General features: G+C 32.6%; 7 protein-coding genes and 3 long non-coding RNA genes across 13 annotated transcripts; 4 read left to right on the top strand and 6 right to left on the bottom strand.

Annotated features, from left to right (window-relative positions):
* Nucleotides 1-5582: 5582 nt before the first annotated feature.
* LOC123668172 lies at nucleotides 5583-9881 on the bottom strand. Its single transcript, XM_045601965.1, has 2 exons — nucleotides 7865-9881; nucleotides 5583-7351 (listed from the first exon to the last, which is right to left on the bottom strand). Exons 1-2 carry the CDS (start codon nucleotides 9879-9881, stop codon nucleotides 5583-5585), a joined length of 3786 nt encoding a protein of 1261 aa, XP_045457921.1.
* Nucleotides 9882-10813: 932 nt separating this feature from the next.
* On the bottom strand, nucleotides 10814-25803 carry LOC123669242. Its single transcript, XR_006745717.1, has 3 exons — nucleotides 25790-25803; nucleotides 23086-23090; nucleotides 10814-11011 (listed from the first exon to the last, which is right to left on the bottom strand). It is a non-coding gene; the product is annotated as an uncharacterized LOC123669242 (long non-coding RNA).
* A 15182-nt stretch (nucleotides 25804-40985) lies between these two features.
* LOC123669241 lies at nucleotides 40986-46564 on the bottom strand. Its single transcript, XR_006745716.1, has 2 exons — nucleotides 46032-46564; nucleotides 40986-41344 (listed from the first exon to the last, which is right to left on the bottom strand). It is a non-coding gene; the product is annotated as an uncharacterized LOC123669241 (long non-coding RNA).
* Nucleotides 46565-71061: 24497 nt separating this feature from the next.
* LOC123668163 (zinc finger protein chinmo) lies at nucleotides 71062-102781 on the top strand. The gene is made up of 6 exons (XM_045601956.1): nucleotides 71062-71220; nucleotides 99603-99826; nucleotides 100053-100378; nucleotides 100750-100955; nucleotides 101772-101966; nucleotides 102561-102781. Exons 1-6 carry the CDS (start codon nucleotides 71100-71102, stop codon nucleotides 102779-102781), a joined length of 1293 nt encoding a protein of 430 aa, XP_045457912.1. The 5' UTR covers nucleotides 71062-71099.
* A 4183-nt stretch (nucleotides 102782-106964) lies between these two features.
* LOC123669630 lies at nucleotides 106965-131739 on the top strand. Its single transcript, XR_006745780.1, has 4 exons — nucleotides 106965-106975; nucleotides 107782-107783; nucleotides 125020-125027; nucleotides 131658-131739. It is a non-coding gene; the product is annotated as an uncharacterized LOC123669630 (long non-coding RNA).
* Nucleotides 114455-115270, top strand: LOC123669622 (larval/pupal rigid cuticle protein 66-like). 3 transcript variants are annotated; one of them, XM_045603220.1, is made up of 3 exons: nucleotides 114455-114547; nucleotides 114657-114935; nucleotides 114990-115270. In XM_045603220.1, the coding sequence occupies exons 1-3, from the start codon at nucleotides 114536-114538 to the stop codon at nucleotides 115182-115184; spliced, it is 486 nt and encodes a 161-aa protein (XP_045459176.1). In that variant the 5' UTR covers nucleotides 114455-114535; the 3' UTR covers nucleotides 115185-115270. The 3 variants fall into 3 exon arrangements, with proteins under 3 accessions (XP_045459176.1, XP_045459177.1, XP_045459175.1); XM_045603221.1 differs by having other exon boundaries at nucleotides 114657-114950; nucleotides 115005-115270; XM_045603219.1 differs by having other exon boundaries at nucleotides 114657-115270.
* On the bottom strand, nucleotides 117863-118944 carry LOC123669619 (cuticle protein 21-like). The gene is made up of 2 exons (XM_045603215.1): nucleotides 118860-118944; nucleotides 117863-118639 (listed from the first exon to the last, which is right to left on the bottom strand). The coding sequence occupies exons 1-2, from the start codon at nucleotides 118914-118916 to the stop codon at nucleotides 117986-117988; spliced, it is 711 nt and encodes a 236-aa protein (XP_045459171.1). The 5' UTR covers nucleotides 118917-118944; the 3' UTR covers nucleotides 117863-117985.
* Nucleotides 123394-124303, top strand: LOC123669623 (larval cuticle protein A2B-like). The gene is made up of 2 exons (XM_045603222.1): nucleotides 123394-123442; nucleotides 123680-124303. Exons 1-2 carry the CDS (start codon nucleotides 123434-123436, stop codon nucleotides 124202-124204), a joined length of 534 nt encoding a protein of 177 aa, XP_045459178.1. The 5' UTR covers nucleotides 123394-123433; the 3' UTR covers nucleotides 124205-124303.
* On the bottom strand, nucleotides 126128-126960 carry LOC123669621 (larval cuticle protein A2B-like). The gene is made up of 2 exons (XM_045603217.1): nucleotides 126903-126960; nucleotides 126128-126797 (listed from the first exon to the last, which is right to left on the bottom strand). Exons 1-2 carry the CDS (start codon nucleotides 126909-126911, stop codon nucleotides 126216-126218), a joined length of 591 nt encoding a protein of 196 aa, XP_045459173.1. The 5' UTR covers nucleotides 126912-126960; the 3' UTR covers nucleotides 126128-126215.
* Nucleotides 131740-133507: 1768 nt separating the features above from the next.
* Nucleotides 133508-134649, bottom strand: LOC123669617 (cuticle protein-like). 2 transcript variants are annotated; one of them, XM_045603214.1, is made up of 3 exons: nucleotides 134563-134649; nucleotides 133808-134324; nucleotides 133508-133768 (listed from the first exon to the last, which is right to left on the bottom strand). In XM_045603214.1, the coding sequence occupies exons 1-3, from the start codon at nucleotides 134572-134574 to the stop codon at nucleotides 133620-133622; spliced, it is 678 nt and encodes a 225-aa protein (XP_045459170.1). In that variant the 5' UTR covers nucleotides 134575-134649; the 3' UTR covers nucleotides 133508-133619. The 2 variants fall into 2 exon arrangements, with proteins under 2 accessions (XP_045459170.1, XP_045459169.1); XM_045603213.1 differs by having other exon boundaries at nucleotides 133508-134324.
* Nucleotides 134650-137118: the final 2469 nt, after the last annotated feature.

The following is a 137118-nucleotide window of genomic DNA, read 5'->3' as shown; positions in this document are numbered from 1 at the left end:
TATTAAAACCATAATTGCGTCAGTTATATTTTACACTTCTTAAGCTTCTTGACCTTAATGTAAAGTTTGTCGACTTTTTAGAAGAATGATTACGAAATAAGATTTTGAAATCATTTCAAGTTCAAGCTTTTTGTCATAATTATTTATGCATGAGGTATTCTTTTTCTTTTAATTTTGTTATTATGAAACTAGATATCAGTGATGGAAACAAAGAGAATTTAATAAAAAATTTAAACCTGAATTATTCACGTAAATCAAATTAGTTTGTAGGATAGAGGATTTAATCACAAGTAAAAATTAGTAATTCTTGCCAACATTTATTAAATATCATTAAAATACTTGACGATTCTTTTGTTAGTAGAAAAAAAAAACCTTATCCAGAAGTGGCAAAGGCTTATAATAATTAATTAAAGTAATACCGTACTAATACCCAAAATTGGCAAACAGAGTAAAACCGGAAGTGAAGTTTCGTCTTAAATAAATAAGAAGGCTGCATGTCAGGCAAACTGTTTGACTGTTTTCCGAATAGATTTAGAAAGTTCGGAAGTGCGTACTCAGTATTTAAGTTAGTAAATCTAGCGCATACTCATCGTTTTAGTTTTAAATTAATTGCTTAAATACTTAAGTCCAGCGATGGCTTAAACTTGGAATCATTCATCTTGACCAATATAAGTTATATTTGTAAAACTTTAGAAAAATTTCATTTCAATATAATCTCTACAGTATTATTCCTTTTTAAGGGCACGTTTTATGGAAATCGTAATTTCTATTATTATTTTCTATTCTATTCTATTCTTTATATATTTTTTTACGTATGAACAACTTCGTCGTTTATGAACCAATTTTGATAATTCTTTTTTTGTTGGAAAGAAGATATTCCAAGTGTGGTGCCATGATAAGGAAGCAAGGATCTGATGATGGAATCCCAGAGAAATCGAGGAAACCCTCGAAAATCGCAGTAATGCGTGCGTTTGCTAATTTTTTCGTCTACTTACGTTGTATTAAGTACTTGTCGATGTAATTGAAGTCGGTTTTTTTCGTTTGCGAGCAAACAATTATTGCGTTATCGATCCAGTACCTAAGTATTTATAATAGAGTTATTAAAAAATACGCATTATGCTACAATTTATACATGTATGTAAACGCAGCAATAAAAATAAATGTAAATACAAGTAAAACTGCGCGATTTTTCTAGTCTCTTTATAAACTTAATTTATTATAAAAACAGCTCGGTCTGGTCGGACGTTTTGATGTTCGGACGAGACGTGCCTCTCATCTAGAATCGCAACTAAGTGGCAAATTTTTTTAAATTTTAAATTTTGATGGCTGTTGGTGCTTATTTTAGTATTTCTCTATATTTCATCACTGTATTTTAATATATATTGACATAATTAATATTTTATTCAAGTTTTTATTTTATCTGTTTCACGTAACACCCGAAAACATAACTAAGTAAAAACGCTTTAGTATTCTAAGACCAGCTGTGCCCACTTATCAAAGCATTTCATAGTGTCAAACAACAAAAAATAATAATATTACAAATTCAACAATAACTAATTATCACCATTTAATAATTAAAGTCAAAAAATAGGAAAAAACATAATATAATTAATTTAATAAAACTAATTTCTTAGTACACCATATAATAATAGTATTATAGTAAAGTTTCTGTCAGTTGTCATATTTTATACGTGACCCCATAAAGCCAGATACTTAATGCAACGCAATTCAGGTACGAAATGTTAATAAGGTAATTTGTTCGTATACAAGTTCCAGCAATTAATACCATTCATTTTTAATTGAGCCTTATTATTCAGTACGCTCGAACGAATTTGACTGTTTATACATCTTGATTGGTTTGGGATGTATATGATATTAAGACAATGTTAAAATAGTCAATATTTAGTAGTTTTGGTACATAAAGACTCGTAATAAATATATTTTTTTAATCACAACATTTTTTTATTAAAATCCGTAACATTTTATTGCTCTACGTTCACTTTTCAGCTGATCCATCATCGGACGTATTTGTCAGGTTTCCTTACCGTCTTGTAAATGTAAGTTTTTTTTTTCGTGATTTTTTTTTAAATTTCCCAATATAATAGCAGTTTGCGTTAAATTTGTACGACCTTCAATCTATCGGCCTACACGTGCTGAGCCTGAATGGACATCTCCCGACGCCACCTCTCGGGAGGAGACCCCACTTCCAGACGAAAAAGTCGTCCTAGTAAAAATAATTATAAATGTTTATGTATCTTAAACGAATATATGTGCCTGTATATATTATTTTACCTAACGTTATATATCTTAAGAAAACTAGAGATTTTCTTCCGTTTTACTCGTGTAGTGATCAAATCCAAGTGCATTTTGATATAGGAATAAAATATGTTATTATTCTTATTTATTTATTTATTTCCGTATTTACACAACATATTCAAGTAACAAGTAACAAAAAAGGAACAATTAGTTTCTAGGTGTAATTTGAAAGTAATTACTAAGTATGATCCCTACTTCTCTTAGCTAGGTAGCTGAGTTACCTGTATTAAGGAGAAGCGATTTTCCTCCCAAGAATTCTACAATTTTTACTTTTCATTATTCTGCATATCCCACGATCTCGCACTAAACGATTTGCTTCCTCGTTCCTAATACCGCAAAAATTTGGAATGCCCTTCCAGCTTCCGTTTTTCCAACGAACTATAACTTGGGTATCTTTAAATCAAGAGTGAATAGGCATCTTCTAGGCAAGCGCGCACCACCTTAGGCTGCATCTTCACTTGCCATCAGGTGAGATCGCAGTCAAGCGATAGTCTATATATTTAAAAAAATATCTAGTTAGTAAAAGATTTAATATGTTTAGTGTTAAATGTCACAATATCATTTATATTTCTATTATTATATTGATAGATAATTCAAGTTTGTCAAACAGCGTACGATACAAATTTGTATTAATATTAATATTGTCTTCTAATGTTTACGCGAATTTCAGTCATTATAATGACACACCTTTTTCGACGACTCCTCCCGTGTCAGGTGTCCAAAACTTAATAAACCGCGATAAAATCCGAAAATGCTTAATTATTAATATTGTCTCTATTTCTTGACTCTAAAATATTTTCTGTATTAGAGGTTTTAAAAACGAATATGTCTGCCATAGATAAAACTATAAATGTTATAAATATCACATACTGAGTAGCAAAATCGAGAGAATTGATGGTAAAATAATTTTTCTATTATTTTTATAAAGTACATATCTGAAGGAATTAGTGTCGTTATGGATCTAGGGAGATCTTTTAGATATATTAATCTTTTTAGATCTTACTGCAAAATAACTCTCTACAATGTTACTTTTGCGTTGACGTTTTAGTTTTTTTTGCTACGTGAAAAATAATGCAGACATTGGGAAAAAAAAGTTTTTTTTTTGGTAGACTTGTAAAAGTTATCGAATTTATCGAAAATTCAGGTACTTTATTACGTTCTCAAAAATATATTTGATATGTCGCTGGCAGAAATAATAAGAAATATTTCTGCCCTTAGAAATGAATATTTCATCAAGTATACACGAAGCACAAATATTATTAATATTTATAGTAACGTGAAAAAAACAAGTTGAAAAAAAAAACATTTAAGTTATTAAGTTCATTGAACTGTATTTTGTAATACTTAACCAGAAGATTTTTAATTAATTATTAAAACAAAACAATTTATTTAGTCTTTGAAGCCAAGTAAAACAGTTTTCGTTGACGACGTAATCTTGCACAAGTCTTTCGAAGAAATGTCGTTCAAAAGCTTTAAGATTTAAAAATATTTGAGTAATAAACATTTTTTTTTTTTTTTACATAAAAAGGTCGACCATCTTGTTAGAACCAACTTACCTATAAGAATGTACTTCACTAAATTTTGCATACTGCGTACTTGCTGTACTGTTTTTGATGTATTCTTAGGTATAAAGTACATATGTATTTAGGTATACTTACACTGCTACAAAAAAAAAACGACTTTTTCGAACCTCCTCAAATGCGGGGCGGAATAAGTAATATCAAAAGCTGAAAAACGAGGCTGCCTTCAGTCTGCAAAGGAAACTGACCCGAGACACGCACGAAATCGCACGCAACTGCTGTTTTCATACTCCATCGAAACATTATAGAAAGTAATGATGTCATACATAATAACCTTATCTATTATCCACTGTCTATTAGGAAAATTGAAGAGATTTCGCACGAAATCGTCAATGGATATCTCAAATAAACCTTGAGCCATGAACTTCGTTTCATTGCATGAGTGCTATACGTAAGTTATAAGCCATAGTAGTATTTATTGCTATAAGATAAAGAGTATATTCGCGTGAAAATATTACAATCGGGGCATTGTAAGGCTTCCTCGCTATTGTGTAGGCTTCATTGTCGCCTAGATATAGGTTTTGTCTGCACGCGATGAAGGGCGCACAGGCGTACCAATATTTTCAGACTTCATTGTTATTTCAATATAAAAGAATAAGGTCTGGGAAAATTATAGTTTAAAGCTCATAGGATTACGATTAAGTTTTAATTAAAATAACTAAGTTTGAATTGGTTCTTAAAGCCTAATTTCGTTTAGGTATGATGGTTATTTTGTTAAGTTTAAATTCACAAAAATATTTTGTGGAACATTCGGTAGATTTTGTAAACTTTTAATAAAATCAATGCTAACTTTTTGATTAGCCCGATGGCGCAGTTTGTAGTGCTGCTTTCTGTTCCGCTGGTTTCGGTTTGGTTCCCGCCTGAGTCTGGGTGTAATATGTGTATTTATATATGTATTATTTCTATGTATATTTATCAAAAAAATATTTAGCTATAACAGTCGGCTGTTACCTGTAACACAAGCATTAAGTTGCTTACCATAGGAACAGACGACCGTGTGTGTATGTTATAAGATATTTATAATGAATATGTATGTGATAAATAATATTGATTGCAAGTAATTCAGAGATTCATTATAGATATTACTAGGCGAGTATAGTAATGTCGGAGCTTAGTAATAGACGAAGCGTCATGGATGTAAAAAATATCAATTCAACTGAGTCAGTTAAGTCACGCTGAGCGCGAATGCACTGACAGCCTTGAAATTCACTGACGCGCTGATTGTTTTTAGATGCTTCTGTTTATTCAGCGAATAAAGCGCTGTTTGTTAGATTCACATCATTTAAATTTTTTGATAAAAATACGCGGAAACTAAATTAAGGAAAAAGTAACAATTTTTTAACTCATCTATTGAGCGCTTAAAATTAATTATCATTCAAAACGTTAAATATTAATTAGTAATATTGTTTGCGATAGATTCAGCAAAACAAAATTAGTAATAATAAAAACTTTATTGCGTATTAAACAGACAATTATTTTAAAATAAGTAAGTAACGTGCGTCGAGTCTCGCGCTCAAAGTTCGACTCCGCGGGGGCCCGGAGGGGGGAAGAAGGACACGGTGGGGCGCGGTGAAGGCGGCGGCGGCGCAGGCCGGTCGCCGTGACGTCGTCGCGCTTGCTTGTGCGCGTACATACTGCCCCCGTTGAAAGACGTTTTCAAACTATTCTTCTTTCGTTTTTCTCTAGTTAGGCGTCCGGAGATGTTGGAAGAAGGCATATTTTATTGAATGCTCTTCTCATAGTTCCTTTTGCTGTGAAGATATCTGCTACTCTGTTTATGCCATCTGGACCAGGGTACAATCGAGTAATGCGCCCAAGGCGCCATCGTAGTGGAGGTAATTGGTCTTCTTTCAGGACAACCATGTCGCCGATTTGAAGGTCACGCTGCCGAGTTCGCCATTTCGTTCGTTGCTGGAGCTCAGCGATGAACTCCCTGCGCCAACGCTCCCAAAAGTGTTGTCTCAGCTGCTCAATAAACTCATATCTGTTAGGCCTTTTAGTGGTGACAGGCAGTGACGGCACCGACATCAGAGGTCGCCCAATCAAAAAGTGTCCTGGAGTCAATGGATATAGATCAGTGGGGTCTGACGAAAGAGGAGATAGCGGGCGGGAATTAAGGATTGCTTCTATTTGGGTAAAAAGCGTCGCTAGTTCCTCAAACGTCAGAGAAGCATTGCTTGCTACACGTTTTAAATGGCTCTTTGCTGACTTAATACCAGCCCAGATTCCTCCGAAATGAGGCGCGTACGCGGGACTGAATACAAACTTAATCTTTTCAGCGCTTGCGTAATCGGACACGGACTGACGGCTGGCTTTAAGAACCCTACCTAATTCATTCTTTGCACCCACAAAATTAGTACCATTATCGCAGTAAATTACTTGAGGTCTGCCCCGTCGAGACACAAACCTGCGTAGGCAAAGAAGAAAAGCATCGCTAGACATTGAACTCACCGTCTCTAAGTGCAGAGCCTTTGTTTGAAGACAAACAAACAGTGCAAGGAAACATTTGGTTATATTACTGCCACGACCCTTTTTGCTAGCAATTAAAAAAGGCCCAGCGAAATCAATTCCGCAAGTATCAAAAGCGAAGCTTGAGGATACTCTTACAGACGGTAAAGTACCCATTATAGGTTTTATCACTTGACCACGCATACGCGCACAAACAATGCACTTTCTCGTTACGCTGCGAGCTAAGTTTCTGCCCCCGATAAGCCAAAACTCTTCGCGTACCGCAGCTAGTAATAACTGTGGACCAGCATGAAGTAAACGAAAGTGTTCATGCCTCATGAGTATTTTAGAAAAATGATGTTTGCCGTCTAATAAAATAGGATGCTTTTTATTGAAATCAAATTTTGAATTTTGCAACCTACCACCTACTCGGAGAATTCCTAACGTATCTATAAATGGATCTAAAGGCAGTAATTTAGACTTAAGAGGCAAACTTCTATCTTTAGCAATAGTATAAAGTTCATTAGCAAACGATTCTAACTGAGCTTGCTTAACTAACAACATTAACGAGTTCTCCAGTTCCTCAGGTTCAATTACATCATTACTTACAGCATTTTTACGACATTTATTTATAAATCTTAAGACATAAGCTACGATCCTCTTTAATTTATCATATCGAGAATATTTTTCGAATTTTACAAGTGAACAGTTATTACTTTTAGTGTCCACTTTCGTACATGTAAATACTTTTAACTCTGGTAAATTATTAGTTGCAAAGGACCCTTGAATAGGCCACTCAGATTCTTCCTTCGCTAAGAAGGAAGGACCTCGCCACCACAAAGTAGAATCTTGAAGCTGCTGCGAGTCAATCCCTCTGGACACTAAATCAGCAGGATTCTGATCTGTTGGTACGTGCATCCATGCGAATCCCTTAGTAAGATCGTTTATTTCGATTACCCTGTTTAAAACAAAGGTTTTTAAATTTCGGGATTGAGTGTTTAACCAACCTAGCACAATCGTAGAATCGGTCCATATTTTTTTTTTTTTGTTGCTAATATTACAAGTAAGTGATTCTATAACCTTGGCACACAATCGTGCCCCTAGCAACGCACCACATAGCTCAAGGCGTGGTATCGTCAACGTATTTTTGTTTAAAATTTAAATTTTTATATAATTTCTTCTCAAGGTTCAAGAATCTTCCGCGTGCACTGCTTTTTTTTTATTTTTATATGTCACTAGGTCTGCAAACAAGCTTACGGCTCACCTGATGGTAAGCGATTACCGTAGCCTATAGACACCTGCAACACCAGAAGCATCGCAAGCGCGTTGCCGACCCAATCCCCAATCCCCCCAGGAGCTCTGGTCACCTTACTCACCAACAGGAACACAATACTGCTTGAAAACAGTATTATTTTGCTGTGATCTTCTGTAAGGTCGAGGTACTACCCCAGTCGGGCTGCTCCGTATTTTGAGCAGGAAATTCCTGCTGTGCCCTACCTCAGTTAAAAAAAATGACTCACCCAAAGAATCTTCGGGTGATTCTTTAAACGGCATTTTAACAGAAAATCTACCATTACTTAACCTTGAAGTGTTATTTACAAAATGAGTTTCACATAATTGCTCTTCTACAGAGAATAAATTATCTTTGGTCGTAGGTAACTCTTCTACTTCCCAGAATCTTTTCATACTTTCATAAATATCTAATTGAGTAAAATTACACATAAAATTATCGTTACAAGTACTTTTACCTACTGGGCCAGACACGAGCCACCCCAGTTTCGAATCTAGCAACGTAGGCTTGTCTTGACCTAACTTGATCTGCTGCGTACCTATAATATCCCAAAAGACATCTGCGCCTATAAGTATGTCAATATCAGCTGGTTGATAAAATGCAGGGTCGGCCAGCTCGATGTTTAATGGTAAGTTCAAGTTCTGCAATTCAATATTGTTATTAGGCACGCTACCGGTAATCCTAGGTACAATGAGGCATGTCAACTTAGCCGTAAAGGAAGATACTCTAGAATTTAACTGTACACAGCAGCGCTCAGATATATCAAAACCGATATTATTTATACCCGATACGTTTACAGGTTTCACTCGATTTACAGATAAACCCATTTTATTTTTGAAATTAGTAGTCATGAAGCAGGATTGACTCCCAGTATCTAATAATATTCGAGCCCTTTGACAGCTATTGTTCTGTGGATTAACTATATCTACAAGAGCGGTACACAGTAGCACTTCTTTTGCGCCAGCTATTGCCAAAGAGACGGGTGCAGCCTTCAAAACCTCTGCAATTTCTATATGGAGTAAACTGTTATGTTTCCCCTTGCATGACCTACAACAACCCTTTAAACGGCACCTGTGCGCATTGTGCCCTTCGCGGAGACAGTTTGAACATAATTTTAATTTATTTACCTCACTCTGTCTGTCCTCCAAGCTCATTTCTAAAAAGACGGGACACAAATACACACGGTGGTCCTTCTTACATATACTACATACAATCCGTTTTGACACTTCCGTATTAGCAGCAACTAATGATTTAGAAGATTGTTGTGACTTATAATTAGACTTGTAGTCATGGGTGTGTTTATCCGAGCGGGTACCTTGAGTGGTTTCTAACACATCCGCGCGATTACGAAGAAAAGTCTTAAATTCAAGTAACGTAGGTAAATCGGAGAGGTTACCTTTGTATTCCTCCCATTTTCTATTTGTATTAATATCTAATTTAGATGACATCATAAATATAACCAAAATGTCCCATTGCTCAGTAGGTAAGCCTAACGTTCCGAGTGCTCTTAAATTTTTAGATACTTGATCAATAAGATAACGCAAAGCCTTGTAAGACTCTCGCGTTATAGGTTCGATGTTGAACAATGCCTTTAGATGATTGTTTATTAAAATATTTTTATTATTATACCTTTCACATAATAAATCCCACGCAACCCTGTAATTCGCAGAGGTAAATTCTATGGATTTTATAACAACAGTAGCACTGCCTTCTAAAGCAGACCTCAAGTAATGGAATTTGTTTATCGTAGGTATAGTATCATTAGAATTAATTAACGAGTCGAACGTATCTCTAAATTCCAGCCATTTTAAGTAGTTCCCGTCAAAATTCGGGAGTTTAATCGTGGGCAATTTGATTGTATTAAGAGCATGAGAACAAGTGCCTGATGGCTTGGAATTTACCGAACCCTCGGCTCGATCCCTGCTTTGAGAAATCGAATCGATTATTTCCTGCGCAGTCGATATCAAAGAATAAAATTGAGATTCTATGAAGTCTCTTTCTCTAATTTGTTCATCCTGGTCGGTACTTAAAAGTTCAATTTGATCTTGCAATTCATCAAAACTAGTAAACAACTCTTGGAATTTAATTAATCTCAATGAAATTTCTTTAACTTGAGCACCAGTTAAATCTGCAGGTTTAATTTGATTTAAAACCGTTATATATTCTCTAAATTTAGTTAAACGACCTTTAATCGTACTGCGTTTCTTTAAAAGTTCTTTCAAACCACTCATTTCAGTTTCCGGCATTGTATAGAACAAAGAATGAATTAAATAAAGTAAAAATGTCACTCAAACCAGTTATCGCAGTAGCCCGCCGCAGCTGTTCCAATTCCGCCAGCGCTGATCACGCTAAATACACCACGAGTAGGTGGCAGGTACTTGCTTCGAAGTCCCTGGAATGTTCGGCAAAATACGTCAATAATGCGGAACAAAGAAATAATTATTTTTTAAAAAGCGGGTAGAAAATAATCTGCTATGGGAATTTTGTTGCATACGACAATTAATTTTTAATGATAAAATCTAATTTAAAACGCATTAATTTAAGCAATCGGTAATTAATTAAGCACAAAAATAGCAAACGCAGATAAGTAGACAGCCTTATTGTTCATGCAAGTAATAAAAAACCTTTAGTTTTAAGTATAAATTAATAGTAGTAATATAAGCTAAGAATTATTATTTTATTTAAAATGCAAAATCATTCAGTACATTAATATTAGTTCAATAACAACGATTTTATTGTTCAAAAATAATTTAGCTTACGAGTCGAAAGAATAAGAATAGTATATGAGCGCAAGCGACAGCGTATATACACTTTGTAAAGCTTTAGCTAACAGGCGGAGAAAGTACGCATAAAGCAAGATACTTCAATAATATGCCCAAGGAAATAGCTACGCTTTTTACACAAAAGAAAAAAAAAAAAAGGAAAACGGAATTAAAAGTAAGGACAAATAAGAACGGATCACTTCCCTCAGGTTGACCTCCGGAATCGTGTACGAAATAGTCCGCCAGGCCCTGTTGCGAAGCAGCTGATGTCCGTTGTAGTCCCTTTACTTGACCGTTAGCACTAAGTATGTCCTTATGACCTCTTGTAATGACCTTGTAGACTGCTGTAGGCTGTAGTAAGTCCTGTCACGGTCGCCACTTTGTTTGCGATAGATTCAGCAAAACAAAATTAGTAATAATAAAAACTTTATTGCGTATTAAACAGACAATTATTTTAAAATAAGTAAGTAACGTGCGTCGAGTCTCGCGCTCAAAGTTCGACTCCGCGGGGGCCCGGAGGGGGGAAGAAGGACACGGTGGGGCGCGGTGAAGGCGGCGGCGGCGCAGGCCGGTCGCCGTGACGTCGTCGCGCTTGCTTGTGCGCGTACAAATATCTACAGAAATTTTACTGAAATAAAATGTCGTTATGTAATCTTTAGTTTTTTTGACGTAGATCGTAAAAGCTTATAAAATATATCAGCTGGTAGGATTATAAAATTGTACAGTATTTGGTCAAATAAAAAAAATATTATTGTTATTATTCACAGGCCAATTTTTTTATTAGGATATCTTACGTTTTTTGTAGAATAAAGATAATATAATTTTTAATATCTAAACTTATAGGCCAACATTCCCTAACACGCCTGTACAATAACCATTCGAAAACGCTGAAGTGGATTATAGCGAACATTAACGCGGAAAACGCGTCACCAAAAATGTTGGCAAGCGCGAACTGATAGCGTGCAAGTAGATGGGTTTAATGCCCTCCCCATTCCATTGCAAGGCCAAGCAGGGCCGCACTCGGCGTAGCCATGACGATCGTGTGGGCGCGTTGCGAAGAGACGCGGCCCCCTCGCCCGCTACCCCCGCGCCTTTTCGCCTAAATCTTTACCTAAGGACAGGTATCAATTTTAGATGCCGTATAGATGAAGTATTTCACGATTCGTGCGTTATTCAGGTCAAAAATTATGCTTATTACTTATCTCAGCAAAAAAGAGTAACTTGTCTATTTTTAAACTTCATGGCGCTTAAATAACCAAATACAAATATTTTTTTAATAAGATTTCACGAAAAAGTCAGATATTATGTAAGATGTAGGTTACGGTAAAATTAATATTGAACAAAAAATTTCGTAAATGTTTTTTTTATTTGACTCTTCAAATAAGTAAATATTAAGTATGTTGAAATAGACAGATTAAGAATGTATTGATACTTGTTTAATATTTGCACTCGTTATTATATTACGATTTTACCTACAGAGCATTGGTCTCGAGAATATTTACATTGTTTCCCGTTTGAGAAATTTTTGAACATTGACTGCCTCCAGGATAGAGGACCTTGGCCTGTTCGAGGAACAATCTCGAGGGAGCTTCGAAAGGTTTCTCAGAATTTCGATTCTCGATTTCCGTATGAATCAGTCTGTAGGTAATATAATCTACACATATACCGGTTGTTAATAAGTAGTCGTGCTTCGTCTTCTGATCTGCGAGAGGAGTAAATTTAGATAGATTTTTTGATTTTGATTTTATTATGGCTCCTTATTAATGCATATTATAATACAATGTTTTATAGCCTACATTCTGAACAGAGAATGATACTATCTTATACAAGGACAATTTTAAAATTTTCGTTTTTTTGATAAGTGCATTTAATCAATTAAACATCATATATCCTTAATTTATATCTGTAATAGTTACTATACGTTAAACATTTTTTGTTTAAATTTAATAAACTTTTGTATGTATAAAAAAATAAAAATAAAAATGTATGGAAGTGTATTCTTAGTAATCCAATAAAGTTACAAGGTACAATATTAACTTAATCAATGTGATTATACACTAAGCCAATGGAGGGATTACACTTTTTTATTGTGTGCCTGTTAAGCTAAGTATATTTGATTTACTTCCTAAATAGTAATTATTTACATATTTTACTTACATATTTATTTACAAATTTTATTTACATATTTTATTGTTTATCTTTTAGTTTCTGTATTTTGATTAGTGTTGTCCGGTTCAAAAAAATACTATGAACTAGTCTTGCAAAGATTTTACAAATATCTGTATTGAATAATCAAACGATAATTATTCATCCTTATTATAATTTACATAACATCAGAATCGAATAAAGATTAAAATGTGCCACACATCGGTCTCCCTTAAAATATCGATCTAACCTAAATACGCCTAGACAAGCAAGTGCGGCCCTGGCTGCGAAGTACACCAGTAACGCCAAGTCGCAGTTTGCTATTTGCGCTGGGCCTCCGAACTCCGACCGCCTCCCCTCCACCCACTACTCAGTCCGCTCCGATAATTCATATACGGTGGAGACTCGATTATCAGAATAAGTTGCACAGATTCACCACTATCCGATCTGATTATTGAAGAAATATTTTTTATAGTAATATAAAAATTTTCAAATATACCTACAGATAAAAAAAAAAACAATAACGTTGACCTTTAAAATATAAATAAGTTTATGTTGTTACTATTTTTTTTTACAAAAATGTGTCTTATCTTTTACTTCTTTGTAATATATTAAAAAATAATTGTAAACCTATATTAATATCTATTAAGAAATTATAACAAAAAATTAATAATAGTAATAATAAAATGGATAGAAGTAAAAAGAATAATTAAATCCAAATATCCGGATTTTCGATAATTTAAACATTCGACTAGAGTAAGTGTAATCTATTGTATTCTACATTTTTGTCTTAAAATGATAAAATTATTCGCTATCAGTGATACGCTATGCAAATAACGTTGCAACGTGCGTTAACCTTACCTCGAACTGAGCAGTCATTGTGTAGTCAAGGCAATACGCGTTTATTAAGTAAATATCTAATGTATATGTATTATTAATGAAAGGTATATACTATCGTACATTATAAATAGAATGCTGATTATTTTTGTGTCGAAATTAGCAACGAAAAAGAAAAATTACAATTGTTATAAACTTACGAATTTCCTTAAAATAAATAGTATAACGAAACGAAAGAAGGTTGTAAGTGTCCAAGCAACGATTTTTTTATTCAAACAGTTAAATAAAACAGCGTCTATATTATTCTAATTGCTTCGGAATTTTTTTATTAATGAAGGCGAAAAATGATCATTGTTAGCTTATGATGCGGTAAAGAGATGTCGAGATCTTTCTAATTTGTAAATTACTTTGGGGAATGATAAGCTTGCAAACAAATGCTTATGAACCGTCCTCTGACTGTTGAAACTATACTACTGCTACGCTATATATTTTTTTAATTTAAGGCTTTATTTATTATTCTATCTGGCTTATAAAAACATCTCTTAATAGTGTATTATTATTTCTTTATTTAAATCAATATTCAAAATTTCAAATACACAATCTTTCATTCTAAATGGCAAAACAATAACTGAATCAAATGGAGATTACTCCATTTGATTCAGTGGCTAGTAAAAATAAACTAAATGGAGCGACAAATATAATAATACAAACATTTTTTATCGAGACTGTTCGTGTAGTCATGTAGGATTTTTTTCATCAATGATTTGTAATACATTGGTCGAAATAAGAAATTGAGCAACCATTTTTATGAGTCATTAATATTTATGATGCAAAAAAGAAATCAATATATTACAATTAGCGTCTGAGCGTCTACAAGGAGATATCGTTAAGTCCTACACTTTAGATACGTAATTAAAATAATGATTATTTTAACGTTTTCTTGCCTTAAAAAATTAAATTGTTTTTCTTTTGCGCGTATATCGTTTATCTCTCGCAAAGTAACGATTATTGTTTTGCTGTTGTTTTCCGGGTTGAGGCGTGAGTGAGTCATTGTAATTGACAAGCTGCAATAATAAAGAATCTCAGGCTTTCGCTTTAGATAACTTACTAATTATAAGTATATTTTTATTAAGTAATATTTTACTATCGATAAGTTATTATCAGATAAAAATATATTACAAATTATTAAAGTTGAATTCTTAGTCTATGGTAATAATGTTTTTTAATTTTGTTTATATTATCACGAGGTACCTATATTTTTAAGAAACTTTTCTAATTCAATGAATATTTATCGTATTAAACTTTACGATAGTGTTTTGTTGAAAGATGTCAACCAGATATCAATAATTTAGCTACTCTACTAGTCTTATCTATAAAGAAGTTTAGTTAAATTGTTTTTCATCGTTCGATAAAAATACTTTCCTTTCCTACCCTACCTAGTTACCTAGTAGGTTGGTTACCTAGGTAGGAAATCATATCAAAATAAAATATTATACCGGGCATAGTTTGTAAGCAATTTTAAAGTTTTCTATTAATCAACAAAGTATCAAAACTGCTTTGCGTAATACTAATATAAGATCAGACCTACGTGAACGAAGAACGAAGAACGAAGAAGATGCTCAGAAGAACCAGCAAATAAGTCAATAATCACAATTTAAAAAGTTGTTCGTACGTAATTTATGAGTAATTATAAATTCCTACATGACAAGCAGTGTTACTAAACACACTTCTTTCCCTTTTCAACCGACTTCAAAAAGGAGGTTATTCAATTCGACCTTTTTTTTAAATGTATGTTCGGGAATAGCTTCGTCGTTTATGAACCGATTTTGATAATTCTTTTTTTGTTGGAAAGGAGATATCCCAAGTGTGATACCGTGATAAGGAAGCCAGGATCTGATGATGGAATCCCGGAGAAATCGAGGGAAACCTTCGAAAATCGTAGTGACGACTAGTGCGTTTGTTATTTTTTTTTCGTCTACATACGTTGTATTACTTGTCGATGTAATTGAAGTCGGTTTTTTTCGTTTGCGAGCAAACACAATTATTATTAGTAGTTTTTGATATTGAATGCTATTTGTAAAATCCTTTGTCAACTTTTCTTATATATACGGACTTTGCCTGAGGAAGGAAACATTTACTTAGCGAAGTTAGAAACTTTGAGTTACAGTTTTATCTTCTTCTCCTGTTTATACAATCTTTATTACTGTTTTTGTTAAGACAATCAAAATTTTTGTTAACATAGATACAGTGATTTTAGCTTGAATATTTTGCGTCATATTTATCCAATCTATCTTGTTAAAGACACCCTGAAAAAAATGCCAAAAATCCGTACATACTCTTTTTTTATGTAACTAGGTCGGCAAACAAGTGCACTGCTCACCTGATGGTAAGCGATTACCGTATCTTATAGACGTCTGTCTGCAACACCAGAAGCTTCGCAAGCGCGTTGCCGACCCATCCCCAGTCCCCCTCCCCCAGGAGCTCTCACTCAAAAAACTTTTAAAAACCTACAAATCTCTTTTTCGGTGACGTAGCAAGAATATATCGTCATAGTAAAAAATATTCCAAGCAATGTAACTTAGAGTAGGCTTCTATATTATTATTATCCGTGTAGTTCATATAATGGAGAAAGATATGAGTATTTAAAAAAAAAACAGGCTTTTGAAGAAGTTATTTATCTCGTCTTTATTGCGTAATAATTTAAGCAATTGTATATAGCACATTGACAAATTTGAACATCCTCATACATTTTTGGCACTCGCGTTACAATAGGTACATATGAGCGCCTACTATCAAGTGACCTATTTACTGTTCAACTAAATTACCGGGGAAAATATGTGAAAATATATACAAAGTTCAAACACGTTAATAAAACGGTACACACTATTCACAGTGAAGTGAAATTTGTTCAAAATTCAAAGGAATCGATTACAAAGCTAGACTGTTTGCCACAGCATGGAGAATGGAGGTCCTACGTGAAATCACTAGACCTACGTCTTATTAAACGTAAGCGCAGACACTAGACAGGTCAATTTTTTTTATCTATATTTAAAATAAAATATAATTAAATTCGTTTTCGACTTAATTAGTCAATCAGTTCAGCCTGTTGCAGTCCACTGGTGTGTTTTCACAAGTTTACGCTAGACATCCCGGTTTTCCGTAATCCTCGTCCAGCCTCTACCGACAATCTTTAGTAGATCTGGTCGGTGGCAATTATAATTTGTTATATTAATCATCAGTAACGATATTTTAAGTTTTATTTTCATAGACTCCTACCTTTTTATTTACCTACTAAAGTTATATCGTGTAGCGATTATTCTAAAGGTAAAGGAAAACAGATTATTTATTGTAATTGGTTAGATTTTATACAATACTAGCTGTACCATCCTGTATAGTTATAACAGTCGGCTGTTACCTGTAACACAAGCATTAAGTTGCTTACCATAGGAACAGACGACCGTGTGTGTATGTTATATGATATTTATTTATTTATATTTATTTATTTACCATGCGCGTGTTGCTACGCTTGTTTTTGCACAACACTTTGCTGAAGATCATGACATACAAAAATTCATTTTTATATATTTAGATTAGTAATACAAAGAACGTAACTACATATGTTGTAAAATTTAACAAAAAATTGATGACTGTGTTGTGTTATCTTTAGTACTGTGACATTTTCTATAATTTCTCAATAAACTCACTACTGAAATGACTTAACTTTCCTAGCTATCATCATTTCAGCCTATCGCAGTCCACTGCTGGACATAGGCCTCTACAAGTTCGCGCCAAAAAAAAAATTGCGCGAACTTATGTTTGTTGCCCATAGTCACCACGCTGGGCGGGTTGGTGACCGCAGAACTGGCTTTGTCGCACCGAAGACGCTTTCCCACCTATATATAATAATATTTCAAATAATATAAATTACTCTCGAGATTAGCGTGTAACAAACGATTACATAAAATGTTCAGTTTTACGTCATTATTATTTCAATAGTAACGATATAAATATAGTTTTTAGTGTAAATAAAATGTACTTTAAACAAACAACGAAGACAATTAAACAATTATAAATAACTATTCAGACGTTATATTTTACATAAACAATAAAAAAACCTTTTTAATTTATTTCCCTAATGAACTAAACCTAAGTAATACAAATAAAAAGAAAGAACTTTAAATTAGATTAACTTAAATGTCCATACGTTTGTAAGCTTGAGTTGCTTAGGTACTTGAGTATAAAGAGAAAAGTACTAGTAGTATAACTATTTCTCAGCTACGCTTGATTCTTTTATGCATATTGGTTTAACAAATTTTGATATAATATATTTGATATAATTTTGATATAGTTATTGATGAATTCAGGATGAATAAATAAATTACATACCTTGTCAGTTATAATAATAATAATAATAATAAATTTATTTGTGAAAAACACACTGCATCAGGTTAAAATGATATAAAAAGAAAACACATTGTACATAATTTTCAACAAGGACGAGAAAATACAAAGAGGATGCAAACGTACAACAAAACAAAAAAATAGATACAATATAAACTTATCGATTAAAAGTATTTAACTAAGACATTTTTTATATAAGTTCGCAGCATGCCTCACAAAAAGGTGTGACCTCAGTTTAAGTTAGGACTGTTAGTCCTAACACTGGTTTTCAGGACCACCCTAAGTTTTGTAATTAATTTTCATTCATATTTCATTTCATATGTAAATATTTTTTAAATTTTTATTGATTTTATTGTCATTTTTGTTTCTTTTTTTTCACTTGAGTTATGAATCTTCATTGTTGTAATGAATGGGAAGGTAACGGGATAAACAAATGAAATTTGAAATTGGAAAAAACAAAAGCAGAAGAGGAAAAAAAAACAAAAAAAGTTATATTTATAATTATATTGTGTTATTCTGAAGTGCCATGCCATATCCAGTCGTTTTCAGTGCATGTTTTGTCTGCATATAATGCACTTTCGGTCACTGCTGTTTACATCTACCCGCCAGTGAGATTATTTTTATGCAATATTAGTTTTTTGTTAATGGAATGCGATTTGTTGATCTTTTTAAGTTTTAATTTATTGTGTTTTACAGTTTTTTTTTAAATTATTTGTTATGTTTCTGTAAATTGTGAAACGTGAAGAGGTGTGCCTTGTTGTTATGTTTTGCTGTTCTTTTTTTACGATATGAAACTGTTATATTGTAATGATGATATTATGACGTGATTTGATGTAAGTCTGAAACTTTATTTGATATTAATTGATTATTACTTATTTATTGTATTGTCTGATGCAACCATAATTTGTGTAAGTATTAAGTTTACAACGAGTTGTTGAATTTTTTTTGTTCTTGATGTAAAACATTTATATGCAATCTTTTATTTGATCTATATTATGGCCCTATCGATAAAGTTTTAATGTAGGTACTTTTTGTTTTTACTAAGCGCAGCTGTGACTTTTGCATACGGTGTTAGCCTATAAATGGTTGTTGCATTTATGTGTGATGAATTATTTCTAAATGCTAAACGTTTATGAATCGTGGTAAACAACTGTTAGCTAACCTAATACAATAAAAAAAAAATATAAAAAAAATAATATAAAAAAAAATATACATCGCATTAACAACCGCTGTGGTGTAGTGGTGAGAGTAGTCGCATAAAACACCGACCGTTTACGGGTTCGATTCCCGCTTGGGATGGATATTTGAAAAAAGAAACCCATGTCCAGCAATGTGATGTTAAAGTCTAAATAGGTGCGCATCGCATTAATATAAATTTATTTTTTTAAAACCTACTTACATATAATTATTATATATACATATTAACGATTATTTTAATGATTCAGGTAATTTCAATAATTTAGAGCATATAGCTAGCAGAGCTAAAAGTTATTCCTTATTGTAGTTGAAAAATAGTTCTAAAAGTAAAAATTATTAAAATCACGAAAAACACTTCTATACGTCAAAACAAGTGAAATCCGTCTCGCAGACGAAAAATATTATTTAAGATAGTCTAGTCGGTTGTCTGCTGTGATGTCTAAATTCATCATCTGAAAATGGCCCTGGGAAACTCCAGCAAAGGGATCGTTGCTATAGAAACGTTCAGACTCGGGCAGGTCTCAAATTAACAAGCCTTATTGATTATAGACATCAAAATATTCGAAACTGCCATCATTATAACCGTACTGTTCGTTTATTCATAATGCTGTTATTAAATTCTAGGTACGAGTTTTTTATTGGGAATATTACCATCGTTTTTTGTTTTTACTGTCCACGGCTCGTTATTTTTGATACTTTCCAATTAATACAAATTAAAACTGTAAATATATAATAAACTCACTATAATTGTTTTTGAGTGTATTTGTCAAGTGGATTCATACACATTTGGTTAATTTTCGGTAGTTATGTTATAGTAGTAGAACTAAGTACAACTACTAAGAACTAAGTTTATTTATTCATTTATTTGTTATTTGTAAAATAATATTATTCAATGTGTAAAAACTAAATGACAAAAAATAAAATCTAGAAAATAAAATTTAATTTAAAAAATAAGGTAATAGGCTGTGTGATTACGGTAGCAAAGAATATAGCCACCCCCTCCCTTCCCCTGGGTGTCGTAAGAGGCGACTAAGGGATAACACAGTTCCACTACCACATTGGAAGTTAAAAAGCTGACCGATGGCGGGATAACCATCCAACTACTGGCTTTGAAATACACTGACCGAAGGCGGGCAGCAGTGTCTTTGGTGCGACAAAGCCAGCCCTGCAGTCACCAATCCGCCTGCTCAGCGTGGTGACTAGGGGTATAACACATGAGTTCACGCCATTTTGGTGCGAACTTGTGGAGGCCTATGTCCAGCTGTGGACTGCGATAATAGCTGATGTGTAAAAAAAAATAATAAAAAAAAATAGTACCAGGATATTTGTATTATTTCCAGGTGCTTTATTAGTGCTACGCAGCAGATGTTAATACGATTGACTACTCCTGATGTAGCTTATTATAATATTTATAGTATAAGCAGGTAGAAATTTAAATAGACCTTTTAAATTATTTTATACGGGTGGTAACGGATAGTAAAATTCACGACAAGTATTTTATATCACATAAATAGTGTAATAACGTTATATGTTGATAGTATAAGTTTTAAAAGAAAACATTATTTTTTCTTTTTAGTGAATTTAAAATAACGGCTTGTTTTCTAAAGAGTTTTTTTTACTTTAATTTATTTAAAGATAAAAACAAGCAATGCTACAATACAGATTTTTGACGACATTCGAACCAATTAAATGTTCCGTGGTCAACACGAGTCCGCTATTTACGAGTAGATATGTGTCAACCGTCAACCATCATGGCATCACCATATCATCTTACTTCACACACAGATAAGACTTGACCGCGAGGGGTTACAGCATATAAGATATTTGAATTTTGATAAATCTTTATAAACTACAAAGCAACGCAGATATTTGATCAATGTAGCAACATCAAAAATACATGAAACCGGGATCTTCCACTAGTCTCACCGATACAGATCATACGTGCCTCCATTGTTTTTACCTTATTTTTGTGTTTATTAGATAATATGAGATTTAGTTATGAGATAAAATAATAACGATAATGGTATACGACCTTTAAGCAAGTACATGTATCCAACGTATATTATGTAACATGTTCATCTTTCCTATGACATTGATAAGTAAGGCGTCGACGGATTGGAAATTTTTATGTCTTAAGACAAATATGTCTTAACTCCTAACTCAAAATGATAATGTTTGATTTACTAGGTTTTTTCTTAATTTTTTTTTTTTGTACATTAATTACATGTAAAGAAAAATAAATGACGTTGTCACATTTAATTCATCGAGATTTGATTATAACTTTTGGAGTAATCTATGAAAATGCGTATTTACTTGACTATTTCTTTTCGTCTACCTACATTGTGTTACTTGTAGATGTAATTGAAGTCGGTTTTTTTCGTTTGCCAGCAAACACAATTATAGACTTAATATTTAACATTTGAAGCCTTGAAAACTCAGAAGAAAAAGAAAACGAATTGTCTCTCTTACAAGGTTTTAGATTAATTTAATTCTAAAAACAATCTTGTCAACGTTAAACGTACGCACACAATTATATACCACAACAATAATCTTTCTTATAATCTTTATGTAAACATTTCAAAAATGTTTATAAACAAATTCATTGTTTTAACACATGCGCCTTTAAGCTTAATAGAATCATTTAAAAAACTAATAGTAGCAAAGAAAATTACGAGTATCGAATAAGCTTAATAATCTATATATGTACATATAATAAATGGTAGGAAAGTCAAAACTGTACATTGAATATTTTTTTAAAATAATACTTCGGGTGTGATCTACAATCGACATCGAAGCTAAAAATATAGTTTTTAGAATTTATTGTCTGTTTGTCTGTATGTATGTCCGGGATAAACTCAAAAAGTATTGCATGGATTTACTTCAAATTTGGCACGAATATTATTAAGAAATCAGGTCAACATATAGGTTTCATTTTATCACGCTATTACCTACGGGGAACGAGCAGTGAATCTTTATTTCTTCAACGCATTCAACGTGTAATCCAACGACGCATATTTGAATGTTGTTATTGTGTTAATATTAACCATGCTATAAGCTAGCTTCACACTATAAATAAAGACATTCTGTAGTATATTTAGTATCAGCATTGCACCCGTGGGAAGTCGGGGCGGGCCGCTAGTATCAACTAAATAAGCAACTACTATTAGAAAGCAACAGACAAATATTACAATGCTTTTAGTTGTTATTAAAGATTTATTTTTTAAATATTATTTTGTTGTCAGTTTGGTCGTAGCCTAAATGACATTGAAGATTGAGACCTCCCACATAATACGTTTTTGACAACATAAGGATGATCTTATTCTCCTTAACTAAAAGACTTGACTAATATCGTTATTAAAAAACGATCGAATAACATTATATAATTTATTTTAGCCGTTTTATTTCAGCTTCCTTTTTATGTTATAAGAGTAATTTTTTACTGTCCATTTATTATTTATTAAGTTGTGAAAGATTATATTATAATATGAGAAAGATTCCTTAGTTTCTCATACGTAATAATAATACCTACTAATTTGACATAACTGTTGAGGTAGAGATCAAGAAATTTCTTTGTTGAACCTGGGGTAGCTGTATAAAAGATTACAAACTAGTAATATCGCTCTCAAGGAGTTATGATCCGGTGTTGATTAAGTAATCCAAAGCTTTTGGAAATGCGCTACATTGACACCGATAAGGTCGGCAAGTCACATAAGCTACAGTGAGCGTTTACCATTACTTGAACCGTATGCTTATTTGCTACCCTAATGGCATAAAAATAGAAATACCAAATCACTATTACTTTTATGATTTTGGAGAACTAACAATCAACCACATTAAGCTAATAATTAGCATATACATAGGGTACAATATGCAAATACGATTATATGTTACTACACTGTGTTGTCATGTGACAATATCTTTAATGGCTGGAATCTTAATACGTGGTTAATATTTAAAATTCGTTGCGTCAAAACGTCCACACTCAACAGACGACGATATTTTCGAGAAAAAAACGGAATATATGTATAACAATTACAACAGAGTATCGGCGGCACTTTCACGCGTTCAAATTTAGCTGTTAATAAAGTTTTTACGCGAAGAGTTAAACATATTCTCATTTATCATAGCTCAAATACTTTTTTTTTCTATCGCAGGGGAACCCATTTACGGGTGATATCCAGGCCGCCCGGGTAGGCAGTCCTAGACCGTATGTCGGCTTCAGCACTCGAAGGTGCAATACCGACCAAACCCCTGCGAGAGCCTTCAGCCGCTTTAATTGGAGGGTCTGGGATCTGCAGGCAACAGGATCTCTCCAGCGACCGGCTGGCCTCGGCGAAAAGGCCAGATTTCTCCTCCATGAGGACTGTCCGGCTCACCCCTGAACAATCCCGATGCCGCCATGTCTAGCAGGACTGGGTTCCCATCCCGGCTTGACACGAGCACAGGGGCGTTACTGGAGGCGTATTAAGTAGCGCCTCCTACGCACTCCCGATCGTCGCCTGCGGACGGAGGCCTCGTCGGCGGCCTCCTCTCTCATCCGCTCGTCGTTCTCTTTCTGGGACATTACTGTCTCGCAGAAGGAGACCATCGCCGTCCAGGACTCGTCGTCGCCGAGCATCGCGGTGATGACGCTAAGCAGTGACAAGTCCCTTCCGAGGACTGTCGTCAGATCGCGACGCAGCGCCGCCCATCTCGGACACACCTGGAGGGTGTGCTGGGCAGAGTCCACCGCCGCGCCACAATCGTGACATCCAGTTGTCGGCTCCCTTTGGGCCGTCCGACACAAGTATTCACCAAAGTAGCCGTGTCCGGTGAGAACCTGCGTCAGACGGAAGGTGAGGGGCGTATCCACCGCTCAAGGACCGGGCGCAAGGCAGCCGTTACGCGTGTGCCATACGGCTGCTCCGCCAGGTCCTCCGCCCACCTCCGCATTAATGCTTCTTGCCCCATCCGGCGCACCCGTAGGATCCCGTCCAACGTGGGGTTCTTACTGAGAGCCCCCCTACCCAAGACGTATGAGTAGGTCTCGGCAAGGACCTCCGCCACGAGCTCCCACGGGGAGTCGCATAGCTCAAATTTTATTTTGTATTATTAATAATTTTGTTAATAAGTGTCCTGAATGTAGAATTTAAGCCTCTTTATTATCTTGTCCTGATTTCGATTAATTTAAGATGGCGACTATACAAACGCATAAGGAAGTGATCATAAACGATCCATGAATATAAATGGCATTTATATTTTATTGAATAGATAACCTGTTGCACGTACTTGCAAATAGTCATGAAGAATAGAGCCAGAGATCCAAAAAAGTAAAAAAAAAATGAGCTATTCACTTAAAATATAATTATACCGTACCGTTTAATATCTGACTTTATTTTTACATAAATAAAATGTTACCAGCTTAACCATAAGTATAAAATAATACATAAATAAACATAAAATTAACGTATCACACGGTCAAAGGCAACTTATTACCTGTTTTTCAGCTAATACAGATTTCATGTACATTTTTTTATATATTTTTACGTACATATAAATATATTGAATTTTCGGAGTTTAAGAGTTATAAGAAAGTTCTTTTATTTTTTAAACATAGAGTTAAAAGACGGTAGCGACCTTTGAAGCCCTATATCTGAAGGATTTAAGTAATGAAAGTGGTCAAAGAGACCCCACTCTGACTTTAAAAACCTTTTTAACGATTTCGCCATTAGATGTAGCTCTGAGGTTAACGAAAAAATGTTTAATTTTTTATAATGCTGAGTCGAGTTTTCAGTCGTCATTTGTCTAAAAATAGAAATAATCAACTTATTTATATTTTATACAAACATACATGAAGCTGTATTTATAAATTCCTTCCCACCTTGCCTTAGGAAGTGTAGGAGTCGTAGTGTAGTAGGTACAAGAAGTTTTATTTTTGTAAAATATGCATTTTGTTGAATAATTAATCGGCCTTTGTTATTTCTGTCGATCATTATTTTGTGTGTCACCATCACGAATGTTTGCAATTTAAAATGGTATAATTATGTAAAATAATTGACAGTTTTCACACATATAAAAACAAAGTACTAAAAATTATTTTTGAAACAAATTAGTATTAAACAGTAGGTACCTTATGTATTGAATCAAAATCATTAAAGATTACTTAAACTATATCGAAACAAACAGCTGAAAAGTAGGTACAAACAAAAAAAAAAAACGCAAAAACATCAATCATTAATATACAAACAAAAAAAAATTATTAAACCAACATTGTATCATTAATTGTTCTCTTGCTCTGTTCTTAAAACTCGTATTATACGAACGAGCCAATACAGGTACTACGTATAAAATCGCCTAAACATTATGCAATTGGTCGGCTTTTTCGGAGGTGACGTCAGTCGTACACCGGAGGTGGCAGGTTCAGGGTCGGCTAGTTCATAGTTTCGAGTATGGCTTCCATTCGTAAATGACGCAGCATTTATTTGGTATGATGTACTGACATACGTTGCATTGATTGGTACGAAGCAGTTTGATAGTCTATTGTTTTTTGATGGAAATATAATCGGTTTTCGAGTTTAACTCTAAACAAATAGGTACTAACAGTTAGATGTAGCGTTACTTTAAAATTATGAATTTACTGTTAATTATTTGTTTTTATTTTGTCAATTTCCGTAATCGATTTTTGAAATATTAGGTACGTCTTACAATTTTCCTTTACGTAAACAGAGAGTATTACGTTATACATTAGTTTATCAAAAAAAAAAATATTATTATCAATTTCATTTCAAAACAAATGTAATGGGATAATATTAGGAACAGAAATTAACTACCACAATTTTCGTTGTATAATAGCGGATATACTCATTTTATTTTGCTCCTTGTACGTATATTTATACAAATATACCGCAAATCAAGTATTTACTTGATTTGCGTTATGTAACCAAAGTTTTATATAGAAATAGAAACGCACCTGGCGGTTAATTCCATAAATCATCAATCAAAGGTTAAATTATAAGATACTAGATAACACGCTTAAGCACGTTCTTTTTTTAAATTTTCAAACATTTTTAAAAATGCATTACCTATTATTGCTTCCATATTATATTAATACCACAGGCGATTTGTCATACAAACTACAGATCGACAGTCCTGTGACTGCCTAGTAAAACTAGGACGTGGTCCGACGCTGACGGTTTTTTTTCCTTACGAATACTCTTTGATCACTCATTATTCATTCATTCATAATTTCTGAACATTTTATTAATTTTCTTATCTATGTCTATATTTACACTTATTTGCTAGTTATAATATATGTACAGTTATTTGCTAGTTATCATATATGTACACTTATTTCCTAGTTACTATATAAATATATACTTAAATATACACTTATGTTCTATTTACAATATACACTTAGCCTATGTTACTGTTAGTAAGGGTTTTTTTTCGCTTAAGCACGTTAAAGCACTGTAATGATTAATGAATTTTTACTTTTTTTAGGAGATTTAGAATTTATCCATTAGAAACAAAGAAAAAGTTAAATATTTTCAATTTATAATAGGTACTAGCTGTTCCCCGTGGATTCACACGTGTTAAATAAAAAAAAAAAAACCTATAGTCTTCCTCGATAAATGGGCTATTTAACACTGAAAGAATTTTTCAAATTGGACCATTAGTTTCTGAGATTAGCGCGTTCAAACAAACAAACTCTTCAGCTTTATAATATTTAATAGGCATTATTAGTATAGACTAGAAACACCCTTATTATTTATGTATTATATTTTTCAATCACAAATTCCTTTCGAAAAATAAAATTCTCAAATTTAAATTAAGAAAAAAAGTTTTAGTAGTAAAATTTAAAAAAGCAGATTTATTTAATCCATAGGTGGAATCGCGTAATACACCATTATAGGGATATAAAAAGATTTAATAGTCTACGAATACCGGGGAAACCTGTAAAACGAGTATCGTATTAGAAAAGGCAGCTTTGCAAGGACTGTTTAGATACGCACATTGTAAAGAACCTTGTATACTGAAAATTTTTCGCAGTATTTTTTTTTAATTTTTGTACTTAGTGATTACGGAATAAACGTACACGACATTTTTAAAAGCATGTATTTTTTTTTAATTATTTGTAGTTCGAAATGTAGATTCTGCTAAGAATAATCGGCAAGAAATTCAACAGTTATTTTTTATCTCTTACAAAGAGCTATTCTTAACATAATTCAATGTTTTATAATTATAATCTATGTTGCTATTGGATGATATAACTTTTTTTTATAAATACAATAGTGTCAAAATAAAATTTCTTCTGTAGATCTTATATTATAAGATAAAATAAAACATCTTTCCTTTTTAATTGTACTAATATTGATGCACAATTTAAAGATACATGTGCAACTCTTAGTTAGTTAATTTAGCTAATTTTTTATTTGCTATTATCAGTTTTTATGCGCCGCGTTGGTGCAACAGTTACAGCCATGGATTGTACCTGTTGCGCTGGCGGTTGCGGGTTCGATCCCCGCATATGATATACATTTGTATTGGCCATACAGGTGTTTGCCGTGGTCTGGGTGTTTGTGCAGTCCTTGTGGTTCTCCCCACCGTGCCTCGGAGAGCACGTTAAGCCGTCAGTCCCGGTTGTTATTACGTACACCTGTAGTTACTCATGGTAGGGAATATATCCGCCAATCCGCATTGGAGCAGCGTGGTGGATTAAGCTCTGATTCTTCTCCTACATGGGGAAAGAGGCCTATGCCCAGTAGTGGGATATTACAGGCTGAAGCGTGAAGCGTATCAGTTTTTAAGGACACATCACTAAGCCTTATTACTTTTTTACACATATAATAACGTTGGACGAAATTGAATGATTTTTACAACAGCGTATTTATTAAGCGATTTTATTGGTGTATGTAAACACTGCTTTAAACTAAATTTCGAATTAGCAAGATAGGCGTGTTACGATGGAGCTTGATTTAAAATTCTGGATGAAGCACGAGCTAAGGCGGCCGCGATTGTTAATATACGTTTTGTATACTGATAAAATTACAATTAGACCTCTGTATCCTAGAAAAGAACGCCTACTCGCACTGCGTAGAAGGATTTATGCAAAATAATTCTCTTAACCGAGAAATCGAGACAATTATTAGACTATCGATATAAATAGAAACTACGTTTAATTGACACGTTTTTATTTTATGACTCGGTTTTTGAATGCATTAGTGTTGGTTGCTATTCATTTTAAGTGCGCGTGGGTTCACGCTTTGTTTTCGATAATGATTTGTAATTGAAACGTTGCGTAAGATGGAGGGAAATAAAATGTTAAATTTTCAATCAATTATCTGAAAGTAATGATAAATACTTCAGTGTGATGTGAATGTAGTTTTCGTTTTTCAGCGAAGGCCGCAGATGCTACGATCAATATGAGCTGCATGGAAACTGGTTGACGCGGAAGTCGAGAATTTTCCCCATTGCACGTGTGAGCGTGTTTATCTGTGTGCGTGCGGACGGCGTGCAACTAGTCGTCCGAGGTCGCCCACATCTGATCTGTGCAAATTTCGTGCGCTAAGGTCGCTGCCCGTTTCCAGGGTCGCACGGCCGTATCTCTCAATTTTTGCTTGTTAATTATAAAAATAATGTGTTATATAAGCTATGTCTATTTCGCTCGCTCTCGTTAGAACGCGATAAGCCTGTCTCACCACACCGGCACTGCGACGCACACAGCAACGCGTAATAGAAAAATACATCCACGAATTTCGGCTATTCTTTGCGTGTGTGCGTGAATGACGTTATCGTACAATGCGATTACAGGGCTGTACTGGAAACTTTTCTATTTCTTTTTGTTTGATAAGCGAATAGAGTACTTAGCGCGCGAATATGACTATGTAAACTTTATGATGCGTTTCACAATATTTAGATTTATAGCATCGACAAAAATAAAACTTGAATGTTTGTCTTAAAGGTGATTTTGGAAGTGCTATTGTTTGGAAGTGCATATTATATTTAGGTCGTTCAAAATTCGGGTCTGCGCTTACACGTGCCGCGAAGTTGTCCCCTGGATGCGATGTCATTGTATGCAATCATCGCGTATTTGCGCACTAGAGCTTCGTCCCGCGCCCCGTGCCCCCTTCAGCCACGTACACATATTTGAATATATTTGACTCTTATTCTTTAGGATTATGGGCTATTTCGTAGTGCATAATTTTTCAATAAATACATATCGTTGACTGTACTTGCACGCAGGCTACTATATATCATTTTAGGTAGTATGCAAATTGAACAAGCCTTGTTTGTCTGAGTATGGGTCAAGCCACGTTTAACTCTGATACTTTGAAATTTTAATTTAAATTAAATTTATAAATAGGTTCTTGAATTTTGAACATTTGTTTAAATGTGAACTAAGTTTTATGTTTACATTTGATCAAGACAATCTCTCGCGGTTTCGTTCGCATAAAATTTTGACGATAAGTAGTGTTATGTTATGTTATGAATATTCATGATATCTATCTATAGTATATCAATATGTTATCTAATGCAAAAACATTTCAACTGATACAGTTCAGAGATTGGCGCTGTTAAAAAAAAGGAAACTTCTATATTGATAGAGATAATTTAATATAGATACAATAAATGTTTGCTCAGATGATATTGTTTTATAACTTTATTTGCTTGTTTGAAAATGATCCCTTAGGCTTTTTTTAGGATTTATTTATTTTGTAAACGTAGGTGTATAAGTAAAAAATATTTGATTTATTTCATCATTTGTGTTCTGAAATTAATTAAAAAAAAAAAAAAATAAGTAAAATAATCTCATTACGAGTTCTATTCTAATTATTATTTGCCACAAAAAAGTCACACTTATTATAAAATGAAATAATTAGGTTGGGTTTCGTGAAACTTAAAAAGTGTTTACCCCTGTTACCCCTGAACACATCTCCCATAGTTTCGGTTAATGGCAACTGACTACTACCAGTAATGAGTTATCTGATATGAAAAATGATAGCAACCATTATGAGTTGATAAAATTTACAGTTGCGTCAACTAAATTCCCACTACTACTTTAGTTAGTAATTTTTTGAATAATAAATAATAATAATAATAATAATAAGTCTTTATTGCAGAAAATATATTCCATACTATTAAATAGAATTACAAGAACTTATAAGATTTTATTAAAATTATAATTTAAAAAATAATAACAAAAGAAAAATCGTAGCACAGTATTGAAATTCACTGTATAATATATCTTTTTTTTTAATGAAAACTAGAAGTGATTTGAGATGGATTAAGTTAATAAGGAGATGATTGTATTTTAATTTATTTTGTTCTTAAGATCATACATACATAGATAATAGATAAGAGTTGAAAAAAGTTTCTATATAATACAATCATACATTAGCTGTACCCTGCTCGCGTTGCTACGTTTTTTTTTTGTCGTACCAACTCAGAAATTTTGTGGGCTCATGCACAACACTTTATTATTTATTTTATTTTATAAAGCATATAGTAATACATTTTAAAAATTGCTTAAAAAAATATCTAAGCACCATTTAGTTGCTTTCCTGAAGATAATGACATGATCAAATGCATAATTTAGGATTCTATAAAGGACATACAGACAAACATTTATTTTTATATATATAGAAATTTATTTAAATATACATTATTTAAAAATATTTTTGGTCAATAAGGTATATTCGGTACACATTAGGTAACATTAGGTAGGTAGCCGCCCGAAGTTTCGGATACTTTACAGCAACCATGGTCACGGGAGTCCCGTATCTAACCGCGGTAAAATTTGAAAAGATTGTCTCATTATTATGAGTGAATTCGCGTAAACATTAGAAACACAATATCTGTATAATTTTGTTTCATGCAAATCTCGTTCTGACTGTTAGTAACTTGCAATCGGTTCAGCTAAAGTCGCTATGTGCACGAATCACGACTCAACTTATAAAAACTTGTAATAAAATCTAGGAGCTACTTCAGAAGTTTTACTAGCTGAACTTAACTCAAGGTAAAAAAGAGGGAATTTCAAAGGTCCACTCATTTATAACTTGTTTTAGCCCCAGAGTTCCATAGAAGGGGTGGAAATATCGCCGAAGGCAATTTTCGTTCGATTTTACCAAAATCTGTGATACAGACAAATTCGAGTGAGAAGTTGCCTAATAAGTTTCTTCGGTGACGCCTGATAGTGACAGCTTATATCCTGGCTTTACGTAAATACATTTTTATCTAAGGGAATAGAATAAAATTTTGTTAAATACTCAAAAATTAATTTATCGTCAAACTAAATGTTTTGGGATTATGCTAATGATGAAAAGCAACTTTTCATTATGTTATATATTAAAATCATATTAAAAAATTTTTAATTATACGCTACGAATGGAGGTAGCTTCACTTTACCTATAATTAATTTATTAACAAAGAGTATAATTAAATTTACAAAATGATTTAAAAATGCTTTTGAAGCCTTACTGACTTTATTTTTTGCTTTAATTTTGCTTTCAATTTTTTTCTTACTTAGAGATGAACAAAAGCGTTACTAAACGAAGACTATAATATGGTATTTTTTTTTGTACATTAAAAATAAATATATTTTAAATAATATTATATGAAATATATTTTTTTTTGTTACAAACAGATTTACTTCTATGTTCATACTCATAAAGTACTAGCTGTACCCTGCGCGCGTTGCTTCGCTCTTTTTTTTATAATTTATACTAACGAGCCGCCCCGGCTTCGCACGGGTGCAATGCTGATACTGAATATATTATAGAATGTCTTTATTTATAGTGTGAAGCTAGCTTATAGCATGGTTACTAACATAATAACAACAACATTCAAATATGCGTCGTTAGATTACACGTTGTTACAGAATGCGTTGAAGAAATAAAGGTTCATTGCTCGTTCCCTGTAGGTGATAGCGTGATAATATGTAGCCTATATGTTGACCCGACTTCTTATAATATTCGTGTTAAATTTAAAGTAAATCCATGCAGTACTTTTTGAGTTTATCCCGGACATACATACAGACAAACAGACAAACAGACAAAAATTCTAAAAGCTATTAAGCAGGCACATATATTTTTCGGCGATTCATTTTTATTTAAATAGATTTGCATGTGCTCTAATTAATTAACAATAGTTTGTCGTCATCAAGCTATGTTCGCACTCTACGTAAACAAAGAACTAGGATTTAGTGCGTTGAAATGATTATGTTAAGTCAAGGAGGTACATCGATTACGTATCCAAATATATCGGTAACACATTGTGTAGTAAAAACAAAGAAATACAATAAGTAAGTATTTTTGAGCTGCCCATCGGCAGTAATCGTACTTTTGACTCCAGGGTGCGGTTTTGATTCCCGCTCCCTCTCTGGAACAGTTTGTGTATGTGTAATGAATTTATTTAAAAAAAAAGTATGATATTTTTTTTACAATTCTACTGTACTTACTATATGATAGGGTTTGAATATAAAGTGAGGTTGTACGATGTTTTCATTTAATTTTTTTTAATCATTTTAAGGACGTACCAATATACCTTTACATATTTTATGGCCTCTTTGGTGAAACCGAAAATGTTTGTCACAACACATTACAATTTTATTATGTTGGATCACCTATGCGGTTCCATCTACGTTGTACTTCGATATTCTTAATATAGCTTATGTTTATACTAATACTCTCTTCTCTTTCTCTCCCTCTCTCTTTCTCTTTATTGAGAAAATTTGATGAGAATTAGAGCTGAATGTAATATAATGTTACAGAAGATTACATTCAAAGAATACTGCTCTCATATATACTCTGTATTGTGTTCTATTACTAAGAAATCCAGCCAGAGCTTTTGAGGGTGCATTGTGTCGTCAGCGGATCGAGGGTCAATAACGCAATTGAGATGCTCCCGGTGTTGCAGCTGTACATAGACATCATCAGGCAGGCTGTACACTTGTTTATGCAGTATAAAAACACATATTAGATAAGCCAGCTGCAAAGTATAGTGGTTTAGTACACTTGGAAATGTCTTTCTCCAGCAGTGAGCTGTTAAGAAGCTGTTAACGTATATAAAAACAAACAAACAAAGCAAAATTAATGCTGTTTAGTATTATTGTATACTCGTTGACCTGGCGAACTTGATAGCGAAATATAGTTTTTCGTGAATATATACATAGGTAATTAGGTATATCTTATATATAAAATTTTCGTGTCACAATGCTAGGGTACAATACTCCTCCGAAACGGCTGGACCGATTTTAATGAAATTTTGTGAGCATATCGGGTAGGTCTGAGAATCGGCCAACATCTATTTTTCTTACCTCTAAGTTATCTAGGGCGGGTGAAGGGGGTTAAATAACATATATAACAAAACAACGTTTGTGGGGTCAGCTAGTAATTATATATATTTTAAATTTTCTATTACAATAACCTTGTGCTACAAAAACAAATACAAAAAATACAAAAGAATTATCGAATGTTTTTGTGCAGTCGTTTGGAAGTTATGCGCGTACATTTCAGTGATTTTTTAAGTATCAAGTCCGAGTACAAAGAAAAAACTTAAGATTTTTTAAATAATGTTATTAAACAATAGTTACGCCGTCATTCCAATTACTATAGGTGTCGAATTGAAGAAATAAATAATTATTATTGTAAATAAATTTTCAACGTAATATATTGTATATTGTAAAGGTTTTCGTAATGTTTAAATTTTATTGAAACATTATTTGTCTTCATGAATCCAAAACATTTACGTTGATATCAAACAAAGGTTACTAGTACAACGGGTCGGGTTTTATGTTTTTCAAGTACAAAATCGATTAATTGTATAAATTGTCGTCGTATGTATGTCATTCGGGTAATATTTATAAAATAAGTAATTGAATATCCCTATTTCACGTATTGAAATACAAGTTGTTATTATTAAAAATTTAAGCTTGCTCTTGTAGTATTCTGTACTAGTATAGCGGGTACTGTACTAATCTGTACTAGGCTTAGGAAACAACAAAATAGAAAAAAAAATAGAAGAAAAAGAAGAGAGGAATCTTATCTCTTATTTACGTAATTCTTAATGTTTTACATTTTATAATAAATTGTATAGATTTGTAATCTCTGTTGAGCTTGTGGTTCTTAACCTGTTAGTAGACACATGACTAAATGTCATTTTTGACAGGAACCACCGACTGTTTGGGGGTAAAATTTTAGTTCTTTATAATTCAAAATAAACAAAACCAAACGACACAAATGAGAATCATTCATTCGCTCTTCGACTTACGTAGAGCGTTTCTGATGCTTCCAGGGACAACTAGAGTTCCCGGACCGCGGGTTAAGAACCACTGCTACAGAGGAATTTATGATATTGTCATTTAAAAGATCACTAACGTCAAAGTTACGTCAAAACCATTTAATTTTCCCAGAATCGATAACTAATCAGCAAGATATCACCTAATTTGCAAAATATACGCATTTAGTAGTAAAATCGTGTCATTAATATTACATATACGGTTTTAGAATTATAAAAAAGATAGCATAAAATGTCGAATTCGCGATCAAATACACCGTCTTTAGTTATGGACGTATTTTTTATAATGATTGTGTTAGTTTTAACTGTTACCATAAAATTAGTTTGTCCTAAGGTTCAACCATGTTAGGAATCAGTCAAATAAAATACACATAACCTAATACAATTTATAAAAAGTTTTTAAGATACTAGTATATATTTTGTTATCGATTATGATAATCCGATTGTAAAAAAAGTCAGTTCATTAGTTATCATCATCATCATCACTTCAGACTATCGCAGTCCACTGCTGGACATAGGCTTCCACAAGTTCGCGCCATGATGCGTGGCAATGGCGTGAGCTCATGTGTGTTGCCCATAGTCACCACGCTGCGGATTGGTGACCACAGGGCTGGCTTTGTCGCACCTATGACGCTGCTGCCTGTCTTCGGCCTCTGTATTTCAAAGCCAGCAGTTGGATGGTTATCCCGCCATCGGTCGGCTTTTTAAGTTCCAAGGTGGTAGAGGAATATATGTATTGTGAGAGTAGCATAGATATTCTATTATAAAGATAAAGAATATTTTTCATTGAATGTGTTCATTTCAGGAAGTATTAGCTAGAATTGAAAAAAAAAATAGACAGCCCGTTTAACAAGGAAGGTATAATAATATCACGCTACGAAAAATCTATATACATAAAAATAATTGTTTGTCTGTTATAAAATCGTAAACTATGATCATTTGATCATGTCATGATCTTCAGCAAAGTGTTGTGCATGAGCCTACAAAGTTTTGAGTTGGTACGACTAAAAAAAAGCGAAGCACCGCGCGCAGGGAACAGCTGGTATAAAATAAATGCAAAATATTGCAATAAAAGGATTTTTTTTCAGTTTAAAATTTGGGATAAAATAACAATGTATATGCAAAGGAAATCGCCGGTTAGGAGTCAGTTCTGAAGGTAGCTCCACAAGATTTTTTTCCATATGTATCGTTAACAATTAGGAATAAATATTTGATAATTAAAATCGGCCATTAATCCGTAGCATTTAAAATTTGAAATAGTACGGTAGGGAAGTATTTTCAAATGTCAAAAAATCAAAACGAGTCTTTTTATGCGTGCATTTGTATAATTTAAAATTCAATTTATGTATATGATTGATAAATTAATTTATCCAAGGAATAATATTATTATATTCATGTATAATGGAACTTTGATTTTATTTTCTTAAGCCTTAAAATGTCAAAATGTCATACGAGTGTGAATGCGTGTCGTTAATGGTTTTATGTCATAATCTTTGCATTTGTCAAATAAATCAATGAAAAACTCGTAGGTAGTTAAATTAATGTTTGCTATATTTAAAAGTTCGAGCCGAAATATATGACATTAATGTAGCAATAAGTTTCTTATAAATCTCACTTCACTTCAGCCGTAGTCCACTGCTGGACATAGGGCACCCAAGTTCGCGCCAGATATTTTGGCACGAACTCATGGCGAAAACTGGGCAGGCCGGTTGGTGACCGCAGGGCCGAATTTGTCGCACCAAAGACGCTGCTGCCCGTCTTCAGTCTGTGTATTTGAAAGCCAGCAGTTGGATCCATCCCGCCATCGGTCGGCCTTATAAGTTCCAAGGTGGTAGTGAAACTTTGTTATCTCTTAGTCGCCACTTACGATACCCACGGGAAGAGAGGGGGTGGCAATATTTTTTACTGCTGTAACCACACAGCCCATAATATATGTATATATGTATACTTATAAATCTAGCTTGCTTATAATTTGTAATATAACTTCCTTTTTCTTTCTCAACTAGCTTATTTCACCAAAAAAAAAACACTAAACAACTAAAACTTCTAAAATGAGCGTAAAAATAAACAAACGAACTCTCTTTCGTAATATTTATATAGATAAACATAATCTTAACGATTACAAAAAATATAGGAATAGTAACGAATTGATTGAAGACGCATCGTTTGACCCAGTTGTGGCACTGGAGCTATTTCGGAAAGAGTTCACCGGCTGCATTCGGTACAACTATCGTGACCTCATTTCTTGTTCATCCTTTGTTTGATTGACTCTATAAAGTTTTTGTACCATATTTATGTGTTTTACAGGAATAACAGGGCTTTTATAAACTATTAAAATTTATTTCTATTTAAGGATACTTCCTATTCGTCTGGTAGTCAGCCAGTCAATGTTATATTAATGTACCTTTGATGTTAGGTACTTGTCGGTATACGGATTCGTCAAAATTAATGACGACGAATGAATGACTTTCGAACAGTCACGCAATTATTACAACGTTTTCGTACATTTTGACGTGCCGTCAAAAGAATTCGTCAAACGCTATCTCTCCGTCTAGACCCCGTGACCTCGAAAATATTATTAATAATCGATTAACTTGTTTGTCAATTCGAAATGTTTAGAAATGCGGTAAATTCCGCGTCACGAGACGAATTTCTGGCATCAGTAATATTTAGATTTTTTTTAAGAAAAATTGTGCAATAAAGTAATTCTAGCCCTTCAGATTAGAAAAAATATCGTTTTTGCAATAAAAATAATCTCTTGACCCAGTTTAGAGCTTAAAGTTATTTCAAAAAGAGCACAATAGCTGCAGTCGTCTCAGGCATACTGACCTGTTTTTAACAACGAGTTCCCCTTTGTTTTGATGATTCTTTACATCTCGACGAAATATGATAATTATTCGTAAATGTATCCGTTAAAAATCTGTAGCGTGATAATTTAAGGAGCATCAAATATAACGTAAGAAACAGGATTTCCTCTTTTTCGAAAATGTGTTACTTGTTTGATTCGAAATTGATGAAAGATTACTAGTGTTGATTGTAATTAAAATTATATCAGTAAATAATATGTTATTAATTATTCTAATTTCATTCAAATTACGGAAAACAAAAATTTATTGTTGAATGAAATTTTGGTTACACATAAATTAATGTTAAATGGTTTCATGTTCTACTAAAATGTCAGGGTCGTTTTGCGAAATATGAGGACCTTCGAAGGCTTTAGAGCATTATTTTTTGTACCATATTGAATATTAAATTGAACCACGTGAAGTTTTAGTAATGTATTCAAATTGAATGTTCTTCGATTGACGCTACAGCCAGGTTCCATTGATTCAATCAGTCAAAAAAAATCAAGTCTTATGAACATACCTTTTAACAGTCTGTGCAATATTGTAAATCGATTTAAAAAATTAAATTTAGAACTTGACACATTTAACAAAAGAAAAATGCGAACCTGTTTTAAATTAGATTATAATTATTAAACAAACTACTAACTACTTATTTGTTTTAGACAATTAGACCGAAAAACGAGTGAAATCATTTAAAGCAATAAGAAGAGAATTTATATCAACAAATTTTTCAATTAAACAATTAAGAAATAAATCGTAATCAAGAGTTCCAATATCATCGACTATCATAGCGTATTGTCTTCCAGTCGGTAGCGCAGGTGGATAATTGATCGAGCAAACAGCGTGGAATTTGGTGAAACCGTTACGCAATGCATTTTTTAGGATCTGGTGGGGGTAGTCAGCGCTTTTCAGAAATTACAGGGCGGGAGCGGGGTGCGAACGGCGGGATATGACGTTCGATTTAAAGGGTAGGCTGGGGTGGGTAGCGAGCTGCAGGGCTGTTGACGGGCGGCCCGCGCGTGCGCGCTCAGGGCTGCCGCCGCCCGATTTCCGCACGAACGTTGACAGTTCGTCCGGACTTCCTCGATATCGCGCGTCCGTGGCGCTGCACGCCTGTACCCCGGGCTATCCAGCCCCGCGCTGCCTGGCTGCCACTTCGACGCCACTGCTGCCGCCGCTCATGGCGTATTGACGAATTGTTTTATTCACGTAAGTACCGGGTATTTTATACGTTCTATGTGCTTTCTGTTCCGGTTCGGACGGATCGGAATTCGGACGATACTCGACAGGTGTCGATGACCACTGGAGCGACTGCTGTGTTCCCGTGCGAGTTGTGTCGTGTTAGAAATGTTTTTGTGTTTGTTTTCGTTTTGTGAAATGTTTATTTCTGTGTCCGTGTGATTCGATGCGTGATGTTGTCATTTAGTAATATATGTTTGAGTGTCTTTCTGTGATTATATTATTATTTTTGTGTTTAAAGTATTATGACAATAGTAAGATAAAAATTACTACCCACTTAACTCAATTAGATGATTGCATTATAAATTCAAATTTTGATATACTGTTATAAAATTGTAAGTTTCGTTTAAATGAGAATAATTATCATTTACTGTAAATTCAGTTAATAAACATTTGTGTATGTTACAATCTAGAGTAGCCAGAAAAGATTTACGTACAACGGCCTTTTACAAACTTGATGGTTTGTAGTGTGATCACTATTCTCATTAAACAATACTTATTAATACGCACTAACAACTATAAACTAACTAGTTGACCTGGCGAACTTCATACCGCCTTATTTTTTTTCTTAAATATAATAATTACATATATCGAAATAAAATATAGCCTATCTTTCAAGTTGGACACGCTGTGCAAATTTGATTAAAATCAGTTTAGTAGTTTAGGAGTCTATCGCGGATAAAAAAACGCGTAATTTATATATGTTAAGATTATAAGTATTAAAGAAATAGTAAGTGTATGTAGCAATTTCTCAATATTGTTTATTTAGTAAATAAAAATTCTCTTAAAGAATACTAAGACGAATACACAAAGTTGTATAAAATAGCCATTGTACGTAATACATCTATTAATACTTATATTATAGGTATATATAAAAAAGCTATTGTCTTAACTCTGTACCTATATCGTCAGTTACAGTTTGGCATTGAGCGTTATACGCACGCGCCTATGTTTGTTCAGATGTACTCTGAAACCGTGTTGTTACATCAAAATATTTTAATTTTATGTAAAATTACCTTATTAATATAATTAATTTGTAACAAAAAAATTAAATTGCTTAAAGTTTTTTTTTGTAAACAAATATTTTTTCAGTTATTATGACGAACATTGTTATATATCTATGTATTAATTTCATACATTGACGTAATTATATTATGAATATATATATATATATATATATATATATATATATATATATATATATATATTTAAGTATATAGTTAGTTAAATAATTACATCATATATATATATATATATATATATATATATATATATATATATATATATATATATATATATATATATATATATATGATGTAATTATTTAACTGCGTACATGTATGTCGTTATTAAAAGATTTATTTTTCTATAATAGTACTTTATAGACTTTGATCTAATTTAAATAGGTACCTTATAACCATTACATACGTAAAAATTATAAAACCATTTAAATATACATTAATAACGGGACATTTAAAACAAAATCGGATCGCTACATCGTACTGCTTCTACACATAATTTTCAGTTAAAGCTACTAGATCTCTTATTCATATAATATATTTCCTGATAAAAACGTTAGTTGTCGCTACTTGCGCTGCGATGATTTTAGTTTAACTTTATTACTGTCATTAATTCCGTCGAGAAAACAGTTTTTTAACCAACTCCCAAAAAAGGAGGAGGTTCTCAATTCGACTGTATTTTTTTTTAATGTATGTTACATCAGAACTTTTGACCGGGTGGACCTATTTCGACAATTTTTTTAATCGAAAGGTGGTGTGTGTCAATTGGTCCCATTTAAATTTATTTGAGATCTAACAACTACTTTTCGAGTTATATCTAATAATGCGTTTTTACTTGACGCTTTTTTCGTTGACCTACGTTGTATTATACCGCATATCTTTCTACTGGATGTACCGAATTTGATAATTCTTTTTTTGTTGGAAAGGAGATATCCCTAGTTTGGTACCATGATAAGGAAAACAGGATCTGACGATGGGATCCCAGAGAAATCGAGGGAAACTCTCGAAAATCTGCAATAACTTTTTACTGAGTGTACCGATTTTGATAATTTTTAATTTAATCGAAAGCTGATGTTTATCATGTGGTCACATATAAATTTTATCGAGATCTGATAACTACTTTTGAGTAATCTTTGATAACTCGTAGTTACTTGACTATTTTTTCGTCGATCTACGTTGTACTACTCGTCGATGAAATTGAAGTCGGTTTTTTTTCGTTTGTGAGCAAACACAATTATGATACAATTCAAATTATTTTACATCATATGACAGTTTAAGATTACTTGTACAAAATCGGAAATTGTTTATTACTCTAAATGACTTAGTAGTTGTGTTTCAAAGTAATTATTTAAAATTTTAATTTTATGCACACTTATAAGCGACAAAAGTTCGTAATGGAACGTAAGTATCAAAATATCGTTTGATATTTTTAAAGTGACTACTATGTGGTATCTATTAGTAAAAATTACTTTGTAGACTTAGTTATCTTTTGTAATGTGCGTATGTGCGTAGCGAAAAAATTTAGTCCGACAACATTATAAAGTGCAGTCGGATAACAATGATAAGATAAACATTTTATATTTCATTTAATCATTTTGTCTACAGGTGGAATAAAAAAGTAAACATATATATTTTAAAATAATTACACATTTTTTTATTAAAACAGTTAAAAAAAATTTTTTTTTCAATATTATATAATTGAACTTCAACTCAATTCAGCAATATACCTATGTATAAATAATTTTCACAACTTCATCGACCTGTTTTTTAACCGGATTTTTACCAGGGCCTGCTTAATATTCTAGTCTGGATCTATCCGGTTATTGATTTACGTAGAACCATTGCCATCTGACCCCGCAACCTATAACAATTAGACTAGAATAATTTCGCTTCGAGTCGTAATTACGAGTAGTAAGAGGTGTTTATGGTAGGTAGTAGTCGTGTTCATGAAGGCGCGGAATTTGAGGAGGGCGGCACTAATACCCAGAGCCTGGAACAAATATTTTTTGGATATATACAAATATGGATATTTAACTTTTTTATTGTAATAAAACTAGATAACAAATGCAGATTGCGTTACGACCGATTAGGACCTATTCATTACGAAGCACTAAGGTATTTTTGTTTACAAAAGTAATTACAAGATTAAGCTTAGTTGCTTCAAAAATGTTGTAGTGTTTAAACGTATCTACGTTACAGCCATAGTTGTATCCAATCGTATATATGTCACTATGAACCCTAGTTTTCTATACGCTTCAGCTTGTATATCCCACTACTGGGCATAGGTCTCTTTCCCCATGTAGGAGAAGGATCAGAGCTTAATCCACCACGCTGCTCCAATGCGGGTTGGCGGGTGCTAGTTTTCTATATTTATGAAAGGGACACAAGAAATGGTTATGAAAAGGAGATAGTAAATAGCTGAAACTTTGAAACTTATTTTAGAAACCGCTTTAAACCTTTTAATTAAATGTATCTAATATACTGACACTTAAAAAATTTACCTAAAAATTTCGGTTGATTCCTTTCCGGTTCGATCCATACAAAAATAAGAAGACATAGTAAAGAAATTGATGAAAAAATAAACAACAGCATGACTGATTATAAGTATCTAAAGTCTCTTTCACAAATATTAAAATGTGATTTCAGTTATAAACTGTAATGTTGTGTTATATTACATCTTGTCCTTGTCCTTTTTGTATGCTGTATAGCATATTTATGAAAGAGACAAAATCTACATTTGTTTTTAAATTTAAATAAATATGAAAGAATTAATAAAGATAAACGACATTATTGTTTTTTTGTTAGTTATTATAAGGTCGCAGCAATGTAAAAAAAGGTTCTCGTCTATTTTCTAGGGCGTGTAGAACGAAAATGTCCCTTTCATATGACCTCTACTGTACTGTAGCATGCTTTCCGGTTAACCGGACTCGCCATAGTCCGGTTACATTATCTCAAATGTGTCAAACCTATTCGTGGATTTCTGAATCGAATATTGATAGCGGTAATTTTGTGCCAAGTAAAATAACTCATAGTTAAATTTCTCTCAACCATGATGTACCACCATGCTCCATAGTGCATTTGCGAATTATACAGCTGTCTAAATTACCCTCGAATAACGTGGTAGTTTTATAAATATAATGTCCTTGATAACGTAGAAGATAAATTTTGAAGTAGCTGATCCGTAAACCTTCGGTCGAGATCCACGTACTCGATCCACTGAATCATCTCGACACGTCTTATATACTTAAAAATTTGTTAAAATGGAATCTAAATGATATTTCATTCTAAATATTTTTTGTGACAAAATTTTCCAAGAGCTCATAACTAGTTTTATTTATTAGGCGAATATATAAATAAAACGTGAGAAATACGAGTTTTGAATGAGTGTATATAATAATATTTAATATAGGTATTTGAATTCCTTTATTTTAATATTTTTTTTGTAGAATATCGTCAAAAAAAACTAAGTTGCAGTAACGTAAAGCTAAAAATTTATCGTTCATGTTTGTTTGTTTTGTCTTTAGTAATGCGTGTGTTTTGTACAGACTGATGATTAGGTGTGTATTACAAAGTCTAAAGACCAGAGGTAAAAATTTCAAGAATCTGATAAATTAACTCTACCTCCTATTGTAGCATTTCAATATTTTTGGGCAGGCTTGACATTTGGCTGGGCGATCGAACTGAAAAAAATGTGATACTAAAACCGTAAGAAAAATATATAACGGAAGTGACGTAAGTGACGTTTGTAAAACTAAATTATTACTAGTAAGCTTTTTTTAAAATTATTTATATAATTTTATAGTGTCGACAAAAATAAACAAAGACATGTTTTTTATTTCACTTAATAGTTTGAATTATTATTTTATTATTATTTTGTGTGATTTATTTTCTTTTACGGTATTTTTTATTTTCTAAAATACTAAATTTCCTAAATACTTTTATGTACTTAATTAAAAACCAATCAACAAAAAAAAAAAAAAATCAAAAGCTAGAAAATATATATAAAATTCAACATTTTTTAAAATTGTGTTGCTTCTATACTATCCGAAGGAACTTCGTTCCTACCTGGTGTCCCATGACACCACATAATTTTTTTGATATATTGAGTGTTAGTCGTGAGTAGTAGAGTAGTTACTCTAGTTTGTTTCTGTACTTATAAATAACTAATTACTCAACTAATTTTGAATTTACGAGTACTTGGCATAATTACGTTCTTAGTATTTGGTTATAATTTAGTCTATAAAACATTACGTCATATATATACAAATAAATAAAATTTGAGTGTCTGTTTGTAATAATAAAAATAGCCGCTTTTTACTAATTGCATATGAATTTATACACGGTACATATACCAAAATAACATTTATTACAATTTTTGTCTGTCTGTCTGTCTGTTTGTTCCGGCTAATCTCTGAAACGGGTGGACCGCTTTTCACGGGACCATCGCTGGCAGATAGCTGATGTAACAAGGAGTAACTTTGGCTACTTTTATTTTGGAAATTTATTGATTTTATCACTAAGCGAACTGAAAAGTAACATTTTTGTTTAATTTCACGCGGACGAAGTCGCGGGCACAGCTAGTATCTAAATATAGTTATATAATAAAATTAATTCTTTTTCTTTTAACACATCCTGTGTTCTAATTCTGAAGCGTTATCATAATTCGAGTGGCCTTGCTATTATTGATAAGAAGCATTAGGTATTAAATATTTTTGTTGCTTTTGAACATTGCACATGTCCTAAAATTTTCTTGTTAAAGGAAAACTTATTTACGCACGTTTGATTTGGGGAGTAAGCTAGTGAGTGCGTTACGCAAAAAGTGATCAGGCGAGGCGAACGGAGTAAGAGAGAGAGGTCCGAGCATACCTTTTCTGTCACTCTTTCTCTCATATCTAGTTATGTTTCGTATATCTAAGACACAATGCAGGCCTTATTGTGCAGAAGTTTAAATTCAGTCGTGTGGTCTAAAACACACTCGATTTTTTTATACGGAACTCTTTATTTTACAACGTAACTATGAATAAATAGTGACGTCATATATTTGAAACTAATTTTAATTCTCCAGTTTAATACTTGTTTTTATTAAATTCAAGAAAAGTAATACATAATTTTTTGTCGTTTTATAATAAAATAATGGAAAGAATTTCATTTTTGTGGTCATTTATTGACTTTTTAGCCGACTTCAAAAAAGGAGGAGGTTACTTAATTCGACCGTGTATATGTATATATATACTAGCTGAGTCGGCAAACGTTGTCTTGCCACTAAAAGCTATTTAAAAATTTGGGTTGGTGGTAGAAGAATGAAAATTTAGGGTTGTATGTATTTTTCAACGCCAAATCATGATAAAATAAATAATTTATCTAAAAATTGAAAAAAAAAATTACGGATGGACTACCCTTAACATTTAGAGGGATGAAAAAAAGATGTTGTTTGACTCTCAGACCCACCCAATATGCACACAAAATTTCATGAGAATCGGTCAAGTCGTTTCGGAGGAGTTTGACTACAAACACCGAGACAAGAGAATTTTATATATTAGATATTTTATGGTTGTTCGGGGATAATTTCGTCGTTTATGAAGCGATTTTGATCATTCTTTTTTTGTTGGAAAGGAGATATCTAAGGTGTAGTAATGTACCATTATAAGGAAACCAGGATCTGATGATGGGATCCCAGAGAAATCGAGGAAAACTATCGCAAATCCGCATACTTTATACTGGCTGTACCGATTTTGATGATTTTGGATTTAATCGAAAGCCGATGTTTATCATGTCGTCACATTTAAATTTCATCGAGATCCGATTACAACTTTTGGAGTAATCTTTGATAATGCGTATTTACTTGACTATTTTTTTCGTCTACCTAAGTTGTATTACTTTTCGATGTAATTGAAGTCGGTTTTTTTTTCGTTTGCCAAAAAACACAACTATCTTTCTATTGTTTTAATTATATAAAGACATTATTTATAACAGAAACATACAACTTGAACAAAGTTACCAATAAAATTTTATTTTATTTTATTTTGTAAACAATCGTTATTAACTGCTTTAGTAATTGACCATCGAAATAATATTAATAAATGTTAAATAATAATAATAATAAAAGATTCAATTGATATAATAGAACGAAATCAGTCAAATCTCCACTACGTTTTCAATGGAAGTATATAAGTACTGATAAAAAAGTACGATAAACATTTGAGGAACTAATTCTATCAAGGTCTCAGTTTGACTGTGCACTGTCCGCGTTGTTCTAACACACGTCACTGCAGCGCTCTTGTTCGTTTGTTTATGCGTACATGTTTTACGATTTAGATTACAGGGTTGTCGATATCGTAATAAGTACCTCTTATATCTACTACAACGTCTACAACAGATGATAAATATATGTTTTCTTTTCAATTTTATTTTGTTCTAATCTTTAGGTATTAACAAATAAAGTACTTTTAAAGTTTGTGATGGTCATAAGGGATGTAGATACAATTTAATCTTGAATTATTATAATTTCGAATGAATAAAACAAAATTTATCTTGATTTACTAACTAAAATTTTTAATAGAACTTATTTCTGTTTTTTGTTAATAAATATTTAACATGCATTACTAGTCGACGTGGAGAAAATGATCATAATCGAGTTCATATTAGCTGCGAGTTAAAATAGTAAAAATTAACGAAACCTTGGAGCGATGCCGATCACGGGAAAACTATGAGTGCGGTAGACACGGCGTGTGCAGAATCGGCTGCACTGCGACGCCCGCGAGGGGCGCCGCTCTAGCCATCTTTTTTTCATTTTGCGTGCGTCTTTTTTTGGCAGCGCGCGTTAACCTTGGATTTTTTCATAGCGAAGCGCTGCACGTACGCGCGCAAGTTTCGGATAGTCGTAGAGCGTCCCCCCACTCGGCGCGTCCGAATTTTCTGCATTCGGACGTTGTGAGGAGTTTTCGGCGGTCGCATTCGCGAGCGAGGCTCCCGGCGGTTAGGAGCGACGCGGCCGTATTTGAGAAACTGCGCACAGTGCACAGCGCACCGCGACCGGCGCCAGCGCGCGCTGCAGTATGCGGAAGTGAGGACAGCGCCCGAGCACGGTGCTAGTGTAACTGTTACTCCAGTGATACGCGCAGTGAACGTACACTAAGTGATACGAACTATGATATTATGTTGTGAACGGCTCGCGTAGAGCGCTAATGGTTTTGTTATAAAAAATTATCTCAAGGACTGGAATTTGTCATTCATGGAATCGAGGAAAGTATCGTTACCGTAATATATATTTTTATGTTTTGTTAATATATTGTATTCGTTACGACGAGGTTAGCTGGAAAACGTCTCGCTTCATTTGCGAGTCAATCTAGTTTCAAAATATGTATCGGTTTATGCAGCCTTTGACAAATAGGTGTTGACAACCCGCGGCATGCGATAAATATTAAGTATGCGGCTGGATACGGGATGGCAGATTACGCCTTAAAATACTCGGTTGAGAGGATATTTTTGCACACATCTCATTCGCCTTCCTGGTTTTGCATACACGTGCTGCCGCTTTGAGGCTATTGAACTTGATAATGAGACAACCGTATTTCCTCTTTTTTTGTATATCTACATTGCATCACTAAAGTTTTTGCACGATCTATGCGGCCGGTTTCAGACTTTTCATTCCGTGGACGATCGATATCGAGCGTTAACTGAATGAATTTTTCGATTTCAACGATCATCGTTTCGGTCCTGCGGAGTTGTAGAACACGCTTTTTAATGAATTCATCGAAGAATCCAGTTTAGCGACATCGTTCGGTAATAATTATTATGGTGAATAAAACGCGAGTAGGCAAGCCCGGAACCGCTCCGTGAGGCGCAAACTGGTCCTACGACGCGTTAAAATTTGCATAGAAACTGTCAATGTGGCCCCGTGGTCAACTATTAGCACCTACCGCGCGCCCGCCCCGCGCCGCCGACTGCGCCCGCGTCGCTGTACGACACACGCACTTTGTTACCTATTCACTCTTCTTTAGCAGGGCTACCAATTACTTGGATGGGAACCGTTTGTTATTCGTAAATCACTCGTATCATGTTTGATTATATATCACAATAGTATATTATATATTACCAACAGAAACGTATTATTATTATTATTATCAATTATAATTTAAAAATAAGATTGTGAAATTGATAATCAGAAAATATTTTAAATAATAATTTCAGTGAATGTTTAGTTTCGAACTATGATAGCCTGTATTTACAAAATAGAATTGAAATTTAGAATTTGAAGTATTTTTTATACAATTAGGTTGGCAAACAAGCGTGCGGCTCACCTGATGATAAGCGATTACCGTAACCTATTGACGCCTGCAATACCAGAAGCATTGTTAGCGCGGTGCCGACTCTACTAATCTTAATCCCTCCACAGGAGTTTTGGTCACCTCACTCACCACAGGAACATAACACAGCTTGAAAGCACTATTTTTTAGCTGTGAATTTCTGTAAGGTCGAGGTATCTGCTAACTTAAATCAATGCCCAGACTATTATTTTATGCAATATAAAATGTTTTATTTCTATTTATTATTATATACAGTTTACGTAATAGTTTTACCTAACCCACCTTTTTCTACAAACTAAACTGGATGTGTTATTATAAAAGTATTCTCAAGGTTGTAAATTTTTTAAATTGAAAGTCATTAATCGAAGGTTAAAGGTAAAAGAAAAAAACCGGGCTTATATACTGAATTACATTTGGTATTTCTTTAAACGCCCATTTCTTTCACGAAAAATTATAAGTATTGAAATTATACATATTTAAAATATATTCAAAGCGTTGGCGTTAACTTCATAACGAACATTATATTTAGCAGAATGTTTTCAATACTTTTTAGCGTCTATTTAATATATATATATATATATATATATATCCTTTGTTTGCTATTGAGTAACCTAAATTATTGGTTGCTGGGAAGCAAGTGTTGTTCGAAGGTCGAGAACAATTTATGGTGCAAATAATTTTTCTATCGTACTAACGATGAAGAAAAAATTAAATATTTTGTATCTTTGTATGAATAATTATTTATTTATTTATTTATTCACACTCGCACACCAATGCAAAGTTTTAACAATGATAAATTAAATTTATGACAAATGATATAAGAAAATACATCAGTTGCAACAGGCTGCCTTATCGCAAACACAGCGATCTCTTCCAGAAAACCTTTTGGTAGAGGACTAACATAGGGAGTGTGGGATAACATAATGAGTTTTTAAATATCTAATATTTTAAGCACTCTTAATATACAGTGGCAATGAATTGCAAAGACAACACGCTTCCAAAGTAAAAGATGAACAATATGGAGAGATATTCAATGTCAGGCTTTCTTTCGAACGAAGAGGCAGTTCATGACAATTACAGAGAAACGTATCGATTTTTTTTAACAGAGCGGAGCGGTAGAATTGATGAGGATAGTTGGAACAATATGTGAGTATTCCTGCGAAGTCAAGTCCAAATATAAACCGAATACAGAGGTTTTGTAGCCGGTCAAGTTTATTTACTTGTTCCTCATTTAAATTAACATAGATACATACATTATTGTTACCATTTATATTATTTAATGCCCTTGAGCCGTATTAATTCCGTAGTAAAGTATTTTCCTTAGATAAATCTATTATTTCTGTCTACAATCTAGTATTTAGTTTTTAATATTAGAGTCGACATAAAAAGAAATGACGTTTATACTGAGTATATATAAGTAAATTGTTTTTTGTAAATTGCTTCTAATGTATCGATACGTGAATTTTGATAAGAAATACTATAAAAGTACCAAATTCATTAAACGTCGACTGCGTACTTTGTAATTCATAAGAATAGATAATTTGTGTAAAATCCATTACTTGATAACCTCGCATGTATTTGAAAACAATAATGTATAAGTATTTCTTTTTTTTATTAAATAACTAGTTGTACAAACGATTACATACACGATTGCCATCCCTCTGATTACCCTATAAGATAAAGATGTGTTCAGATTAAGATGAGCCGTAAATTCAAACACTTGGGTACTGAACTCGGATCTCGAACACAGGTCGATATAATTATGCGGATAAAATTAATTGATAATTTTATATTACTCATTCGCACGAGTTTCTCTTAATTGCCAGACAATTAAATTTATCGATGGAGAAAAAAAAAATACATTTTTGGATTCAGTATCAATTATAGTCCCTTAGAAAAAAAAAACATAATATGTTCAGTATAATTATTTGTTACTTATTTGTTATAGTTTTATTAGAAATATACATTAGGTATAGATAGACGAATGAAGATAAGGTATATATCTATATAAAATAATATGTGCTGACAGATGGTCTGACTGATTTTTATCATTAAATATATTATCATCATTAATGAACTTTGACTGTTGAAGACTCTTAAATTAATCAAATTCCTTTCCATACCGCGATAAAATAAGGGTTTGTATACATTTTGTCATTCTTTAATTAATGAGTGTCAATACTTTTTCCTTTATTATTTGGTATTTGATTAGAAATAGACAAAAGCGTTTTAAGCTTATTTTTTAACCAGCTCTGCCCGCGACTTCGTCCGCGTGGAATTTAACAAAAAAGTTATTGTTCAGTTCGCCGAGTTATAAAATAAATATATTTATACAATAATAGTAGCCTAAGTTACTCCTTCCTACATCAGGTATCTGCCAGTGAATGTCCTGTCAAAATCGGTCCAGCCGTTTCAGAGATTAGCTGGAACAAATAGACAGACGGACAGACAGACGAAAATTGTAAAAAATGTTATTTTGGTATATGTATCGTGTATACATCCATATGCATTTAATATAAAGCGGTTATTTTAATATTACAAACAGACACTCCAATTTTATTTATTTGTATAGATTATAATGTAGTGTAAAAGACGAAGTTTAATAAAAGTATTTATTTTGATATAAAAATTAATTTGTTAAAAAATTAATTTGTTACTACCAAATGTGCATTAGAAATGTATTATCAATTTTTATTGTATTTATGGTTCACTGTTCTGGACATAATGCCTTACTCATAAAAGATAGATAAATTTTTTCGCGGACTTTTTTGTAGGACTAATTAAGATAAACATTTCTCTTATACGTGTAAACTCCACAGTTTTTGCAGCGTACGCCAGAATAGCTCGCAGATGGCAGATTTTTTTCCGACTTACTTGACAATTATCGTTATATTTTGGACAATTCACACACTATCTCAAAAAAATTATAGCCTATGTGTTATTCTAATGTATAAGCTGCGTGAAAGAGGAACATACATTCATACATCTATACATCCATACATCCAAACTTTCGCGTTTATAATATTGGATTTATTCACGTTCCCAAGCAGAAAAAATTAGTGTTATATAATATTATATTTATCAAATAATAATAATTTATAGCATAATACTTCTGCGTGATTTTGTCATGATGATTGTGATGATGTAATTTCATTGCTGTTTAGTTTACGCTGAAACTTTGTTTTGTAAATACAAGGACAAAGTCTAACAACAGTAAACATCAGTTACTCCTCAACAGAATGTGTTCAAAAAATCAAGTTAGTTATTACCTTTCAATTTCTAATACATCTATATTATTAATTACGAGTTGGTGATATGATATAAAAATATGAAAACGAAATTTGTAACAATGTGTTCGGATGATCCGGTCCTTTTAAAAAACATGAATGTTTTGTGTTGAAAAAATTGTTGAGTAAAAAAAATATATAAATTGTTATTATAAATATGTTACTTAACATATTATTATTTTATTTGCGTTTATTTTTCCAATGTATTATTTATTTTTGTTTTCAGTATAAATATCCATTATCTTTATTTATTTTTATATTATTAATTAACTATTATTATTTATTAAATTTTATTTATTAACTTCTCTCTTTTCCTTATATCTACATCCTACTACTTACGACTGCGCTCCACTTTGTAGAAACAGACTCCCTGCTAGACTGGTTTTTTTTTTGAATTGTGGAGTGCTGTTGGCCCTAGCGGCCTTTACAGTGTTACCGGTGAGAGGGGCCGGGTACTATAGACACCGGCCGCGAAGGAAGAAGGGGAGCCCTCTGGGAGGGTTCGGGGAAACTGCTAGACTGTCTTGATAACTGTATATATATATATATATACTAAATGCACTTAGAAATATCGATAGCGCGATTCAGGCTCAGTTTGCGTAATTGCGATGTTTTATTTTTGACATTTTTTTTAAAATATAAATATTCGTATTATAGGAACAGATTGTAAATTTTATTAAACGTATATTTGGCGCGATCTAATATTTATAAAGAAATTAATTATTTGTAGAACTAGCGACCCGCCCCGGCTTCGCACGGGTGCAATGCTGATTGATACTAAATATACTACAGAATGTCTTTATTTATAGTGTGAAGCTAGTTTATGGACATGGTTATTAACATAATAACAACAACATTCAAATATTCGTCGTTAGATGACACGTTGTTACAGAATGCGTTGAAGAAATAAAGGTTCACTGCTCATTCCCCGTAGGTGATAGCGTGATAATATGTAGCCTGTATGTTGACCCGACTTCTTAATAATATTCGTGCCAAATTTGAAGTAAATCCATGCAGTACTTTTTGAGTTTATCCCGGATAAACATACAGAAAACAGACAAAAATTCTAAAAACTATATTTTTGGCTTCGGTATCGATTGTAGATCACATATCAACTAATTACGTAAGCTATTTTTCGTGATCAGTCTACAACAGATCACACACACACGACAGAGATCAGTTAAAAAATAATAAAAGAACAAACAACTTTATTGCTAAGTATTCTATATATCGACTGTCCCTACGTATAATATCGAAATTGAAAAAAGGCACTACATTTTTTACGCTGAATGATTTGTTAAGTATCGATATTGAGTATCATGAAAAATGTGATTTTATGTGTATTTTATAGCTTTTTCTTTTTTTTCTTTGAAAATATACATAAAAAGTAATTTTTTCATGCAATCAAAAAAATAGAAAATTTTCAGTTTCGATACTGCACGTAGGGACAGTTGATATGAATAAACATCAATATATTTAAAATATTATGTATTCAAAAGAAAATTAAATAATTCTTAAAATCTGCCAAATTCTGCTACTTTTTAGAATCCTTATCTGGACCAGACCTGGTCCTGATCCAGTATGCCTTACCATACATGATTATATTTTACATCAGGCTATACTTATCTGGACTAGACCTGGTCCTAATCCAGTATGCATTACCATACTTGATTATATTTTAAATCAGGCTATCCTTATCTGGACTAGACCTTGTCCTGATAGGGCTTGCTGGATCTGGCATGCCTCATTCTATCCTGATCCGGTCCAGATACATGATCTGGTTGAGCCTGACTTGTTTTCTAGTCGGGATGCTCGTTTGCGTTTTGAAAAAAAAAAACATTTACGTTATTAAATATTCTTTAAATAGGCACTTGTAAAACGACTACATTCATTATCAAATACTAGTTTTTAAACAGGTTATTTCGCAGCGAGATAACCTCGTAATCATAGGCATACTGCAAAGATAAGATTTTGATTAGAGAATCTTTTAAATAAGGAACTACGATATGAATTGCCAGTATGCTATTATATTTTTTATTTATATATTTTTTTACAAGTTGCTCTGAATAGGTTAGGTTAGGTTAGGTTTTCTAATAGGTTTTTTAAGTGTGTATTTTATGCATTGTTAAGATTTTACGTGTTTGTTACTTTATTGCAATACTTTTTAATAAAAGTATTGTAACTAATAATTTAATACAATATAAATATTATATTTATGAAGAAGTAGATTACTAATATCCAGTTCATATCACCAGTTTTTGTTAAAAATTTGCTAAAAAACATCGCGTGATTAATGGACGATCCCTAAGTGAAGCGTCGCGGTAGCTATTCAAATAAAAGGAAATAATATATAATCGTAGGTGTGTATTTTAGATATTAAACCGTAAAAGTAATTTAATAATATTTGTGTATATAATTTTATTATTGTAACAATTTTTTATTTATTTTATTTCCTTATTATTGTATTTCTTTTATTAAAATTTTAAAATTCGACCGGCTATACCACTACCGACTACCGTACGCCTAATTATAGTTTTAAATTAATGTTTCTTATCTCATCGTGTAGTTGATATTCACTACTTTCTATTAGAAATAGCCCTCAGTCATTAATCTCCACGACAGATTTACTAGTAGTTTAATATAGTCCGTCCACCTGTGGATTATCTTTTAAAACTGTATTCCCTGGCTGCATTAATTACCATTCTAATATTCAGTCCATAACGCTTGTTGCGTTCGTCAAAATTTCGTGCAAATGCGGTTGAATCCCATAACTCAGATTGTAACTATGGCGTATGTTAACAAAAAGGGCTAGTTATTATTTTAAATATATGACGCACGCATGTTTCTGACGCAACTACGATTGCGATTGGAAAAAGGAAAAATCTTTAATTAAATACCGTTACTATTTTAGAACGGCTGCAATATAAATTCGTGATATTTCAACTGCTTGTTACGCCTAACCAGGGGTATTAGGAGGTACAAGGACATCACGGAGGGCCTTCGAGGCGCGAGTTGGCGCGACGCTTACGTAACGTAGTCAAGGTCATCGAATACAATGCGTTAGCGTTGCGGCCTGCAATGTGTGGCGTATTTTGCTAATTTGCTTTGTTGAAGCGAACTTTCAGCAAAATCGACGTATCTTCAAAATATTTTAGGTAAAATTTAGGTGCCCACCTACTAACCTAACCTACCCGTGCTACGACTATCCGCCAACCCGCAGTGGAGCAGCGTGGTGTATTAAGCTCCTATTTGGAGAAAGATACCTATGCCCAATATTGGGATGTTATAGACTGAATGCGAGACGTCTAGATTAGTGTAAATGGTCGATAGTGAATAGACGTATTTTTTAAAAGTTTTTTTTTACGTCGATTTATTTTGATAAATAGTGTTTATTGGACCAAGTTTGTTAATCACTTATTATTTACAAAATCTAATTTATTTACAAAAAGAGACGGGGAGTAACTTTTTTGAATGTTAAATTATTAGTATAATAATGTAATAAAACAGCTAACATGCACGAACATATAATACCTATCTGTACTAAAAATTTAGTGCTGTGCTATATATACTCGTCTTATTTTTTATTTTTTTTTGTTAAAACCAAAGTGTCGTCACGGAACATAGTACATATATAATTATTTGACTATGCCGCCTAATGGTAATTTTTTTTTAAGATGTTCAAGGCTGTAATTTTAAACGAATCATTATTTCTGTAGTTCATGTGAATTATGCGTTACTAGCGTTATAGGCTTAGAGGGCAAGTATGTCCCGATTTTCCAAACATGATATATTTATTTAAATACATAAACGAGTGAAGTAATGTTATTCTTGACATCAATTCATTTCAAACATCCTGTTCAAAGTAAAATTAATGATATAACGTTTTAATTGCAAATCAGAGACGGCCTAAGAGGGTGGTGAACGAAACAACATCCTAGGCTTCCCGGGTTTGGGGGTCTATAATTATATAAAACTTTAAATTTAATTTGCACACTGCTCTACAAAATATGCTTCAACCCTAATTATTGTTTAAAACGATACTAATATGTGGATAAATGTAATAAAATTTTAATATAACGTTTTATAGTACAGCATTATTCAAAGTATCGTTATATACCGTTATATACTATTAATGTGAGAACAAAATACATTTTACATAGTAGCTAAATAGGGATAAAAAGAGGGAAAAGATGTATTAATTGTTATGCGGAATTGGTATTTAAAAATTTTAATGAAGTCACTCACAGAGTAAAATATATGTTATTGGTACTCGTATAATTTATTATTGTCTTAAAACTCTATTTTAAATTCTATTGTAAATAAACATTTCATTTTAAAACGTTTTAAAATGGAATAGTTTTCATTGTCATAGCTGACGTCAATTGTATTTAGGTTTTTTTTTATAGAACTATTTTTAGTTTGTTTACAAATTTTAAATTACAATAAGTACTTGCAATTTGTAAGTTAATTATATATTCATTTTTTATTTTTAGTTTAATTGAAAAAAAAAATCCAAAAGCAAAATAAAATTGTATACGAGTATACTTGATGGAATTTATTGATTGAATCGGATTATATTTAATTAAGTCATTGTGATATCTCCATAATACGACACAATTACGTCGACAGACAACGAGTTTTTCTTTTGTTTAATCATTATTTTTTAGCAGATATTAAATAATAATAATACACACTACTGTTATTTGAAAGGTTTTTTTTTCTATACTTTCGAATTTATTTCTTTTACAAGTAAACTTGAAATACATATTTGTTTTTTCCTATTATTATTTTTTTACCGACTTCAAAAAAAGGAGGAGGTTACTCAATTCGACCGTATATATATATTTATGTATGTCTCTGTCGTTTATGAACTGATTTTGATAAAAAAAATTGTTGGAAAGGAGATATCCCTAGTTTTTTTAGTACCATGATAAGGAAACCAGGATCTGATGATGAGATCCCAGAGAAATCGAGGGAAACTCTCGAAAATCCGCATAACTTTTTACTGGCATTACCGATTTTAATGATTTTTAATTTAATCGAAAGCCCATATTTATCATGTGGTCACATTTAAATTTCACCGAGATCTGATTACAACTTTTGGATAATCTTTGATAATGCGTATTTACTTGACTATTTTTTCGTCTACCTACGTTGTATTACTTGTTGATATAGTTGGTCGGTTTTTCTTCGTTTGCCTGCAAACACAATTAATTTTTTTGTATTTTACAACAATATGTAATGTAACCTGTGTGAGACAGTTGTCTTCACTAAACAGGTTTCGCTTCCTTTTTTGAACACGTATGAATTTGGGTCAAGGATTATTCCTTTTCAAAATGCGAAGGTCGTTATTTTTAATTTTTATTCGCTCTACGCGGAACTTTGCGTTCATTGTCCGACGCTTGTGAACCCACGGCTCGAGATCCCTATAAAGTACACAATAATAAACTACGTTTGTTGTTATTTTATTCATTCTAAATTGTTTATTTCCTTTATTTACTATCTTATTTTTATATACTATATTGTTTTTTTCCTTTATTTATTTGTTTTTTTTTTTTTAATATTTGTCTACTGCTTTATTTATTTCAAGTATTATTTTTATATCCTTATTTTAAATCAAAATTTTAACATTTGTTTCAAAGCATGAATCTTTAAAGCCTAAATAATTCTGGATGAGGTAGTTTTTTAATTTAAAAAACCATATAAAATCCTGTTCAGTATTTACATAGTGTTAGATAGATTATGAAGAAATAATACTAATAACATTTAAGAGTTTGAAATTAGTAGTAGCTCGAGTTATTTTCAAGGTTCTAGCTTAAGAAGGGTAGTGACTTAGTGAGATAGTGTCTTAGACGAAAAATGTAACGTAGAATACAAATAGCTTTGTGCTTTAAACAAATAAACATATACGTACTTAGACACTATGTATTTCAAATTTACAGAATTTTGATTTTAATTTGATTTGATTTCACTTGTAACATCTCATTGCTGGGCTTAGGCCTCTTCATACATGTAGGAGAAGGTTCAGAGCTTAATCCTTCACACTGCTCCATTGCGCATTTTGCAAATGATATAAACTGAAAAATACTCATCTTGACTTTGAAATATATTTGCTTCACGTTTTTCGACCTTTAATTTTGTAATAAAGTAAAGAAGCCGTTCAAAGTTTTTTATTGTCTTAAGTTCGCCGCGCTTTTGTTTTACAACTGACGGAAATTCAGGCTCCGTTTATGTAACACGATCTCTACGTCACGTCGACCTACGATTTGTTATAGCGACATTTCTTCAGACTAATCTCAAATGGTAAAAGTTGCGGTATAGTAAAAGTTGCTTAATTTCTACGCAAGGTATGAGAGTAATAGTAGAGTAATCAATTAGACTTGCTATATTATTATTATTCAATGCCTACTATTAGTTTACAATCTGTGTGTGTGTTTCTAGATATATATTGTTCAAATGTATGTTTTTAAATGTTTAGACCTTCGATGCTGAAGCATTTTTTTTTCGAATATTAATTAATTAATTATATTTAATTCATAATATTTAAATATTTATATGCTAGTATTTACTTATAAATATCACAATGTAAGATAGTCTAACAAGTTAAGATAATATCATAACACTAATATTAATTTCATTGTGACTTTCATATTGTTATTATTATTATGGGTTAAATTCCTGTGTGGAAGGAATCAGTTTGTGCAAATATTTGATTCTGGTCGGATGATGACCCTTGTGGAACACCTTACCCGTATCTCAGAGAACTCGTAAAGCTGTCGGACCCGGTTGTTATCATAAACACCTGATAACAATCTCTACTCGTGGAAGGAAAACTTATTTTTGGAGAAACGTGATTAAGTTCCAATCTTTCTCCTTCACAGCGGAAGAGGCGTGTTGAGAGTACAGGGGCCCTAACTGTGCCACGTTAACTTTTTATTACCATCTTAGTACTTCGATTTTATTGAAAATTGGTTATGTATCGCCGTTAGAATAAAACAATGAACACGTAATACTGCTTAAAAAAGCTGTTGCTGTGAGTATTATTATAAGTAGATAGAGTAGTACGATATTTATGGAAAACTACTACTATTATGTGCTTACTAAAATTGTAAAGTGTATCATCATTACTTTAGTGATGTAAAAATTATCCACAATCTTATTTTATAGCCCCTCTGTATCTGATCAACGTACGATGCGTATAAACTCTCAAAACATGAAAAACTTTAATAAAATAGGATGACTTCCTCTTAAAGTTAATTGAAATCAGTTCGCTTGGCATGTAATTAATGTATGAATAAGTATTTCATAATGCTGCATCGTTGAAATAGTTTCGTTCAACACCTGTGAGTAACTCGTTATTGAACGAAAGTAACAGAAATAATTTAAATAACCATCACATGCTCTAACATCTGCGGATTTGAATATTTTAAATTTTTGTACTTAAATTTGAGATGAATCTTTCATTCGGTTTTTAAATTTTTAATTTGAACTTGTTCTAATATTTCTTGCGCTTCTTAATCGACTTCAAAATAGGCGGAGTGGGTTACTCAATTCGACCGTATATATATAATTATGTATGTTCGGGGATAACTTCGTCATTTATGAACCGATTTTGATAATTCTTTTTTGTTGGAAAGGATATATCCCAAGGGTGGTACCATGATAAGGAAAGCAGGATCCAATGATGGAATCTCAGAGAAATCGAGGGGAACTCTCGAAAATCGTAGTGACGATTAGTGCGTTTGTTAATTCTTTCCTTCTACTTACGTTTATTACTTGTCGACGTAACTGAAGTCGATTTTTTTCGTTTGCTAGCAAACACAATTATTTTGAAATGTGTGTTAGTAAAATCTCATTTTGACTTGAATGAGTAAAATTTTCTGTAACACATTACTTATGATGTATGTACAAATAAAAATTATTTTAGACAACTTATAAACATTTTCTTATTAATATAGCAAACAAAGGCCTAGTTATCTATGCTATAGGACTACAGCTGCTTTAACACAAGAGCTACTTTGACTAGCCCTTAGACGCAGTGTGTACCGTAGTGGCCCTGCTTTCTGCTTTTCTCGCGTTGTGGCCCTGCTTTCTGCTTTTCTCGCGTTGTGGGTCCGATTCTCGCCTGAGTCTGGGTGTAATATTCGTATTTATATGTATTATTTACACGCATATTTATGAATACTATATTTAGCTATAGCAGTCGGCCGTTACAACACAAGCATTAAATTGCTTATCTTAGGAAGAGACGACCGTGTGTGAATGTAGATTAAAAAAAAAATGCTTACCGTCTGAAGTTGTTAAGTGAAGTATTTCTAAGTAGGTTAATGTTTCTGACATCATTTGCTATAAAGATATTGGTACCTACCTCCTTAGAAAAAGTGTGCCTTGTATGAGTTGTTTTATGACTTCAGACTACAAAATCAAAATCCAAAATGACTATTCAAATAGCCTTCAAAAGGACATTCGAATCGTCATTTTACAAATTTAAATTTTAAAGTAATTTTATTTTTAAAAGTGGATTCTAACTCCGATTCGTGTAAATTCTGCAGAGAAGAATCGGAAAAAAATACCGCTGTTACTCGTTAAAAAAATTAAACTGTGTTTTAGTACAAAATTATCTACTCTATCCTCTATCTCTCTGTACTTAATATATCTTTATCAACTATGTAATCCTGCGCCGAATAATACGCTTTATCTATTATTATTTTAATAAACACTTTAAATTTATGTTGAGACAGTTGCAAAATTGTTTGTGGGATTTAATTTATACATGCGAATACCATAACCCAGAAAGTTAACGTTTACTTTACGCAGTCGAAAACTTGGAGTTACAATTTTGTTATTCCTTCTCATGTTTATACTGCGATTATTATTATTTATATAAAAACAAATTGATATCATTATATATTATTAAAGTATATACATAATATTTTTATATATTAAAGTTATATCACTGATAACAAATAATAATAATAATAATACTCGAACATAGCCGTTTAATTGTTGCAGTAGTGAAAGGCGTTCATAGTGCACGCACGCATGCGCTGTGCTTCATACCTTCATATTGTTGAAATTAGCCTCTGCGTGCTTTCTCACGTTTGAGACTGTATAAAACAAAGCGTTTGCTTATTGGTACGCTTATTATTTTATTATTTGACTAGAAGTTTTACTCAGTTGCGCCCGTCATTACTTATCTGTGATTTGTAGCTATTTCTATATTCCAAATAGTATTAAATCCGAAGTCTAACAATATTTTTGAAATATTAATATTTCATTGAAACAAATGAGTTTATTTATTGTTTTTAGCTTAATAACATTAAATTTATTAAATTAAAAACGCTTTTGAGTAGAAAGAAATGAAACTGAAGTTAAAAGTATATGAAAGAAAATAAAGTATAAAATTTTAGAGTTTACTTTTAAAAGATTATACAGTATGTTGTAGAGTTTACGTTTACGGCCTGTATTAATAATTATAGTACACTCAAATTAATAAATGTTTAAAACATCTTAAATCACAACACACAACATCCATATCAAAGATTTAAAGGTCGGTCGGTGTGTTGCGAAACGCAGCCGTGCGTGCGCGTTGCAGCGGCATGCAACTTTCTATTTTGACGACCCCCTTCCCCCCTTCAAGCGTGGGCCCCTCTCCGCTAACGAAGCCCCTTCCCCTCTAAAGCGGGTCCCTAGTTTGGCCGGAAAAGCGATGCAAGTAGAAAGTTACAGCTTTATGATACTCGCCTTAAACAATTTACGGATTACTAGGAAATTATTTAACTTCTTAATACTTTTTGCGTAAATGTGAAACCTTACAGGAAATTTAATTATTCTATATTAATCTGTTTCATAGTGTATATTTTATTATGTGAATCATTTCTTCGCAGAGAAATGTTCCATTTATGAAACGACAGATTATCCCGTTACATTATTACTCCATTATGCGTTGGTAAATAATTTTCCTACCAAGACTAATGAACAAACAAAAAGTTTTATATACTAAACTAGCTGTGCCCGCGACTTAGTCCGCGTGGAATTTAACAAAATAGTTTTTGTTCAGTTCGCAGTTTGAAAATTAAAAAAAAAAAAAAAAAAAAAAAACTAAAAAGTATCCCAAGTTACTCCTTATTATACTAGTTAATTCAGTAAAAAGCTGTTATTTAAATATTACAAACAGACACTCTAATTTTATTTATTTGTATAGATAAATATTCCGAGCCAAACTGTCAGTTAAAAAAAAGTTCGATTTCCTATATTTCCAGATTTGCGCTATTAACTTGTAACGTACTTTATACAAGTTGTCCCACGGTCTTTCCTACACAATATCCGGTCCCGTGAATCTCAACAAACTTATGCATTCCTAATAATAGCTTACTAAAGCTTACTAAAGCTTACTAAAGCGTGAACAAAAGTTTTAAGACATTGGATATATAATATATGGCCTTGCATAAAATAAATATAAGTGTGCAAATTGTATAGATAAAAGTAATTTGCTTATTGTTAAAAATGTACAAAAGACTACAAATCGTTACCGTGCATCTTAGATCGAGTAATCTAATAAACTTTAAACAACGTGAAACAGTTAAACGTTACAATAATGTAAATAAACATATTGAGGTCTGTCAAACAACCATTTGCATAATCGCTGCACTGTTTTTATTATGAACAACATTAGTATGAGACGACTCTCTTCAGTTTTTCTACGCTTAAGCAAATTTCGACCTTGTTGAAAATTACTAAAATTTGTATTCGTATGACGCACTTAGAATCAAAGTTGCGCCTTCCTTTCCAACTTAGATGGAGTTATTCGGAAGTGACCTATCAACGATTAATTTAAAATAATTTATTGGGATTTTTTATCGTTGCAGTTGCGTTGTAGTATAAAATTTTATTACTTATTCAATGTATGAGATAAAAATAAACAGTAAAAAAACTTAGGCAAATTTCAAAAGTAGAAACGAATTATTTTACGTTACGATTTTTTTTTTGGTGAAAGCATGATAAAATTAAAAATCGTCTATTTTTAAGTAATTATAGTTAGTAGTATAAAGGAAGCTAATAATAAGTGTTCATGAATATTTTATTTTTATGAATCTAATGTTTAACAGTATTACATTTCTGATAAAAAATATCTGTCCTTGTTTGTTAGTCTTGTCTTATGTGAGATATTTAAAAACTATCTTTAGATTACTTTTTTAATAAGAAAACGAGTGTGCTTTAGACCATACGACTGAAGCGAAAATTCTTAACAATAGGTCTGCAAAATAGGTCTGCACTTTCTTAGATATACGAAATGTACTATACCTATGAGAGAAAGAGAGAAAGAAAATGTGTGCTCGCACCTTTTTCTCTTGCTCCGTTCGCTTCATCCGATATCACTTTTCGTAACGCTTTTGTCATATATTCACCAGATAACTCCCCAAGTTAAGCGTGCGTAAATCAGTTTTACTTCAAAAATAATTTAGTTATACAAAATATTTGTAGAAACGTTTTTTAAAGTTAGTTACAGCTGAGTATCTCTTAGTAGTATCTAAATTCCGAGGCCGTTCTAGCTACAAAGAACTATTATAAAAAGAGTATTAAAAATAGCTTTTACTTTTGTATTCTTTGATAAAGTATATTTCGATTTGATTTTATGATACTGCGAAGGCAATTTAGTATAGATATGTACAAAGGAAATGATTCGTCGGTCGTATCGGTGTGCATCAAACGTATTAGGTAAAGGAGCTATTCACGTAACGATAATCGTATCTTTCGTATTACATACTGGTTGTGTCATCAAGTAGGTACAAATACGAATTTCAAAGTAAACAAACAGTAACATTTTAATTCTGTTTATTCACTTATTTATTCGACTTATACTTAATACTAGAAATTTACCTTTTGTTTTCCTAACTCATGTATTGAAATATATTTTAAACTAGCTTCTGCGCGCGACTTCGTCCGCGTGGAACTTTTAAAGGTGAACAATTCTGTAATACATGATTTTGGCGAAAGTTTAACAGTTCACGCAGCGCACGAAGCGGAAGTTCTCAAAAGGAAAGAAAAACGATTTTGAAACATTCTTCATTGGTGCTCTGCTCCTAATAGTCTCAGCGTGATGATATATAGCCTATAACCTTCCTCGATAAATAACCTATCTAACTCTAAAAGATTTTTTCAAATCGGACCAGTAAGTAGTTTCTGAGATTAGCGCGTTCAAACAAACAAACAAACAAACAAACTATTCAGCTTTATAATATTAGTATAGATGATTCAGTTTATTTAATTTTATTATCCTTATTAACAGACATAATAATGGAATCAGACCTTATCCTTATTTTCAGCAATATCTATTTTAGGCCCGTAAAATTGTTTATGCGACAGTATTAGCATGAATGGTCCTTTTTAAAACTGTTTGTGCGCTACCGAATGTCTTATTTCCGCATAACTGTATCCCAATTGTGATGTCAAGCGACTGCAGTATATACAACAATTTGGGGGCGACGTTACTCCGTAGCGAGTACGCCTTGAGATACGTTAGACGATTAGAGATACATTTTTAAATTCTCGATTTAAATTACGAACGATTTTGAACTGACAGCGTAACCATCTTGTTAGTGGTTTTTTTTTTCATCTATATATATTTGATGTTAATGACACGAGTCTAAATTAAAAAAAAAAAAAAAAACCTAATAAGTTATTGTGTATGTCAGGCTAAGATGTTTTTTTTTGTAAGTTTGTTGAATAGAAAAATGAACAAGCCATTTTACCAGTCAAAGTGATAAATTGAAAAACAATTCATTTTCATACATAATTGTGACGGAACATAATGTTGACGGAAAAAAGGTTTCTTGAATTATTTTGATAATTTTTACGCATAATAAATCTCTTTTTGATAATTACAGAATTATTCTCCCACTAGGATATGCGTACCATTCTGGTTCCGTAAATAAAAAAATTGTAAAATGACAAAAATAGTTCAGAAAAAGCACAAAATAAAAAAAAACGATCGTAAAGAACTCTAATAAGTGGTTAATGGTGGATTGAGAGCGGAGGTGGGACATTTCATCACAAATTTTGATAATGTGCATTAATTTTATTTTGTTGACAACTGCTTTAGATGCTTGTGTGTGTACTCGTGTACGGTACACACATAGACACTACTCGCGCCTGAGTTTTCTGTTTATTGTCTACGGTCAATGAGACTGGGATTACGTAATATTAAGCACGCCATAAACTTAGACTGGATAATAATTTGGAAACGCCATAGTAAAATGTATAGTACATTTTTGGTTTTAGCCTTTGAGTAATCATTTAAAATTTAAATATCACAGCAAGATTACAGGAATTCGCAAAATGATTTATATATTATTTATTCAATAATAACTACTTATTATATTCATTAAATAAAAAAGAATACTGTTTTTAGATGTTACTTGAGTATTTATGATTTATTTACTTCAATGTAAATTAAGAATACAATGTTTTGATTATCAAAGTCATATTAAGAAAATACTGAAAAAAAAGTACATGCATCTTCCACTTTACCTTCAGTTCTTAGGACTAAATAGTGATGTTATGAACTGGCTTTGTTCATAGTTTGTTATAAATTTTTAAATAAATTCTTTGTTTAACTTCGCTCTGGTATTATTGAAATGGAATGTCTGGGAAATGAGAGCTGTTTTATAAGTATTTTTGGCGCGGTAAAATTATCTATATATTAAAAATGAGTGTTGCTCGAGAAATGACTCCAACGATTCAGCTAACTTATTTTTTTATATGTTCCTGAAGGCCCATTAAAGGTTTTAATGCAAATAATAAAAAAAAAAAATAGTAAAAAAAATACTATTAACTTTTGCCAGAATAAAGTCTGTCCGGGCAGCTAGTACCTAATTAATAGAAATTGAGAGCTAGTTTTATTTCTCGGTACAAAGATTAGGAATATAGATTACTTAGGTCACATAGACGCGTTAGTGCAACTGTCACATCATATGGCTGTTGTGCTGGCGGTCGTGGATTCGATCGCTAATAACATACATTTATTGTATTGATCATACAGACCTTTGCCGTGGTCTGGGCGTTTGTGCTTACGTATTGTGTGTTTCCGGACCCCCGACACAGGAGTAAATATTAGTGGGGGCCGCTGAGTTGAAGCGTTTGTTTATTTATAGATAAGAAGACAATGCAGTTAAGTACCTAAATGAATTAAATAACTAAATTTTGCTCTTTAAATGTTCGTTCTTAAAAGAAAAAAAAAAGTGTTAAGGTGGGCAGCAGTAGCTATAATGAATTAAAGTTAATTTAGATGTTTGCTATAATGAAATAGATACAGTGATCTTTTGCAAACAGTCTGTCCTACAAAATACATTTATTAGTAAATACAAAAATGTTTAAAACGAACTAAGAACAACAAACACACAAAATAGGCAATGAGTGATTAACTCTTCGATAAACATAACACAATTTTACGGTAGTAAAATTATTTACAATTTCTTGTGTAGTACGCATAAAAATATTTTAATTACTAATAATAAGAATAACAAAAACACAACAGGTATAGGGTAGCAAAAGTAATTAAATTCTTTAACAAAAATCATATTATGTTTTACAGCTTTTTCAAATGAGTATGCGATGAAATCGTCTGTTTGAAATAAAACATAGGTTATAAAAACAAATCGTGTTGTACGTAACCGAGATATTTCATTCACAGTAATTTAAGAACGCACTCGACAGATGATACGATATTATTTGATATTTGTGTTCCCAGAGGGTACCGAATGTAAAGAGTTGTGTGGATCTATTCACATTCTTTACTAAAATTAATTTAGCTTAGTACCTGCTATTTTTTTATTGTCTTTCTTGTATTTTCAAACGTCAATTTCTTATTGATATTGCAAAGATTTTGTACGAATAATTTTACATAATTTTTTATTTTTTTTATTTTTTTTTTAAATTGTTACTATTCTAATATTATGTATACAAAAGAATTTACAAATATTCTTTTCGTTTTAATGGCAATAACATTGTATACAGGTAAGAGTTTTGTTGAAGCTCATTTATTCTGGTCTGTTTGCGCATGGCATTTATTACATGGTTGGGTCGCTGCATGGCCATCGTGTAACAATTTTTCATCAAAAAATCCCAATTACACAGGATGCAACACAAGGATTTTTAGGAGGATTTGAATTCTACTCTTTGTCTTTTAGTAGTGTTATACCGAATGCTTGCCAAGAAATTTGATGGTTTTTTTTCTTTTATCTTAAACATAAAACAAAACGTAAAACAAAAATCGACTAAATAATACATACTTACACACGTACTAAACCTGGGTGAAAATTATTTTACATGTCCGTTTTTCCCGAAGTTTTCCCATTTCCCCCAATAACATTTGAATAGGGAATGTCTTCGATGATTTTCACGGTTCGTGAAGCGTGCCAACCCAAATATTTCGGACATTGGCGCATCTAAATGAGGTTGTTGTTATCAATTCTAGCGAACGAATTTCTTGAAACCGATAAAATACTAGATTATAATGGAAGATTATTTGATTTTTTTTTTTGTAAAACATGTTTGGCATATGCACAAGGTCATCAGATTCTAAGACAGGCTTCTAAACAGCTAATACCTCTACTTAAGCAGCCAACTGATATAACTGTAACTTAACTGTAACTTACACTGACCCTCGTAACAAGAATCATACCTATAATACTGGTGCAGAGTAACTTCCAAATACGCTAAGAAGACAATAGACGTTAGTAAAAGTCAGATATCTAGAAAAAGTTCAAAGTCCGAATAAGACTAGTCAAGAGATATGCAACACTTGAAGCCATTTTAAGTGTCATTAAAATTTTATGGAATTTTATTTTATGGAAAAAAAATCCATATTTTTCTTTAAATGAAGACTACACTGCGAAATGGCTTAGTCATTGTTACGTAATGCCTATAAGTATTAAGATAATCAATTTAATTCTTTCATAACAATCAAGTGAATTACGATTTTTATTAATGAAAAGTTGTTTAAGTTTTATGATTACTTCTCCACTCGTATAAGCCGTAGTTTATAGCCTATATATAGATGCTTCGTAGCCTATACCTTCCAACTTTCTATCTCTTGTTGAACAAAGTTTTGAAAATTGAACCGGAAAGATCTGAACGCAATTTTACATTTTATGTTTTATAGATACTTTGTTGAATCCCTATTTCAATAAAAGGCTTACAAACAAAAGACGCTTTAAATGGTAAAATATAAAAGTTTATCTACAAGCGACAATTTTAACAGTAATTCCTAAAAAAAAAATACTTCGAGTACGTAATTTCCTAAAAAGAATATTTCGTTAGTCATGTCTATACTATAATTATTCTGTGATGCCAGAGTGACCGTTGCCGCGGCACTTTGCGCAACTCGGTGCAACCGCCCGCCTCCCCCCCCACCCCCACTCTAGTGCGCGTGCGCGTGTGCTGCATTCCGGAACCGGGTCGCAGCCGAAATTCCACCTCCGCCAATCTAACGCGACCTGTCCCCCCACGCACAGAACAAACACGCACAATACGCCTAAAAAGTTCAACAAACACTGGCGGCGTTACGTGCACGCATGCAAATATACAGTTAGGTCGTAACGGAGTGCTGGGAATCAAATCGATACCGTATCGACTCGGCTCGTGCTTTCTGATGTTTTAGGGCAAACGTTTCGAAATTATAGAGCCTTGAATTCACGACGGACAGGTAACGTAGTTATCTGGACCGTCGGTCGCTTCGGTGGATTTATGTTCTCATACGAATATTAATCTTTGAGTATTATCACTGTTTGAAATGACGTTGGATTGTTTAACAATTATTATGATTTTGTTCTCGGATAAGGCTATAAAATGTAATTTATATTGTCGTTGTTTCGTGCTATGCTGTGATCTTGAAGATTAATTATTAAGAAATTTTAATTTTATCCCTTCCCGCAGCGTAGCCGATGACGTCGACTTGACGGTGACTTTGATATTTAAGACAAGAGTCTTCTGTTTCGCTGTTGTGAGTCGTAGCTTGATGATTTATGTAGCCTCTTATACTTAACACTACCCAAATGAATGTGCCATAGTTTCAAAAGTATTAAGAATGTTAGTATCTCAGTCAGTAAGTCTTCTACGTTATGTGAGATACATAAATAAGATTGCCCATAACGAAATAACGCATATATTTAGACTTATCCTTGAAAAGAATCAATATAACAATTTCCGCCCGACATTTCTTTCAATAATTAATGTAACCGATAACGTGGGAATCCTCAGTTGTTAGTGTTTTAAGTATTTACGGTGACGCTGTATCTTATTATATTAAATTTAAAATTATGTATTAAAGTTTGGCTCACAAATTTTTAATAATATCTATTCAGGTACCCTAGATACTAGGTTTAAATATCTATCTATCTATATATATGTATATAAATGGGGTATTCCATGCCAAATCGACCACTGTTGAACCCCTTTTTGATTCCGATCTGGCCAAAAATTTTCCATTCTTTTCTACCTTTTGAAAAACATTTTTGAGAATTGCGATGCTTCTGGCGTTGCAGGTGTCTATAGCCTACGCTAATTGTTTACCATCAAGTGAGCCATACTTGTTTGCCGACCTATTTGTGTTAAAAAAAATAAGCCTATATTAAACTATGTGAACGACAATCGTAGAAATGCGTTCAGATACGACGCGATGCGTAAAACTGAAATTAAATAGTCGTTTATATCTTACGCTGTTCTACGATGTTGTGTTAAACGTCACTCAAAGTATTAACTGTCTTAAGTCGCATCACTTCGGGTTCTGTAGTCCTAAAAAACAACATAAACAAAATAAACTACGCATTTCTGGTTTATATTTCACATTAATAAAGTGAAAATAAAAATAAAAAAATCTTTTTTCAAATAGGCTTCGAAAACGCTTACGAATCGTCGTTTTACGAATTATTATTATATTAGTCTTTATAACTAGTATATTCCGCTGACATCGTAAGTTTGAGGCGTTTATTATTAAAATGATAATTTATAATATTATATGAATACTAGATACTATGGTAGATTTTATTTTTTGTATGAATTTGGAAATCGCGTGGGTTCACATTATTAATAAAACATATACAACTTTATTCGCCTATATGGTTACGGTTGTTCGTATTGCTGAGTCATAGCTTAATAATATCTTGCAGGTAGAGAATTTATGGATTTTATAGATTTTCTCAAAAGTTTTCTATCAAAAATAAAATTTAGAAAATAAAACAAACAAAGCATAATATAATACCTGCAGATCAGATAAGATTTTATAACGCACTTTATTTCCTTAATAACATTACAGTTCACTTATGAGCATAGTGTTGTACGATGTCTATCTATACATACATACTTTGATATATAGTTCGATCGTATGTATTTATATAGATAATGGTTAATTTTCAAAATCTATTGAATAAGGTATGATTATTATTAAATAGACTATTAAAAATATCAACAGAAAACAATTGTCAATAAAAAAAAAATGTAATAAAAAATATACTTATTCAAAGTTTCAAATTATTTTGGTGGTAACGTCACTTTAAAAAAAATCTTCGGATCTGAAACCTTTTTTATAACGTTTTGCATAAACTTATTTTAATTCTCACAATTGTGAGTTCGTATCTCAATAATTTAGCGATAGGCTTTCAAGGCTGTGGGTGAGAACTCGTTGCCGTTAGTCTTCTAAACCTTGCCATTAAATACACACAGATGTTCTTGTATTTATAGATAAATTTATTTACTTCCTTTAATGTATTACAATTTAACACCACACATTAAGTTTCGAAAACGACGACATGTACGACGTTATGAAATTATTGTGTCAGTCATTATTAAAAGAATAATATTTAAGGTATACTCAAGAAAAAACGATACACGTAAAATATTAAATAAATATCCAATCTGCAAAAGTAGATTAGTAAAAATGTTATCTATGCGTAACTGGTACATACTAATATATGTGTCATGTGTAAATTGCTAATAATTTTTTCGTGACATTGGCGAAATCATCTGTGCTCATTTGGCACTATTGGAAGCCCTTAACCCTGAAGAAGAAGAAGAAAGGTTGTCTGGAACAGATCGCTCTTTCAGCGATAAGACCGCCTTTGTACATCTTTCATTTTATGTTTTTTTTATTGTTTATTTTAATGATGTACAATAAAGAGTATTATTATTATTATTATTAAGAAATTGCTAATAAAATGTAGTATAACTAGCTGTACCCCGCGGTTACACCCGCATTAATTAAAGGAGAAACGTACTTTAGTACCACAGGATGCCGCCACAATATGTATAAACTATTACTATGCAACTTGGGCGGCGTACACGCGCGGCGCCACGCGACGTCGTTTAATTTATTATTTATCTTACAATATCCGAAATTAGGCTATCCAACTAAATTCTATAAAAAACAAAGTCTATCTTTATAAAATTGCCTTGTGCTACCTTTTTATTTTTTGTGACCATTAATTCGTTGCAGAACTTAAAACAGCGATATCTTCTAAGATTCATTGAAATCAAATGATGTCAAAGACAATATTGTTCAAGAAGAATACATGTAATGAATGATAATGATAATGTAATGGATAAAAATTAATATAATTTCTATTAAACCACCTTTGCAAATAATGTATTATTTGAGAACAAATTTATAAAATGGTTATAATGAGTTAACTTTAGAGACATATACTGTCGCGGACTTTTTTAGAACTTTTGATGGCGATCAACTCTGTCATACATAATTTTTGGTTAATTTTAACAGCTTACACAGCGGAAGCTTTCAAAAGGAATATTTTTCCCGTTTTCGTAATATTTTTAATGAATCTCAGCTCCTATTGGTCGAAGAATGATGTTATATAGCCTATAGCTTTCCTCGATCAATGGACTATCCTACATAAAAACATTTATTTCCATTCGAACCAGTAGTTCCTGCGATTAATGCGTTTAAACAAACAAACAAATAAACTTTTCCGCTTTATTTTATTATATAGTATAGATTCAAGGGATAAAAATGGCGTCATAAGAGAATCCAGCGAGAAATTCAAATGTAATATTCTATTCAAAATTATAAATTTACTGAGACGTCTAGCACGGGATAACGTTTAAATATCTTTACAGGGCAGGTATCAGAGGCGGCCCGGGCATGGACTCCCAACAGCAGCAGTACTGCCTCAAGTGGAATAGCTTTGGCTCCAACCTAGCCACGTCGTTCGCGAACCTCTGGAACTCGGAGAGTCTCGCCGATGTCACGCTCTACTGTGAGGGTAAGTTACGTTTGTTTTTAACTTTGACGTAGGAAGGAATCGAAGTTTTTAAAAAATTAATGAAACAAGATGCAGTTGTGTTACATGCTCTTCAATTTTAAAATATTTGTTATTGGTTACTTAGTACTGTGTGGCTACGGTACTAAAGAATATAGCCATCCCCTCTCTTCCCGTGGGTGTCGTAAGAGGCGACTAAGGGACAACACAGTTCCACTACCAGCTTGGAACTTAAAAAGCTGACCGGTGGCGGGATAACCACCCAACGAAGACGGGCAGCAGCGTCTTCGGTGCGACAAAGCCAGTACTGCGGTCACCAACCCGCCTGCCCAGCGTGGTGACTATGGGCAAAACATATGAGTTCACGTAATTTTTGGCGTAAACTTGTGGAGGCCTATGTCCAGCCGTGGACTGTATAGGCTGTAATGACTTACAACGATCAACAGTAATCATTGTAAATATCCCGATTTTCGTTACAATAACAGTGTGTCACGATCACTGCTACCTTAAGACAATATATGATGATAAAGTGAAGTAAATGTGCGTTAAATCGCTATTGTTCGCCGATATTCGTTCATGGCCTTTATCTATTTAATGGCATTTTAGACTGATAACTATAGTGATAATGATTTCAAATTAAAATGAATAATGCAAAAACACAATTAGGCGCCTTATATAGTGAACAAAAGTAGTAACGTAACACAATCGTTATCATACATATCATAATTTAATCGATTATGTTTTTATTATGAAATAAATTACTAACTCATTGATAAAGTTGAAAAAATAAAATAAAAAAAGCAAGCACGTATGTCTGCTATATGGGTAATGCCTTTACACTTTTTTTTCATAAAACCTTTTTAGAGACAACAAAAAGTTTTTAATTGGTACAAGTCGTTTGGATTTACCTATAAACATTTTGTAGTAACGTTCGAATTTAGTAAAATAAAAAAACCATGACAAATATGTACACGTTTAATGTCAATGAAACCAACGTTAATACTTACATAAATAAGTTTTTATATTTAGTAAAAAAAAAAAAAAAACATATTAATCTATAATTAGTAATACTTTAAAAATAGACAAAAAAAAAATTGTTTCATTGAAGTTCTGAAAACCATAAATTAACATTTAGAATGTTATCATTGATATTTAGATTATTTTTGCAGAAGGCAGAAGGATTGAACAAATTACTGAATGCTTTAAAATATCAAATATATATATCAAAATAAAAATATAGCCTATCTTTCAAGTTGGATCAAACTGAACACGGTGTGGAAATTTGATAAAATCGGTTAAGTAGATTAGGATTCTATCGCAGACAAACAAAGAAACGCGTATTTTATATACGTATGTTAAGATGTGCATATTACATAATATGACTTATGAGGATTGCGGAAAACCGGTATGTCTGGCGCGAACTTGGGGAGGCCTATGTCCAGCAGTGGACTGCAATAGGCTGAACTGACTGACTGACTGACTGACGGTAGTTACTTACTATGAGTTAAAAGAAAATATATAGTTTATGCTTATTTGTTAACCATTTTGTTACCAGATAACAAATAATATATAGTAATATACAAATATTTTTTTTTATCATATAAAACGTTCTTTTTTCAAATACAAAAAAAAAAATATTGTTTAAAACAGAAAGCATCACGATAAACGTTTTATATACGCGTAATCACGCAGAACGCGTCCAATAATGAGTCATAAAAATAAATGCCTCCATTAGAACAGCTTTGAAAACTCGTATAATGTTCCATCATAATAAATAAATTCACTATTTTAAGGGTTACAACTTAATCTTTTAACACATATTTGTATAGTTTTGTTGAGGCCCTGTTTTTGTTCATAAAACTATCTGACAAATAACGGTATCTAACAGATAAACAATTACGATATATTTTTTTGTTCTGTTTCAATACTAAGAGGATTCTATTCACAACCTGTAAATTCAAAAGTTTATTAGTAAAGGGAAAATATGCCCGAAGAATCTTTTTTGTTAAACTTTATTAGAAACTTGAAAAATAGTCGATTTTTACCTATAACAAGTATTAAGTTGCTCACCATAGAAACAGACGACCTGTGTATATGTTATAAGGCATTTATTCAAATATGTAAGTGAAAAAATATTTAGTGTATTTTACGAGTCAACTCGTTTTCGCATACGTGGGCGTTTCATTATTATTCATCTTCCGGTTAATGTTATAGAAATTACCCTTTTGTGTCAATTGATATTAATAATGTATTAGATTAATTTACATTGATATTAAGAGAGAATTGCTTAACGTTTATATTTTAAGTATATAATGTATACGAACCAAGGCCGTTTGAAATTATGCGAACTGTTAATTAATGGCGACTTAAAATACTTAACATTAGTTTTTATTATTCGTATTGTTCATTTTATTTTCAACTATTTTTAATTTACGCAGACATAATGATCCTTTATTAGTTCCACACCAAATCGGCAAAATGAAAAGCCATTGATAAATTGATTAACATTTTTACTACAACTGTAATAGTTTGTAAAGGTTCCATTGTTAATAAAGCCTAATTACCTTTTGATTGCACAATAACATTATTATGTATTGTGATATTAATATTATTTTTGAAATGAATCACAACATTATTTTTTTTAACGAAAATCGTTGAATTTTTAATCTGATCTACATCGTTATTCATTTTTCGTCCACGTGCACATTAGTTCAGAGCATTGTCGAGGCCACCGACAAATGCTATATGCAAACAAGTAGATGATAATATGCGCTAAGTGATGAACTTCGAACACTAACTTGACTTGATGAAGGTTTCCACATTGATAGTATATTTTCGTTGTTACTTTTAATACTACTGTCTGTAATTATTCAGGACTAACCTAATTATATGCAAACAAGTAAATGATAATATGCGCTAAGTGATGAACTTGGAACACTAACTTGACTTGACGAAGGTTTCCACTGACTATGTACCTACTTATATATCAAATAAGTATTTCGGAATATAATTATTGAGGAATGACCTAAGTATCTAGGCATTTTATTATATTATGGGTTACATTGAGGCCTCTACTTATTACGTTTTAGAAATTTCAGAATATATAACGATGTGTCAGCCCGACAAGAATGTCCGACAATAATTAGTAATAGTGTTTTGACGGTACTCATTTTATACTCTCAAAGTTTCTTTAGATACAAATAAATGCAAGTTGCATATTCAGATAAGTCCTTTTAAAAACTTTTGTACTGTCACCAGTTCGTAGTACTATATTTTTGAATGCAGTGAATTAACTAATCCCTTAGGCCTTAACAGCTGGTGTCTGAACACGAGTGAACCCTTCCATAACACGTGCGAGGCGTGAAACGTTTTTTTACAATACGTAATCGTCTTAATAATTACAGCCCCTCTAAACGTTTTTAAATATACTTGCAAATAATGAATTACAAAATTCTATAGGCTAGTGAAGTTTAGGCTAAAAAAATGTTAGTTTATGTATAGAATTAGTACTTAATTAGATATTTCTTTTATTATAATATTTCCACTTTTAGGACTGCAGCTTCTCTGCTGTTGATATTTTTGTAATAAAGTACCAGTCATATCTCGATCAAATTTGAATAGGACACATAACGACAAGCACTAGCTTTTGATAAACAACCACCCGTGGGAAATACAAATATATAATTATATCAAATCTGGGATGGGATATTAAATATTAAAATCGGTTCACCCAGTAAAAAGTTTTGAGTTCACAAATAAAAAAATACAGTCGAATTGAGAACCTCCTCCGTTTTTTGAAGTCGGTTAGAATGTATATTTGAATCGGTATGATAAATAAAATGATTATCTCGTATAAATAAACAAAAAAATATATAATAATATTTATAATAATAACGTTTAAGAGGTGTTATGTTTAATGGTTTTTTGTTTAGCGTAGCTGAATTTTAACATTTCAATCAAGCTATTTTGTTAAAGTTGGATTCATCTTATGAAGACGTTTTGATAAGATTTTATGTATCATTAAATTTGATGAAAGGACTTAGTTGAGTACATATTTTATAAAAGTTGGTCTGTTACGCAAGTTTTAGGCTATAAAATCTCATGCATGTAACCTCAAGAGAGGAAGGGAAAACGCAGTAAGACAGGCGGAACTGCACAAGTCGTTTAGTTATAGTATAAAAGTTATTATAATTAAAGGAATCTGTTTCGTACTCGTAGCTATCGTCATTAATAACAAGTAATATATCACTTATAGGCATGAAAATCGGCGACGTGCATAGATGTACGAGGAATCTCGCGAATTTGATAAAAAGGTCTTTGACACGACGATAATATTTTTTATCCTTACTTTTTGCTTAAATTATTCCGATAAGCTTGCACGCTTAGTCGATTTTTAAACATTTCAGTGTAAAATTAGACCCTACGGATTTGTTTTGGGAACGTTTTTTACCACACATTGTGTATTATGCGTATGCATATTTTGTAGGCATTCGTCAATTACGGACGTTGGCGGATGTATTAGAATTAAAATTAAAGTAAAATAGTTTTAAATATGTTATTCAAAGTATAACTTAGAACTAAATCCCGTGTCATTGGTTTGAGAATAAAATGTCACACGTCTAACATCTAGATAGAGTCCTACGGCAATCAACGCTGTTTTAGGGTACTTGACGATTGCGCTGACAGCGCCGCCTAGGATGCGAATCTCAAACCATAACTCGTGTGTGCGTAAGCGCATGTGTGGGTTTTGTTACACAAATTATTATAAGTGCAGTATTAAAAATCTTACACGAAAGAAAAAGAGAGTTAATAAAGAAGATCAACGCTGAAAACGAATACTAACAGCAAATGGTACTGTGAAGAAATAAAAATATTCTTCGAGTTTATTTCGCACCTTTTACAGCTGTGAAGTGAGGATTTATAGGTCTGGCTTTTAAAACTCTTTTGGCCTTAGATAACGTGTTTGTCGAGAAAGGCTATAAATTTATTGCTACTCAAACGATAGACGCAACATAAATGTCAACGGAGGCGAACCGGCGCGGTTTGGCTAGTAGTTAATGTGGATGCCGACAAGAGCGTGTACTACTTTTTTAACCGACTTCCAAAAATGGTTCGATTGTATTTTTTTTACATATTAGCTCAGAACTTTTGACTGGGTGGACCGATTTCGATGATTTTTGTTTTAATCGAAAGGTTGTCATGTGCTCCTATTTAAATTTAACTGGAACCTAATAAGTACTTTTTCAGTTATATCTAAATATAATATACAAGCATAATATACAAGCTCATAGGAACAACACTATTTTTGGTAAAAGTGTGGTAGCTTTGAAGGGAGTTCGTTTTAAATCGAAATAAGACCTTACTCATTACAAAGCTTTTTTTTGTAATTTAATACCTCACACTTGTATTCTCCGTATATACGCAAAAACGGTATATCCCGTATATGATATTTTTCAGACAAATAAACAAAAACAATTTTTAAATTCATAATTCGTTATTAAAGATACAGATAACCCGAAATTATGTAAAAATTATCATTCTACGTTTGAATGCAAGTCGTAAACAATTATTATTTGTGTCTTTAAAAAAACCTGAAAAATGTTTATTTTTTTAAATGCGACGTATAACTGCGACGCATCGTTTTATTCCTTAATGAATCATTTATTATTGTTGTTGAAGTTTTTCCTGTTAATAAAATGTTTTGATTCACATGCAGTTCCGTTTTTTAAATATTTTGAATTATTTTCCGAGAAATATAATCTGTTATTATAATGTTTACAAGGACATTTGTATTTGATAGCAATCGATTCTGCGTTTAGATGAATTTATGTATATGTAATAGCGATTGACGAAATGTATGAAAATGGTTAAAATTATGAAATTGATAAGTAATTTTTAAATATAATAATTACTCGATCAATGTTTGATGTCATGAGTAATTTAAGTAATCATTTATCAGTATATATTTTTTATATTATATCAAAAAAAGTTTGTGTGTGATCGAATAACTTTCAAGCAATTTAGAAGATATATTTAATTAGATTGTACAATTTTTTTATCATTAATGTAGTAAATGTAACTAACATTGTACACATAGGTGATAGGTAGCATAAGTTTAGTAATACCAGAAGTGGAAGCAGATTTACACATAGAATAAGATTGTTGTAAAGTCGTAAACAGCTTAAAGTAATTCGAATGCAATTCCTCGTATTAAACAAAAGAGATCGATAATATTGGTTTCGAATTTGATAAAAGTTAATACAAAAAGAAATTTATGTTAAATTCGTTAAAATACTAGGCACTATTCTTGCACTAAATCGTGAATATATTTTGTTACATTTCATATGGAAACATAATAAAATTCGACGTTGGCCTTGAGCGACATTTAAAATTGCCGTTGCCGATAAAATGCATATTATTTTAAATATAGAGTGTATTGAACTGGACCGTCTACACGTGTAAGTTATTTTTTTTTATGAGTTAGCCTTTAGGTTATCTTATCGCTTGTTTTAAAAATTAAAAAAAAAAAAAACGAAATAAATGACGGATGCACTTTGCTATCTTCACGAAAACAATATTATGTTTTTTTGCTTCCTCGTGTATAATTATATAAACATATTTTTGTACGCGATTTTGTTTATTATAGAACAATAAATAAATTGCGTTTTAAGATTAATGCATTTTCTTAAATGTACGTTTTCGCTTAGCAGTGGGATATTTGTTTCAATTTTTTTTATATATCACAATGGTGACCAACAAAAATGTGGTTCACCTGATGGTTGGTTACTGGCCTAAATTATGGACATCTGTAAGATCAAGAACATTACAAGCGCATTTCCCCCCGACCCCATTCTATATTAATATTGTAAAAGGTTAAATACTTTATGAGATAATAACTACTTACATAAAAAAAGTTTTCATTTTACTTATTAAAAATATACTCGTATGATTATCACAAATGGTAATTGCTATATTATGAACAGTCACTTTTTATCACATTTAATTAGGTATTACATGAACTTACGCTTTTATGCAATTAAAACGTGAACTCTGTAACAAATGAACAAACAATTTAATGATATTGTAGTATTACTTCTCATATATTTTTTATTGCCAGTTATTTTAAAATGTACGTCATTTAAAAGTTACATAACGAAGAGTACATGTTAAAAACATGCATCACATTATATGTTAATTATATATGTATAATGTCTTAATTTATAATTATTCTTGTATATTATGGTGAACAGTAAAACAATAATTGCGTTGCTCCGAAAAGAGAGGTTTTTTACTTTATCATATAAACTAATTTTACAAAATATTATTTATTATTAAATTATTTACAAACTAACCTGAAAAGAGGAACAAATATGATTCTCACAATCGTTTAATATGAAGAAACAGCTCCATAGCAACCTATTCACAGAGCAAATATACATCAAAGAACAATTACAAATTATAACTATTTAAATGAAGTGTCACGCACTTTGTTTACATATGTTTATATTAATTTTAACACAATCGAATATGTTTTCTTTGAGTTTCTTTATAATATATATGTATATTGTTTTTTCTTAAGCCTGTGACGTGCAAAATGAATTGATAGTTAGGAAGTCGTTATTAATGCGCATGATTCGAATGCTTTAGGTTTGACATTGTATTAGTAAGACAGTCTTACAATATAATTAGGTACTATGTGACTTCTATACTTTTCCGGATAATCGCCGTAATGAGTCCTCACACCCTCTTCCTACACAATTCTTATTATTCATAGCGAGTTATTCTATAGACTACTGTGTGTAATAAGCCATTAATAAAAAAGGATACAAAAATTGCACAAAATTATTATTTCAAATAATATCACCTAACCGAATTGTAGTATTTATTTCATTTATTTGAATGCACAAATAAACAAACTTCCCAGTCATTACATATGCGTACAGTACATCTTGTAAGTAAATTAATTCTGAACACCTTTATCTAAATGCGCAATTCTTATTCAACAATATTAAACGTATTTTATACTAGATTTATTTTCAGGATATCTGTGACATGATCTTACTTAAACATTTTTTTTTTAAAACTTGGTCGACAAACAAGCTTACGGCTCACCTGATATATAGACGCCTGCAACACCAGAAGCGTCACAAGCACGTTGCTGACCCTACCCCTAATCCCTCTAGGCGCTCTGGTCACCTTACTAACCACAGGAACACTGCTTGAAAGCAGTATTTTTTAGCTGTGATCTTCTGTAAGGACGCGGTACTTCCCCAGACGGACTGTTCCAGATTTTGAGCTCCTCTTTAATATCATATGCCGTGCTGTGCCGGTCGAGTAGAATAGCACCACCCCCTTTCTTCCCGTGGGGGTCGTATAAGGCGACCGAAGGATAAACCTGGCTCATAATCATCAGGGTCCTGGATAAGGAAAACTTCATTTGAAACCCGGAATGGGGTCTCCGTCAAGCATTCGTGGCATAGCTCTAAAATGCGAAAGACTCCTGCAGCCGAACTGGCTTAAACTTGACTCGTCGTTCCTGTGGGCCAAGCCAGTGAGGTCGAGAGGGTGGCGCAGAGCTTAGGCAACTCTACGTTTTCCTGAAGAGTGTCCTAGGCGACACAGTGTCTGTCTGACACTGTTTAAATTGTCTGCAATAGACGGACTAAGGCCAATGTACTTTAATATCCTGTATTCTTGCCGTGCCTACCTCAGTATTTATACATTCAACTTATGTGTAACAATTTTGTTATACATATATGTATATTAGGTTATATTTTTTACTTTATAACTTACATACCTAATTAAGTTACTGAGTACAGCCCGGTTTCACATACGTTTCACTGCTAATACGGTCAATGCTCTTATACCATGATGAGTGATGAGCTGTACCATGATAAGTAATCAATGCTTCCCATTCAACTGATATCGAAAATATGAGAATTACAACTAAGTTTGTCACACATAAAATAGATTCAAACGCGCAAACATTATTGTTATGAGTGGGAATTGAGCCGGCGATCGCTAGTGCAACAGCTAGTTGCTGTTACCACTGCACAACACCTCATGACATTTTGTAGACAATATTTCTTGGCAATGTTATTTTGTAATATAAAATCATGAAAAACGGTTCAAAAATCTAAAAAAATTAACGATAGATAGAAAACAAGTATTTCCTGTAAAAATGATTAAAACCTTAAAAATATTTTACCTGTTCGTTTCTATAGTACTAGGTATCCATGAAGATTCAAAGTAAAAATAACGATTCAATTATGTTTCCAAAATAAATGCGTTTTAATAATGCGGCGAAGAAATATTGTTGTGTACCTTGCCATTTTTTAATGAAACTAGCTTGTTGAAATTTTAGATATATATATATATGTATGTATATAAATGCTAATGATAGTACCTCGCTTTGCTACGCTTTCACGACCGAACCACTAGGTAAAGAATTCGTGCCTGTATCTTCTTCGTAGTATTTTCTTCTATATACTGTAAATATTTTATATTATTTTTAATTTTCATTTTTTACAGTATAGCTTTTTAAAAAACTCTTATTTCTTGTTTTACTTTCTTCAATTGTTAAATTATTAAATAATTGATATTTAAAAAAAAATCTAGTCGTTAAGATAACTTGGTTCAACAACAATAATAAACATTAAATAAGAAAACTACTAAACGTTCCATTTCAAGCATTATTAAATAGTTTTTACACTATTTCTGTAAAAGGCTAGAACTTCGGTACGCGATCGAACAAGTATGCGTTTATTTTGTATGATGATTCATCACCTTAAAAATTACATAATCACGTCGGTTAATGAATGTACACGTAGTCATACACTTATAGATCAACGGTAAAAACAAATTAAAAAAAAAATTAAACCTTTTTTGCATACTGTAATTTATAGATTTATCTCTAATCTTTTATTTATCTATTTATATACGTATGTACATAAATATAGCTATTTAAGCTATCGATTAAGGACATTTTTGCGATGAAAAAAGGCAATAACAAAAAAGCTAATATTATTTTATCTTGCATGCATTCAAACGTATTCAATTTGTAAGCTATTCAAATTGTTCTATTCAAATTGTAGCTTAATCCACCACGCTGCTCTACTGCGGATTGGCGCTTAGCTTATTCTTTTTGAATGTCGAAAATATGTGCTTTGTTATATTTTAAAATACTCCAATATAATATATAATAATAATTAGTTGCTACATATTAGGTACAAATATTTAGAATTTATTGATTGCAGGAATAGGATCGCATGCGCTCTGCGTCAAAATGTATAAAATCTAGGTTAAGTTGTAAGTTAGCCCGAGGCTTAGGCTTTATTTTATGTACGAAAACGTACGATCATATTATATATTGTAGATTTAGTTATTTGAGTATAAAAATTAAGCTAATTAATGATTCAAGAAGCATTTATGTTCTTTTGGTCTTAAATTTAAATCAGAGTTCAGATTTATTCGATGAAATTTGCGTTAACTTTAGAATCAAAGATAAAATAATTAATTTCTGAGTAATGCTAGTAAATCAGCTTTATTTTTTATTTATCCTTACATTGAATATTATTGTATACATACTGTATTTGGATCTTCATATTACTGTACTAATGATGCACTTTGTAACAGTCACACTGAATGACTATCGTGTGTGGTGTGTATGTAGGCCACATCTGTGTATTGAACCCTAATAACAATATTTTTTTTTTTGTTTAAGCTTAACGACGATGCCTTGATGCAGTGACATCACCTATCAATAATGTATATACAGTTTTTTATTTAGAAAAAGGTTGGAGCTTAATGCACCGCGCTATCCCACTGCGAGTTTGCGGATAATTTTTCGCAAACGTGAGTGACAATCGCTATTATATGTAGCTGCTTATGATGACAACCAGAGCTGACGATTTTATATGTTCTAGTGTCAAACTGACACAGCTAGAAGGCATTAAGCAAAGAACTGTACTGTACATGTTCTGTGACGAACGATATAATGGTTAACTTTTGTTACAATAGAAATACAAATATTTGCCTTGATTGGGAATCGACATCTGACAATCACTTTTAAAGCGATTACTTACACCACTACACTAGTACTTATTATACCTATAATATAATTGTGGGATTTCGTTAACAATCACACTCATCGCCCTCATTGTAAAATGACACGCCTTGAGAAGCTTCAAGACGATATAATTCTTGGTTTTTCTATAAAAAATACGCTCTTTATAAGTCAGGAACGTTTTCGTCACTTACTTGAAGGTAGTGGATTTGATCTCGTCTTATGCATGACTGATTTTATCGTTATTTCGCTCCTTGACTTGAAATTTCTAACAAAAAGTTTTCACCTTGAGAATTTTTGGTCCTGTTTTTATGATAAATAAATTAGAATTTCTTTCAAAAGGTTAAAATTTAAGAATAGAAATGATGTTATGAATACTCATAAATATACTTTGTTAATCACTATTTTCATTAAATAATATTATTATATTAATATAAATATTTATTTAAAACCAGCTGTACCCTGCGCGCGTTGCTACGCTTTTTTTTGGTCGTACCCACTCAGAAACCTTTGCGGGCTCATGCACAACGCTTTTCTGAAGATCATGACATGTTCAAATGCATAGTTTACGATTCTGTAAAGGACATACAGGCAAACATTCATTTATATATATATATATATATATATATAGATACAAGTTTTCCTTTTCTATTAATCTTTCAAATACGAAATCGAACTGGGTTTTTTAAATATTTGTAATTTTTTAGTTTTCATACATTTGTTGTACAATTCAATATAGCAATTTAAATAAATCACATACAGTTACATAGCTCAATACTTTGCTACAACGAAAAGATAAAATTTTAGCATTCGAAAATTCAACGAAAACAGAACTGCGTTTACGAATTGTACGCGGAACGCATCGGCGCCGGTCGTATCGACCGAGCTCTATGTGTGTCGCCACCCCCCACCCACACCTCGGACCAGCTGACAACGCACTGTCACACGTCACCCTTGATTTCCATCGCCATAAATATTATCGATGCAACCCCTAATTTTCACATAGTTTTTTATTATACTCATGAGTTACAAATTTAAAATGGTTTTTTTATAGCATAATGTTTTATTGTTTCTTCTTAGGATAAGTATATGGACATGATATTATATCGGCAGTTACAATTTAATGTGCTGTATTTACTATATATAAATAAAAATTTTATAAAATATTATTATTTGTGATTATCGTTAATATTATAGTCAAATACAATAATTTATAAAATCTTTAAAAGTAATTTGCAATTTAGATTTTTTAAGATACTTTATTTTTAAGATAATATAATTTTGCTTATGTTGTTTTCTTGGTGTTCAATAAAATGTTATTATTATTATGATTTAGTCATATATTATTATAGTATGATTTACAGTAGTAAATTAATGACTATAAATGTCCACACGGCTTACACAGCAAGGGAATTCTATTAAACTATAAAAAAAAGTGAAATAAAAATGTATTAAAAATAATTTATTATTATTATTGTTAATATTTAGCTCTTCAACATAGATGGAGACTTAAACTACTTTACTCCTTAATACTAGGTCTCGCTTTCATGCCTCTTTCACTTTAATTCCTCATAGTTCTTGTTAAGCAAAGAGTTTTTATTTAAAAAGTCTGTTATTAAAAAATTAAAGTTTTTATTTAAAAAAAAAGTTTTTGTAAAGTCTAAACTTCGGGTACATCAAAAGGATTCTATTTTCAATTACGATGATGATGTCTCAGTAATTTGACGGTTACGTTGTCAATTTGTGACGCGGCCCTACGGAAATTGACTTCTAAGGCCCCTTACGCACAATGGGGCATAACGGCTCTATCATTCCTTATTGACACTTACGACAAATTAAGCTTTTTAACTCTGATGTTGTTGTATGTACTATCTTGTTGACTCTACTTTTTTTAAAGGTTACAGTGTGAATGCAGACTTAGTAGGAAATTAGGTCACGTTGACAGTGCGTTGGTGGTGAGGGGTTGTCAATTGAGTTTTCCCGAATTTTCCCATTTTGAGTTTGTTTGGATTGTGCAGAGTATTTTTGATATTTTTTAGTGTAAGCGTGTCAATTCGTAAATTTACTGAAACATTACCATAATTATCTAAAAATTCTTTACATTAGATCATATTATTATATCATTGGATCTTATAGGCCGTAAAAGATCAGAATTGATAGGCGCTGAAAAAGTAACAACAAATGTCAGTTAACCTAAATTATCAGTTGTTTGTGTAGTGCTTTTCTAATTTTGTTTTGTCAGGGTTGTCAAAAGGTTTCTATCGATTTATAAATTTGTTGAAGACAGCCCTATACCTGTGCTTGTAGAGCAGGGCTCGGATTGTATTGCATGTTTACGGCTTCGCCCGCTGGTGTCGATATCGTATCCAAAATGGATCTTTCGCACCAGAAAATGTTTCGTAAAATTTCTTTCTTTTAATCGATTTCAAAAAAGTATCGACTGTCAATATATATGTCCAACTTGCAATTGGGAATTAGTTGTAATCATCCTTAATAATAAGTAGGTTAAAGTGATTTTTGTACACACAAACAGTCCGTTCTTCTAGTTAAATATAAATATCCCCAATCCTCCCCAGTAGCTCTGGTCGCCTTCTTCACCACGGGAACACAACGATGCTTGAAAGCAGTATTATTTATCTATGATATACTCTGTATTGTGTTGAAAATTTTTGTAAAGTTATTTCTAAACGAGTTAGAAACGGTGGGCTTATCTCTATATTATCTATATATATATAGATAATAGACGGATTCTGGAAAAATTCAATTCAAATTTAATTTTTAGAACAAGATTAAAGGTTACAATAACGTAAAAAACAAATATTAAATATTTTATATTTGTACTAGTAAATTATATATATTTTGTTACATAAACACGGCAAAAGAAATTCTAACAAATATCGCGTTGCACACGTACTCCGTATTGATAAAATTTTATCAAAGATACCTTTGCTGTAGATAAAAGATACATGTGTTAGAAACGTGTATCGTTTACTCTATTTCGTACATAATTCTAAACTAGAAAGAAACCCTTACTTCGCCTATAACTTTAACATATTAAGTAAGTTACATAATAAACGGAAAAATTATGAGTGTTTTCACAAACTTATGTTTATCTACACTAACAATTTTTACATAAAAAAAAAAAAATCATTTTAAGTTTTATACATAATATGTTGTTTATTAAGGATATCAAAACTGAAAAAGATATCTTCAAATGGGAGCAAAATTTTCAAATATACCCTTTGTTTATGTAGGATAAACTCACATAACTAACTCCTTGTTATACATAGGTACCTATGTGAAATTAACACAGATGCAAGAAACAAGCGAACAACTACAAAAAAACCGTTACGAAAACAAGTCATAAATTACGAAAATTCTGCATTTTATCGAAAACAAAAACAATGGATCGTAGCCATGTAGAAAGTTAACTCAAGTTGAAAGGACAAATCGACTCTTATAACGTTATCTATCTATATAAGAAAGCGTTTTCAAAAAGAGGAAAAATTAAGAGAGAAAATTGTGTAATAGAACTCGTTAATTTTTTTACAAATAATTCAGTAAATTATATATATATATTTATGCTTATTTTACTTTAAATGTGAAATTTATATTATTTTGTTTATTCGTGCTGAATTGAAGATTTTTAATTCAAATATATAAAGAATATATATTTTTAGAGCAGAAATATTGTTTAAAAAGATAGTTTTATATAAAAAGAAAAAACTTAAACGTGCCAGTCTAGTTTTCAACATCAGTAACCTCCCAAAATCATCACAAAGCAACGTAAATAGATATTACATAAATTAAACACATATTTAGTTCTAGTTATCATGAGAAATCAAGGTGTTTCTGCGGCAAGGGGGTGGGAGGGCGTGAATCTACCCCCACTTCTATATTTAAGTGCATTATACGTAAAACAAAACCACCCGGGGTGGTTTTCCCCTGTAGTTGTGCATTTAGGCCTAATCTACCCCCTGTGGGTGAATGTTACTATTGATTGGGGTGTGTTAAAGGGTTAAATTTGCTCCTTTGAAGTGAGTTACATATGAATTTTGGGTAAAACCCCTTTGAGTTAACGATTTTCTAAATGTAAATATCTAAATATTAATTTGAGTACTCGTAAATTAACTAGTATATAGTTTTGACTAATCTATAATCTATTTTGTACACATATTAATTTATAGCAGGAATAAATTAAAAATGGTCATTCATATTCATCGCAAAAGTTTAAAATTCATCATCCAAAAACATAACACTACCAAATGATGGGTTATAAGTTCTATCCCAAGAACCAATACAAACAAAAGAACTATATTAACGGTACAGTAACATTATATACAACTCATAAAAAAATAGGGCTCGTTGCACATTCCCGTAACTACCTACATTACGATTTTACGCACGTACGGACCGAAAATCCGGGACGGTTCACCTAGTTTTTCAGTGCCCCCCTACTCCGTGCAAGATTGATTTTCTATCCCGCATTTCACTTGCACTTTCGCAGAGGGTGCGTGTTTCTGTCTCACTCGGTACCTACCGCGCCGACCTTGAAATGGGGCGAACGCACACAGACGTCTAGCCGTTCAGGGTTGGCGGTTACGCGAAAATGAAAATTTTGGCTTCAATTTTGCTAATGTTGATATTAAATGTAACTATATTAACTATTTAGTACTCATTATATGTAGATTGAGGTTATTAAATACTAAACACATTATACGCAAAGGCGTCTAATTTCTATTTGTGACTCGTTTTGACTTCATGCATGGATGGTTTTTTTTTAAAAGTGTACTTGGCCAAAAAAAAAAACTACATAACAATATAAGGTAAAGGAAAATTATAAATAATTATATTTGATTAATATTGATAACTTAATATACAGTACGATAAGGCATTCAATAAGTAGTTACTATAGTATATTTCTTTTTCATATTCTGTATCAATCTCACTAATACAACACCGTGGCTGTGACTGGAGTTTTTAATGGTAGGTCGATGCCAACCCTATCAAGAATTAACAACTACGTATACGAGGTGGGTGTGTGCGAGCCTGGAAACGGGGTTAGTCGTGTTCCCCCTCTGTCGCTTTCACTTGCATCCTGTTACGCACACATTGTCGAATGACTGGGGCTTCTTCTGCGTTAAGGTATACATCAGACGCCATTTTCAGAAAATTTTCAGCAAACTTCTAAATTATACTGAATTTATTTATTTTTAAAGTTAATTTAATACTAGTTTTTGAAAAAACTTCTAATTCAGTGTTCTCAATAAGGCTAATTTCTTTTAAAGGTTTTAATTATTAATTTTTCATATATCGAACTTTCGATTGTTTCAATTACGGTTATAGCTTCTATTGTACTTTTGTATTAGATTAGTACATCTCAAGGTTGGCAGCGGTTAGTTTCATTACTTTAAGTTAATACTTTAGTAATTTAAGCCTTTTCGGTATCAGAAATTTCTTTAAAAAAATGTCCAACGTGGTCATCCTTTGTTTAAAGAATTTTTATCTCAATTTTTACTTTATTTTTTTTCAGATATGTGATGATATTTAAGCCTATTTTGTCTTTTCAATAATGATAATTGAGATGTAAAAAAATACGTGAATTTTATGGTAGCTTTTAAACTATTTTTTCATTATGACTTTTAAAAATAGCCCCTTTTAATAATTAAATAATACGCGAATTGCGTGTTTGTGTAATATAATAATTTATAATCATAACGTAGATCTAGCTCTACGCTTAGTATTTTATTCCAAGGCTCTTTTTTGTACCTAAGTGCAGAATGATGAAAACTTGCTATTTCAAAACGATAATAATCTAACCACGTTAACTCACGAATTGTTAATTGAATGATAAAAAATATATTAGAACTATAGCAAATTTCATAAATGTATGCTTACTGCAATTTCCGGAACTATTTCACTTAATTCTCTTTACTTTTTTTGAGGTACTAATAATTCTACGCTTTGCCATATTGTACCTGTTACCTACTGTCTCAAATATAATATAGTTGTAGTTTGGTTAAAAAACAACAACTTAATTTTTAAATTTTTGATAAGCTATTTCAAAAGCATTAAAAATAGTTAACTACACAAACAGTGACAGTAAAATTATATAAAGGGGTATAATCGAATAGCCTTCGATATACTTAAAACAAACCCATCTGTAGTAATTTAGCAATGATTGTTTTTACATGCTAATACCTATTTTTTTGTATTGTAAGACATATGTTAATGATTTAGGCCTTTAAATATCACGCTACGATTAGCATAATCGAAATAGTACTTAAAAATGTCAAGTGGTCTGTCTAGTGTTAAATTAGGCAAGGTTAAAAGAGACATTTTTTCAAATTTATAGGCCATAAAATATCACCGTACGATTCATGAAGGCCGAATAAAAGCTTTAAAAATTATTTGATCTTATTAGTATCAAATAACCCAAAACGAGGCGAGCGATATCGCTATACACGAATAGTGAATATAAAAACTTGTTTCAAATGAATATACAAATGTGTAATTGTGTACGTATATAAATATCCTAAAAGCGCCGAGACCTACTAACGCTTATCTATCGTTAGTAGGTCTCGAAATGGGGCCAATGTCGGTGATGCAACTGCGTCCGCGCCGACCAATGCCGTGCGTCCATTTCCTCGTCACGTCACAAAACGGGTGGGCGCAATTGCAACACTGGGCGGATGGTGCATCATTCTTATCGTAGCTTATATGTCATGTGCTTTATTCGGTAACGACTCCATTTTTTTGTCTATTTGTGTCAGCTGTGAAGGCAGTGTTTTATATTAACGATACCATGAACTTTTAAAGATTATTTTGTAGAATGAGGTAGGGCACAGCAGGAATTTCCTGCTCAAAATATGGAGCAGCCCGACTGGGGTAGTACCTCGACCTTACAGAAGATCACAGCAAAATAATACTGTTTTCAAGCAGTATTGTGTTCCTGTTGGTGAGTAAGGTTACCAGAGCTCCTGGGGGGATTGGGGATTGGATCGGCAACGCGCTTGCGATGCTTCTGGTGTTGCAGGTGTCTATAAGCTACGGTAATCGCTTACCATCAGGTGAGCTGTACGCTTGTTTGCCGACCTAGTGACATAAAAAAAGAGTAGGTATTCTAACGTTTTCTTAAACGATCTTATCTTAAATATTCTCTGATTTACAGAAATACTATTTACCATAACCAGGTTATTGAGAATGGATATCGACTGTAAAACATTCCAAACTACAAATGAGCGAATTAACTATTATTATCGTCAAACGATAGATCAGATATATCATGACTCAAACCATTAAATCTGAGGGCCATCTAATACAACCTTAAAGTCACACGAAGAAAACGTAAAAAACCTTCGTTGACGTGTGTAAATGTTCGAACCGAATCGAAATCGTGAACGACCTACTACAAATAATTTATACATGCTTAAAAAGAAGTCCTTGAACACATTTTAATAATAAATTACTGACATTATGAATCGTAAAAATAAAGGTTCTAGGCCTAGGTCAATCGAGCTACGCCTCGAAAAACCAGGTCTACTATAACAAATTAATATGCTAATAGATTCTATATGCCCACTAAATCCATAGCTGTTTAAACATAAGCATTATTTATGAATTTAAACAATTAATTGCCTTAGAAACACTTTTATGTTGTATATTCCAAACGCTCGTTCAAGAAGGTCATTCTTTTTTTGTCATAAACAAACCTAAAAATAAAAATATTATCAAACAGAAGCAATTTCCTGAATAACAAGTTTAGTTTTATAATCTATTATAGACATTATATAACACCTTGTAATCTATTTAATTAGTAATGATAAAATACATTCTAATCCAGTAAACATTAGTTATTTTTCAATGCTATAATCGTAATAATTCAACACTTGTGCTGTAATTGTGTAAAAACGTTATGTAATGCAATAACCGCGACGCTCACACCAAGGCCAAACATTATCAAAAATTGCTTGTTATTTAAAACTGAAGCATTACTTACGACTGGCATTGTCGCTGTTTTTACATCATAAATTAAAATCCTGTGGTAATCCCGTGATGAAAATTAGTCTATGTCTACTTAAGATCTTCAACTATCAACGTACCAAGTTTCATTGCAATCGGTTCAATATTTTATTGTGAGATAATGATAAAGCATTAACCAAAGAAACTCGCTTTTGTAACCAACTTCAAAAAAAGGAGGAGGTTACTCAATTCGACCGTATATGTTTTTTTTTATGTCTGTTCGGGGATAACTCCGTCGTTTGTGAACCGATTTTGATAATTCTTTTTTTGTAGGAAAAGAGATATCCCTAGTTTGGTACCATGATAAGGAAACCAGTATCTGATGATGGAATCCCAAAGAAATCGAGGGAAACTCTCGAAAATTCGCATAACTTTTTACTGGGTGTACCGATTTTGATGATTTTTAATTTAATCGAAAGTCGATGTTTATCATCTAGTCACATTTAGATCTGATTACAACTTTTGGAGTAATCTTTGATAATGCGTATTTACTTGACTATTTTTTCGTCTACCTACGTTGTATTACTTGTCGATGTAACTGAAGTCGGTTTTTATTCGTTTGCCTGCAAACACAATTATATAGTATTAAGGTGTGAATAATTGTGACATAGTTTTGTAATTAAAAGTTATCAATATTGCAAGTTGTTTTAATATGTATTGAATATTTAAAATAAATATTATTATTATTTAAGATTCTTCTTTTTCTGTTAAGGATTATTATTCCTAGCTGTATGTTGCAAGGGTTGGCCTTCCGACAATCACGCTTCTGATCAAATTTTGTAATATTAACAATTAATGAAACATTGTATTCAAAAAAAAAAAAAAATTAGTAGGTTAAGATATATATTTAATTTTATGTATGACAAACCCTAGTTCGATTTGCCTTGTGCGTTTGTACGACAGATTATAAAAACACGTGATCGCTACACGTGAGCCGTTCAAAATATTAGGCGCTCAATGTTAGTTGATACTTGTCTATTGCTTATAACTGTTTCGATATTTCAAAATACGTCGATGAATAATGAGGCTTTCAGAACAAAACTGTACTATAAAACTGGTCACTGAGTCATATTATATTACTAACTTACCCCGAAAATGTTGTTTTGCCGTATATGTTATGTTATAAACCCCCTTAATTTCCCCCCCCCCCCCCTTATAACTTAGGGCTATGAAAAATAAATTTTGGCCAATTCGCAGACCTACTCGATATGCACACAAAATTTCATAAAAATCGGTCCAGCCGTTTCGGAGGAGTATTGTAACTAATACTGAGACACGAGAATTTTATATATAATATACAACTATGAATTTTACAATTGTACAAGCTTTTATGATTAGTTTCGGAATTTCTCAACGTACTACATACATACATATACATAAATATTGTTTGCTTGTTAGGGATGGCATCTGTATTCTGTTCCATATCTTTCGTTGGCGTGAGTAAAGTAGCCTTTACATTGTAACAGTGTTTTATATGATATTTTGGCATTGATTGTTATTGTTATAAAAAACCAAAAATCTGAAAACATCGCTAAATTAAACTATTAAAGATAATAATAATAAAAAAAACTAATGTATACTTATATCCATCATTTATAAATATTACAAAGCGTGCTGTGTGTGATTTCTTTCGTACACATTTAAATGTTATTTATAAGTTTTGTGACATAGTAAATTGTTTTGTATACTAATTAATTATTACGATGTTTCCCTTATTATGTATGTATTTATTAGACAAACTTGAGACATAAATAGAGGATTTAAAATAAACCAATATAAAATATATGATCGAAATGTTACGAAACTAGTAAGGAAATTTTTAAAATATATATTTTTAATAAATATAAATTACATAGATCTTGTCCGTGGCTTCGCTCAGTTTGGCTGTTCCGTATTCTCCAATCAAAATAAAGCCTGTGTCACTCAGTGATAACGTAGAATTCTCCTGGTAATTTTTTTATAAGCTGGCTAATAGTTGAGTTTATCTATTACAAGCATTCAAAATATTTATCCTTTATAATAGTACTATAGAATATACTGACTTCGAGGCTTTGCTTGAGTGGTCTATTTGTTTACATAGTACCGAAATATTTTACATATTAAAAATTTACTACCCATTGTTTCTTAACAAATTAACTTTAGTGCTTCTTTCAACTTAGGTAGTTTAACATTATTATATTACAAACCACCTTTTGTATCTGTTTAGTGTTTAAAATTTGATTCATGAATTCTTTTTTTGTAAAGAAGTACCTGTTTTTAGAATTGACTATAAACGCCATTGTGCGTATAAAATTTATATTCAATCAATAAAAAACGTGTTTAGGAAGTTACAAGGTAAGGTCAATGCCGAAGCACTTAAGGCACGTTCAAATGATGCATATGAGAAAAGAGGATTGATAATTAAAATTTACTATTTTATTAGACTTATCAAAGACATTATACAACATTATATTGTTTTTAAGTGTTTATAGACTACGATTTTCTGTTTTTTTTTTCTTGTTGCTTCTGTAGTCTATCGGACTAAAAGAACAATGAATCATTATTTTAGAACTAAAGTATAATTTTGTAACAAACGTTAGAATAATATTATCGAGCATAACTTAAGAATGTTCTTTATTTTCGTTTCTTAAATAAATAAAACTCGTAAGATGTAAATGATTTCAGCAGTGTAAACGAAATTTGATTTATTTCGAAGAGAGAACATTTTGTTTTAACAATTATCGTGGAATCCGGCCTAAACCACACTTAACAAATCGAAATATTTTAACATTGTTTCATTAATTTTACTATATTACGGTTGATGACTAACATGATTTTTTTTAACCGACTTCCAAAAAAGGAGGAGGTTCTCAATTCGACTGTATTTTTTTTATGTATGTTACTTCAGAAATTGTGACTGGGTGGAGCGATTTTGACAAATTTTGTTTTAATCGAAAGGTGGTGTGTGCCAATTGGTCCCATTTAAATTTATTTGAGATCTAACAACTACTTTTTGAGTTATATCTAATAATGCGTTTTTACTTGACGCTTTTTTCGGCGACCTACGTTGTATTATACCGCATAACTTTCTACTGGATGTACCTATTTTGATAATTCTTTTTTTGTTGGAAAGAAAATATTCTTAGTTTAGTATCATGATAAGAAAACCAGGATCTGATAATGGGATCCCAGAGAAATCGAGGGAACTTCTTGAAAATCCGTAATAACTTTTTACTGGGTGTACCGATTTTGATAATTCTTTTTTTGTTGGAAAGGGAATATGCCTAGTTTGGTATCATGATAAAGAAACCGGGATCTGATGATGGGATCCTAGAGAAATCGAGGGAAACTCTCGAAAATCCGTAATAGCTTTTTACTGGGTGTACCGATTTTGATAATTTTTAATTTAATCGAAAGCTGATGTTTATCATGTAGTCACATATAAATTTTATCGAGATCTGATAACAACTTTTTGAGTAATCTTTGATAACGCGTAGTTACTTGACTATTTTTTCGTCGATCTACGTTGTATTACTCGTCGATGTAATAGAAGTCGGTTTTTTTTCGTTTGCGAGCAAACACAATTATTATTTGATGATTTTATCAAGAGCGAATTCGTAAACACGAAAGTAATAACAAACAAAATAGTTATTTTGTGGTTTGCACTTTTGTGTAGTTATAATATAAATTTACTTTGTACGAAATAATAAAACTAAAATCTCTAAGAGTGCGCTTTTACAGCTTACAGCTTTTTTCATTAAAATACTGTAAAAATTATCAATTTTTCAACCTTTGAATAATCCTTATGATTAGATTCTACGAACTATTTATGTATAGGGCATTCAACTCCTTACTACGTTCCTTCAAATGGGGGGTTCTATTGTTTTTATCACGTTCCACGTGAAAAAAAAATGATACTTTTTTTTAATTTACTTTGCCTTAATATATGCTACTCTGGCAAGGCACTCCTGCATAATTATCCAAAGAGCTAAGAATTCTCCACTACGTATAATACAGAAGGAGTTTATCAAAGTAGCTCGTCTATTTAAACAAAGACAAATTAAAAACAAAAATAAAATAGAACGCGGGACGTGATCTATTACACATACAGAACCCACCACCATTTGGAGGAACGCTGTCAGAAGTCGAACACTCTGTATACTGATAGTATAATTAGGACATTAAGTCATGTACCTATTTTAACTAAACCTAATTTTTTATATTGTCCTAGCAACAAGTTTAATTTGCATTATTTATTAAGTAACCTTGTCCTTGTTTCAAAACTTAAATATTTTTAATAAAATTATTTTTAATTATTCTTTTCGAACATTGATAATTCACATTCAAATTACGACCTTTTTAAATTAATTTTATGTTGTTCCTTTCATTGAGTTTGATTAAGCACTTAATAACTTAGTAAAACATGTTTAATAATTATAATTATAAAGTAATTAATTTTAGTTTTAATTGCTTACATTATATATTATTATAATTACAATTTAAATATTGCATTGCAAGCATGAATTAATATAAAATAAATCTTTGAAGAAATTTTAATCATATCCGAATTGTATAGCTCCTACCGCCATCTATCGGTGAATTCTAAAAACAATGAGCCAGTTTCACGCTTATCCATCATAATCGTGTACATTGTTTCAATAACTCGAAGTATTTACAATTTTCACGCATACTTAAATGCTGTAATAACGTATGTAAATGGCTTTAGTACTATTGTACTGTGATATATATAAAATGAAATAAATGACAATGAACAAGGAAGTATCGCTATTGGAACTTTCGACTATAATTTCGTTAGGCTGATTACATACGTAGCGTTCGTTATTGTTTATGTTGGTTACTGAAGTAAAAATTTGGAAGTAAAAATTCTTTACGCACGCTTGACTTGGGGAGTAAGCTGGTGAATGCGTGACGAGAGCGTTATGAAAAGTGTGATCGGGCGAGGCGAACGGAAGTTGAGAGGGAGATATAAGTTAGATGGAGCTAAAGAAGTTGTACTTCAGTCGTGTGGTCGGTCTTCAGTCGTGTTAATAAATACAGAATTCTAAACTTTTTAAACTTAACATTAATCAAACATTTATGGAAAATAAATTTATATGTTATTTTTAGTTATACGACATTGAGGAAGACCTTCATATGAAACGCAGTTAAGAATGTCAACTGAGCTATTAACTGTTTAAACCATAGTTGTAAAATTGAATGTAACAACTCAAAAAAAAAAAAACAGTATCGTTGGTTTGTGTTCGCCAGAAATATATCATAGGTACCGGAAAGTCCACGATTACGTATTAAATGAGTTGTGAATTACTCGAGACAATGGCGAGGGTTGAACTTACGACCACATATACGTTATTCATACGCAATGCATGTCGGTAATCTTAATTGGCGTTAAAAGTGACAATATATTTACCAAATAAATTGACTAATGTAGTCCGCGTGAAGAATAGCGTTTTATGTAAGTGTTTTAATTTTAATACTGATCTTTCCGTGATCACGGTGTCTGTAACATCGTCAAAATGTCAATAATAATAAAATCTAATAATTCTAATGCCAGCAGCGTCTTCGGTGCGACAAAGCCAGCCCTGCGGTCACTAACCCGCCTGCCCAGCGTGGTGACTATGGGCAAAACACACGAGTTCACGCCATTTTTAGCGCTAAATTGTGGAGGCCTATGTCCAACAGTGGACTGTATTAGGCTGAAGTGATGTATTCTAATGTATAATCTCAAAATTTATATCACATTAAGTTTCATTTTAACAAAAACGTTAACACCGATGCTATTGTGTTGTTTTACTGATGCTATATTATGATATATTACGCTTCAGCCTGTAATATCCCACTACTGGGCATAGGCCTCTTTCTCCATGTAGGAGAAGGATCAGAGCTTAATCCACCACGCTGCTCCAATGCGGGTTGGCGGATATATTCCCTACTATGAGTAACGATTGCTATCAGATGTACATGATAACAACCGGGACCGACAGTTTAACGTGCTCTCCGAGGCACGGTGGGGAGACCCACAAGGACTGCACAAACACCCAGACCACGGCAAACACCCGTATGGCCAATACAAATGTTTATCATGTGCGGGGATCGAACCCGCAACCGCCAGCGCAACAGGTACAATCCATGGCTGTTATCATTGCGCCAACGCGTGTCATTATGATATATTAGCTAACATACAAATAATTAATCGATTCATTGCTTTAGTTTACAAGAACTAATATCATACTAAAACTTACTACGATAAATTTCTCAATGGAGTAGAACATTTTGACCTATACAAATAAAATACTGTTTAACTTTACTTTGTGCATGAAAAAAAAAAAAAAACAATTCATCTCATAGTGCAATTACTTTTGAAGAAATTCAATTTAAAGTTAACATATCATATGTAGTTTCCACGACATTGATTGACAGACAATGTTTTATTGCGAGTAAAATAACAATAGCACATCTTCGAACCGAAAATGAGCTTGCAAGAAATTTATCCTATTTGATGTGATTTGGGAAATAAATTAATCTGGCTTAGTGATGTATAATTGATGATATTTAGTTTTTGTAAGAGTATCAAATATATCCATGTTGCAATCCATTACTTTGCGTTTATGTGAATTTTTGATGATGAAATTAATGGCAAATATAGACATGTAGATGAGATTGATGTATTGAACACATATTATATCACACTTATCTTAGAACTAGTTTGTACTTCTATTTGTATGCCTGCAATACTTTTATTGATCTAAAGAATTTTGTTATCACACGATCATTCGTTAGGTAGACAAATTGTCTACATGTGCAGTTTTGCTTTATATTTGTGCTTGTTGTATATTTTTTTATATTCGCTTATTTACTTATGTAAATGTGCCTGCCTAAAACTTGTTATCAAAACAGAGGTAATAATATATCCCTTTTAGACACGTCAAGCCGTTGTTAGTACGACTTATTCAAGTCTAGTTTGAAAAAGAGAACGCCTATAAAAAATATATCTTGTGGTAATCACATAAATTAGGTAGTTCTTTATCAGTGATGTAATATTTTTTAAACACTAGACTTGTCTACAGCATTTATACCGCACTAGTATAAGTAGCCTTGTCTGCGTGTGACGGTAAGTCCAAGGTTAGTTGTATTTTGTTCCGCGCTTCGCCATGACGCAATGAGCCAGATGTAGGCGCTCCGTTATCACCGGCGCCTAGATACCGCAGTTGCTATGTTTCAGTTATTGCGTTGCTGATAAAACCATCAATGGCTTTATCCTGAGAAATTTTTAAAATATGTTACAAATTGCTTTTGCTTGTTTTGCTTTTAACGGACCATGTTGTTCAGGTCTTTTAAAGGTGTTCTCATTATTTATGTTTATGATAGTCTTAATAATAGATCGGGAAAAAAGTCTTTTCGTGTTTTCTAGTAAAAAGTTGCAATAAAATCTTTTTAGTTGTATTCTTTGTAATTGCCTAGTTTTGATACATTGAAAAGGTGACATTTTAATGAAATTAAAAAGTAAAAAAAGTTTTTCGCCACTTTTCATTTGTTTTTTTTTATCTGCCAAAATAGGTGAACCCAACGAAGAAATTCGATACATTTTGAAGTTACATTTTAAAAAAATAAAGGGAAAATGCGATTCAAACCGCGAAAAAAAAATTGTGACTGCACTGTCAGTGCGAAGAGCACAAAATTGGTTTAAACGTTTTCATTCAGGAAATTTTGATGTCAAACATGCATTCGCTCTGGTCGTCTACTTACGGATAAACTACGACATTTTTTCAAAAGTGGACCTAGATTGATATTAGAGTAGTCACAATATAGCTGAAGAATTGACACAATAATATTAGTCACTACCTACGAGATGGTGGCAAGTTATCGAACAAAATGTTACATAGGTATATAAGTATTGTATTTAATGTAAATAAATCACCTTGAATTTCTATATAAAATACAAAGACACGTCTTTACCGACCGATATCGATCCTTATGAGAAAACAGATTGGTAGAAATATACTATTTTTGATTTTTCCCAACCGGAGATTTTTTACTGTTTTTCGGGCGATGAACAGTGTCATACAGAAATATTGTATATATTGTATGTATACAGAAGGCAAAACCAAACTAAAGTTACTGATATTAGCAGCGACTATCCCAAGGCCCTAATAGACGTGGGCGCACATGAAATCGTTCAGATTCTTAAAATATATAAGTACTCGTACATTTTCATACCGAACTATTAATAGCTCAAACCTTTGGTTACAAATGAAATTGCTCGCATCACGGAATAAGTAATCTAGATTAAGCTACTTCTTTTCATTTATTTTACGATCTCATGTTATGATTTTATATAGGTTATATTTATATCATTGTTAAACTACTTTCTTATATACACATGTAATGTAACGTCCCATTATAGTAATTAAAGTATATAACTCAAAATAAATCGCATACAATTATATATACATTTTCTATGAATACAAATGTATCAAGTTATTTCGGCGTGAAGTACAGAGTGTGTATAAAAATAGTATCTCTGTCTGTATCAAGAAGTACAGTCAAATATATTTCAGTTTTCAAAAATGATTTCATTTATGACAATTACGTAGATCAATTAATTGACTACAAATTATGCCATATATATCTCAAACTACTATCACATCACTCATCACGACAAAGTCCTGCATTAATAGACGTGTCGAATAGTCAATGACTGAAATAAATTGATAAGGGTAGGAGTTTCGTATCCTACCATTTCCCTCTGCAATGTAATAGATAGTTTCCACTAAGAACGATAATTGCTATCAAGTTTTTATCTTTCTTCGGTGTGATGACTTCTACAAAGCATAGAAGATAATAAGCACAGATTTGAAAACAAAACCCAAAAATACCCTAAGTGGGAATTAATAATCTTAATACTCCTGCGCTCAAACAAACATAATGTACGGCTCTCTCGCTCATGAAGAATTTGTTTCACCAAATAGTTTACGATTGGTATTTCTTCCAAAATGACTTCTAGGTATCACGCTTGGTGGTCGTCTCAACTTACAAATCTCGTTTAGTTACACGTGCACAGTATTTATCGTAACCGTTTATTGTAATTGAACTACTAAGCACCTATCTACTTTATTAAGGATTAAATGGCTTGACGTAATTAATGGGAATAAGAACTTTCTCTTCGAAAAAATTATTAGAATATATTTATTTAAATTTCATATCACTGAGATGTTAATGGGGATTAAGGAATAAATACGATAATCTTTTTCTCTTATAAAAATACCAAGTTTTTAACGGTTTTTTTTTTCTATTCTTCCAGGCCGTCAATTTAAAGCACACAAGGTAATCCTTGCGGCTTGCAGCAAACACTTCCAGGAGTTGTTCGACACCGCGCCGCCTAGCCATGCGGGCGCCTGCTATGTATTCCTCGAGGCAACCACTGCTGACAACATGCAGGCTCTTCTCGAGTTTATGTACAAAGGAGAGGTGCACGTCAGTCAAGACGCCCTCTCCAGTTTTCTTAAGAGTGGGGAGAATTTACAGGTAAGATTCCTTTTTTTATTAACTATATTAAGTTTTATAAAGGTTATTTTTTTTATTTTATTTTTATTGTATCTGATCTTAAATATTAAAGATATTCCTAGTTAAATTAAAGTACAGAGTACAATAGCCTTAGCCATACCGATAAATTATAAATCCTCTTATAATTCAAATCATATTTTCATATATATGAATGTTCAAATATCGACGATAAAAATTCACTTTCCAGGTCAAAGGCCTATCAATGGAAATGTCTAACGATGCTTGGGTGAAACAACAGACTCAGCAATCATCAGAACGCCATCAGACTCGCGTCAAGACGAGTCCGGTGTCCGGTTCTGGTAACTGCGATGTCCAGGATTCGGCTCCACCTCAAACGCACACGGCCACATTTGCGCCGATCATGCCCCAATATGGAATGCCACTACATAGTGGCAGCGGCAGTATGGGCCGGTATGCCCCACCAGCCCACCTGCCCATACATTCGACTTCGCACCGCAGACCACCTCAACCAAAACCTTCACCGTCTCAAAGTCCACACGCTAGGAATTACAGGTGCATTATTAAATTACGTTTTTCATAAAACTTTGGTTTTGTTGAGCTTCCGAGATTATTCGTCATGCTTAATTAAACAGGAAAATTCTTTAAAACATTAAATTACAAATACTCGTACATTTCTTTGTATTAGAACCTAATCTTTAGTCTTTCTAAATGTTCTAGTAAATTTTATTAAGAGCTGACACGTCCATGACCCTTAAAGCTCTTAAAACACATTAATTGTTCTTTAAGTTATTTGCAATTCATAGCATTCATTCATATTCTATCTATAATTGTGAAATAAGATTAGACACATTTACCGAATATATGCAATGCACACAACAGCCTATAATATAATTTTACAATACGTGTATTGTAAAATATTATAGGCAAAGCTCATCATCTTCGCATTGCGGCAGCGTCGCCGACGAGCCGGACACGCGTTCGTCGCCTGGCGCCGGCGCCCGGTACGAAGAAACGCAGCCAGACTGCACGTCGACCCTTGCTAACCCGATCAAGAACAATGGATATGAACGAGCCGCTTCAGTTAATGATGATATGATGGAACGCCTCTCTAACGATCAAGGGGCTGAGGGTGTGTTTCATTTATTTTTAATTTATTTTACATTAAAAATAATGGATAATTTTGATTTCATCCTTTAGGCTAATCCTACGAGTATCTTTATCTATCCTTGTACACAACCAAAATTTAGTACACTCTAAGAATATTTTGAAATATATATACTAGTAACTAGTAAGTGCTGTGTGGGCTACGGCACCAAAGAATTTAGCCACCCCCTCTCTTCCCGTGGGTGTCGTAAGAGGCGACTAAGGGATTCCAAGGTTCCACTACCACCTTGGAACTTAAGAAGCCGACCGATGGCGGGATAACCATCTAACCGCTGGCTTAGAAACACACAGGCCGAAGACGGGCAGCAGCGTCTTCGGTGCGACAAAGCCAGCCCTGCGGTCACCAACCCGCCTGCCCAGCGTGGTGACTATGGGCAACACACATGAGTTCATGCATTTTTGGCGCGAACTTGTGGAGGCCTATGTCCAGCAGTGGACTGCAATAGGCTGGAATGATGATGATGATGATGATACTAGTAATATCTTGTTGCGATGCCTCCTACGCATTAATCGGAACTTGTATTTACAAAATCAATATTAATATTTCCACTTGACCTTGTTTTTACATAAAACCATTTATTTCATTAGTTTGCCATCGATATTTTATTATCTTCAAATTATCCAATTTATACTGAATACCGATGAGTGACAATACTTTTTCAAAAAATTTGTGCTTCAGAGAGTTATATAAAGATCGCCATCTGATGATACCAAAGATAAATTTACAACTAATCTATCATTTGGTATGAATGTTTTCTGATTCAACGTTACCTTCTTCCAGATCTACGGGTAAAGAGTGAAAATGACTATCACACGAGTGGCTACAACAACTCGCCGCCACCAGCCGTACCGATCCCCACGACAAACTACCATGATAAGCCGCATGAGACATCGCCCGTACCGCCTAAACCCAGCCCCGACATTTGGCCCACGAAACTGATTACTAGCAAATCTGGAGGAATTGCAACTGCTGATGGTCAGTTATTATGCTTTTACTGCAGCTATTATGATTTTACAGTAGTAATTGTTTTGATCATCAGCCTATCATTGTCCACCGTGGGACGTAAACCTCCTACCAGGGTTCGCTAGGAGACAATATCACCCGCTTTCGCTATCCCATCACTACTAGTAACCCTCTGTAAGGTATCCTTGATCCTACAAATATTGTCATTGTTCTGCGGTAAATACAAAATGTGATACCGCATTTTGATGATTACATACGCATATTGTGATACAAAATGTGATACCGCATTTTGATGATTCATCCCGGATGTATAAAAACAGACATTTTACAACAAAAAAAAAAGTTGAAACAATACAATACTTTATTGCACCACAACATGGATTTACATTCAGTGAATTAAATTACAAGTGATAAACAACAGGCGCATATATCGCTAGAAGAGCGACCTTCCAGGCTATATGCATCAATAAGATACTTTTTTTTAAATAAACTTAATAGTATGATACTTTTATTTAAAATCAAATCAATCATGGTTTCCTAAGTTTTAAACACACTAAAAAAACATTGAAAGAAACTAAAACTTATTCCGCTACAATAAAATTCCAGGTAAAAAATTAAAGTGTCCATACTGCGAGAGACTCTACGGATACGAGACGAACCTGCGCGCCCACATCCGGCAGCGGCACCAGGGCATCCGCGTGCCGTGCCCGCACTGCTCGCGCACCTTCACGCGCAACAACACCGTGCGGCGCCACATCGCGCGCGAGCACCGCCACCAGGTCACCCCGCACCTCGCCCAGGGCCCGCTCCCCAACCACACGAACTAAATTGTGTTTTATATTTTATAAAACTTTTATCAACCGAACTACCTCTGCTCTTTCCGACGCGCGCGGACGACCTCTATACGGATTTTACACTTCACGATTGATCAGACTATTAAATTGACGGTAGATCGAAATCGTGTTCTACTTTTTATCTTATAATCGTGGTCGCCCGCGTCGCGTCACTTCTTTGTAACTCGCGTACAATAATTATACCTCGTTGATGCATATTATGTAACAGTAATCTACCTCAGAAATTGATCTTACGATTTTTTAAGATTTTGGAATTTTGCGATAATTGTTACTTAATTTAATGTTCACGTGTGACTAGGAATGGTTGCTCAGTGCTCGTACTCGTATCCGATGTCCGGTACCGTGTTTTAAACATATTGTACCCTTTCGTGCACCGTCATCGCGTTTACGTACCTTAATTTGACTGTGAGATAAAGTTACCTTGTATAAACTTTTTATTATTTTGGGCTCTCGGTCGTATGACATAGCTTATATCCTATTTACTGAGCTAGGGAATCTTAGGGATGTTGTTGAGACTGATGGTCATAGGCTAAGTGTATGTAAATAATAGGAGAATGTTGTATATAGCCATGGCCTAGGTTGAGACATTCGTTTGACGTTGTACGGTGGCAAAATATTCAACGATATCTTTTATTATTTACTCCTTTTATTATATTATATATTCATATTTGCAATAGACTGTTAAACTGGGTTTAGTTATATTATTTGAACACATCTGTGATACAATAGGTCAAGCTCTATATATTTTAGTTTTTGCCACTTTAAGAGATAAAAGTAGTGAAGCGGGAGTTCAAACTGTTTTGCACCGTTAAGTTAGACAGTTTTATTTTGTACAAAGTACAATTTGCCCTAGACGCATAAGTAGGTAGATAAAAAAAACGTGTTAAAATTTTTGCATGTAAGGTTTGAGGCGTGAATGTTTTTATTATTATCCATTACCGTCGTTCGTTCCAGGCTAGCCTGACGGATGTTACTATTGAGACCAATAATTATATGTTTCTACGCGATGGTGTCGATTTTAACATTCCGTTTTTAAATTATTTTTTTTTTCGTCATTGTGCATTTAGATGAAGGCCACTTGTTACTTTTATACCTAGTCATTTCAAGTGCAACAGTTGAGATTTAAAGAATAATTATTTAATAAATATAATAGTGTTGCGGCGTTATTGTATTATAATTGTTGTGTGGACGCCGTCGACGCTCAGATCCGCTTCAGTTATATGAACATTTAAATTCCGAACTTTATTTTTTCTTAAGTTGAACTTAAACACATAGCAATTGGGACAGTGCCAAATAACCTCAATTTTAAGTACACATCTATTATTATTTATTTTTGTTAAGTGTGAATGTAGCGACTGTGTGTAATTCCTGATATTTAGGAATGAGTTGCATTCATATTTATTATATTTATATTTTTAGTGTACATTATTTTTTTATATATAGATGCTTTACAAAGGCTCAGTGATTTATTGTTAAATTAGCAGTTTCTGTATGTTCGTTACTCAGTAATAATTTACCTCATTTTTTATCGCATTTAAGACTTATACTATATACTTTGCAAATGTGCAGTCCTTTTAGTGTCAGTTTGGATAGGATTATTGTACCTAAACTTTTTAAACTATTAAAATAAATATATTTTTCACTGAAATAGATTTTACTAGCTCGTTTTATATTTATATTAGATTTATGTAATATTCGAAGATGCTATTTTAAATCACAAACAATAAATAAGGCGTTGAGAAGTTATTATTCATTCGAACTAGCAATTTTTATTGTTTATTTTAAATTGTAACCAAACATTAACGATATATTGTGTTATTTCAAGATATGAGTCGAAGGGATATTTATTTTTGAACAGAGGAAATATAAAATGTAACGTATCATCCGATAAAGTTTTGATTGTATCTAAAATATGGTTTGGGTTGGGTTGTAAAAGATAAAAGCAATAACATGGAAAAATTAAAAAAAAAAGGAAAAAAAGAACTACGGAGATATCGATAAGATATACACAGGAAATAATCGATTCGTAAGTGTGAGACCACACGCACATTAGATTCTCCAAACAGGCGTAAGTTCAGACTATACGTAACTATTTGCGCTGTCTGGTTCGCGCAGCTAAGCTGTTGTTATTAAGCTGTTGTAATGTGACTTTGACAAAAATCTCTTTTTATTTCAGCGAGACATAAATGTGATGACTTGACTCGTATGTGCATTTCCGAATGCAAAAATGTCCCCTCTAGCTTTTTATTTACACAAGTTAATTATACAATTTTGCGCATAAATACGCAAACTAGATTGCGTGAGTAAACTCTGTTGTCTGTATAGTCAAAACTTGCCTACAGCCGTTGTTTTGTTGAGATTTAGTGTGGAACTTGGTCTTATTTTATAATAACACTGAAATGATATTTCTATACTGTTTGTTACCTTACGGCGATGTAAGTATTCGAGAATTACCATCAAAAGCGATGCCTTGTATTTCGGGCAGACAGGACTATTTTGGGGCGGTGAAATTATCGTAATATTTTTGTTGATCGAATCTATGACGATTATTTGTAATTATTATTGTTTCATATTTTTGGAATTCTTGTGTTAGGCGTACTATTGTTAAGACATGTGTTTTTACTATTTCAATTATAAATTGTTAAAACTTTATTTTTTACTATATTTGAAAAATTAATTAGAAAGAAGATTAAGTAATTATTCTTTTTTATCATTTCGTTTTGTCTTATGAATTCAAAATTCATATATGTGATTTCTTTTGACATTTAATGTTTATTTGTGATACGTAAGAAGGAAATTGCATTAATGCATCACGTTAAGCTTTCTTTTTCGATTAATAGCGTATAATTTTAAGGGGTCTTGATGGTTTCTCTGAGCGTTGACACTAAGGGATCGCCATTATTTCTATTATTATTGTTTTATTATGTATTTGTAAGGTACAAGTTAAAAGGCCATCACAAATCATATGTCAATTTTTATTATAAAAAAGAATTTATAATTTCCTACAACCAAGTTTTTGTGATTGTAAAAAATGGAAAAATTGATCGTTTGGCATCATGTCACACATAAGTTATTGCAATGTTAAATTTAAATATAAGTGGATGAGTTACTAGGTACCCAATAGTTGTAATGTTGTATTCGATGTGGAATATCACACTTAGTCGATGTATCGCAATCCTCTTCGACTTAGGTCGATCTCTCTCGCTTTTTGGATAGTAAATCTGGTTAGTAAATGTACGTAGTTACGAATGGCGACCAGCCGACATATTCTACATCTAATGTTACAGGAAATAAATCAAAGGAGTTGGATTTATTTGAGCAAGTGAATGTTGAAAAGGTACGCGATATTTCTAACTAACATCTATAGCTTATCTGTTTTAGCAAAAAACCGTTCACCATTCAACGATTCACTCGATCAAAACTGCATTACATTTTTTTTGCTTGAAATTAAGGCTCCCGTGGGCTCATTTTTTTTTTAGATTATTACGTATTTTAGTTAGTTTTATGCAAATATCGCGATATGTCGTGATGGTATTGCCAAAGATTGATACGGGTATGGTGACCCTCTGCCGTCACATGGGCTCTGCGTTTGCTCTACATTTAACGTTAAATCTTACATCTGTGACTCTGGGTACAAGTGTCGTTATATGTGCAGCGACCGCACAGCCCAACTTAGTATATAAGTTAATCTACCTCCAGGAATATAATTAGTAATAAATAAGCTTTTAAATAGATTTTTATATGATGGATTAATGTAAAATTTAGTATGTAAGAGAAAATATTATAAAAATAAAAAAAATTTTAAAGTACAAATATACTACCTCAGGATTCAAGTTTAGTCTCATAAAAATCTACGATTGCAAGTATTAAATTAACGTTTGAATATTATAATAACGAATTTTTTAATAAGTGACACATTGAGATGTTTATTGGACTGAACGTTAGCGGAACAATTTTATGTAATGTGGATGAGTGAAAAAAATGTACGTAACGTAAAGCGTTCAGTTATTGAATATTCGATATATTCTATAGCACGTTAATTGAATCTCTGTGAGGTAGTTGCCTGTTTCAACTCGGCTGTGCTCAACGACGTGAAGTTACGAGCGAAGTTACCTTTGAGTCGAGTTGATAGTCCTAGTATATAAGTAATAATTGTTAATTAGGCTAGTTATTAATAATCTCATTGATGTTCTACCTCATTTTAAAGCACAAAAAGCGTTGAGAGATCGATCCGCAGTCATTCAGCGTAAACTAATTGTACCTTCGTCACTCTAAGGAGTATAAAAAACATATTTTTTTTTTCATAATTTTATTATTATTAGTTTTTCCCAGTTATTTCTTGTGTTGCATAGATGTTACTATGTTTTAAGAAGATGAGAAATGAAAAATTATTGTTTGTTAGGTTTCTGCGAATTAAAAAAAATGTAACAAAAATATTTTCTATTTTGTTTTGTTTTTATTTTTTCTTTTACGTTTCCTTATTTCCTTTTATTTCTTAAATCACATATTATTTTACGACAAGTTACACCCGTCCATCGTGTTTAACATTTATTGTAATTTTAAGTACATTATTTAAGGAATTGGTCATTCGTATAATCATAATATAGTTGCACGAAAAACTAACAGGAATTTATTTAAGATTATTTGGTGTTTTTCTTTTATATAAAGTAGTGCACTAGTACGAAGCGTTAGCGTGTTTGTCTTTACGAATTTTATAATCAAAATCATGAGTAAATGTTCTGTAGCGTTTAATGTAAGATCATTTACGAGTATGTGCTCATTTCGTGTTATATCATTAAACGTGTTTGATAAACTTACGACTGGTTCCAACAAATCCAGTTTTGCTTACTATGAATAGAATTTTGGTATCAACTTACGAATTGTATTAGAAATCTAACTATAGTTTACAGGTAATTAAGACCGGCCGTAAGACTATTCGGTTTCGTCCTTAATGACTTGACGCTAGATAACAGACGTTTAACTAAGATTATTAAAATTAAAATGAAAAGTATAATAATTGTTATTAAGAGCACTAATCGTTTTAATACTAGATTTGAACGAATTTCAAAGTAAGAAAAATGTACAAAAAACGCAGTTATAAACATTCTACTCTATTTAATTTTTAATAGTATTTATTTTGTGCAATATTGGAAAGTTTGTTACTAAAAAAAACTCAAATTCCGAAAAATATCCTCATAATTTCAAGCTAATAACAATTCATTAAATTATTATGAAAATGTTAAAGTGTGGCATAAGATATCATTCCATGACTGTAAATAGGTGTCATAAAATTCTTAATATCATTATGTTCTATTTATTCTCTCGGTGTCATTTTAAAAATATCTTGGTGTCATATGTGTGATTAATTCCACGACTTATTAGCTGTCGGACGAAAAGAGCACTCTTCTATAAGAACTAAAGTACAAATTCAAGTCTTAAAATAATTGTCAGTACAAAAGTAATTAATGGAAATTATGATATTGGATTTTATGTAAATGTTGCCAATATTATATTTTTTGGAGCATCCGCTGAACTATAATTTAACGTAGGTTTATCTGAGTACAGTACAAAATTGAATATTAAAATGTACGACAGCCCGCGATGTTGGATCGATCGATTGGATAGGATTGTAATATGACCTAAGGTTCACGTCGTTGATGTTTCTTATTAAATTACCGGATTGTAATTTTCAACGTATCTTCAAACGTCGAAGAAGCTTAAAATTGCAAAAAATTCGTCCGCACACAGAGGACAAGTATTTTAAAAAGAAACGGCAACTTGTAACCATATTAAATGTTTGCTTTGTGTATATTTATATTATATTCGTGTAGTAACTCGTGAAGGGCAAGGGTATACAAACGTGCTCGTGTGAGTGCAGGCTTAGGTCGATAGTAATGCGTAAGATTGTAACGTAAACCATCATGGTTGTAAAACTAAGTAGGATTTTGTACGTAGTTAACTAATGATGCTTAGTGAACTAATCGGTCGTCGATGGTATTTGTCTGTAAAAGGGAAGTGATTGTCTGTGATTTTTTTAAGCGACTTTTTTATATATATGAAAAAAAAAATATTAAAATTTCTTAACAGTAAGAATAGCACTTGTGATTTTAGATATTTTATTAGTTGACTTCATTTTTTGTACAATACGATAGGATAAAGTAGAGGGATGTAGAGGGTTTGTGAAGCGGGTTGAATGTACATACATATAATGATAGATGTACAAATTTGTCATATGGAAAAATGGTGTACCAAGCCGTTGTGACGATTGGTATGACCACAGCGACGCTTCTTTGTGTTGTGGAGTCGCGCGGGCTCCGACATTCGCTCCCGCGATTTAAATTACGGGAGCTTAACACGAATTTAAATAGAGAACGCGCGTCTCGTTAAAATTAGCAAATTAATTTATTGTATAATCCTAACATTGATGATTTACCTCGTTCTAGCGAATTTTTTTAGTGTGGTAACATTACGTCGGTTTTTTTAATGTTAGTTTAATGTGATGGTAGTATGTAACTGTTATGTTTGCTTGGTCCGGCTGAACATAATTAAGTGGTCGATGCTGCACTCTACGTGCTGCCCGTCGCTCCACTTAAGTGTTTCTGACCTTTCACGGTAATTAGCTTTGTGTTAACTTGATATATATCGATTCGAATATACGTATTGTGCGTTTGCTGTTAATTTTATACGAGATTCTAATACTACCCAATGAAATTAATTTTTATTTATTGTATCCAAACCAGTGCTTTAATTACAATTGTGTTACATTAAGATCATTTAATTCAAGCTGTAAGTTATGCAGCTTTTTCTGTACAGTACATGTTGATAGACGGAGCAGCACGTATTATTCGAATAGAGTTGTATAAATACTGTATAAAACGAACTTTGATACAGGTATAATAGTCCAAGTGCACTAATTATAAATATGTATTGCGTAAACAATCCCACGTCACGTACCTACAATCTGACTTAGGTATAGATATATGGAAAATAAATTGTTCCATTGTGGATTCTTAAATTAATAAAAAAATGTTGCTAAAATATAATTAAATTTGTTTCATTTGTATTATTTTAATTTGAATTTTATTTTTGAACCTATTGGTGAACATATGTCTATACAAAAATATGTACAAACATAAATACACACATAATAAATAGGTACGCTAAGAACCTACATTTGTAAGACTTAAAAGTTAGCGTTAGGTATGAGCCAGCTTAAAATTTTCGGAAAGTAACGCAATACAAAAAAAATGTGTAGACATGGACCATCATTTCTATAACCTATAACTTGCCATTGACTGTGAAACAGTCAGTCTGTGACCATTTTGTGAAGTTATACATTTCTTTTTGTTATATAAGAAGATAACTACGACCTATTTATTTCAGATCATAATAACAACATAAATAATGTTGGAATTGTAAACACATAAAATGGCTTTGCCATGCAAGTCGTAATTAAGTCTATTAAAACATTTGATTACTTGATACATTTAATTCATAACAAGAAAAAAGAGGAAATTTGGAAACATACCTCTATCTAAGTAATTTAAATATTCTTATGGTTTATGCTATTTTGGTTTTTTAACCACATTGTCGGTTATGGTGCAGTCATGGTTTTATTTTGTCGAAAGAACAACTTTCATTAGGCGTTTGTCAACAAACCGGTATAGGTAATTGATAAATCAACAAAGCTTTGATTTTTATATTTTCAGTAAGAGTTTCTATTCAAACTCAAAATATAGGTACTACATGCAAATGGATATTTTAAAAATTTGCATTTTCACTTTATTTTGTCTGTGTAAAGGATGATTGTGGTTGAGCTCCAAAGGATAATTCTAGAGAGAATGGAAATAAGGATTATGCTAATCCAATTGAATTTTTTAGATATACGTCGGCTGTGGTGAAGAGCGGAGATGCCTTAATATGCAGTAATAGTAGCAAGATAAGTCTGCTGTATAACCACTGACTTTTTAAAGACTTATTTTTAGAAAATGTCGCAAAAAAATTTAGACTTAACTCTTCTAAACATTCTTGGTATATTTAGAAAGAGGGCTTTGCGCAGCAGTGGGACGTTACAGGCGAATGAAACAATCAATCATTCTATAATTTTTTTTAATTTCACGATCACTGACTGAAAATTTTGAAAACTGGTAATTTTTGTCCATGAGTTCACAACAACGCTTGTTAAATATCCTATTTTACTATTCCTATGTTAAGAAAAAGTTTTTTTTTTATTATTAATAATCATAAATGTGCTAATTTTTTCTTAATTTTATTTGTAGATGTTGTTTTAAACAAATACCCTTCGAACATTAAACACAACGAAACACTTAATTTTTTTTTGACAGTAGATTTGGAAACAACTTTGATTTTCCTACTAAGCTGTAAGCTTTATTTACAAGATACTAATCAGTCGTCTACAAATTACTATTAATGAGAAAACGAAGTAAAAAATATAGCAAAAAAGTAAGACGTATTTGACGGTTTTGTTTTACTTCAAACAAATTTTATACTAGTCAATCAATAAATTTAAAGTATTAATAATTTCTTATGATTTACGAAAAAAAAAAAAAAAACAAAATTAGAATAAGTAGTTTTAGTGTAGGGGAGAGTGGGGTAATTGACAATTCAACATTTGACTACATTTAACTACTTTATACAATTAGGTCGGCAAACCCGCATTCGACTCACGTGATGGTTAACGATTACCTACCTACTAAAGTAATTTAAAAACGCATGTAACACCAGAAGCATCAAGCGCGTTACGCCCCTACCCCCCACCCTCCCAGGAGCTCGGGTCACCTTACTCACTAAAGGAACACAACACTGCTTGAGAGCAGTTTTTTAGCTGTTATCTTCTGTAACATCGAGGTACTTCCCCACTCGGACTGCTAAAGTTTGTGAAGTGAATGATACCCGATTAAAAAAAAAAAAAAAAATGTATTATAATTATTTTTTTACAGCATAATTTGCTTTTTAAATCAACAAGTCAATTATTTATAAGCTACTATTGATAAAACTAGGTACTTTATAAAATTAAAAAGTAATTACGTAAATTTGATTTAAATTTTTGAACTGTTTTTATAGTATAGAGCGAAATGTAACCTATCTCCATAATGGACTTTATAACGTTCAGACACTTATAATTTGAACAAACAATCATTAAAACTTTAAGCATTAATAACTTTAATATTAAGTGTGTAGATGTATGATAGCAATTATATAACAAAAACACGTTTATATGTACGCGTGTGTATTTGGAGTACAAAAAACACGGAAACGCGCTCCTATCTTATATGGTCACCTCGCGTCAGTTATTTATAAAAATAAATCGTCTATTTGACGTCCGATCGAAAAGCCACTTACCTTCAAAGTGAAATGTCAATTATTTGTTCATCGAAATATTCGTTAAATATTGTTTTATCGGGACGAGTTTTTGCGTGATGTTGTATCACGCTTCAGCGTGTAATATCCCACTACTGGGCATAGGCCTCTTTCCCCATGTAGAAGAAGGATCAGAGCTTAATCTACCACGCTGCTCTAATGCGGGTTGGCGGATATATTCCCTACTATGAGTAACGATCGCTATCAGGTATATATGATAACAACCGGGACCGACGGCTTAACGTGCTCTCCGAGGCACGGTGGGGGGACCCACAAGGATTGCACAAACACCCAGACCACGGCAAACACCTGTATGGCCAATACAAATGTTTGTCACGTGCGTGGATCGAACCCGCAATCGGCAGCGCAACAGATACAATCCATGACTGTAACCGTTGCACCAACGCGGCGTCTGTTGTATAGGCTATGTTATTTCTGAATAAAATAGATGATATATGATAAATTACTCACGGTGACCGCATTGTTAAAGGGGAAGAGAAGAAAAAAAATTAACGACTTCTAAACTATAAAGTTAGTTGCAAAAAGGCATTCTAACTATTTTAGGATACAGCGCTATTCTTCCATGAAAACATTTGAAAAATTAAAAATCAATCTTATACCATCATTAAAAAAGTTTTTATAAGATACATAATATGTTATAAATTTACTAAATATGTAACAATATATGTTATAAATTACCAATGAATTTTAATTAAATTATAATTAAACAACTTGTCATTTACCTTCTCCAAAATCTATTTTCTGATTTTAGAATTTGTCAATGGAAAACGAAAAAGGTTTTTGTTTTTTTTTTTTGGTCAACAGGAGAAAATACGAATTCTATGTTATTATTAGTTAAAAATAATTATTAAGGCATGAAAGTAAGGTAGTTTGTGACGTAGAGTATGTGTGTAGCTGATGAGATGAAGAGTATAAATTTCACTTAAATTTAGTTTAATACATTAAAAATTTACATCTCCTGAAGAAAGTAGAGCCACATGACATTATTCTTAAAGTTCTAAAAAATAAAACTTTAATATCTTTTTTAATTAGCTTTTGTCACTAAATAATGTACCAATGGATGAACCAACTGTACGTACTGTGTGGCTACGGTACTAAAGAATATAGCCACCCACTCTCTTCCCGTGGGTGTCGTAAGAGGCGACTAAGGGATAACACAGTTTCACTACCACTTTGGAACTTAAAAAGCCGACCGGTGGCGCAATAACCATCCAACTGCTAGCTTTGAAATATACAGGCCGAAGACGGGCAGCAGCGTCTTCGGTGCGACAAAGCCAGCCCTATGATCACCAACCCGCCTGCCCAGCGTGGTGATTATGGGCAACACACATGAGTTCACGTTGTTTTTGGCGTAAACTTGTGGAGGCCTATGTCCAGCAGTGGACTGTATAGGCTGTAATGATGATAATGATGGATGAACCAAGGTGGCAATAAAATGATAATAATCAACGCCTCAAACTCAGCCGTCAGATGTGAATCATGTGTTGAGCCCCGTATATAATACAAAACACATACACTCAGACCAAACACCTTCAGAGATGCGACAGCTCTACAAGGTAATCGATTACTATGTAATATACAAAGAGAAAATAACCTTAGAAACACGTAGACATCAATTTCAGAACATTTATGTACTAAAGAAAAAAAAAAAAACAATTATTTCTTTTTAGGTATTTCACATGTTAAGTACATTGATAGTAAATTTTCAATAGATATTTTATAGAGATAAGTGAAAAAACACACCATCAATTATATTGCATTAGTCTAGTGTGGGTACGTAATAGGTACATAAATATATAGGCAGGTGCGACCAATATTTTCATAAATTTTTACTAGTGATGATTCTAGTAACTTGAAGTTCTTAAAACATAGTTTCAATTACATTTCTCAGGGTTAAAGATAGACTATTGTATAAAAAAGAAAAAAAATACTCAAAATGTACAAGTATCCAATTTACATTGGCTAAATTTTATATTGCTGAGTTTAACAAAATTTTTGTTGTTATTTGTTATAGCTGAAATTTCATTTTATAAATTTGGAGTATCTTTTTTTATTATTCGTTAGGTAAGGGACATAAAGTATTATAGAAGTACAATACAACAAATGAAATTATTTTAAAACTGTTAGTTTGTGTATGAATGTATCTAGTTAGAACGCAAGTTTCGTATGTCACAAATTAATCTTTGTTAAGCCGTCCCGCCTCTTTCAAGAACGCCAAGTGACCGCTTCACCGGGAACTGATTTACTATCATATCAGAGCAGTATAAAAGCGATCAGAGTGATGAATAAGCATCATTATTCGAACGGATAATTTCAAGACAAGAAATGGCAGCTAAGGTACGTATTGGCATTCGCTTTTTTAATTGTCGATTGCGAATAAAGTTAAACAATGGCGCTTTCTATTTTAATTGTTTTATTATTTATTTATTTCCTTTATTTGTTACAGTTGGTTGTAGTACTGATCCTGGCAGCTGTGGCCCACTGCTCAGTAGTGCCAGTGGCTCGAACAAATGCCGACTACACGAGTTTCGCGTACAACGTCGCCGATCCCTACACTGGTGATTACAAAAGCCAGGTCGAGACACGTGTAGGCAGCAATGTCCAAGGACAGTATTCCCTCCTTGACGCTGACGGTACCAAGCGTACTGTAGACTACGCAGCTGATGATTTCAACGGATTCAACGCTGTTGTGCGCAAAGACCCCGCTGTTGTGGCTACACCAGTAGTTGCTGCTGCTCCCGCTGTTTCTGCAGTTAAGACTGTAGTTGCACCTGCTGTGGTTGCCTCAGCCCCTGCTGTGGTTGCTTCAGCACCCGCCGTTGTCGCCTCAGCACCCGCAGTTGTTGCTGCGCGTACCTACGCCGCTCCCGCCTTCGTTGCCTCAGCCCCCGCTGTGGTCGCCAGCAAATTCGTAGCTCCTGCTGTTTACTCAGCTGGTCACTTTTCTTATTCTGCTCCCCTCAACTACTGGTAATTTCTTGTACAATTTAAAACGACTTCTAATTGATTCTGTAAATATTATGTATTTAAAATTATAAATATATGGTAAAGTACTCAAAACTTTTTTATTTTCTTATTTGCAAAGTAGTTTAGTATTAATAATATTGCTGTTTTTTCTCTAAATCTCAAAATCTTTAAAAAATATGAAGTTTTTACGTCAAATAAATATAATTTTTTAACCGACTTCAAAAAAAGGAGGAGGTTACTCTCAATTCAACCGTATATATATATATATTAATGTATGTTCGAGGATAATTTTGTCGTTTATGAACCGATTTTGATAATTCAGTGTTTGCTGGCAAACGAAAAAAAACCGACTTCAATTACATCGAAAAGTATAATACAACGTAGGTAGACAAAATAATTGTGTTTGCAGGCAAACGAAAAAAAACCCACTTCAATTATATCGACAATTATTAAAACGTAGGTAGACGAAAAAATAATCAAGTAAATACGCATTATCAAAGATTATTGCAAAAGTTGTAATCAGATCTCGATGAAATTAAAATGTAATCACATGATAAACATCGGCTTTTGATTAAATTAAAAATCATCAAAATCGGTACACCCAGTAAAAAGTTATGCGGATTTTCGAGTTATCAAAATCGGTTCATAAATAAGTATAGTAGTTAGTACATACAATCACGCCTCTTTCCCGTAGGGGTAGGTAGAGACCACTTCTTTCCACTTGCTACGATCCTTACATACTTCTTTCATTTCGTCCACTTTAATAGTTGTATTTGCTCGCAAACTGAAAAAAACCGACTTTAATTACATCGACAAGTAATACAACGAAGATCGACGAAAAAATAGTCAAGTAACTACGCGTTATCAAAGATTACTCAAAAAGTAGTTATCAGATCTCGATAAAATTTAAATCTGACCACATGATAAACATCAGCTTTCGATTAAATAAAAAATTCTCAAAATCTGTACACCCACAAAAAAGTTATGCGGATTTTTGAGAGTCTCCCTCGATTTCTCTGGGATCTCATTATTAAATCCTACTTTCCTTATCATGGTACCAAACTAAAGATATCTCCTTTCTAACAAAAAAGATTATCAAAATCGGTATATCAAGTCAAAAACGCATTATTAGACATAACTCAAAAAGTAGTTGTTAGATCTCAAATAAATTTAAATGGGACAAAATGAAACATACTACCTTTCGATTAAAAAAAAAGTCGAAATTGGTCCACCCAGTCAAAAGTTCTGAAGTCAGTTAAATAAAAAAAATAAAATAAAAATTGAGAACTTCCTCTTTTTTTGAAGTCGGTTAAAATTATAAGTTATCTATGTACTGATACAAATTTATATAAATATATCATCTAATATATAAAATTCTCGTGTCGTGGTTTTAGTAGTTAAACTCCTTCGCAACAGCTTGACCGATTCTCATAAAATTTTGTGTGCATATTGGGTAGGTCTGAGAATCGCACCACATCTGTTTTTCATCCCCCTAAATGTTAAGGGTAGTCCAACCCTAATTTTTTTAATTTTTTTTTTATTTTTTGTGATTTGGCGTTAAAATACATACAACCCTAAACTTTCACCCTTCTACCACCGACCCCTATTTCTTAATAGCGTATAGCGGCAAGACAACGTTTGCCGGGTCAGCTAGTTGTAATATAAATTTAAAAAAATATATATTTGTTAGAAGATAATTCGTCGTCGCGGTTCCTTCTGACAGACCCAAGAGCCTGTCTGGGTACGGGCCTAGAGGGTGACCTCCTTCACCGGATGACATTGCCTCCGGGGTCACATTATTTCGCCCAAAAGGGCCAGGATTCTATGACCTTAAAGGTTTCACTGGCTTGGCTGTCAGTCTTTCGTTAGGTTTCGATAGCTTGTGCCTTGATTGGATCTGGGTAACAAAGAGGGCGTTTCACAGCCGTGTAAAAAGACCCCAATTGATGGTGTTTTTGCGGATGGATAATAAATATAATTTTAAAATAATATAATATACACGTAGACAATAATTTGCTACAGATATATCGAGGTCTATAGACAAAAATGGAGGTGACCTCTATCAGTTCGTATGACTTGTATGTATTTGTATAACAATAGAATTTCTTCTTATGCAAATTCGTATGATGAATTCAAATCGACCGTTTCGTGAAAATATTACGCATTTCAAACTATTTTATGGGATGTAAGACAAATAGTTTTCATTCTACATATAGTAATAAAATGAACTTTATCTGTTAAATGAAAAGTTGTAATAGCAATCGTGGAGTTTACTCCCACAGATGGAACTCCGAAGAATTTAGCGCGTATCGAAATTTATGTGATTCTTCTGTACTTTCTAGTTATTTTTATCGGTATCTTAGTTCAGAGCGGACCTTTGAAATGTGTGCTTATATCATTAAGTGATTCATATGTTCTATTTACATTTAAATAACTTATACTGAATTGAAAATGGATTACGACAACGCGGACAAAGGCATAGGATGCAAATAGTGTTAAGATATTATTTTCGTTATTAAAAAGTTAACGTGTCAATCATATGTATCTATTTTGAACCTTACGTATCTGAATGTGAATCTTAGGTTAAAAATTACCGCACGCCTTCAAAGAGGCTGGGCTTTACTCTCACAAAATGAAAAATATTTTGTTTTAATTTTATATGAAGAGAATTAAAAATACTCAAGATTTTATTAAATGTTTTTATTACATTTTGATAAACAATTCGTTTTCGTTTTTACAACAATTTACACAGCAACTAATCCTAAATCATTAAAGTAAGGTCAAGCTTGTCAGACAGTTGTTACATTTTTACCAGTAGATTTTTTTAGTAACAGGTACGTAGCCTGAGTAGTAAGGGGAAGAGTAGCTGGAAACTAGTCCAGGAGCGTATACACTTGAGTAGACTGAAGGACTACTGTATACTTGAGGAGCAACGTAAGACTTTCCTACAACAGGGGTGGATGCAAAGTATGTTGAAGGAGCAGCGTAAACTTGAGGGGCGACGTAAGACTTAGCATAAATAGGGGCGGAAGCAGCATAGACTGAAGGAGTAGCGTAGACTTGAGGGGTGACGTAAGATTTAGCTACTACAGCGGTGGGAGCAGAGTAAAATTGAGGGGCGACGTAAGACTTGGTCACTACAGGGGCGGAGTAGACGGTCTTAGCTTGAACTACGGCTGGTGCGGAGGCAGCTACGGCAAGAGGGTTCTTCTGTACAACCGCGTTGAAACCGTTCACATCATCAGCAGTGTAGTCAACGACGCGCTGGGTGCCATCAGGGTCGACAAGGGAGTATTGTCCTTTCACTGTACCTCCGACGCGACTTTCAACTTGGCTCTTGTAGTCTCCGGTGTTGGGGTCGGCGACATCGTAAGCGAAGCTGGAGTAGTCGTTGTCTTCCTTGACAACTGGAACTACTGAGCTGTAAGCTACAGCGACTAGAGCAGCGAGGACTACGATGAACTGGAATTAAAAAAAAATGTTTTAATTATCTAGTTAAAAAGCCTACACAAAATGATTTATAATAATCGAAGTTATTAGATAAAAAAAAAATTCAACCGTTTTAATTTAGTTTCAAGACTTCCCTTTGTTTAATTATCTGATGTGGTTTTACAATGAATTAATAAGAAAATGGAATAGCAGAAATTATAATAAATATATATTTTACATAGAGATATTTTACCTTGGCCATTGCTTCAGATGATAACGTATCGTCAACTGATGTCGATTTTTTGAGCATTAGCTTTTATACAACTCGTACTATCCGAGGGCGTATTTTTTATGAGTACTGGTTGAACTTTAAAATACCATTATTTTTACTGTCTTAATAGACAATCTAATGAATATTCCGGATACACGAAATTCTTGTATCAAAATAATTTAAGACGTTAACTTATTTAATTGATATTCATATAAGTCAGAAATAATTTTATGTCGACGTGTTTATGCTATTTGCCATACTATTAATAAAATTTATTTTCTCGAAAATAGGCCATGTTCTACTAAGCGTAAAACCTAAAATGTTCCTCGCTTTGTATTATTTAACGTTCATGGTCGTCTAGGGACATATCGATCACATAAAGTATTTTTATATTAAAATTTTATTTTTCAACATTAGAGTCAACATCGTACAGTTCCTAATAGAGTCACTTAGGGTAAAAGCCGGATAGTTGCCTCGGACGGATACATGCCCCGGTTTTTAATACACTATGTTAGGAATATAAGTTGTGTTAGAGCTTTACTACAATAAGTAGTGACCCCCCACAGGCCTTAGTGCGATGTAAGCCATCGGAATAGGTGCACGTGTTTTGTCCGTGTGAGCAAATATCTTCCGCGGCGAAACTTTGACGGGCGTTATACTTATATTGGTAAGTAATTTTTATTGAATATTTTTATTACTGATCGTGGTTTCAGTCAACTTTTTGTTTGTTCGCATGCATTAGAGTTTAAATTACATTGTTTGTTATGTTTTATTGCAAAATAATTTTTATTTATTTTGCAAATGTAAAGGGCAAGTATCCGTATCAAAAAGGATAGCCGCCCTACTTACTTTCGCGGATAGTTGCCCCTAGAGAAACTAAACATTTTTTAACAAGTAAAGACGAATTTCATTTTTTTGTTGTTTTTTCGAATTTACTGTGACTCTAACTTGTTGTAATTAAAATAAATATCTACTCAACTGTTTTATATATTTATTCTAGATAAGCAAAATGCCTCGTAAATATAAGCGAAAACCAGGCGTGGTGCAACGCAACATCAACTGGACAGAAGATACCTTAAAACTTGCCTTGGAAGAATTGAGAGAAAAAAAAAGGTATCAATGAAATTTCTCGAACATACGGAATATCCTCTCGAACCTTAAGAAGACGCTACGAAACAAGTAACCAGCAACTACTAACTCAAGGTATATTTTCGATTTAAAGGTCCAGTATAAATACAAAATTCTATCTACACACCTTCTTAGCTGACGCAATTGTATTTTTTGTCACTTCTAGGAAAATATCCTGTTCTTGGCTACGAAAATGAAAAAAGACTGGTAGCTCATATATTGAAGCTCGGAGACGCCGGTTTTCCTCCTGACAGAATTGTGATTCGTCAATTAGCTTATCAGTTTGCCGAAAAGTTGAAATTAAAGCACAGCTTTAACAATGAGAATAAAATGGCTGGACCGCAATGACTAAAAAGCTTTCTTGAAAGAAATCCTGAAATAGCTTTGAGACAAGCTGAGGGCTTATCAATTGAAAGAGCGAAGAGTCTCAACAGAACAGAAGTTGCAAATTTTTTCAAACTCTTAATAACTACTTTAACTGAGAATAATTTGCTGAATAAGCCAGATAGAATATTTAATATGGATTAAACCGGTGTCCAACTAAATAATAAAATTGGTAAAGTATTAGCTAAGAAAGGCAGTGAAATTGAATCCGATAACACAGATATTATGAAACAGGAAAAAGTAAAAACATTAAGGAAGAGAAGATTACAAATTTACAGTTCTGACAGTTCCGACAGTAGTGAAAGTGAAGAAAATATATTCAGTTCAAAAACGCTTAAAGGAAAAGCCACCATAGGACTCCTAATCAAAAGAAGCAAGGACGAAAAATCGATAAGAGACACTCAAAAGATATTAAAAGTCAAAAATGATAATTTAATAGTAAATACGAATTAAAAAGTTTCTACTAAAAAAAAAATGATAATTATTGCGTAGAATGTTATGAGAATTACAATTTAACGAAATAAAAGTCAGATTGGATTCTATGTGATACATGTCAGATGTGGTTGCATGAAACATGCACCACATTCAAGAATTATTGTCAAAGATGTGGAAAGTTGGAAACCTTAGCTGCTGGCAAAAATTAAAGTTAACACCAAAGTTACTTACTAAATTATTATATATTTAAAATAAATGCTAATATTTCATAATAACGTACATAACTTTAAGTTTGAATAATATTTTTATAATTAAAATCATTAAAAATGAAAACTATTTAATAATGTTATGATTATTATTTCACATTATACTTAATAAAAGATCTCAGTAAATTATAAGGACTGTTAAATAAATAATAAAGACTAATTTAATTGATATAAATTTGTTTCTATCTAAAATAAAAAATTTACCGAGGCTACTATCCCCGCACGAGGCAAGTATCCCTCGAAGCATTTTCCACGCTAGGCTACTATCCGCCATAGTAGGCAACTATCCCTTTTCTAAGAGGTGAAATAAAACAATATTTATTCAAAACCATTGTTAATTATGTACACAAAAATAGGCTATTATAGAAGATAAAAGGCCTATGTTTTGAGATACATACTAAATAATTTTCAGCAAGTTCATATTTTTAAAAAATTAAGCTTTTTCGAAAAGTGGGGCAACTATCCGGCTTTTACCCTATATGACATGATCAGAAATATGTTAAGGCTAGTTTAAACTCAGGATCAGACATTTAATTTACGTTACTATTTATTATTTCTTTTATTGTAGTAGTGCTGTTTTTTTTAATTATGTTTATTTTTTAATTCCTACTGTTTTTAATTTGTTTGGAAAACAATACATTCAATCTCCGATCGTATTGCCGCCATTATGTTATTTTTTTATTACAGTGTTTTTTTTTTTGAAATTTGAACTACATAGTTAAGCTAAAAATGTATAATAAAAAAATTCTCATCCACTCGAAGAATAAAATATGATCGCAGGACCATATTGTCAAAAATAGCTTCAAGTTGAGCCAAGTTTTTTGTCATTATGAGTGGCAAAGTCGGAAGCAAACGTTAAAACTTTTTGTCAATAATCAGTAATGTTTTTTTTGGCTTTTGTACTGATGCAAGTATATTTGTGCAATCTGCGGTAATCATTTAACGGAAAGGCACTAATTGAATCCCTATATTTAATAGTCTTTAGATTACGATACAGACCACGCGTTGGCGCAACGGTCACAGCGCTGGTTTGTGACTGTTGCGCTGGCGGTTGATGGTTGCCCGCTCATGGCACATTTGTATTGGCCATACAGATGTTTCCCGTGGAATGGGTGTGTGTGCTTGTGCTCTGTGTGTATTTCCGGACTCCCGACACACAGAGTAAAATCTTGTATCTAGAAACACACATAACACAAATATAGACACCATACAGTGCCTATCATCATTATGTCCAATAAAATGTTTATCCTAAGCTGGAATCGAAGTCACAAGCGTTCGCGTTCGCTGACTGTAGTCAGTGGCCTTGACCTGGGTAGCGGTCAAGTGGTCGTTATATCATTATCATAATTATCGGAAATTTATTTAACTTGAATTTCGTTACTTTCAATAGAATTATAAAACTGGGTACAAATATTCAAACGAGCAAATTCTTTGCAGCTTTTGTGATCGCTACTTCATTTTGAACCAACTTTAAAAAAGTAGGAGTTTTCTCAATTCGACCGGAAATATATATATTTTTTATGTGTGTTCGTGGATAACTTTGTAGTTTATGAATCGATTTTGATATTGTTGGAAAGGAGATATCTCAAGGGTGGTACCATGACAAGAAAACCAGGATCTGATAATGAAATCAAAGGGAACCTTCAAAAATCGTAGTGCAACTAGTGCGTTTGTAATTTTTTTTTCGGTCGGTTTTTTTCGTTTGCTCGCAAACACAATATACAATTTGCTGTGTGATGTAGTACAAATACAAATGTTTGCAACCAAACTTACGAATGTAACTTACAAGTAATAAAACGTAGGTAGTTGAAGTTGTGACTAAGTTAACGTTGCTAGATATCACTTGGTACAATACGTAAGGTGCTTTACCTAATGTTTTAAATTGACTGTAGTTTTTGCTACTTTGATTTTTTATTTTCGTTACATTTTTGCAAATGTAGAAAATTTTTTGACGTTCGTATATATGTATAATCAATCACCTTATGGCGAAATAAATTATTTAACTTCACTTCTTTCACGTATAAATACATTCTCTAATTTTTAATATTTGGATCCTTTTTTAGATTAATGTTGCCAAACAATAAAGTGATACTAAGTGTATGCTGTATCAATAACATTATAATGAGCGTATTATTAACTACATAATAAGTAATTAACACATGTTTTTCATCTTACGATTTCCGCAATTATTTTAAAATGTCTAATATAAACATAATTAAGTGATGTTTATAGATCAACTAGTATTTCGTTTAAGGTAAACGTATATTTTTTGTATCATATAAAAGCTTGAATGTTGAAAGCTCGATATTCATTTGATGCGAATAGCTTGTTATAATAACAACAATGAACAAGGTATGGTTAAAGAAGAATTAATTGATAAGTTTCTTTTTTGCTTATCGCGTTTTTTTCCAATTTGGGTTCGATTCCCGTATATACGTCCCGGCTATACGGATATTTTTCGTTACCTGGTTGTTTTGATTGTGTTGTAATTGTTTCCGGGCCCCTAACACAGGATTTACGTCCTACTTACGTTCGTTGAGTATGAATTTTATCCTCAAGATACAATAATTATATGCAATATGTTTTCAGTTTTTCGTAGCTCTCGTCGCCTTGGCTGCTGTGGCTCATGGCTCAGTGGTACCAGCAGTCAGTGTGGACAATGAATCCTCCAGCTTCGCCTACGATGTTGCCGACCCTAACACTGGTGACTACAAAAGCCAAGTGGAGTCTCGTTCCGGTGGTGTTGTAAAAGGACAATACTCCCTGATCGATGCTGACGGCACCCAGCGCGTTGTTGACTACACTGCTGATGACGTCAACGGTTTCAACGCGGTTGTACGCAAAGACCCCGTGTCTGCTCCTGTTGTTGCTACTTCTCGTTTTGTTACTGCATCACCTGTTGTATCGTCTCCCGCAGTTTTCTCACGCTCATCTCCTGTAGTAGCCAAGTCTTTCGTCGCTCCTGGAGTGAATGCGGTATCTTCACCAACAGTGTTCACATCTCGCACATACCCTGTGCCTTCGTACTTGTCTTCGCCATCAGTGTACGCTTCAGGATTATACCCCTCCTCATACTACCCAGGCTACCCCTACCCGTCTGTTAAATACGTGTAAAATCGGATATGTGAAGAAGTGTTCTGTGACACAATGTAGATAAACCATGTATACTCATAATTGTAAAACTAAATAAATTAAATTGTAATTGAAAATGTATTGTCTTATTTGTCTTAAACGTTCTGTTTAAGTCACATTAATTATTATGTTACTGTTATAAAAGTTCCAAAAAAAATATTTCAGAGAATTTGTTAATGGTTAATGTTTAAATTAGGAATTTTTAGTCAATTCAGTTATAATTTTAATTCAAATTTAATATAGGTGTCAGTATCATTAATATATACAGTCCTTATTTGTTGAAGTAATAGTTAAAGCTATGGTACATTATGTTAATATTGTTTCCTGTGTATCGATTGTAAGTGTCACTAGTATGAAAAGAGATTATAATTTTGGTTTATTCATAACAGTAGAACAATTACCATAAATAGATAAAAATATTTGTCAAAATATTAAATACAGGGATTTTATGTTTATGGCATATCTCATCGTTTACTGATAAAAAAAATTCTAGGACATAAGATATTGCTAGACTTGAACAGTTTTTGTACCTGTTTCATCTCAACTATTATACTATATTGAAATTTTTCTACTACTACCTTGGAACTTAAAAAGCCGACCGATGGCGGGATAATCATCCAAATGCTGCAGCGTCTTCGGTGCGACAAAGCCAGCCCTGCGGTCACCAACCCGTCTGCCCAGCGTGGTGACAATGGGCAATACACATGAATTCCCGCCATTTTTGGCTTGAACTTGTGGAGGCCTATGTCCAGTAGTGGACTGCGAAAGGCTTTAAACAGCACCATTAGGTTTGGGAGACTAAAATGTTTCGATAGGTATAAGATTTGGGTATATCAAACTGGAACTCGGAGAAGGTACTTTATATTGTAGTATTAATCGCTAATGACTAGGTTTTCCAGTAAAGTAAAATAAAATCAGAAATATTACCTAAAATAAAAAACAAACAGCTTGGCTAATTTTGCTTGTTTTTTTATTATTAAATATTACTGTCTTGGTCCTTATAAAGTGTATAAAATGAAGAATTTTCTTTAAATTTTAAATATAAATCTTGAATGTTCAACTTGGTGTGAACTGTGCTAAAATGTGCCGGGGGTTTTACGTTTTAAATCATTAGGATTTAATATTGAGGAATATCTATATATACATTTTTGCAACTGTTTGTGTATTTATTTATACTTTATTGTACACCACTAATATATTACAAAAAACATAAATATAGTTACAAACAGTGCAGTACAATGGGTAGACTTATGGTTAATTAGCCATTTCTACCAAACAACCCAACCAACTTAAGGACTTGAAATACTTTAAGAACATGAAGTTTACTTTTTTGTGTCTCGTTTTAATAAGAGACATGGTAAAACAATAAGTCTGATTCATGATTATCTTCATCTTCATCATATCAGTCTATCGCAGTCCACTGCTGGACGTATGCATCCCCAAGTTCGTGTCAAACATTACGGTTTTCCGCAATCCTCATCCAGCCATCACCGGCAATCTTACGTAGATCGTCGGTCCAGTAGGCCGGAGAACGTCCCGTTTGCCAAAACGCACTGCACTCTAGAACACGTCTGCTCCAGCGGCCATCGGTCATGCTATACAAGTGATCTGCCCACTGCCACTTCAACTTGCTAATTGCTAAGTCTGGTTGATTAAATATATATGGTATGTATTTCTTATTAAAAGTATTAAATTATACCCAAGCAAAGTTTAGTTTCAGTTTAAAAAAATTTTTTTTTTTTTTTGTAGTTTTATTACACTTGTCGTTGTTCTTCGTATTATTTCCTTTTACTCTTAATGAGTTACTGTTTAGGTAAAAATTAATATTTACACATGAATGAAAATTGCGTTTACGAATTTGTAGTTCAGTAAAATCAGTATAGTAAGAAAATAAAAATTTAAAACATAAATGTTTTTTTAGGAAATAGATTTATTTAACATAATACATGTATATACAAGCCAAACATAGTATTAACGTTAGCCGAGACAGCATTTACAGGTAGTAAGGAAAACCGTAGTTGTTGTAGACTCCAGAGGAGTACACTGAGGGCACTACTCCTGAGTAGTATGAGGGAGTAGCGTAAACTTGAGGGGTAACGTAAGATTTAGCATAAACAGGGGCGGAAGCAGCATAGACTGAAGGAGTAGCGTAGACTTGAGGGGTGACGTAAGATTTAGCTACTACAGCGGTGGGAGCAGAGTAAAATTGAGGGGCGACGTAAGACTTGGTCACTACAGGGGTGGAGTAGACGGTCTTAGCTTCAACAACAGCAGGAGCAGCGGCAACTACGGCTGGTGCGGGGGCAGCTACGGCAAGAGGGTTCTTCTGCACAACCGCATTGAAACCGTTCACATCATCAGCGGTGTAGTCAACGACGCGCTGGGTGCCATCAGGGTCGACAAGGGAGTACTGTCCCTTAACAACACCACCAAAGTTGCTCTCAACTTGGCTTTTGTAGTCTCCGGTGTTGGGGTCGGCGACGTCATAAGCGAAGCTGGAGTACTCGTTGCTCTTAATCACTGGTACTACTGAGCTGTAGGCTACAGCGATGAGGGCAGCGAAGACTACGAATAACTGGAAAGATAAAATAGTTTTTACTGTTAGTAACCAGTAGAACTAAAAGAGTAAAAAAAGTATTTGTTTAAAACGTAATTATAAATTAGAAAATTTTGGTCTTACCTTGGCCATTGTTGTTTAGGCTGTTGTATTTTGTCAAGTGAATATAGTTTCATGAAATTGCTAGCTTATATACACGAACGATACATGTACAGTACTGACGTCGTCTAAATTACCACTGGTTGATCTTTAAAAAAAAAAACGTGTAATTATAATTGTGATGATTAGATTATTGAGGAAATTAAATAAAATATATTACCATACCCCTAAGGCGATTTTGTTTAATATTTTAATTAGAACAGTTTTGGTTAAGTAAAAAAAAAAAATCGATTAGTCATTTTCATTACTTTATTTTTAGATTAATGGTAATTTTTTTATATAATCAGCTACTAATGGGAACCAGACAGAACAGAGTTTGATCCACAAGTTTTGACCACGTTGGATCGCTATGTCGATTCTCTCGGCAAAAATGCATCAGCCCCTCTTGTCACCAGTGGAGGCAATAAGCTGAAGCGTCACCTCTTTTAAATTTTTTTAGGACCGCTACAACAGAATGTATCCTCTATTTTATACATGAATTTACATTAAAAAAAAAAAAAAAAAACATTAAATAAGGACCGCGATGATAGCCCTGTGGTTCGTTGGTATGGACGTGTGTAGTGTGAACAAATAGTGGTAATCCCATAAGTAAATAAATTGAGGGGTGAAATAAACATTATTTTGTAGAGTATACTATTAGTTACTTATTAAGGTATAGAAATATTAGTAAGGTATAGTAATGTTAATAAAATTATAAAAATTAACCTTTCGAAAAAAAAGTCCTCTACCTCTAAATGATATCCTTAATCCTTAATTTAAATAAATTAATATATTTATTAACCTTATTACTTAAAAGTAAATAAATATATTAAAGTTCTGGTTACAGTATATAATGTATCTTCATGAAGAACTATTTCTAACACTTTTAATTTGAAAACATTTAAAATTGTGAACGATATTATCTTATTCCATACAAAGCCGCTGGAAGTAGTTTGTATAAGTACATGTTTTAATAGTCACATGGCGTTACTATTTTGAATATTTAATACATATCAACATTTTTTATAGGATTATATATAACGATTTAGATAATGTAAGTCGATAACGCGCTGACGGCGCGGCGGCGTACATTGCGACAGTTTTTGTGTGATTAATATTTAATTGCAAATAATTTCGCAATTAGATCTTCTAATTTGATGATTCAAAACGTGATATACTAGACAAATTAAATCTCTGTTTAATTTCTCAGGTATCTATAACCTTACATATTTTTTCTATTTAAGTGTTAATACTAAATTTGATACCTTAAACGAGTAGTTAAAGAAACGATTAGTTAAGTAAAACAGTCGTTAGATTGTTAATTAAGTCGTTAGATTGTTAAAAAGTGTAAATAGTGGGAGATAGAATGACGCCATTGCGGAATTTTTTCTGTATGAAAACAACTTCACAAATGAATTAATGTTTTATTAGATCATTAAAATATTTTAAGAAGAAAAATGGTTAATAGTAAACGCCGGGAAGATCGCGTGATTTTCTGTTAACTTTATCAAGTTTTGCAATTTTTTAATATTTTTTATTATTATTTTTTTATTCAATATATTTTCTTATGATTACATTTTTAAATATATTTATAAAAAAGACAAATAAAAATATTTAAAAATATAAAAATAGTAGTCCTCCGGTGGCAGGTTGAGGCCCAGGCCACCGGTAGTTAAGTTTCCAGGCTGAAGAACCTCCTCACAATGCGGGCCGTTTCAAGCAACACTGCCTTTTGAATCCGACCCTTGATCCAACAGTCAAGTGAGAGTTTCTTAAGGTGTTGGTCGAAACTCTTCGCTAATAGACCATTAACCGATACAACAATAGGAACAATTATTGTTGAGTCTACATTCCACATGCCGGTAATCTCGTGGGCAAGGTCTAAATATTTACTTAATTTTTCTTTTTCGGCCTTTATGAGATTATCGTCACGTGGAACTGTAATGTCAACAATAATTGCTCGGCGCGCTGATCGGTCTACTAGCACTATATCAGGTTTATTGGCTGCAATAAACCTGTCAGTGACAATAGATCGATCCCGGTAGAGCAATGCACGACCATTCTCAAGAAATGGCGTTGGGCTATACCTATAATAAGGCAACTCATTTTCAACGAGGCCGTATCGAATAGCAAGTTGTTGGTGTATAATCCTGGCTACTTGGTTATGTCTGCAAGTACTCACCGTTAGCAAGATGACTACCACCGGAAACAACATGTCTAATGGATTCTCCAGGCTTATGGCAAGCTCGGCATATGTCTGGAGTTCCGTGTTTCATGATATGTTTCCGGTAGTTATTCGTCTTAATAACTTCGTCCATAATTGCACAGACAAAACCTTCGGTTTCTCCGAAGAGGTTCCCGTGTTGTAACCAGGATATAGAGCTGGGCTGGTCTACATCTGGGTCTGTCAGAACTTTGTAGAACAGGCCATGTAATTCTTATTATTATTATTATTATTATTCGTTACTTTTAGTCAGTAAAAATGTTGCTTTTGAAAAGCTTTTTTTCATTGGTACATTTTGTATCAAAACTGTGTTTCGTAATTTTCCGTAAGTTGGTTTTAAGATTATTCTTTAATTATAAACTAACAAATTTTATCGTTTTGTGTAATTTTACTACGCTTATGTACACGTAGTACCAAAAAAGAAGAAAACATTTAGAACAAAAGGTTCTTGCAACTACATTATTTTTTTTTTATTTAAAATATTATTTCATATTTTTAATAGATACATTTTTAAATAAAATGTTTTATACATAGAACAGACTAGCAATAATTTGATAACATTCTGTCTGCATATTCGACATTTTACAGCATTTTTATATTGTGATCGATTCGAAAGAAAATAGCGTTTCTACATGTTATTGTAGTCTGTGATAGAAAAACATGTATTTTATATCCAGTCGCCTCGTAAAACGAAATTTTATATGCATGAAAGAATTAAAATAAAATGCAGACTTTATTGAAAAAGTTTTCATTTGAACTTAGTGACTTTAGAAAAAAAACTACAACACATAGTAGAGATATTTATTTTAAATTGAAAGAATGAACGTGCAAAGTGAAGTCTTGGTACATTCATACTCATTTCCACTGTAATTTTGATTCACAACATAATGTTGTATAGCCTAAAATAAAATAAAAATACAAATATTTATTTCCGGTCTGGTTGTATGTTATTGTAGGTCTCCCCACCGTGCCTCGGAGAGCGCGTTTAGCTGTCGGTCCCGGCTATCATCATGTACACCTGATAGTAATCGTTACTTATAGTAGGGAATATATCCGCCAACCCACAGTGGAGCAGCGTGGTGGATTAATCCTTGTCCTACACGGGGAAAGAGGCCCGTGCCCCGTGATATTACAGGATTAAGCATAGCGATAAATAGTGCAAAATATCTTTAAGTTGTATGCAAATTATTTACTACATACACTATGCTGTTCCATCTGACAATACCATTTAAGTAAATAAATAAATAAACCTAACATATATTATATTCAGGTCGTAGACGGGCAGCAGCATCTTCGGTGCGACAAAGCCAGCCCTGCAGTCACCAACCCGCCTGCCCAGCGTGGTGACTATGGGCACCACACATGATTTCACACCATTTTTAGCGTGAACTTATGGAGGTCTATGTCTGTGATATGCTGAAATGATGATGATGATGATGATGATATTATATTCTGTCATCTGTTCTTAAGTTAAGTAAACGAAGGCATCTTAATACCAGTGTTATAGGTAATAGCAGACAGATATGAATTGACTGATTACTTGACATTTATTTCTTCGGTTCCTTTCCACAGTTATGACTTATTACGTAATATTTTATAGCCTGTACCTTCTTTAATATGTAAAATATCTAAAGCGTGCGACACATTTAGGCGTTTCGTCACGTCCGATTCGGCAATATTCGTCGGAGAACAAAGTGGACCCGAGGCAATTACTACACATATTGGAATGGACCCGAAAATTTCAGCATATTTTTAGTACATGTTCGGGTCCTCTCGGCAGAATTCGGTTTGCGTTCGGGTTTTAGTATCCAGTCTATCTTGAATGATTTTAGCGTTCCTCTAGTTGTTCCGAATTTGAATTTTAATGTTTGACTTTGCTTCTCTGATGACTATTGTGTAGTATTTCACGAATATGTGATTGCATACATTCAATTTTACTGTCCTGCTATGACAATAAGTTGCATTGTTTTGTCTTCATCACTGAAAGTGTAAATATTATAAATAAATGTACCTTGAGTGTTATGTACAGTGTACAGTGAGGTTCGATTCGGTTGCTGGTTCGATTCGCGTTCGAAACAGACATTGTATTTCGACACGTGTTTTTATCTCATGCAACATTATAAGATTAATTCTGGTGAATTTGTTCTAGACCTCAAGAATGGACAACATGGTGTACTGAGCTACCATCGTTTTTTTTAATGACTACTTAATTGATAACAAAGACGAGCACGATTAATGGAGTCCAAATATTTATTTTAAGAGGTTAAATAGACATGTATGTATGCATAATATGTATTGAAAACTTAATTCTTCAAAAGAATAAAGAAAAATAATAAATAGTTAAAGAGTCCTTATTATTGTGTATTAGCTCCTGCCCGCGACTTCGTCCGCGTGGAATAGGAACAATTCTGTCACACATGATTTTTGCGAAACTATTACTGCTTACGCAGCGGAGACTCTCATAAAATGTCAAAAAAACAACCCGATTTTGAGAAAAGAAATTTGAAAATCGGAAGAATTTTGCAAATCGGACCAGTACTTCCTGGGATTAGCGCGTTCAAACAAACAAACAAACAAACTCATCAGCTTTATAATATTAGTATAAATAAAATTTTGTTTACTTACTTTGTAGTTGAAACATTTACAAGTGCTTTACTGACAACAATTAATTAGTCGTAAGAAAGCGATATTTTAATACATTATAACCTATAAAATATCAAGTTATGAGACGTAATAATGGAGTAGTAGTAATCAATGTCAAATACCATAGCGACATCTAGTCATTAAAAAGTTTTTAGTTATCGACTAGGTAGGCATTTGATGCATTATAATGGAGGCAAGGACGTTTATAATTATTATTTAATATCATTTAGGTCACTATTCAGTTGTATAATAACTCTTAGTAAAAAACAAACTGACATTAAAAAATGATACAATTTGATTTTGTCTTCAAAGTGTCTGGTTGATTAATCGGCCTGTAACATCCCACAGCTGGGCATAGACCTCTATCTCCGTATAACAGAAGGATCCCTCTCAAATTGTCTAAGTTTTTATAAATATTTAAAATTCTGTTGTTTTTAATTTATCTATCATTTGTGTACAAAAGCTCATATTGACTTTCTCTTTAATCAAATTTAATGTTTCTTGGAAATTCTATCTTTATATACATATTTCTAGTGTGCGTGTGTATGTCACTGAACTACTCCTAGACGGCTGGACGGATTTTGATGAAATTTTTTGTGTGGGTTCAAGGGGATTCGAGGATGGTTTAGATTCACTATTTGGTCCACTGGAAAATGTTTATTCAACTAATTTTTCATTTATAAGTAGTTGTTAATTTTGGAATGTTTTACATTGGACCCGGTAGACTGCGCTAGCATCGCAGCATCAAATATTAAATATTATTCTATTTTAATTTCAGTTTGTCCCGACAGTTGGTGCTGCGATCAAATTGAGAAAAATATTTGAAATTTTGTGTTATGGCAAAACAACGTTTGCGGGGTCAGCTAGTATAATTATATATGTTTTCTTCATATGAGATATAATAAATCCTAAATAAATAATCTTCATTTATTTGAATTGATAGCCATATATATTAGAACGTTATCGTTATTAATATGTATTAAATCAATAAACATATCTAGGAACGAAATGATTATTTTTTTCTCAAGTTAAGATTGAATTTTGAAATTCGACCATAATCAATTTAAATTATAAGTTTGAACATTATTAAGGTTCTGTTTTCAAAGACTTCTATAATAATAAACAAAAGAGTATATGTGCGTGCGTGTCAAATACATGGTAGTGTGTGTAATGTTTTTTTGTTAAGTGTATTTTTTATGCAAAATTAAAAAAATATTAGCACTCCTCTATATGAACTATAAGTGTGCAAAATTTCATACCCCTCCGTCCGCGCAATTTTCGTTAAAAAGGGTATAAAGTTTTTGCTTTGCGTATTAATTTATACATATAGATAAATAATCGTCATCAAGTTGTAGGTTAGTATTATTCTAAGGTTTAAGACCTTCGTGTGAAGCCGAAGGTAACAGCTAGTAACTCAATACTTACTTAATTTTTATACATATAATTTTTTCGACCAGCTCTAACTTTTGACTAAATACCTAACCGCAATCTATATTCTGTAAGCACTCATGACATACTGGATTTTTAAATAACCATCCTTAATTACTATGCAATACATGTAACATATTTTTTGTTTGAACTTATAAAAGGATGTAACCAAATACCTAGGAATGCAAAAATCATATCATTATTCAACAGTATGAGACTTCCTATTAATTATGTTATGTTATTAAATAAGTAAGGTGAACAACTATTTGTCGTTGAACTAAATAAAACTATGTAGGAGTATTTAAAAAGGTCGTTTAATTTAATACATACGCATATGTACATAATATTATTTACAAGTCATTTTCGTTTAATACTTAATCTAGAACACCTTAAAAAGGTTTATGAATTTACTTCCAGTATTTGAGAGGGGCAGAGTGCACGCCGTAACCGTAGTAAGGAGCAGCATAACCGTAGTAGGGAGAGGCGAAAGCACGAGCGCTGATTAAACCGGGGGCAGAGGCAGTGTAGACTGTTGGGGCTGAGAGGGCGTGGGTGGATACAAGAGGGGCTGAGGCAGCGTAGACTGCTGGGGTGGCGTATGAACGGGCAGCTACTACAGCTGGGGATGTGGCAGCGTAGACTGTGGGAGTGTAGGTGTGGGAAGCAACAACAGTTGGAGCGGAAGCCGCGTAGACAGTGGGAACAGAGTAACTATGGGTGGCGACAACAGCCGGTGCGGCAACAGTGCGGGCATCGACGACAGTTGGGGCAACTGCAGATACGACGGGAGCGGCTGCAACCACCTGTGTGGAGACAGCGGGAGCAGCGGCAACAACGGGTGTGGCAACAACAGCGGGGTCCTTGCGCACGACAGCGTTGAATCCGTTTACATCATCAGCGGCATAGTCCACAGTACGCTTGGTACCGTCAGAGTCTAGGAGAGAGTACTGTCCCTTCACGACACCACCGACGCGGGTCTCAACTTGGCTCTTGTAATCGCCAGTGTAGGGGTCAGCAACATCGTAGGCGAAGCTTGTGTAGTCGGTGTCTACTTTCGCTACTGGTACCACTGAGCAGTGGGCCAAAGCTACCAGGGCGAGAACTACAACCAACTGAAAAAAAGAAATATATGATTAATATTAAGGTTAATTAATCTTTAAATATGTTTTTATTTAAGTTGCTTAAGGCAAGTAATAATCAAATAAATGTGGTTACTATTAATTAACTAAAAGGAAAACTGATCGAGTACTGTTTTTCTTCAAATATAAATTACATTAATACAAAAACAACAAAAAAATTACTAATAAAAATATTTTATATCGAAGACTTTAAAAAAGTGGTTATAATCACCTTAGCTGCCATTGCTGCTTAGACAAGGAAATCTCGTTGAATGCGTACTGAGCTACCCGACTAGGAGCTTTTATATGGATCGCACATACGAGGGCGTGCCTTACGCATGGACACTTACACTTTATATTTAAAAAACACTAATGTATTCGATGGATCCGGAAACGCAAGGCCGTGGCATGGAAAGCATAAAGAAATGAGTCGTATCATTATCATAGTATAACGTCATTCATCTCTGTCATACCTATTGTGTTCACTGTCGTATAAATATCGGAATAGCATATACAATCTAGTATATGGTATTATTAAATTTAAAAGTGAAAATCATGTGAATTAAGGATACATTGTCTTGTAGGAACAATACTAATAAAAAAATGAGTTTTAATTGTATTGTTATGCGATATCCAGAAACAGTTTTTTGCAAGTTTCGTGAAAATAATTCATGTTAAATTTAAGAGTTTTTATCTTTCATATCCATTTATGTAATATTGCAATAAAAAAATCAAGATACCATTGTATGCCGAAATTGGAGTCTGGGCACGGCTGGTTCGTTGATAAAAAAGTACTATTTAAGTACTTAGCTTTCGTATTCGTTTTCATATCACGTCACGTACGGACAGTTTGTGAGCATACGGCGAATATTCTATTTTTGATATCCACACAAGTAACATATTTCGCCAAGTGGAATACCGTTTATGTGACACATAAATTTCAAGATAACAAGTGATTTAGTAGAACGATTACTTTCATGAAATCGAAATAATGTGATGATTTGTTCAGACTTAGTACAACAAGACTAGCCAACATATATATAGGTACTAAGTTACTTTTTTGTTTAAAAACATTTTTGTTGGTATTATTTTAAGATTTTTTTTACTTTTAATAGAACAGATTAAAAACGTTATTTTCCTGCTATGAAAACATTGTAGTATTTATTAGAATGTAAAATGTCAAAGTTATAAGGATAAAGTTAGTTCACAATGGATAATTTAGTTTTATTAAAGAAAATAACTTATTAAATAAAGAATTTAATAAATTATTACACGGATTCTATGTAATGTATTTTTTAATATACCTTTATTGCTATACAGATATGAAATTAAAATATTTGTTAATTTATTCGTTATAGATACATTTTGAAACTATTAAACATAAGTATTCAGGTATACAATAGGCCGCAAAACATCATGCTACGACTGATAATAGCGGCCATCTTATAAATAGGCACGGATTTATAAATTATACACAACTATATAACACATAAACCTGGAATGAGGGACAGCGAAAAATACTTAAAGATCAAACGACTTTGTCAAGAATTATATTTATGTTCCATAAATTTTTGAAAAATGAAAATGTTTGAATTTCAGTGGGAATAACACTAGGAGGTTTTGGAAAGTATACATAGCCTATTTTATTGCATTTTTCTACAGATTTGTAAAGGACTATTTAGGTAAATAATCTAGTATGTTATGATACTAAATGTTCGTATGTTATGACTTAAACGGGATATTTGAGTTACGGGATGTTGGACTGTATCAGGTGCTATTCTATTTATTATTTGCGTTTTAGAGTTCAATTTAGTGAATGATACTATAAGCTATAAGTATTTCCGTATTTAAATTCACTAGCTTGTAGAGCTAATGGTAAACCTTGAATCGATACCGAGTTACCCAAATGTGTCACATCCTACTGTTAATGTAGTATCGGCAAAAACTTAGAGACAATAAATCACTGTTTAAATAAAGTACATTTCATATAGATTTATAGAATATAAGGTGTTAATATTAACCTACCAAAATATTACTGCGTGTTATTCGAGCTATGGACATCAACGCTAAATATATCACCGTTAACCTTTATTTACTTGATACATCAACCGACATTTATTTATCAGCGACATTTCTATTTCAACATTTATATTCAGCAAACGTTGAACCAGTATTCAGAACCTGAGTGTACAAAATAGTATTATAAAATGTATTCATTGATTTTGTGTAGTTCTTACAGATGCGAAGAATTATATTGTACTGAATTTTAACATATTTTAAACTTAGGTAGGGCTCAGCAGAAAATTTCCTGTTTAAAATATGGAGCAGACCGACTAGGGTAGTTAGTACCCGACCTTACAGAAGATCACAGCCAAATAATTCTGTTTTCAAGCAGTGTTGTGTTCCTGTTAGTGAGTAAGGTGACCAGAGGTCCAGAGGACCAGAGGACCTGGAAGGAATTGGGGATAGGTTCGATAACGCGATAGCGATGCTTCTGACGTCTATAAGCTGCGGTAATCGCTTACCATCAGGCGAGCCGATGAATATATCTTACTACTAGAAATAGGCTTTTTATTTATAATATACAATATATTTTTATCATTATGAAAAAAAAATGCGCTTGCTTCTGGGGTCTTGGAAATATGCAATTTCAATACAAGAAATCTCGATGGAACTAATCCCAAGATAAAAGTAGTGTATAATTTAATATTTCCAAATTATTCTTGATGATTCATGAACAAATTACGAATTTTATTTTGTTTATGAAAATTAGAAAAGCACAGTGTTT

Source organism: Melitaea cinxia, chromosome 3 (genome assembly GCF_905220565.1).
Source record: "Melitaea cinxia chromosome 3, ilMelCinx1.1, whole genome shotgun sequence".
Lineage (NCBI taxonomy): Eukaryota > Metazoa > Arthropoda > Insecta > Lepidoptera > Nymphalidae > Melitaea > Melitaea cinxia.
Note: the sequence above shows the minus strand (reverse complement) of the source record. Positions and strands in the feature narration are given on the sequence as shown.

Coding starts and splice junctions, on each gene's coding strand:
- LOC123668172 (XM_045601965.1), bottom strand. CDS start 9,881: ATGCCGGAAACTGAAATGAGTGGTTTGAAAGAACTTTTAAAGAAACGC. Junction 7,352..7,864: donor ATCACCCGAAGATTCTTTGG/GTGAGTCATTTT, acceptor CGATTGTGCTAG/GTTGGTTAAACACTCAATCC.
- LOC123668163 (XM_045601956.1), top strand. CDS start 71,100: ATGGACTCCCAACAGCAGCAGTACTGCCTCAAGTGGAATAGCTTTGGC. Junction 99,827..100,052: donor AGAGTGGGGAGAATTTACAG/GTAAGATTCCTT, acceptor TTCACTTTCCAG/GTCAAAGGCCTATCAATGGA. Junction 101,967..102,560: donor AGGAATTGCAACTGCTGATG/GTCAGTTATTAT, acceptor ATAAAATTCCAG/GTAAAAAATTAAAGTGTCCA.
- LOC123669619 (XM_045603215.1), bottom strand. CDS start 118,916: ATGCTCAAAAAATCGACATCAGTTGACGATACGTTATCATCTGAAGCA. Junction 118,640..118,859: donor CATCTGAAGCAATGGCCAAG/GTAAAATATCTC, acceptor TTTTAATTCCAG/TTCATCGTAGTCCTCGCTGC.